The following is a 126,274-nucleotide window of genomic DNA, read 5'->3' on the forward strand; positions in this document are numbered from 1 at the left end:
TGTGTGTGTGTGTGCGCAGATGTTTTTGTGTATGTGTGCGTGCGTGCATTTGAGTATGTGTGTGTGTGTGTGTATGTACATATAAATTTGTGCATGTGTGTTTGTGAGTGTGTGTGTGTGTGTGTGTGTGTGTGTGTGTGTAAGTTTGTCCCCCCCCCCCAAAAAAATGAACGAACGATTCATAACCTTGTAATTTCATGGCTAACAATAGCCTATATATTTTAATAGCCTATATATATTCTGCCACCTTTGTAACATTTACTGTACCATCTGAAATGACTCCTCTACCTTTGCTGCCTCCATCCTTTCTGTTTTTGTCAAAAAAACGTTATATGATGGCATTGAAGTCTTGAGTTAGTAAATTGGCTACCATTCTTTGTTGGTAACCAAATAGCCATTTTGTAATCGCTGCGTACGTGCATTCTCTCTCCTGCAGATTTGCGTTCCGTAGCCAAGTGCGTAATATTGCAAAAGTTTAAAAAATAAATGTGTTTATTGTACAGAAAATAAATAGCCTACTGTCATACTGTCAGTTAATTGGCTACAGTTCAGTGAAGAGTTTGAAGAGTGAAGTTATGATAGGGCTACTTGGAGTTTTATGAAAATAATTTACGAACCATGGGCCATGACCATGAAGCCTCTATTTCTCTAGATAGTTTAAATAGCCACCAACATTCGTTTTTGCAGTACAGATTATTTCTGAAAGTTATTTGTTCTCTAGGCCTACTGGCTGATTTATCAAACGAGGTTTCTCGTTCGTCCTCGGCAAACTACAGGTAGTAGGCCTAGTTCGGTAGAGAGCCATTGAATAAGCAATGCCAAGCAATTTCTAATATGTAACACTTTTTGTGACATTCAGCAAATATCTCCTCACCTGTAAGTTGCTTCGGACAATATGTTCTACTCTACGTGGAGTTGTCCTCCATCTCAGTTGCATCAGTTATCTGATTTTGAAGGTTCTAAAATATGACGATATGCTGCACTGAATTCTCGTTTTCTTTCATTTCTCCAGCTAACTTTTTCATTGAAACTAATCATTTATTGGTTACACAGTCGACATTCTGAAATGTCCTGCATGATCAAAGCCAAATCAACCAGTCATCACGCAGCCACTGTGTCAGCAGCACAAGCGCTGACAGTGCTTTCCTGATGTCAGATTATTATTATTATTATTATTATTATTATTATTATGGACTGTTCTCACATTGCAGCGCTTTACTTACATGAAGTAGTATTAATCAAGATGAGGGGCAGAGGGGGATAAATGTTGCCCCTCCCCCATGATGAAAATAATTACGGAGTGTCTATTTACACCCCTGGTACGAATAGCCTTGGCCACACAGCTGAGCTATTCACACACACACACATATATATATATATATATATATATATATATATATATATATATATATATATATATATATATATATACATATATCTATGGATTCACACCTGGTGACATAACAACAAAAAGACGTTGCTCACGTGCACAAAAAACATGATGGACATTCATTTTTTCGTCAGCAGAAAGGGAAGAATTCTGAAAGGTTTCGGCACAAATATCTGTTGAAATTAAGTTTTAGATTGAAAAGTTGTGTTTTATTTCATAATCTTCGTTCAGTGAACAAATACAACTGTCAGTTTGTTAGTTAACAGAAATTTCGTGAATATAACGCTCAGGCATATGAACTATAACTTTACCTGCAAACACCACTGTAGTTGTGGAAGTAGATAGTGCAGTGGTCACAGACATGGCTTAGAATGTGGGAGACTGGGGTTTGATTCCTGCATGATGTGTTTTGTTTGAGTGAGTGCGCACGTGTACCAACGTCCCTGGAGAGAAGGCGCGCAATTTGAACAAGAAATTGGTTCTCAAGTGTTGTGCAAGTTTTGATTGCAACAATTAGCTAGTTCACGTACCAGGGTGTAAGTAGCATGACCCATTGTGTCTATTACACAGCTGAGCTATTCACACCCTGTGACGTAACAACAAAAATATTTTTTTTTTTTTAATTACATTGTGTGATCAATATGCCAGAGTAAATGCACAGGGGTGCAAATAGCATACACTGATATTTGTACCAGATGGGGTATTAATAGAACACATTGTTGTGTGCACCGGGGTACGAATAGCATACATTGATATTTGTACCAGGCGGAGTATTAATAGAACACATTGCTGTGTGCACCGGGGTACGAATAGAATTAACTTCTAATTGCACTGGGGTACAAATAGCATACACCGCTCATTGTACCAGGGGTGCAAATAGCCTTACCCAAATAATTAAGCAGAGGGGAGGATATCAAGACCAGAGGGGGGTAAATCCCCCCTGTCCCCCACCCTGTTGCACCCTGTGTGTGTGTGTGTGTGTGTGTGTGTGTGTGTGTGTGCGTGTATGATTTTGTAATGCCACACAAATATATGTGTGAGTGAAAGAGAGAAAAACAGGAGTAAATTCAGAAAGTAGCTGCAAAACCACCAAACAAGAAATATATCAAAACCAAACTTGTTACATGGATACATGGATCAATTGCAAAGACGCACATAAAATGTGGTGCCTTTTGACCTCTATGGGGCACTGCATTTAGCAAACATGCGTTTTGGCTTTTTGGGTGTTTTGGCCTGATTTTCAAAAATGAAGTAGCCTACTATAGAAATCCTTTTAGTGAACTGCACCTGATCAAGCTCTCTGTTTTGTTTGAACGTCAACAGAAGTGACGTTACCCAACATCGCTTAGAGCGTCTTTAATTTTGACATTTCTGTGAGTGATTTTTATGTATGTGAAATATATGTGTTTGTTGTGTTATAGTTGTAAATATCTATCTGTCTATCTATCTATCTATCTATCTATCTATCTATACATTCATACATACATACATACATACATATGCAACAGGCTTTTATACAAAATTATCAGGCCTCGATGTTGGGATGGACCATTGAAGTGAATGGAGCACTCTACAGCATTCTACAGCATAAGGTATGTTAACAAGTAATTAACATTATTCCACTGCTTGGCTGAATTTCCCATTGTCCTACGTAATTTAGAACGACCATTAACCGTATGTTATTTGCACACCTATGAAGTAGATCCATTTTTTTGGCCGTATCACACTTGTATATTAATTCTCCGAACTCGTTGTGAAGTTTAAATGAACTGTCACGTTGCATCCAAGCTGTAAAATGCAGACGTTCAGAACATTGCAACATTGTAGCATATGACGGAGGTGGCTTTTAGCTAGATGGATAACAGCAGGCTAAGTAAAATAGTGAAGTTTCAAAGCTAAAGTTTATCAGAATCTTGGGATATGTCAAGCGGGAGAGAACTAGAACTAACGACTGGCCTTTCAGTCGTTAGTTCAGTGGTAATTTCAGAGCCCGTCTATGGAGAGCCTTGCCACTCCGTATTAAGTCCCATGGTACCGAATTTTGGATGCAGTTCCACCAGAGTTCCACTGGGGGCGATCGCCATGAGTGCAGAATGAATGGGAGTCAATGGAGCTAGACAGCTAAATTTGTCTCTTTCACCTGATTGTCGTTGACAAATCTCAGATTTGATTGTAGTTTGTATAACTTCAACATGGGTTATAGGTCAAAAATTGATTGAACGAGTACTTATGTCCTTTTGATTTCTTACAGGTTGGGTCGTTGTTTCACATAACACGCTAGCATTGTGCTAATGAATGACGTCATTGACACATTTGAAAGGCTTTTTAGAACAATTAAGTGACTTTAAAAAATATAATACTCAACCAAGTGTATTTTCTTTGCCTCCCCTTTCGAATGCAATGCTCAAATTACTTAAAAAAAATTATATCCCAAGAAAAGTGGATTTTGAGGGGTACAGCTCCATAGACATCCATGCATTCTGCACTCGTGGACGAGCGCCCTCATGTGGAACCACAGAAGGAACTGCAACCAGTTAAGAAACCGGAAGTTTTCCGAGAGTGGCAGTTCTCCCCTTATTAGACATTCTCTGGTAATATCATGTTTTGGTCCCGATGGCCTTCCATAGACAGTGCAGTAAGACACTTCCTCATAAATTCGATGTCGGGTGACGTGGCTGAAAGCAGGGAAGTATTTGCCGTGTTTGCAGCACAGTGAGATTGGTCAGACATGGTCATGTGATGGGGTTTTGCCAATCAAAATGGTAATTTACGACAATGACGTATGAAGACGTGTCGTTAGTGCTGTCAGGGACAGAAGCAGGAAGAGGGAAGTTGGGATAGCGGGATAGCAAGGAAGGCTAACGTCCCAAACCTTTTGGAAAACTTGAGGTTAATTGTAATGATGGGATCTTCAAGATGGAAAATTACAGTAATGGTCATACTGTCTGCCTGTTGCATGTTGTTTCCAGCAAAGGCAGACGAACATGAGCACACGGTAAGACCTCAGCTAACATTAGCCATAATATGCTCCACCGTAATGTTGCTGCTAGATGAAAATTATCGGCTTTTCATTAAGGGGAAACACAATGGACGGCGGTGTTTTGTCTCAAACACAATAATTGGTTGTCGAGCTATTTGTCTATCTGGTTTGATAGTAATTCTGTTCATTGAACTCACTCTACTGGTCTAGGAGGTGGACACAATATAATAGCACAAACCCCACTTGTTCACCGTGGTAGCCAGCGTTATCCTGCGTATTCCCTGATGCTATAGCTAATGAGATGCTGACTAACGTCAACGCTCAATGCGTGGATTACAGGTTCAAGGAAGCTATCATTGAATGGTAGCCTGTATGCTCGGGCATGACGACGGTAATAATAAAGAGCAGGATATGGATTTTATGAAGATCGCTACAAATATAGAGTTCACTGGAAGGTTAAAGCTTTATGTGTTCGTCTCTTTGTCAATGCTAGCTAACCGTCAGCTAGCTGGCTACATCCGGTTCGGGCCCTCACTGTGTAAATACTACGACTACCCAACGATATGACTATCATATTTTTTCATCCGGGAAGCTCGTGGCTAGCACTTACGGATATGTGACAAGTAGTGTTTCTACCTGTCGATGATTAGTTGGCTGTCATTAATTTAAAAAGCTTATTTGAAACACTGAATCGGCGGTCAGACATCATTTGGCTAGCATGTTCAAAAAGGTAAACTCTTTTGATGCATCAGTCATGCATAACTCACTCTGTATGCTGGTTTATTTATAACAGATTTAGTTTGAAACATGTTAAAGTATCCAGAAATGCATAAAACATCTAGCTTTATGTGTGCCTTATGTGAAAATACTCATCTGTAACGTTTACTCCATATGTAACTCTTCAGTGATTTTGAAGTAAGAGTTTTGGTCGTCAAAATCAAAAGTGTTCAGACTGGATGAAGCATTGATGAAAACGAACGTTTTGTGCATTATCTAGGCCAGGGTTCTCCAACCTTTTTTCGTCCGAGAGCTACTTTGACAAAATCGACATAGCCGAGAGCTTTTAATATTAGTAGTAGCATGCCATTTATTCACATAGCTGATGTCCACCCAAAACCGCTGAATAAGATTTGTATGCTTTTTTAAAGGTTCCTTTCAACTCATTTACCTTCTCTCTTTGTATACTGAATTTAATTTCATAGGAATTTTTGTTTCCCAAGTGACTGCATTATAAGATTTATGAACATCTTCCTCAAACCTTTTGGAGAGCTACTTAGAAACAGGTGGGACCCTACTGGTAGCTCGCGAGCTACCTGTTGGTGACCCCTGATCTAGGCCTACCTTACTTTTGGTGCTCCTTGTAAAATTGTTAACAATGAGTGAGAAGCACCTGAAACTACAGAGCCACTGAAAGGTCCCAGGGCTTGTTGGGTACTAGAGCAGCTCAAATTTCTCCCATTGCTCTTTAGTTCAAGGGCCTTAAAGCAGGGGTCTCAAACTCAAATGAGCTGGGGGGCACTTCTGCCAATGTCATCTGATTGGAGGGCCACATCAGTGTTAAAGAATAATACAAAAAAGAACGGCTATTTCCTAAAATGCAATGTTCAAATACTGTATTTTCAAACACAAAACTACAAACAGAAAGTGCAAGTATTTGTATCTATTTGTAGACACCTGTGCTAGCAACCTTGTAGCTTATAAATCAAATAATGATACAATAAATATTAATAAAAAATATAAAAACAAACAAAAAAGCATAAAAACAGGTAGGTGTGTGTGTGTGTTTCACTCCAAATAAAAATATTTTCCTCTCATAACTTTTTTAAACCTGGCAATAGGCGTCAGGGTTAAGAAAGCAACAACATTGGATTTTTATATAAAAATGTCAAAAGGCCATGGCTTAAAAGTGGTCAGAGATAAAGTCCTACTGTAAATGTAAAAATCTTTGAGTATAAACACAAGTTTATGAAGGGGGTACATTTACCCATCTAATTTGCCACTTGATGGCAAGCACCTCAAATTATGCACCTTTCAGTAAATACTGGATGAACATATTTGAGCAGGTTTACTTTCTTCTTTGTCATATTACCCACGATCGATCATAATCTCCAAAAGTATATTCTCCTTCAGAATCAGAATAGGTGAATAACATAGCCTACCTAAGACTTCATCACACGTGAACATTTTTCAACATTTGGTGTAGGCCTATTTCTGCTTCAATTTGTGCAAAACTGTGGCCTGCATCGCGTCATTACAAATCTTCGTGTTTCTTGCGTGTAGGTATTTCCTGAAAACTTTGTGCAGCGATTTTGGGTTTGAATCAAGCTCTGGATGTCTAGCAAATAGTGGAGGAGAGTAGCCTACAAATGAGATTTGTCACCGTACTTGGATCTATCGTCTATTTTAATCAGTATTGTTGTTTGTCGCAATTAAAAATACCCTCAAGGGCTGGATTACATTATTATTTTGACATACATCGCGGGCCGGAATTGGGGTGGACACGGGCCGGGAGTTTGAGACCCCTGCCGTAAAGCAACACCAAAGAGTTTTTTTATACCTTTAAAATAATGTTTCCAAAATCGTTTTAGTGGTTCATCAACTTGTAACAGGGTTAACGGCAATTCTGCATTCGCTTCACGGCCCTCTATCGGCTATAACTGCACTATGTAAGTTTGCCAGATCGGGTAGCGGATCTGTAGTTCGATGGAATGAGACATAAGAAACTACAAATTTGACTTGCATCTGATGTCGCAATACCTTTATAAGTCATGGAAAATATTCTACCTTGTCTGTGGACATCGTTATTTGCAAAGCCGGTGCTGGATAAACAAATAGCGTGCGTGCGAAAGGGGGAAAGTTCTTTGGTGTTGCTTCAAAAAGGAAGATTCTGAATTATCCCACACTGTATAATAGTAATTTCATATCAAAATCAGTAATTAAGTGTGCTTGCAAATAATTTTTCCTGTCTCCCTAATTTTTTGTCAGCCTTAGCGCCTAGGCCCTTTGAGACAGAGACACCGTTCCAACTTTAAAACGTCCGGTCAGTACCGGTGTAAGTTGGTCGCGAAGATGACGTCAGGTGGGCGTGCCGTTCGTCCGCCATATTGGATTGAACAGAAAGCTTAAACTAAATTTTCACAGGTCACAAATTTGATCCGAACGCCACGAAACTTGACGTACATTATCCTTGGACCAAGCCTCACAAAAGTTACGGAAGTATTATTTTTGATTTTTCAAAGCGTTTGCCCGTCACAGTTAAACGAATCGGGCGAACCTCCAAACAGGAAGTCGTCCATATCTCAGGAACACTGTCACATATCGATACCAAATTTTGTATATGAACTGGGGACTCCAATGTGAGGGTGCATAAGCTAAAAAAAAAACTTCCAAAAGTTTCCATCATTTTGCAAACCACCCACAGGTATTTGGTAACTCTCACCATTCACCTTTGCACCATTCACCTTCTATCACAATGCCTTCCAAGTATGCTCAATGCCCCTGGGCAGCCACAATGTCTCCGTGAAATCCCTGCTCTGCCATGAGATAGTATGGACTTACGAACTGAAATAGCAAGGAGAACAGTAGCTATATATAGCTTACATAATAGAGTTGTTTTCACATTGACGGTATTCAAACAAAATGTTTCATTATTGTTAAATATCATGATGGGAGAGTATTATTAAAAATGTTACAAGTAGGGGTGAACGATTTTGGAAAAAAATCTAATTGCGATTTTTCTCACCAATATTGCGATTGCGATGCGATATGCGATTATTTTTAAGCTCTTTCTTCTGTCTTATTCAACAAAGACAAGCAATTTATTATTCTATAGTATTACCAACACAAAATTAGATAAGTTAAACATAAACTGTTCTTTCCTGGAGCCCAGGCCTATATTATGATGGCATTAGGTCATTGAATAAGATTGATGAATGAAATATTTTTTATTTAACTATTTTAATCACATTAGTAGACCTATATTTGTTGAACTTCCAGCCTTGTAAACATTTAATGATTCCGATTCGTTTCTATTTCATGTAGATATGACCTTCTTTCGTTAGTTAACAAATAGGTCTACATGTAGTGGCACTGACACGGCTTGTCCTGTGCTCTCCATAAACGCGCGCGCGTACAAGACACGCGACACGCACACGCACACGCACACGCACACACACACACACACAGACCCGCTCCTCTCCTCTGTAGGCTACCTGCACGTGAATCGGAACAAACTACTGTAGATTGTTGTAGCGCAAATCAATGCGGCCGAATGACCGTTCGGCTCGGTGTTAACTAAAGGTTAGAATCATCAACACCGCAGCGCAATACACATGCATGCAAATTAACTAGGTTGTTCATATCACAACAAAGCCAATCGCGGAGAGACAAAACTCTTTAAAAAGGCAAAGTTATCAGCAGTTAGCAGCATGTATGTAGCCTAGAGCCTTAGCTGGTAGGCTAATGTTAAAACAGCTGGGTTTTTGGTGGTTAGCTGTGTCAACTACTTGCGGATAACATTATGCAATTCATTACCTGTGAGATTAAATGTTTGTGCCGCCAACCCCCTTGGATATCGCAAATGCCCCCACTGTCACTGTACTCCAGTAAACAAAGTCCCCAGTGCACAGGTGAAAGCCTAAACAGTCGTGGAGTTTTAATCGTCAGCTGGACAAGTGAACGAAGTTACCAGCCAGAGTAGCAGCACAGGGGAATTATGAACTAGAACCAGGGACATGGCAGGTTTGAGCAAAAGGTAATGAAGAGGTTTATTTTTAACCAAAGTAGCTCTACTGATCAGACCTTTCTTGACACTGTTAGCTGGTCCTCTTGTTTACGTTTTTTGCTTCTTTAGTGGTCGGTAAGAAGAGTCGGTGCCGCGTCGGCAAGCGCAAGTATAAATGTGTTTTGGTGATGTCACATATTACAAATCGCAGCCTTTGCGGTTTGAAAATCGTGTTTCATCATATCGCGATATTATCGCAAATGCAATAAATCGTTCAGTCCTAGTTACAAGTATGCAAATTCATATGTTTATGGGAAATTAGGTTTTACTGGGTTGTTTTGTTGTAAAGACATGCAAGGCATTCTGGGCCGTAATGAACAGTGGTCGGCAGCACTCCATAGGCTACGTATTAATATGAATGGGTGTTTCTGTAAACCTAGGGATGATAAACAGCTATCTCTGTTACAAAAACGAGCTGGTAATCGCTCATTGAAGAGGGAACTATGATAAAAAGATTGTTTTCCTAAAAGCATGGTGTTGACAAAAGAATAAGCAGGAAATGCCACGTTAATCTTAAATAGCCTACTGAACGCTAGGTGGCAACGTTGTATTACATTTCACTAAATGCGGTGGAACTAGTGTGAGCTTCACAAGGAAGGAAGGTGCAAATTGTTGCGCATTTTTTTTTATTTATTTTTTTTATATCATACCTTTGTGTTTCTTTTGTGGACATTTTCAGCTTTCTTTTACATTATTGGTTAAAAATGATAGAAGAAAAATGAAATGGTACAACCCAGAAAAAGATTATTTACAATTTATTTAAATTTGTCTTAATGGCAAAGGCCACACCCAATCTGCGAGCACTTAATTTTTCTGGGCTTTTCAAAGAACATCTCTAAGGCTCTTTGGTAATTGAATTGAATTGTTGGGGGGGCATTAATGCTGACACGCATGCACATAGCCAGATGCTCTCCTTGTAGTCTATTTCTCAGTCCCAAAACAACAAACCCACGGATAAAAAAGTAAATACTCACTTTTCTTCTACATCACTCCCACAGTTACCATACAACTCACTCACAATTAACTCGAAAAGGACCTAGGCTACTTGATTGAAGTGCGACCGTTCGTCTCACCGTCAAGAGAACGCTGAAGTTATGAGAACACGTCTTTCTGATAAGAGAATGTAGGCTCCTATGTCTAATGCCATAAGCGTAGAAAAGGTCTGTTTGTGATAGCCTATTATAGCTAAGTGGACAGAATTTAGGCTATACGGATATGCCAACATATGCTCATATTTCCTTTAACTATCAGAAAGTTTAAACAGGCCTAGACTGTGTTCGCCTAGCTTTCCCATGCAAACATTACATGTAGCCCTACGCTAACGTTACAAGTCTAGGCTACAATTAACGTTAATACCATACACCTTGTAGCACATTGGTTTACTCTATTGCATTACTTACGCTTTAATAATTTGTCGTTGAATGTTGATGGAGGCTCATCTTTGGGAAATCAGCTCTCTGGATAAAATTGTCAGCCGGAGCAAGAGTTCTCAGAGTTGACGACACCGGACGAATCCAATCAGCAGAAAGAACCGCATCACAACAGTAGGCTAAATCGCGCAACAAACTTTTTTTTTCCCCCCATGTTAAATTCATTTCGGTAATCATGAATTGCTTTCTTTTATTTGATGTAGGCTAGAGAGGAGGATGCATGTTTCACATTAGTGTCAATGTGTCAAAGCAGGCTTTGGATCAGAGGAATTGCTCAAGCTTAACATATGGCATAGGCTACAAGTTTAATTCACGCATACCTAACAGCTTTGTGATGAAATATAACTAATATCATTTTTATTGTCACCAGGCCTATAAGTAGGCTATTTATTGTGTAACCTACAAGTGAACGATGACACCATAGGCTACACTGTGGCGGAGCAAGACCCCATCAGTCGGATAGCTAAACAATGTAACCGTGTTCAGAACGTAGGCTAGCCATATGGGCTGCAGACTTGTCTTTGGGCTTGTAATCACCTGACACATCATGCCGCATATATGTCCTGAATAATGAGAGGCTAAGCGCGGATTTGATGCACTTAACTTACTCAAGACTTTCAGAAAACAATTTTGAGATGACGTTGGCCCGTTGTGCTTTTACAGTGTGTTAAGTGAATCTCGTGATATTATGTTGCAGCGGCGCTGAAAATCCAGCGGCGGCGCTGCGCCGCTGTTAAATACACTGTAGGGGAAACACTGGTCATGTTGTAGTGGTCCACATAAATGTGCCCCTTCTGTTATTAGAATGCTAAGCAGAGATTTTAACATCATTCATTTCTTGTGTGGCTAGAAGCTAGCTAGCTAGGTCATAGGGAGGAGATGTTGCTGTAACGTTATGAGATTTATGTTGCTTAGCGTAATGCCATGGTCATTTGATATGAGATGCTTGTACTCGTAACTTCGTCACTCTTCACTTTAGGACTCCTATTTTTTTTTTACTAAGAGTAATTCAGGAAGCATTTTAGCCCTAAAAGTAGCGCCTGAGTCTGTGACGGCTTAAGCGAGGACTCCTAATAAGACCGATTCACAAACTGTTTTGTGGTGGCATTTCACGTCGCAATGTTTTGAAATGCGTCTAACAATCACGAGGGAACAATTTTGCATTGTAGGCATAACTAAGGGATGCAGTAACACCACCAACAACAACCAAAACTAGCCTACTCATTGTTTACATGTACATTAAATGTAACGTTTCATTGTGAATCAAATTAAAAGATTCTCCTCTTTGCAAACGTTGGCATAGACATATTAATTTAATAATGTTGCTGCGTGAATCACGGTAAGCGCGAATGAAGTGGCCACTTCTTAATGGGACTCACTGTATGGAAGTAGGCTAAGTAAAATAGAGATGTTTAAAATAAGATAAAGTTAGGATATGCCCGCTTGACAACGTAAGAGATAACTGGCCTTTGGCCATAGCAACCATCCATTTAGAACGACTGGCCTTCATAGCAACCAAGGATCTTAGCTGTGATTCATGTAGCTACAGTATGCATGCAATGTGATGCAAAGTATAGAAAGGTGATGAAATATACAGAGACGGGTCAAGAAATATAGTGCAATGTAGACGGTAGTATACAGTTGATTTACAGAAGGTGGTTTAGAGTAATATGAATTAAATATAAATATGTGCAGTGTATTAGCAGTTCTCATACAATAAGTAGAATAATGTATGTAGATGTAGCAGTAACATTATAATAGTATAAAGAATAATATAGATATATGCAGTGTATTAACAGAATATAATAAAACAGATATGTACATAACATACAGCTATGTGCAGTGTGAAAACAGTGTCATTGTAGTGCAGAAACAACATTATAAGAGTAGTAAGAATAAGTCTATGTGCAGGATGAGTAGTATAAAGATCAGTAGAATAACTATGTATAAATGTAATTACAGTAGGCTTTAATGTCACGCAAAAAGTACAACCAAAGCTGAGCTTGATCACCTAGAACGTCTAAAGAACCAGAACTTGAGTAGTTTTTTGCTGGGTCCCAGGCCATGTTGGTCTGAGGGGAAATGAGAAAGCGGACAGTGCTGCTAAGCAAGCCCTCAATGAAGAAGTTACAGAATCTCAAATCCCTGCCCCAGACCTTAAACCTATACTGAACTCTTACATCTCAGATAAGTGGCAATCTGAATGGGATTAATGTACCAACAACAAGCAAGGAATGTGAATTTTGGCACATTTTCATGATCCACTGGGTCGTTATGGGCCACACAAAATACGGTGCTAAAATTACTCCTATTGTGGCTATTAGAGACATGCGCGCACACACACACAAAAAAAAAACATCACTAATGTTGTGGACATTCCTTTATTCTGAGATACACCAATAGGCTCTCAAAACAATCCCAAACAGACATAAGGTCTTTATAGAGCAAATCTATATAATTCAAATCAAATAAACCAGTAAAACAGAATTCGGGGATGGAATGTATAACATTCACACTCATAGCTCATATTTTTTAAATAAATCAGTGAAAAAGTATCCTGACAAACAAGCAGCATTTTAATGCCTTAGTCATATTTCATAATTTCAATTTTTTCTCTAGGTTACCTGATAGCCCAGTTTGAGAGGTGCAAGACGCGTGACATTATTTATTTTTGCAGCCAATCACTGCTGTTGTTTTATTTTATTGATTTGATTTTAGTCATAGAAGCTAAATTCGAAGGCAGGCCACAGGTAAAATCCAACGAACTGCATTCACCCCCATAAGGCAATAGTTGAATAGAGCTTTTGAGGTATTGCCACTGCTCCAACACTGAAAGGCACTGTTAGAATGCTTGGATCAAGCCAGGTTCAGCATAGCGTATGTCACTGTCTGCTCACGTTGGTGACCGGACCAGGGCAAGCACACTTTTGCAGTTCCCGCCGGAAATGCAGTCTAGTTCAAATCAGTAAATCAACCAGTTTAGGCAATTTTTTTCCACACTTGCAAAAAAGCATTTTGGTTAATGGTTGTTTGAAAGATACAGACTATCTTTAGCTAAGGTCAGACTTATAGCCTAATTTTCCATGAATGTACTCAGTAAAGAGTATATTGCGAGGATGAGTAAGAGATGCAAAGTCAATCTAACCATTAGGCCTGCAAAAGGGGGTTTGACAAGCTCAACGTAGATAGTTGACCAGCTAGTTTGACCAGTTTAAGGTATGCTTTGCATTAGTCTTTGAGGTTTAGCTGGCTGTACCAAACTACCAGTATGAACTGGTTTTCAGCTGTTTCCACAGTTACCTCCATTAACATGCTTACTGGAGTTACTGTCACTTTAAGATTGTCTTGGTAGTGTATAGGTCTAATTGAGTGCCTTTAAGATGTTTATGAGGGGAACCCTTAAACAGTTAAAAGGGTGATGTGTGGATGCAATTCTACGTAGTTAAAATAAAGGTTCGTACATCTTCCTGGGACAAACACTTTTGAGTCAAACACTTCCATTTACATCAGGATTTTGCAAACATTCAGAAGACCTTAGGCATAATTTTTTCCCCCAGTGGCAGTAAGGGATAGGTAGAAAATCAGTCCCTCCAGGATTTCTCAAGGTTTTTTGAGACTGTTACGACCTAAAATGCCTGGATGGAAGTTGTGGTGTTTTTAGCTGTTTCTTGTGGAGAAATTGCGGGAAGAAGTGAAAATTGCAAAAATGGTTGTGATTTTTTTTTTTTTTTTTTTTTTTTTTTTTTTTTATTTATTTTTTTTTTAATTTAGGGCAATTAAGGTTAGTAAGACCAAAATCACACTGATAATGTTGATGCTTATTAAACAAGGATAATCAAAGGTAAACAGTAAGGATTACAGAAAATCAAAGTAGGCCTACTTTATTTGTGTAAATGCTTTGACTGAGGTAATTCACAAAGCAGTATAACCTTTCGTAGAACTGTCCAAAAAGACGGTCACCTAAAGAGATGGCATCACGTCATATGTTTCAATACATTCATATATTTTGTAATTCATATTAAGTTCATATCTTTTTAATAATTCATAGTCTGTGGCCTGCATAATTACTAATAGTCAAGTAAGTATCTAGTAATTTCATATTGATTTAAACTATTTGACTACACTTCTGTTTAATGTCATTACATTGGTGGTCTACGTCTAATTGACTGCCTGCCCCTTTAAGGACAAGAGAGTAGCCTAATTACATTTCTGAGTGGATTGGAAGGCTTGCATCTCACTGTGTTCGGCTACGAGTTTAAATCACTTTTTGCATAGTGCATTACGATATGTGGATGCAATTGGGAATGTGTTCTATGTCATTAGTTAAAATAAATGTTAAAAAAACAACTCGAATGAAATCATTCTTGGATCATAGAAGAGGTAAATGTCTTGCAATTTTATTAATTTCTATGATTTTGGTAGCACTACTCAAACTAAGCCCACAAGCTAGCAAACATGACATAAGCTAAAAGGACATATCCAGGTAAACGTTTGCCAATGGGTTGCATAGCCTACTCAAATGTCAGTAAACCAAGTAGGCCTTAATTAACTTACTTTCATTGCCTAGGTAGGTTAGCAACACCAGGTTGAGAGATGCAAGTAAGCAGATCATTAACGTTAGCCTTCTATTTATTGTCATCAAAACTGTAGAGGAAACGAACACGTTAGGGCAGTCTTTGGTGTCATATGCAGAAGGTGCAGAAGTAAGTGTGCCATCTGGCTCAATATTCTGCGCGAGGGACTGTTGTGGTAGGTGAAATTTCACGGTGAAACTAATGATGATTGGTCAAATTTCTATAAAAAAGTTGCAGTGTTTGGACAAAATTGCGAGTGCCTTGGTAAGTGATGAAAACAATCATCTTCGTGAACAGCTGTGCATAGGCTACTTTGTAAAAGAGAGAATACGCTCATCCCTACATCCCTACATAATGCAAGGGGTAATTAATGTAATTATAGTTCGCCTTTTATTTGTGGATTTATTTAATGTATTTAGTGTTATTTCTTCCCCAAGCTCATAAAATAAATTTGGGTCGCACATAAATTGACGGGGTCGGTCGGAAACCGGAACCCAAGAATTTTTTTTTTATGCCTTAGCAGAGTTAACTTGAATGCAGCAGTTTTGAACAAATTTGCGCAGCATGGTCACAATGCTAAGCGGATTCAATAGCAATTTAGCCCGCCGTCTTCTATGCAATGCTTCTAATGCCTTCAACAATCGTTAATGTTTTGTTAAATGCACATGCAGAGGAGGGGCAGCGGGTTCGTTACGAAAGAGAACGGGGTGGGGCAAGGAAAGGCTGTGTGCATAAAAAGTGCAGCTCAATGAAAGGATTTTATCTTATCTTTAATTTAAATAGTACAACATAGAACATTAATATGTGGTGGCCCGTTTTGATTTTGTGGCGCCCCGCCACAGATTAGTCAACGTATGGGAAACACTGGGTAGTGTACAACACACCCACACGCACAGTGTACACCCATTCAAACACACACACACACACACACTCAGAGCAGTGAGCACTCTAGGAGCATGCATACACAGGAGCAATGGGCAGCCCTTAATCCTCATGCCTGGGGCTCAGTTGGGGGTTAGGTGCCTTGCTCAAGGGCACCTCATCCATGGATGTGGATGTGGGAGAGTGCTGTTCAATCACTATCCCCACCTGACCACCTAGCAAGAGAGCAAAAGAGAGCACGTATGGTTTTCTGTTTTAACATAGCTCAGCTAAACTGGGTCATCCCTATGTTCCCTGCTCAGGGTTAGGGTTAAGGTTATGCTTAGGGTTTTACAAAAGGGTCCTATGTTCCCCGGTCCCATACAAAGCGGAGAAAATAGGACCCGGGGAACATGGGTACGCTCCCAGCTAAACTATGCATGTGAATTGGGCACTGACTTTGTTCTTGGAGCATAAAATGATCCAACTAACGTGACAATCTGGACTGAAATAAAGGCAGGGAAGGTAACATTTCTCTGTATAAATGACCAAAATGTGTGCTAACAAAACACTATGCAAATCAGATTTATCTACTGAAACGGAAACTCCACGGAGTTTGCTAGGCTACTTATCCCCAACTAAGTACAGAGCTACACTAACACCAGCAACACACAGCAATAAGTAGGCTACACTCATCCGACATGCATAGTTTAACTAAGCTATTAGTAAAACAAAAAAAACATACGTGCGAGGGTATTGGCTGCATATATTCAACGCAGATACATGAATCTATCCTCTAGTTTTTCAAGTGCAAGACTGAAATAAGCATGGCGAGTAGGCTTCATGAAAGTGTAGCAGTTAGCTTACTATGATGGTAGGTGGTAGCGGGGAATTTTTACGAGTATATGGGTCCAGTATCTGCCCGATCCCTGATACCAGTATCGGTATCAGGCCATCACTAAACAATTCAGACATTTTTTTAATGACCGAACAAATAATGGAGGTATTAGGCCTACTGCACAGTGTTTAACCAATAGCCTAGTAAAGCAACAGTAGGCCTATGCTTGCCATATGGATGCCCTGACTAGAAATTCTACTTGTGACACCTGGGGCTCATCTCAAACCTCTATCTGCATACGGTCTCTCTCCTCGGTTCTCCAGTTCATGCCCCGGAAATCGTTGAAAGCTTGATGTCATCGAGGATGTCTTATTTATCTAATTGCAACCAGAGTAGGCCGAGGAGGGAGGTGGAAAGCCCGATACGCGAGGAAACAAAAGAGCATTCTTTTCAGACGGAATTGTGCGGTCATTGGTCCAAGCTGCCAAGATAAAAAGTTCCCTCCCACGTCTGTCAACTTTCGGTTTCAAACAAGTTCGTAGGGATTTATTTGCGACAATAAACTAGTAGATAGACCAAGAAAAGACCTTTATTTGTTGTCAATGCTGATGCTGATTTGTTATCAGTCTTCATGAGCTTAATGTAACAGTTTACACTCACTGGCAGCACTGACAGGATCACCAAGGACAGTGTGAGCGATGTGACCGTGTTGGTCAACGAGTTAAAAGCAGCTAAACAGTTTTAGCAAACAGAACTGTCCCAGTGCAGTGTTTTTAAGGCATCATACTTCCACTGGCAAACCATGGCATTAGCTAAATGTTAGCGCTGTGGCTAGCTAACATAGCTCCTCTCAGTATGATCAGAAAATGAATGGGATGACAGTCGAAAGAGAGAGTTACAGTGCTGTTATCAATATACTCTGTATAACCGCGACAACAATCAAATTAGCCTCCATCACTCAATGCTACAGTTATTTTACCTTTGGACGTAACATTAAGCTGGTGACCAGTGGCTCTAAGATTTAAGTTAGCCTACTGCAGTAAAAACCATGCATGTTGTCCGATAAACGTTCTCGGGTTTATTTAGGCTTCCAGAAGAAATGAGAATTACATTTTACGTGAATCATCCTACCATGAACACACGAATCACTAAAGAAAACTGACACGCAAGCTGCAATTCGTTGCTGTTGTGTAGGCTAGGAAGTGGAACTAAGTCAAGCAGCTGCGTGTCTTGCAGCAAGAATATGCGCCATCTAGTGGACATATTCAGTTTTCCTTTATTTAATTGTAAAATATTTATCACCCATTATAAATGTTGATACTGATAGTGAAAATCATATGTAGGGTAAGCGTACCCATTAAGCCCAGGCACCATTTAAGCCCACTTGCAACTTTGAAGTCAATTTAAAAAAATAGGGTACTGTCTTATGCTATTCACTATTTTATCCAATCTAACAATTTCTTAATTACAGGTCAGTTTTTGTTGAGCACCAATCACATTTGTCAATGTTGAGTTAGGCCAGCCTACATCAGTGCAGTCTCAAGGAGGCTCACATAAAGTTGCCTCAAAACTTTGCTGTTTTGGGACCCCTCAGAAAGAATCTCTTTTCCACAATTTTTGCCACTTATTAACGTTTTTCATGTGACATATTTTAGGTTCTATAGCTTTGTTTACATCCACCTGGTAGGCAAGGGACAAGTTGAACCCATTGAAGGAAGTCATCGTTGTCTGCAGCTGCCTCTCAGTAGGCTACATCTCAAATACATCATGTATTTCAGCAATGTCAACATTTCAGGCATCAATAAAGGTGATGAAACGTTATCCCATTGTTCAATATTAGATAGCCTGTCACAGGAACGTTATTTCGCTAAAATCGCCCTGATTTGGTGCATTGATCTGTATCGATAACATTATGGGAGAACCTGCATATGTAGCCTAACTTTTTTCATCTGTTCAAAACTCTGTTTACACGAAGACGATAGACTTTCTTAGAAGCTGTGACATTTGGCCAGAAAGGAACGTCTTCCCTCTGAAAGTTGACACAAAATCAAACAATATTTGATCATTCAACATCAACTGAACAGCGACAGGTTTTGGTAGGCATGTAGACTCAGCAGACGTTAAAACGGTAGCCTACAGTTATAGCCAGCGTCAGTCAGCATCGTGTAACATTAATGGCGTTAGTCTAGGGCTGGGCGATATGGACCAAAAGTTATATCCCGATATATTTAGGTTGAATATCGATATACAATATATATCCCGATATTTTTTCCGCAAAGTTAGAGCTGTAAAATGAAAAGTTCAGTCAAATATGAGTACTGTATTTTCCAGACTATAAGTCACACTTTTTTCATAGTTTGGCTGGCCCTGTGACTTATAGTCAGGTGTGACTTATATATGAAAAAATATATAATTGAACATGCTTTTAAATTCATATTAACTGACATGAACCCTACATGAAACATGACTGTCTAGCCGCGAGAGAGCGCTCTCAAATGTGTAAGTTCTGTGCACTTTCAGTCAGAGATTAGTGGTTGCGGTATGCCTGAAACACACGTGCATACCTAAATCCTCAAATTACCGGTATGGCCAGGATTCTGTTTGGGCCTCAGATTCGGACAAATAAAGGCCAGTAATAGTTTTGTTTCAATTTAACGCATAAAAGAGCTCTTCTTAATATTTTATATTGTTGGTTGGTTTAATATTGTTGCCAATGAAACGTCATTGTCTTACACCATGAGTCTCTGACACGTTGCTCTCAATCTACCAGTTGCATGCTGCCCCTGCTTGCCAGAGGCTGAAGCAGTAACCTACAATTAAACACAATTGTTGCTGCCAGGCATCAGCCTACGAATTTTATAAAAAAGTAAATCATGCTTAATTAAAAAAATAACTAAATTTAGGCTGAATAAGGTTTCCATTTCAGCACAACTCACGTTCCATGAATAAATGAAAGTGGATGCCTTATCTCGCAATAAGCGGATGGAAATCCCAACACCCTATCATACATGAAACTTAATAGTAAACCATCAAATACCCCACAGATTTCAGTGGTCATCAGTCCCGATATTTAGCAATATAATCAAACAGTAAGCCATGCCTCAAATAAAGGTGCTGTGCTTTGCGCAGCCTAAATAAAAAGACCCCAGTCATAATTTGAAGATTTACGATAGTCTGTCTCCTAAACATTCCTCACCCGTTATCTAGACATGCATGAAAACATTTGAAAACAAAACTCACTGCCATGTAGGCTAATATTTGATCGCTGTTTTGCTACTAATTATCTTTCACGTACTGAATACCACACTAGAAACTGAAAGTAGGCCTACTATGCGGTCCGTGTCTGTATCTGTCTGTTCACGTCCGCAATCGATTATAACGTTCCTCAAATGGAGAACACATCCATGTTCTCTTGCGTATAGGCGGTCATGCTTCTGTGTAAAGCAGGAACCGTCAGGAATGTTGTAAACTTACAAAATTCCTGACGGTTCCTGATCGCTAAACGTTTGTTTTCCTTTCCTGTCGATCGCGGTTGATGTAGAAGCACCTCCCAGGCTATAATTTGACTTCAGTGATGAGAGAGGAAGAGAGAGTAGCAAAGTGGTCCATGCCCGCGTGTGTGTGTCTCTGCATGGGGTTCAATTGAAGTCAGAGTTGGTCCGTCCAGTCAATAGTCCCACATTCAGGCCGCTCCATTATTAGATTAACGTTATCAGACAGCGCTGTAACGTGTGGGAGTTTCTCTCATTATGATGGAGTTGTGGGACTTGTATTATTATGCTCAATACTTAATAACTTATGCGCAATACCCGCAATCCCGCGCTGAAATTTAGGCTATACGCATATTTTTTTCTCTCACTCTCGGAGGTGGCCAGCCGAGCATTTGTTCTGCTGCTAGCTTGTGCCAATATATCGTCCAAAATGCTTGATTGCATTGCATTCTCCACATTTTTAGCTAAATTTTCATGTACCACATCAGCATTTTTGTTCAGTGAATCTTTTGTAAATTGCTTCACAATTAGCTGGCACTTCGTCAGCAGCCTCGGGCTTTGCCTCTTGCCACTATTCACTTTTCCGTCTTCATTAACATTCCCTGTAGAATTCTCAATATTTTTGGACTCTGTGTCCAGTTACATCTGTCTGTTCTTGGATTTTGTGAAATAAATGTCTAAATATCACCTGCTTTCTGCAGCTTTGGTCTGCACGTCCTATTAAAACCGGTATGTGCACGTCTTTTTAAAACGCATCTTTTTCTCTCTCGTGGGCATTTAATCTGCTGCCGGCTTGTCACTCCACATCACCCAAAATGCTTGATTGCATTACATTCTCCACATTTTTAGTGTACAAAATTTTCATGTACCACATCAACATTTTTGTTCAGGGAATCTTTTGTAAATTGCTTTACAATGGCTGCAACGTGCTTATGGCACTCCCTACATATAGCGTGGTTTTGTGATCCAAACCATCTCCAAATTATTGAGCTACTACTTTTTCTTTTACTAACCAAGAGACTCCCCTCTGCATGCACATTGTTGCTTTCTCCATGTTTGTTGAGTGCCAGAGTGTCTCTTCCTGCCCCTTCTGTGCATGAAAGAGGAGGGGCGGGGGCACGGGGAGCGGTGCAGAGAGCTCCGGTCAGCGGCTTGTGTGGAGCAAGGATCACGGCACAAATTTGAACTATATCGATATATGCGATATGGTCTAATTCCATATCGCATTTTAAAATGTATCGATATATCTTTTATATCGATATATCGCCCAGCCCTACGTTAGTCATGAATCCTGTAACATATTTAACAGCGATGGCTTATTCGAAGACTATCTGCATGGATATATAACCACCCAGAAAAACTCAGTATGTGAGTGATAAAGTAATTAATTGTATGAGACTTTTTATTAGTTATCCATTGCTATATTAGGCTCTTATGCTAGCTCAGCCTTTAAATATGCTGTTATTTTGGTCATGTGGACTTGATTAAACGGGTAAAGATAAGTCATAAACTGCTATTACATGACTGAAGCAGTAGACTAGGTTCAACAGTGGTGTTTGAGGTTGCTGTGTTAAGTTGTTGTGTGTGATCGCTAGGGTTGCAAAATTCCGTGAATTTTCAAAATTGGAAACTTTCCATGGGAATTAATGGGAATAAACTGGGAATTTTTAATATGGCAAGTTAGTCTATGGGAACTTAAATGTAGTGGACAAAACCCCATCTTGCAGTCTAATATTAGTTAAAACAACCTGATTTAATGCAATTTCAGTCGAATTTCTACCCTGCACATATGTCAATCACATGCACACAGCAATCGGCATAGGCTGCTAGACATAAAGGAAACCTATGGTGCGTTTATATGCATGGGGGAAAAATGTTCCAACCAATCAGATTTTGTTGTGGTGTGGTGTATCTTGGACAGTTCAGTGTTGCTAGTTTAGCACACTAGTAAACCATAGGCAGAGAATGGGATTCCCGTTAGCATGCTAGCTAGCTTTGTATGCTAAGCTAAGCGAAAATATGAACATACAAATCATATTGCTTATTACAAAATAAAATGTTAATGTTTGTATATGAAACAGTTTGTATGAATTACCCAAAATTCCCAGTTAATTCCCGTAAATTCCCATAATTTCCTTTAATTCCATGAAAGTTTCCAATTTGGAATATTTCCAAAATTCCCCAGCTTAAGTTTCCGGAAATTTACCGGAAATGTTCCGCCCCTTTGCAACCCCAGTGATCGCTAAACAATTCATAGGATCAAATCAGTTTAATTTTACATACGGGAGTTAGCCTAACTGACCTGTAGGCTATAGCACATAATTCTGTTTTCATTTATTAGCATTTGTTGTGATTATATAATCAAATGATACTCATGATAACTTGAAATAGAAGGACAGGAGATAGTTGATTGATGTCCACAAGCACGAGACAAAATTATTTCGGTAAAAATATTCTTGTCATGTTTAAAATGCTGCACTTTTTCCCTTCATAGCCTATCTCTTGCAATTAATTTTTGGATGACTGTAGATAGTTGTATTTTAGCCTACGTCTTCGTAGACAGTAGCCTAGGCTACACCATTAGGCCATCTTCAGAATAAAAGACTTCACAGCTGCTAACGATCATCCTCCACAACCATGATGATAGGTAGGCTAAATGGTCGTTCGTCGCCTTTTTGCTTCTTATTGTAAAACCAACTACACAAGTGGTTGGCATCCCGGTCAAAATTTCAATTTTGAAGCTATTTGTAACTATGTGTAGCCTATGCAACCCGACTGTTGTAGGCTTGCCTACCACTCTGCAGTGCCTTGCCTATCATTCTTGCCTACCACTCTAGTTGTAAACAAACGGTGACATAACATTAGAACGGAGGTGCAAAACCTTGATAGACCCTTTCAAGAGTTCCATTATCAGCACCATAGTTGGCCCCACAAGACTTTCCATATGCTATCTTAATGCAGAGGAAGTAGATTGGGAAGCATTGTTTTTGTTTTTATTGTCAAAAGGGTCTATAGGGCCCTATGATTTCCGCGATGTGGAGAACGTGGACAGAATCACGGAATCTACACATGAAAATGGAATTCTCTTATGAACACGGAATTGCACGGAATTTGCAGATATTCTGTTGACACATTAAATAAACAGGCATTTTTTCTAGTTGCTTCACTTTTATTTCAGTTAAAACAAAAAGCATATAAGAAGGTTTCTACCTAAACCGTGACTGAAAGATGTTAGTTAAACGTGTTCCGTAGCCTTGTAATTATATCTCGAATATTCATGTACGTGGAGTTTGTTGATTGGTGTGTGACAAAGAAAATAAGCGATCCCGACAACGGTGGCACTAAACTGCTTGATTGCTAGATAACGGGGCTAAACAATACCCCAATGACTACAATGAGTCTGAAAACAACTAGTTTGCAACACATAATTGACCTGACTTGCAAATACACATGTATAGCGACCATAGAAATCAAAAGGGCAACTTAAGAACAAAGCTAAATCCACTGCGGGCAAATCCCTCCAGCCAAGACAATGACAAAATCAGTAGATGCAAGACGTGAGTTTGTGGAAGATTGTTGACATGTGACACGAATGTCAGCAACCTCAAGCAGACGCGCAGACCCACCATTCAAAAGTGGCAACACCAAGCGCCTTACCATCATGTAGCCACCCTTCAGTGGAGATGTGTGCTAACGATGGTAGGCTAAATGCTCTAGAAAGCAACACATATCAAGAATCTACAAAAAAGTAGGCTACTTGTAAGTAGTGGGACATTTTGAGTTACAAAGCGCCCTTTTATTGAGATCTAAACTTATGAAGAAGTTATGTAAGCCCTAGGCCCTAACTGTTGTTTTTGCATAGATATTCGTTGAATGTTTGGCTAAATGTTGGAGAATTTTGAATGATTGGCTTTGCTGAATATTTAAAAAGCTAAATTGTGTCTTTTTATAAGTCAAGACGAGTAAAAAAAAAAATCCAAAACAAGTAAAATTAAATCCGAAAAAACGGAATTTGAAAATATATAAAATGGAATTTGGAAAATAATAAAACGGATTTCTTAGGGCCCTACACTTACTTGATAAGTACATTCATATTATAAATGTAAATTGAGAGATTAATGATTTTGAATTTTGTGTGTTATCAAGTACTGTAGTTCTCTCTCTCTCTCTCTCTCTCACTCACTCACTCACTCACTCACTCACTCACTCACTCACTCACTCACTCACTCACTCACTCACTCACTCACTCACTCACTCACTCACTCACTCACTCACTCACTCACTCACTCACTCACTCACACACACATCTCAGCTCTCACACACATCTCAGCTCTCACACATCTCAGCTCTCTGCTGTAAACTTGTGCAAAGTAGCGTGCCACTATTACTCTTCTTGCTGACTATCAGATATGTTTCGATGGTGTAACCTGTCCTGGTAGGCTAACGACTGCAACTTAGAGACGGAGACTGAGAAGGAGAGAAGAACAGAAGGGGGGAATCCCACTTTAGCCTACCGCCCACACACCCGACCCGCGATTTTACCTGGAAGTCTCACCCGCAATCTGGGTTGATTTGAGTCTTTTCCTTCAAATTGTAATTAAAATGGGTGATTTTCATTTCTTTATTCAGTATGCAGATAAAGAAGAAGTGGTTTTGTGGATGAATACAGTGGGGCCATATCATAACAGACAGGAGACGTACAAGTACTTCTCCCTTCCTTTCTGTGCGGGCAACAAAAAGACCATCAGTCACTACCATGAAACCCTTGGGGAGGCATTACAAGGCGTGGAGCTGGAGTTCAGTGGTCTAGACATCAAATTCAAAGGTATTTTTACATTTCTGTTCATTAATTGGATATAAACACTTCCTTCATTTGAAACACATGTCTTAAAGTGAATAAATAGCCTATAGAACAATCAACATTTCTTCTTCTGTAATTGCTTATAATATTATCTGTCAAAAGTTAATCCATTGAGCCTAGTGCCATATTTATCATATACTTGGTTTGAAATAATAAAAAACATGTCCTATATGGGGTAGGAGCAAGGAACAAAGGGGTACAATCCCATATCATCTTAAAGAGAGTTTCCAATCTTCAGGTAAAAATGTGTAACAGCAGGTCTGGACTTAAGCACTGGAAGCTAGTTTTTTTAGCGATTTAACTTTGAATGTGGGCAGCTCAGTACAGGTAGCCAGTGGAGCTCGGTGAGCAGCAGGGTAACATATGCCCTTTTGGGTTAAAGCTCAGCTGAAGGTGATGTGCCTTCACCCATTCTGAGAGACATTTGCAAATCCATGCAGAGACCAAGGGGTCATTGGGTGGAAATGACAGAGCTGTGTGTCATCTGGACAGTGATATGAGAAGCCGTAAGAGCGGAAAATCTGAATCATTTTTGTGCAACTTTAGTTTTTAATTAGTTTTAGAATTCCTAGGTTAGGCATTGTGGTTGCTATGATAATTAAAGTATGCTGGTTGCTAGAGTAATCATGTTGGTTGCTATGGCGGTTGCTAGGTTGACATTATGGTAATGGTTGTGGTGGTGTTCATGGCATTTATGGTTGTTTGTTTATTCTAAATAAAGTGGGTACTATGCTGGTTGCTATAATAATTTTGTTGGTTGCTATGGCAGTTACTAGGTAGTAATTTAAGTGTCGCTATCCTAGTTGCTAGGGTAATCATGTTGGTTATTATAGCGGTTGCTAGGTTGACATTATGGTAGTGGTTGGTAAGGTGTTGCTAGGGTAATTAAGATGGTTGCTAGGGTTCTTTTAAAAAAACATAACATAAACTGCTCCACTTTTATTTCATGACCGCTTTGCATTTTAAACATGTAGCCTACCTTTTTTTTGTCATCAGATGAAGTCATGCAGACAACATACTGTGAAATTGAGCTGGACAAAGCCAAACGGGATGCTTTTGTCTATGCCATTAAGAATCACTACTGGTATCAAATGTATATTGATGACCTTCCTATTTGGGGTGAGTATTTTTTTTTTCTTTGTTTTTTTTATGCCATGCCATCCCACATTTTAAGTCGAGTGAAGAGTAGCTTAATTGAATGGCTTTATATGGTCAAATTTGTGGTACTTACTGATCTGTTGTATCTGTTTGGTTTGCTTTATTACATGGTATTATTGCACAGTTAGACCACACTTACAGATAATATTCTTGGGGTGAATGCATTTTTTTACTGCTTTTTCTTTTTAATTTATGTACACCGATTTAAGTACAACCAATGATACACCCCGTTAAACAAAGTTAATTTACTTTGGCTGTGTTGTCGCATTTAGTTTCTTTGTATAGGCTTGCTCTCTCCCACCTTATGGATCATTCCGTGTCAAATCCAGAAAAATGAAAATGTCACACCGTCTCAGATTTTGCGCAAGATTTGTGTTGTTTAGGTTCCCAAACGAAGACCTATAAAATATTTGTTTTCATACTTTACTTAAAAAAATGAAATAAATAATTTTACACTAACAAATGCCTTATCATGAAGACTTATACTACCTGCTTTTTGCACTTTTTTAAAATCTAGGGGCTGCTAAAAAAATCAGTGAGCAAACTGTACAAACTTTGAATGATTTGGTGATATTGAGAACATAACATGTTTGTCTTCCGTTCTGTAAAGTTTGGGCTGACTATGGATAATCATTTTCATGAAATTATTGTCCAAACATTGCTTCCCAGATTGTAAAACAGAAGTTGTATCAAGGACTGAAATAGAAAAAACTGATATAGACAAGGTTTGAACAAAACATGAGACGGTGCACCAATGACCTTATCTGATTTGGCACAGAATTACCCTGACTCCTTTCACACCATGTTCATTAACTTAAAGGAGAAATCCTGCCGATTTTTACCTGAATCTTGGTTGATAGAAGTCACCGAGTACTGTCGATAAGGAAAAAAAACGACAAAAATCGGTGCTAGCAAACTGGAGTAGCTGCAGCTAATGGCCAGAGCTCCCAGTTAGCTACAATGGCAGTTTTGGGGGTATGTTTTAAAGAGTTCCTTTTTTTTGACACAAAATGCAATTTAAAATTTCGGTGTAACGTGAAACTGTGCAACAGGGCCCTTACGTGACCACAAGATGCGTTTTCATCTCATACATTGTGAAGAAACCGTTTAAAGAGGTAGGTCACAGTACAAACTTTGAATTTAAATGGTTTCTTCGCAATGTATGAGTTGAAAATGCATCTTGTCACGTAAGGGCTCTGTTCATGTTGCACAGAAATTTTAATTGCATTTTATGTCTATTAAGAGGCACGACAGCACTCTTTAGAACATGGCCCCAAAACTGGTATTATAGCTAACTGGGAGCTCTGGCCATTAGCTGCAGCAACTCCATTTTGCTACCACCAGTGTTGGTAGTTTTTTTCCTTATCGACAGTACTCTGACATCTCGCGATCAAGATTCAGGTAAAAATCGGCCGATTTCTCCTTTAAGCTAAATAATATTACCAAACCTTCAGTAGATGTACTTTGTTTAAGCAGGTATTGTTGGAGAAGCTGATGAGAATGGAGAAGATCATTACCTCTGGACTTATAAGAAACTGGAAATTGGGTTCAATGGTGACAGGATTGTTGATGTCAACTTGACCAGTGAGGGGAAAGTTAAGCTGGTGCCTAACACAAGGATTGCTATGTCATACTCTGTGAGTAAATACCAGTGTCCATGATGACATATACTCAGTTGAGAACATATCAAAAGGTTGCTGGACCTAAATGTCCAATTAGATTAGATTCAACTTTATTGTCATTGTGCAGAGTACAAGTACAAAGCCAACGAAATGCAGTTTGCATCTAACCAGAAGTACAAAAAAGCAGAAAAGTGCAATGTGATATACAAAGTATAGATAGGTGGTGCATAGGCAGAACAAGAAATATAGTGCAGTGTAGACAGTAGTATACGGTTGGTTTACTGAAGGTGGTTTAGAGTAATATAAATTAGATATAAATATGTGCAGTGTATTAGCAGTTACTTTGAGATATGAACAATGTATGAACAATGATTGAACAACATGTACAGATATGTGCAATGTAGTAGCAGTAACAATTTAGTAGTAGTAAGAATAATATAGATGCAGTGTATTAACATAATATATTATGAGGAAAAACAGAATAAATATGGATATTCAGTATGAACCATATAGACAGGTATGTACAGCTATGTGCAGTGTGGTAACAGTACCATTGTAGTGCACATACAGTAGCATTATAAAAGTATTAAGAATACGTGCAGGATGGATAGTATGAAGAGCAGTAGAATAAGGAATTTGGGGGGGGGGGGGGGGGCTGGGGATGTCCGCCTCCTTGTTGTCCCTGTCAACAAGGAATTCATCCCTGAATTAAACATGTACATTTGTAAGGATTTGCCAATGTTGATGTTTCATCACACTACAATGTCTTAATTTACTGCTCAAAACCCATTTGTATGTGCAATGCCTCGTTAACGCTGTCACTGCTTTTGCTCTAGGTAAAATGGAAGAAGTCTGATGTCAAATTTGAGGACCGATTCGATAAATACCTTGACCCATCCTTTTTTCAACATAGAGTAAGTGAATTATTTTACATTCCTGGGAACACCATTCATATCCTTAAAATATACTATGTAATGGTGTTGTCTGAGTACTTTTGTGCATTCTAGTCTTAGTGTTTTTTATTTTATTATTTTTAAGCCCCTGGGGCCGGTTGCACCAACAGGGCTCACGCCTGGTTTTAATCAACGCCGGTCTTAACTCCGTGTTCTAAGCCCAACCTGATAGATAAACCAGTTGCAAGCGCACACTCTGAGGACATCAACACGAGATCTGAGATCTATGTGAAAAATCGTTGGATTTCTCCTTTAGTGCTACCATCACAGTGGTGTGATCAGAATTAGGATTCAATATGAAATTGAATTGTTTTTATATTTCTGAAATATTGCTGAATATGCGGTCTTCTAAGGCTGACTGAGTTCAACAGGTAGCTGAAGTTAATGTTAAAGTTGACAGGTATTTAGCAGGTGCTTTTATCCAAAGCGACAGAGACTCACAACGGCGGGTTTGGGAATGGAATATTGTCATCTGTTGTCAGACGGTAACATTACCACTGTTGATGCACCCGTCCTCTTTGACTATTAGAAAATCTGGTTGGATTGAAAGGAAGAATACTAGTAAATGACAAATCTTAATTAGAGTAATTCATTATTTGTTTATAGTCATAAGTGTACTTAAATGATAATTAGCTGAGTGGGCTTACTTGCATGATGCATTCTCATGTCTTTCCAAGGAGCCTGGAATCCCCTATACCATATTCGGGTCTACATGCCCATGGGTTCGAGTCTGATCTGTGTCATTTCCTGATCCCACCCCATCTCTCTCCCACTTGCTTCCTGTCACTCTCTTCATTGTCCTATCAGATTTAATGCGGAAAAAAAGCCAAACAATATTTTAAAAAGATAGTAAATAAATTATATCAATATTTGGCACCAGTGTGTCGATAATAAGGGTGTCACGATTTCGGTCTTGAAAAGTTGAAAATTGATCGAAGATGCATCTCAAGCTCGAATTTCGACGTCAAAGGTAGAATCAGAGACTTTCTAAGGAGGAGACACAACACTCACAAACTAACTCTATGCATTTCTATGGAGGATTTTTTAACACCAATATGGCAGTTGTTTACACGTATCCCGCCCCTTCCGCGGCAAAAAAGTTGACATTTGAATACATTGTGCCAATCATGTGGTGTGTTGTAAATACATCGTGCCAATCATGCTGTGATCTCGTGTGTCGTGAAGCCTTAGGCATGCACATTTCTGCAGAAATAGATGCCCGATAAGTGCCCAAAAAGCGTTACAATATGGCCACCGAGTGGAGGGACTTGCCTAAAAAAGAACTTTGGTAGAATCGACAATGTAGCCACACCCCAAATATCAAGTCCAGCATGCATGCCAAGAGGCAAAAACACACTCACACACAGTGGCGTGTCAACATTATTTCCTCTAACTAGAAGCAGCAGCCAGTTAAAAAAACAAAAACAAATGGAACTCAAAGCCTCTCCTGCTACTCTGAAATCACGGTATAGAAGTATTTTGTAGTTCATTGACGTTAGTTAACACTAACTTACTCGACTTACTCAATAAGTTTTAGTTACAGTCCAAAATTACTTTGATGCATAAAATGCACATTCATAAGTGCAGCATTCTATGAACACTCACCTTTTGTCTCTTTGGAGTGTACTGAAACAATCAAATTATGTTGTTTCACTTCACGTCTATGTTTAATGTGTTCTATGTATAAAAGTCCCCCAAAACAGAACTGGAAATAAGGCAAATAAGTAAACAACGTAAGAAATGCATTAATAGTAGTAATAATAATAGTATTAATAATAATAAAAAATTGAAAATGAAATCAAATTGAGGATTTGGATAATCGTGACGCCCCTAATCGATAACGAAACGTGTTATACAATAATTGCTTTATCTATATTTTGTTCCACCCTTACTAATCTCCAGTGTATCTGTTTGTTTTGTAATAGATTCACTGGTTTTCAATATTCAACTCCTTCATGATGGTAATTTTCCTGGTTGGTTTGGTGTCTATGATTTTGATGAGGACGCTAAGGAAAGACTATGCAAGATACAGTAAAGAAGAAGAGATGGATGACATGGTAAGCCATTTTTCACCCTCTTGGGAACCTGGGCTCTCATTTATACAATTCACAAAAAGGTAGCATAAACTGGAGTGAAATATGTATGTATTTCTCACTGCAAGCGTCAGTGTTCTGTATAGGGATCGACCAATTATCGGCGTGGCCGATTATTAGGGCCGATATTTAGCATTTTTATAATAATTGGTATCGGTCATTTTTTCCACCGATAAGCCGATATTGAAATGGATAAAGAATGAAACAGCTACTTTGTCTGTAAAGCGTCTCTCACTCCCTGCATTTGCTACTCTGTGGTCAAGAGCATTGTCCCGCCCACTACACCGTCTGATTTGTTAGTTAGCACGAATGCAGCCAATCAGGATCGAAGACTGAACACAGACAAAGTTTAGGATTCTCACTGGGGCAGACTGTAGACTGGGCTTCAGCTGTGCGGAGCTATTTTTGAAGGTAAGGAAGGTAGCCTACATTGGTGAAGTTGCAATGAATCACAATCATCTACACTGAAGTTACAAAAACACCACTTTGTAAGCTATTGTCTCTTTGATCCGGATCAATAAGTAAAGCACCCACTTCCTTCATTTAGCGAATTTCCGATTGATGCACGTTACTGATGCTGTTTACTAGTTAGCCTACAAACTCGGGTGCTGCATGTCGGGAGTTCTCTGCCTCCCCCTCGTTCGTTAATTGTGAATAACGGGACACCACGGCGGACATAGTACAGACAAGTCCTACATTTTGCGATAGCGAACGTCAAAAAGTCTACTTTTTGAAACGGACTGTCAGAAAAGACAACATGCACCTAGGGCCAACCGTAATTTAATCCGACCTGAACTATCGCGTCCTGACCTTTAGGCTCTCAAAAGTGTAGCTTGTAGCCTACACATGGACACATTGCATACTTAAATAGCCTAAGAACTATTTTAAAACTGTTTTGTTAAACTATTCAACCGTAACACTTGCCATCACGCATGCACCTCTTCCTCTTCCTCTCTCGTGCACTCACACACGATGGCAAATCATCCTCTTTGTGACCGGTCCCTTAACAAGCACATAGCCCATTGTGTAGGCCTAGTCTATGAAAATAATTGCTATCACTTAGCTCTTGGATTAACATGATACACAGGATTTACACTTGCAAGTGATGCAAGGTGATAGACAATTGTGTATCAAAAGAAGAAAGAAAAGTTTGCATAATTAAATGCTTTTGAATTAATTTTTTGCAGCATATCGCCTTTACTACCTTACCCCCCTTTTTGACAACTCGCATATCGGTTTTACATATCGGTTATCGGCCTCCTGTTTTGGTAATAATTGATATCGATATCGGCCCTGAAAAAAACACATCGTTCGATCCCTAGTTCTGTATATCTAGCCAGCAAATACATAGCACCTCAAACTCAACTACCATCAAGCCAAGTATTCTGGTAATGCATTTTGGGTAATGTAGTTGTAATACTGAACTCATTTCCTCATCAAAATGATCAATCTGTAACAAATTCCATCTAATTGCTTTCAATTTCATCACTTTTCAGGAGGAATGAAACATTGTTTCAATGAGCTGTAAGGGTATCTAGAAAATTGTCCACATATGAATTAGAGGTCGACCGATATAGTTTTTTTCTATGGCACTTTTTTTCTAACACTAATTAGATTAAACTTCATTGTCATTGTGCAGAGTACAAGTACAGAGACAACAAAATGCAGTTTGCGTCTAACCAGAAGTACAAAAAGGCAGAAAGGTGCAATGTGACACAGTATCCAGACAGGTGGTGCAGTATAAGACATATAGTCAGGGCTCGAAATTAGGACCCGCTAAGCATCAATGGTGAGTATATTTTTGTATTGGCGGCTGAATTATGGCAGGTACTGCGACACTTTTATTTGCAGGATAAGACATATAGTCAGGGCAAAAAATACTCACCATTTTTTTTTTTTATTTAGCGACGATTTCTGCGCTCCAAATCTGGCACGAACTAATCTGACCTGAGTTTGCACTTTAGCCTGTGTGTGCACTCATGACGATTCACAACTTTTTACGGCAATGAACAAAGTAAAGGCAAAAACATGTTTCTTTGTCGAACAAATTGGGGTGCAATGTGAGCCTTGAATTGGATACCATGCAGGGATTTGCTAGGATCTCAACCGGATTATGAATATGCTTTGCCATAGAGAAACACTTGAAAATGTGGGGTAGGTGGAGCTATATGAAGTTATTATTTTGCGCACCATATCTATCCGATCATTAGCCTGGCGGGCAATCCTATATCATTGAAATGTATAGTCTGGAATCGAACCATTTACCTTGCTTAATCCAAGGGGCGGGCAGAGAATTGTCTTTCAAACTGCCTAGGCATGCAATAGGCCAGCGCTACGACCATATCCGTATCCGGTCGGCAAAACGGCAAATACATCCTTCTTCGAAAGGAATTACTTAAGTGCATTGTGTTGCTCAACTTTCAAAGAAAAAGTCCAACTCCTCCAAAGTCCATGGCGTCAGCCAATAGAAATCCCTATGGTTTGATACTACACGTACAGGCTGAGCAAATTAATTTAGGGTGCGTCTAGATTTCTAGGCTATCCGATCATGGCTTCGCGAGTAATTCAAACGAGAGTAATGGGTGCGCACTGCTAGGTTGAGCTAAAATAAGTTATTCTTTGGCTATCACTTTGTCTGTTTTTATGATGTGATCCCATTGACTCAGAAAGATGTGCTTGGTATCAATGGATAGCTCTGTGTCTCTTTCATCTGACATGCGTGACATCTATGCAATCATGAGTTTGCGAGTGATTCAAACGAGAGTAATGGGTGCACAGATGAATGCAGAGCATTATAGATTGTTAATATGATGCAATTTGATTTAATTTCAGTATTTTTTTTTTTTTAAGTTTGCATACTTGATCGTACCGACAAGTCTCGTTGGAAAGCCCCACTTCTGCTCTGTCACGCAATAAAGGTCTCGCTGCGACGAACAGTTCCGGAGCAATTTAGCAGAAAAGAATGGATGTGTGTCTTTGACATATAAAGTTATATAGTTGACATATTATATTGACTTTATTCTCGACATCTCATCTTGACATATTCATCAGAACTAGTTTGGAGAGCGACCGCTCCAAAGGGTAGGCTACAACCAGGGCGATTGAAAAGGAGGACGAACGAAACATCCCAGTTTTCTTTGAGTGCAATAACGATAGACAGACATCATTTAGACAAAATATAGAACATATGAACCTCCGTTGCTCAGCCAAATACTTTCCTGTTGCATCCTTTTATCACGGGAGTTACAGTCGATAAATTCGATCGTGAAAAGTAAACTTCAATATAGCCGCAAGCGGTAATGGCGGGCCCGAGCACCTGCGGGCCGCAACCCGTGACATTTCAGAATCCAACAAAGCACCGACGTGGTGTATTTGTAAAATGTACATATTTGATGTGTGTGCTATTTGTTTTTGTATGTTATTTTCTGGCACATTTACTTGCTTGGCCAGGTGAGGGCGCAATGCAAGGCAGGCCCATTGTGTGTCCTCATAATCATAATATAAATTAACCTGAGAGATTTCAGATTATTCATTTGAAGCAAATAACATTTCTGATACACTTTTTGGCCAGATGGTGGCGCTATATTAGGCATTTGAATTACACATGTGAATATCATCACAATAATGATATCCAATATTTTGCAAAGTTTCAGATCAACCAATATAGGCATTACCAATTTCTGGCACATTTTCCTGCTTGGCCAGGTGGTGGCGCTATGCCAGGCAGGCCCATAGGGTCTCTGGATATCATCATAATTATAATATCTATTAACCTGAGAAGTTTCAGACCATTCATTCAAAGCATAGAGCATTTCTGGCATATTTCCTGTTTGGCCAGATGGTGGCGCTATGCTAGGCATGTGAATTATATGTGTGAATATCATCACAATAATGATATCCAATATTTTATAAAGTTTCAGATCAATCACTTAAGGCATTGTCCATTTCTGGCACATTTCCTACTTGGCCAGGGGGTGGCGCTATGCCAGGCAGGCCCATTAGGTGTCATATTACAACATATCAAAAATCCCTTCACAATTTAACATCAGTGACATCTTGGCATAATATTTGCCAAATTTCAAATGAATCTGACAAACCGTCTAGGAGGAGTATGTTCAAATTGATCAAATGACATCAGTATAATTGTCATTCTTTCTGTTGCCAGTTGGCGCTATGCCAAACATGCATTATGGGCATGTGAATATTATCATTAACATGGTCTTCAATGACCTGTGAAATTTAAAACATTTCAAGCCATGCATGGTGATTTATGACACATTTATTGTTTATGTGGAAGGGTATTAAAATTAATAATTTCGCCATTTCGTCAAATTACAACATATAAAAAAAAGCTTCACAATTTATAATCAGGAGCAAGGTCATGTATACCAACTTTGACATGAATCGGATCAACCGTCTAGGAGAATGCGTTAAAATTGATCATGTCCACAATGCACAAAATCTCAATTACCTCACTTCCTGTGGGCGTGGCTAATGGCATGTTAATACAAAAGTTGTTTGTTTTTGGGAGTTACATACACCCACCAAATTTGGTGTGTGTATCTAAAACTATATGCCAACCACAAATCACAGTGACATAAGGGGGCACTATGGAGTTCCTGGGCAACGCCCGGTGCCAAGCTTTTATCCCTGTCTCTTCACTGCATCACTTGATGTGTGTGCCAAATTTCATGTGTTTTCATTCATGGGAAGCACCTCTTTTGGCATCATGATTCATCACATATTTCATCACATATTAGTCTGCACAAAATCCCAATACCTCACTTCCTGTTGGGCGTGGCTAATGCATTGTACATACGAAAGTCGTTCATCTTGGAGAGATACAGACACCTACCAAATTTGGTGTGTGTAGCTGAAAGTATATGCCCACCACGGGATCAGTCATATAAGGGGGCGCTAGCGAGTCTCTGGGCCATAGCCAGGGCCAAGCTTTTTTACCTAGCTGCTTTGTGTGACACCTGATGTGTGTGCCAAATTTCAAGACTTTTCGATTATGTTAACCACCTCAAAATATTTGCCAACCACGGGATCAGTCACCTAAGGGGGCGCTAGAGAGTCTCTGGGCCATAGCCAGGGCCAAGCTCTTGTACCTAACTGCGATGCGTGACACCTGACGTGTGTGCCAAATTTCAAGAGTTTTCGACCATGTTAACCACCTCAAAAACAGGAAAGCAAAAAAGTGGAATAATAATAATCCTTACAAAAACAATAGGGCCTTGCGCCCTTCGGTGCTCGGGCCCTAATAATAGAGGGAGAGCAGATGGCTAACAAAGGTTCAGAAAAAGTCCTGTTGGCAGATTTGAGGAAAAGTCAGTAAAGGGTCTATATCTCACAATTTGAGGGTGCTGAATTCAAACATTTTGTTTACCAAGCTCAATTTTGAGTTTTAAGCTTGCTAATTAGCCTAATTCACATACTTTTTGGTTTTGCCATCAGATATCATAGGAATTGCAAAAAATAAGGCATTAATATACTCTTTATGTATCAGATATGTTGTAGGATAGGACAGGAATTACCCCAATGACCCTCAAGTAGCAAATGAAAATGAGCTAAAATATGAATTGAAATAATAGCTAAAATTCAGTATGACGTTTTGAAACAAAATAGATTCCTAATAAATTGATAGAATAGTAGGTGACTGCTAATTTTTCAGTAGAAAGTCCTTTGTCACAAACTCTTATGAACAGTCTTTAGGGCAAGGACAGTCAGTCTTTACAGAGGATTTACACTGTAATTTTTTTTTTACTGTAAAGGCGACTGTGCTTGCCTAGTTAAAACATCTCACTGGTGCTCTTTCCTATCATTCAAATTCAAGCTAGTGCTGGGCGGTATGACCAAAAATGTATATCACGGTATTTTTCAAAATTCTTACGGTTTCACGGTATATGACGGTATTTTTTTTTTTCATGCATAATCAGATGTTCACAGCATTTTCTACAGGTTGAGAGAGGAATTGCTGCAGTACATTGACTAAGGCTGGTCTATTTTACTGTCATGATGTAGAATAACTCCACACTAGTGGTAGGCTAATGCAGTTTTGCATGGCCCCAGAAAATGATGCTGTTTACAAAGAGCCACTCCTGATTCTAATGAAGAATCTAATCAGAATGCAAAGACAATTGCTGTCAAAATACAGAACTTTTACTGTGCAAATTTCACAAACATCTTGTATAAAAACCAATACAAAAAGTAGTGCAACTTGCAATAATTATACTTTTTTGAAAATTATACAATTTAAAATAAAACCTCTCTGCTAATATGCTTACTCTGTCAAATAGGCCTATCAGAAACATGCCTTAATGTTACTGTGTGGTTTACATGACGTTAGTGGTAGGCTAATGTTAACTTGATGTGGATGTCTTGTTAGCCTGCCATGAGCTTCGGTTCGGTTAGCTAGGCAAAACATTAACAAAAAAGTTTGTTTTGGTGCACTGATGACCGTCAGGATCATTTCTAACTAGCCAGCTAGTATTGCTCAGTGCATGTCTATAATATGCTTTACTTGCTACCTGGATAATTTCAGCGAATATTCTTAAGGTGAGATGAATGATAAGAACATTAAACTTCACTGTGTTCGGTGGGTTGCTAACTAACGTTGCTATCACCTACTAGCCAGCTAGTTACAGCTGTTGAACAATCTCAATAGAATTTTCGTGACGGTAAATCCCGTTCAATGCAGTATCCCTTAACGTTTTTCCTTAACTAAAGAAACAATTTAAGGTATTCTGTGCAACACCCTTAAATAAACCCCCTACCTAAGGAGAAATTAAGAGTCATTCTTCAGGGGAAAAACTTAAGGTGTTTTGTGTTTACCCTCACTATGCCTCGCGAGTGGCACCATCGTCGTCGTGGCAAAAAAGTCCCGCCTGAAACACTGTCGCTGGGCGGTAGGCGTTCCAAACGCTGTGTAATAAAATATGGCGGTATATTAAAAAAATCCTATCATAACAAAAATATACACCGGTATATGGTGTGAACCGGTATACCGCCCAGCACTAATTCCAGCCATGCAGAAAAATGGAAGAGTGTGCATGTTTGAAGAGTGCTATGGAGATTGCATTATTTGCAAAAAATTTAGACAAGATATCCTTTATAGTGCAACCAAAAGAAACATTCTCCAGTGCATCATCACTGCATATGATGCTGAAAGGGAAGTGGACCTAGGACAAATCCTCAGCTATGAACTGATTAATGTCCCTGTACTGTAGCTATTGCAGATAGCGATGGTTATTTGTGAAGTGGAAATAAGTCTATCCTCACTCAAGTGCTGTCTAGCAATGTGCATAATCACTGCAAAAATTGCTCATTCAACACTGGTAATAAATGCTCAAGATCTAGCTATGTCTAGGACACTCATCTGACTGCAGCACATCTGTATGCAGGAAAGGTTGTATTGTTATTTGTTTTGTGGTAGCAAATGATGTTGACTATCAAATAAATAGACCTAATGTAGAAATGCACACAGCTATTGCAACAGATAATGGTGTAGGCCTATCTGATTAAGACCTGAGTGGTTGAAACATACTTATTAATACACTGGGAGCAAAGACTATCTTCACTTATTTCCCTTTGCAACTGTCAAAGAAATCCCAGAAACACGGGAAGGCCTAGGGTAGCCTACATCAGATGGCTATAAGATTAGGCTCTTCTGCATAGCATTAAGTGATTTGCATGCAGTAATTTGAACACTGACCTTGATCTAGCCTACTTTAAAACCCAGAATTTAACCAAAGTGCACCAAATTCAACACAAATGACTCAATACACTTGGAGGAGGCCTGCATCCTTTCTTTTCCAGATATTTTGGATTTGGATATCGTTTCAGTATCGAGTATCAGGATATTTATGGCAGGTATTGTATCGAAGTCATCATTTTGGTATCATGACAACACTATGCCAGAGCCACTCTGTTTTCTAGATGTCGAGGATTGGAGGCATACCACCAACAAGTGATGCAGCTCAATGGCATATTAGAAGAGCACATTATCAAGCACTAGTATGGAGGCAAGCACACATACTAAATCCAGTGTTACTAGAAGTAAAATGTTTTTTACTTGTCGGTTGTTGCTAATGGTAGATGCAGTTCTGCATTAGGCTTATTCCAGCTATCTAAGTTCATATGTACTGTAGGATATATTCTGAGTTGAAGGTTATCTGTGCAACTTGTTATTGTGATGAAATGCATTAAACACCACATGAGTGACTCACTATGTTAGCAATAAAAATATGGTTGTGTTTTGATTAGAATTTCGGAGTTTATTACATGTTAACTGTAATCATGTTCCTATTAAATACATTAATAAACTATAGTATGGGTTCTTTAATGCTCAGACATGTATTTAGAGAACACTTTTATTTGGTTTTAGTGATTACTTTTGAAATCAACCCAATTTAGGGAAAAATAAGCAAATAAAATCGCTATTTTATGTTAAAATGCTGATTATGTGGCTTAGAACTCAGACATAAAAAATATTCAGAATCAGCACCCTCAAATTAGGTAAGAAAGGTGGTTTACCAACTTTTCCTCAAATTTGCCGTCAGAAGTTCTCTTCTGTGAAGCTGCTCTCCCAGTATAATAATCCTTACAAAAACAATAGGGCCTTGCGCCCTTCGGTGCTCCGGCCCTAATTAGCGGTTTATGTCTTTATTTTATTATTAGAGAGTGTTTTTCATGTGTTTTCAAGATTCGACTTCAAGCTTATTAGCCTAGACTACTAAATGCTCTCCCCAATCCCCGACTTTCACATTGCATGTTTGTAATGGATGCAAAACAGGCTATTGCTGAATGTCTATGGAGGGACATATGAAGCTGCCGTCCCGACCAGGCCAGCCCCATTGTATTCTAAGTATGCACACATATCTATGTTTATACTATATTTTATGCAGGTGAGCTATGGAAAAGCAGTTTTAGAAAAATGAGTTTTGCCATGTTAACCTATGGAGACTGATGGCCTGTGGGTCATGAAGGGCTCTTATTTGGATGTGCGGTGGCCTTACCCACGTAAGAATAACATTTTGTACTATAAAAACAGTATCATTGGAAATAACATTGTGTACTTATAGAAACATTATATCATTGGAAACATGTATTATTCTAGCTATATAAATGGCAGTGCATGGTATTTCCATAACTGCGAGATATACGCGCTTCACGATGATGGCAATGAGGACATTCACCAAGACGTAGCAGCAATCTATCTGAAATAACGCCTATTTAACCCTTTCGTGCCCGTGCCGAACATTCCATTTTTGGTGCTGGATGACCTCCTTACACAAAAAAACGTATTTCTTGAGTATAATACATACCATCAATGGGATATACATACCATTGTAATCAGAAGGGTCAGTTCTATCAAATGATGTAAAATACATATGGTAATGTTGATCTAGTAATGAACAGTCTTGAAAATCCTCTCCAAATGTATACCTTAATTGTTAAAATTGAATTTCATTAGCGATAAAAATGAATTTTCATCATATTTCTATACGAGATAGAGAAAAATATAGAGTGTATGACATGTTCAGCAAGTTGTGGGCTATTTAACAAAAAGACTGAATTGGAATATCAATAACCTTTCAAAAGTTATGATAAATTAAGTGATAAGTGTAAAAAATGCAGTAAACGGATTTAGAATGTTGACAGAATTCTCTTTCTCACCAAAAACATAAAAGTATGCATAAAACTAATAATGAAGTCAGACACAATGGTTTAGATTTATTTGGTCCATCAGAATAAACCATTTATTTGTATATAAGCAAATGCTACAGTCAACAATAATGATGTATAAAAGAAAAACATGTACCTTACCAGTAATACAGGAAGTAAGTATACTGTATATTTATTGAAGATCAATTCTGAATAGAGACATAGAATACATTTGATTCAACAACTTCCTTATATAAATAAGGTATAGTGTAATATGAAAATGATATACATCTATAAAATGTATTACTTATGAAAAGCTAGGAATACCATCAACTTCAACATCACTCAAAAATCAATGTGTCTAAACATTTGAAAGTGGATAACATAGAACAAGCCTGTTGAGAATAAACACATACACACGTATACACACAAACTCACACACACACAGAGGAGGATAGGGAAAGGTGGGGTGGGGAACCTGAAGGTTAAACACAGAAGACCTATGACTCATAACGAAACGCATCCCCTTCTGTAGAATGCCAAATCTGACAGCAATTTTGTTTACCAAAAAAGCAGTCACCTACCGCTAAACTCCAGGCCATACAAGCTACTTTAGTGTTATTATGTATTGTTTTTATAACAAAGTCAACAATTTTTCTTTGGCTCCTGCTGTACAGGAATATGTACTTGATGAAAGGACGAAAGAGTAGTAGTTGGAGCAGCTGAAGGCGAGGCTGAAATTTTGACGGAAATGCCTGCTAGCTGTTGTGATAGATTTTCACCAAAGTCTTTCTGGCTGTAGCTACCAAACCTAGGTTCAACACCAGATTCTGCATTGCCAAACTTGAAATAATAAGAAACTACTGAAACAGCAATGTCAATGGAGAAAAAGTGTACACAATATGTATTTCTCATTTGGTCAACGCTCCCTGATCCCTTCAGAGACTTGGTTCCCCAGTAGCAATGGATATTAGGGAGGGAAGTGAAGTCCCATGTCAATGATCAATCCCAGAAAACTGTGAAACTCTTCTGGGGTCTCTTCGTCCCATGCCCCTGCACTGTGTGTTTGCATACAACGGCCTACTAAGCACAACCTCCCACCCGTTCCGGTTGGTAAAACCACATATGCCTGGGACAACAACATAAAAATCAACATAACAAGTCTATTTCACAGTGTTTTAGTGGCAGTCTACACCACCCCACACGACGCCACCTAAATCTATACCTTCTTCCTCCATCCTCACATGGTCTTCAACATTGTGAGCGCCAGCTCATCAGCAGTCAGCTACCTCTTCAGGCCTGCAAGGAGGTCTGTGTAGGTCTTGTCATCCTCCATCTGAAACAACAGTAAAATCATACAAATGTAATACATTTATTAATTTAAAAAATAAAATCACAAAACTACAGATGTGTGTGTGTGTGTGTGTGTGTGTGCACATACATACACAAGAAGAGGTAGCCTAAACTATTGAAGCATTTTGAGTAACTCAAAAAATATATAGAAGTATGAAAAGTAATTTTATTACACATGGGTTTAGCTACCCTAAATCTGATTGCCTGGCTGGCATTAAGATAAAGACAGATTACATTTCACCTAGTAACTAACTGCTTAAATGCAATAATGACATTTCTGACATAATATGTGATTTCACATCATGTTTTCTATAAAACTACATATTGAGAAGAGTAGAATATCAAGTCATGCCATCTTAGAAAATGTTGAGACAAGCACGTCTGATGTTTGTCATTTAGAAGTTAGCAAGGTAAAACAGTTCACTACAAACTGCCTAGCAGGTAACAACCCGAGGGAGAGGCAATACGTTAATTAGCACTACATTTCTGACAGAATCCGTGATTTCACATCTTGTTTTCTACAACTACATATTGAGAGGAGTAAAAAATATCGCCAACTTATTTCATGTAAGAGAACATAACTTAGAAACGCGGCCCATTGATTTATTCAGCTTTGGTATGCTATACTGACTTGCCAATATAATGCTTACCTAACAAGCAAATTGGTACTAGAAAACAAACTTACTTACAGGTTATATACTAACAGGTTTTAAATGAAACTGTCAAATGAAAATAACTGATATCAAAAGCAAACGAGAATACTGCAAGCAGTTCAGAGTAATGCAGCTAGCTAAAGTTACATGACGATGCACTTAGCCCCCGTTCTGCCATAATGTTGACGCTGATGAGAAAGCATATTACTGTCAAATAACATGATTTTATGACTACAAATTAAGATTAACCATAACTAGAAACGATGTAAAATTACCTCAGTTTATCCAGCTGTGTGGTTTCCAGTCGAGGTAAACTCCAACGGTGCAGGTGGCATCTAGCGGTCCATGTTAAAATGTGCGACTGAAGTGAAAAGTTTTTTCGACTCATCTTCAAGTATCCAAAACATTTCGCCATAAACCCCTTAACCAATCATATCAAATTGAAGCTTATGTTGTCAGCATTACGGGGAAGATTTCAGAAATAAAATCAGTCATTGGACAGCTGAGATATTAGATGATTGGTCATCGTTAAAATTTTAACGAAATTAGACCGGTCGGGCTTGTAAGGGTTAGATTAGGCCTACCATTCATAATTGTCAAATATTAGAGTTGTGGGAAGTGTACATAGCTTAAACTGTATGTTTGAACTGTGTTTCGAGTTTAATGTTGTCATGTCGAAATTAAAGTCGACATGACATTTCAACTTTATTCTCAAAATTTCGAGTTTAAAGTGTAATCCAGCAAAAATTGACCCAAAGGTGTTTTTCTGAATTAAAACGCATCAAATAAGCTGTGGAGACAGTAATTTTCGTTGATCAACCACTACAGAGCTTGGCCTGGTATATGCTAAAGCCCCAAATTGCAAACGGTGGATTAGCTAACGACAGTAATCTAAACGCTTCCCAAATAGCATTTTTTTTTTAAACCAGTAACATTGTTCAAAACAGCACCAAACCTCTTGCTTAGTAGCTTGCTTAGGGTCTCTACACTTAAAACGAAGCACCAACAACCTAGTTAGCGAACCCGGAGTTTATTACAGAAGACTGAACACTTACCAACTGCCCCCCTAACGGCTCCTACACACAATTGCGTGTGTTGCAGTGCTGGAGACTCATCCCATTCACTTTACATGGGTTCACGTCATCCGTTGCCGAACAGAATTGTGGGCTGTTGCGTCGCGTTTCTCCCGTCGCTCGCGTTGAGAAGTTCAGCTGTTGCTGCACCGACGGACGGCACCGGCCAATCAAGCCAATCGACGGACGGCACCAACCAATCAAACCAATAGCTACCGTAGGGAACACCCACTGGCATGCGTTGACTGAACGCAACTGTGTGTTGAAGCCGTAACGGCACCGCAGTCACGCTATCCGGAGAAATTCTTAGGTCACCTCTTAACGATTTACGGCCCCCCATTGTTTACATGTGTTGAATGGAAGTCAATGGGAGCTGTAAATTCTTAATAGAGGGGACCAAAGAATTTCTCTGTTTAATGTTGAGCCTATAAACTATAAACAACAATATATACAATGCAGAAATAAATGTATTCATCAAATCATTCACTTTCTTTGCTCAACAATTGAAACTTAAATAGTTCACATATTTATATTGGTTTCCTTTTACAGGACAGGGATCTTGGAGATGAGTATGGATGGAAGCAGGTTCATGGTGATGTGTTTCGACCATCAAGTCACCCCATGATGTTTTCTTCGCTCATCGGCTCTGGCTGTCAAATATTTTCTGTGTCTCTCATCGTCATTGTTGTGGCCATGATTGGGGATTTGTATACAGAGTAAGTTATTTGCATTACTATTGTTTTTTATTATTTATTTACAATTTAGTCATTTTTGTACAGATATACACACACAAAGGACAAGGGGGGGAAAATAGAAAGTGTAATAGTGGACAAGACAAGAACACCAAGACGGGCATTAATAGACTTAAGGGGGAAAAAATAACTAGAAATGCAATTCCAAGGAATTACAGTGCATGAAAAGGCAATAATTGTGACGTAAAATATCATATAGTTAAAACAGATAATGCATAGTTTAATGAAAGTTGATAGTGTAAAAGTAGACTGTTTAAAAGTTGAATGAAACAATCTGTAAAAGTTGTTGATAGACTGATAGTTTAATGCAGGGGTGTCAAACATACGGCCCGCGGGCCATGTACGGTGATTTTGAACGGCCCGCACATCAGTCCCTCAACAACGAGAGAAAACTTCCCTTGTGTGTGTGTGTAATGTGTATCACACCAAATTGGCCCACCAACTATGCACAGTATCCCATTAGCTGCATGCCATCAGGCTATTTACAATTTTCTATCGCGTAAAGTTAGTGAACACGTTATCAAAATTAACGCGCACACATTTTGTTTGAGCAGGAGACAGAATACGCACGCAGGCACAACTAGGCTACTTGTTGTTTTCTTTTACTCTGCTATCTAGATATGGTTATCAGCACACAATGTTGAGCTAATTCACAAACTCATAGGCTACTCATCATGGATATCACAAGTTTAAGCAACGAAAACAGAAAGGACTGAGGCAGCAAAGCTTGAGGAGTTATTCCAGATGGGCAAGAACATGGTAGGCAATTGGTGTGGTTGTCAGAACGTTAGACTGCATTACAGCTGTTTAAAGCCAGACGTCACGATACGCTAGAACAAAACTAAAGGTAAGTTTAGCTATAGGGCTGTATCAATTTGTCCAAATGAATAGCTCCTCGTAGATGTTGTTGTTGTAAAATTGCATGTGGATATTGTTATGCTATGTAGGCTACTTTTTTTGCAATGCACGGGCCTAAAACCGGGAAACGGACAAATATTGTACACGCATGAATTTGTTTTTGCCGGGGTGGGTAGGTGTGCGTTCCATAGCACACACTCACTCTCTCTCTCTCTCTCACTCTCACTCTCACTCTCACTCTCACACACAGTACCTTTCTTAGCAACAGTTAATTTTAGTGGTGAGCACAAACAAGTGTTATGGACATTGTTATGCACATTATTGACTGCAGTTTATGCTCATCAATGTCAGTCCATGAATGAATATTGATCAGTTGTAAACTAATAGGCCTAGAAGTTGAATTTGAAAATGTTACTGTTGTAGGCTGTTTTTTTTTTTTATTTCAGCCACACTGTTTTAAAGTGGTTAGGACCATTATTTCACACCAATTTTGAATAAGCCATACTGCAATTCCGATTTCATGGTTGCACCATGCACATGCCGATTATGTGGCCCTCAGTAACCTATAAATTCAATGATGTAGCCCTCTATGAAAATGAGTTTGACACCCCTGCTTTACTGCATGTTGATAGGCAAATAGTTTAATGGATGTTGATTAGCAGATGGCAGTTGATACAGGTGCAAATCAGTTTAATTGGCTCTTTGTGGGTGCCTAGTTGAGCAGCTGACAGTTCATACCGGTGCAAATCAGTTTAATTAAAACTGCAAAACAGTTTATGATGTCAAAATGCTAATGAAAAGTCTATGGGAAAAAAAGCTTGTTTTTTGTTAATATCTCAAAAGGATCAGATAGTTTAGTGGCTGTTGATGGACATAGTTTAATGCAGTGTTTCCCAACCTTTTTTCCTTGAAGGCCCCCTTGCCTGTGTCTAAGACAAGCCAGGACCCCCTACCCGAACTCCTACCCGCATACACACACAAAAAAAATAAAGTGATTAATTACAAACTTATAAGTTCAGAGGTAATAAATAGCTACATGAATTTAAATGTGGAACAAAAATATGGAATAATGTGGAATATTAAATTAAATGTGGAATAAAAATAATGTTAATGCAAAGTCAATGGGGAAAAATAAGCTTGTTTTTTGTTAATGTCTAAAAGTATAATGTTTACAAAAATGAAAAATACATTGCTTAAGTGTCCTTTTAAAGACCTACGTTACAAAGTTTGAATGAAGTTTCTACGTTAAACAGTTAAAGCTGAATTAGACGCAGACATTTTGGTAAGAAGAAGACTTCGGATAACATGCACTGATTTTCATGCACTGTAATAATAAACGAGACATTAACAGACATCACATAAGAGGGAAAGAAAAAAGGGCAGTCATTATTATTATTATTAACATTTACAAATATCCGTATGGCTGTGTGTATTAGGAATGTCATGAGAACCGATACTTGCGATACCTTTCGATTCTAAAATGAAAAAAACATAGACGATGCCAATTGTTCGTCGCAATCGTAAGCTCATATGCCAATGTAAGTATCGGTGCTTGGAGGCAGTATATGCCTCAGTGTTCCTCCTCAGTGAATGATATAACAAGTCATCTCTCAAAAACATCAGGACATAAACCACGTATCAAAATCATAAGTTCTGAATCCAATACCCTCAAGCCCCCCTTTCAAAGGCTCTATTTTGGCGGTCAGAAACGGATGGTCTGAGGCGTGTAGTTTATAGACATTAAAGGTGTGGCTAGGGATGTAATGATTACCGGTATAATGGTAAACCTTGATAAAAATCTTGACGATAACAATTACCGTTTCAAATATCATCATTATTGCAGTTGATTACCACGGCGTGGAAACCGTGTGTTTTAATCCTTCCCAGCTTCATCCAAGCCTGCTTTTGACATACAGTAGACCTGGTACAATAAAAAAAACTGGTACCCTACTGATTCTGTTGTCTAATTGATGGATTTAACTGCGATACGGATTAGGTTACACCTGATTTTAAAAGGCGGAACATTTTCACCGCAAAACGTGTACTGTATCATGTAGCCACTCTGCGTCTTTTTATACCGCGATAATACCGAAAACCGTGATAATTTACATAACTTACATCTCGTGACCGTGCTTCTTCAGCTGTGTTTTATATGCGCCTTAAGCTATAGACCAGGTTTTTCTTAATCAGTGGCGTGATGAATTTTAGAAGGCTTATTTATGCTTCTGCGTCAACTCCACGCTGTAGCTACGCTGTCACTCCTACGGCGTCGTGACCCTTCTGGAGTTTCGTTGGGGTTGCTTTGCATCTAGTTAGGGTGTGTGTGGCTTCGAAGTTCTGTGTCGCCTGTGTCTGCATCGCTCACCACCGAAGCGCTAGTCAGAATGGCAAACCCCATAGACTGTTGTGCTGAAATATTAATCTTATTTTTTGGCCTTTTCTTGCTTAGATTTTGTAAAAAGTATCGAAATAGACACAGTAAAATCCAATGGGCTAGTTGCTGTAACCAGAAAATAAGTCTGAGGGTATTTGCGAGGCGTCTGCCAGCCAGTTTATGTTAGCAAGCAAACTTTACCACAACTGCCCAAAAGGTACTGCTTGCTGGCAAAGTGCTAATTTTGAAAACGTTACTGACAAATAGACACTTTACAAATGGATAACCCTGTCATGTAACCAAAATATGTCTTTGTTTATTTGCAAAGCTTATGTCCGTGAACTACCATGTTGTTCACAGTAGGCTGCTTGAAATACCGGCTATCAACACACAGGACTAGTTGACCAATTACAATCCTTGCGGTCTGCGTCGCCTCAACGTGAGTTTACACATTTTTGGGGACACATATATTGCTTTTAGAGCCAAAATGCCTGATAAGAGCCAATTAGTCCAGAGGTCCTAGAGTTGTTTGTCAAGGGGATGGGTAAGTCCTCCTCCTTTGACAACACCCCAATAGAGCTTCAGAGAAGCCCGATAGTCATTAATACCCGACTAGAGTATCAACACCTGAATAGAGTCAATAAAACCAGAGTAGAGTAGTTATCATGCGAATAGAGCCATAACGCCCGATAGTCATTAATATTCTAAATAGAATATTAACAACCGAATAGAGTAATTAACACCTGTGTAGGGTAATTAACACCCAAATAGAGCTTCAGAGAAGCCCGAGATAGAGCCGTTACGTCCATAGAGACTATTGCCCATTCTGTCTATTTTTGTAGAACAAAAGGATGACTACAGATTCCCCCTTTGCCCAGCTAAGGACAGCAATAGTACTACAAGGAACAATAGTACTCACCCAAAGAGTGATTTGTCCCATGAGTGTTGATCATACATAGTAGGTTTGAATTTTGGCAAAAATCCAGTCCATATCAATGAAAAATCTTGGATCCCTGGACTCAGAGTCCAGAGTGCTAGTCTCGGTAGAACCTCCATGGTTTCCATGGTAATTTTGATACCACAGATGAATGAAGACAGTCAGACCAATGGTAGGAAATATCCGGAACAGAGTTTAATTTACAATGATGCGCATCATAGGAGACAGCATGACTTCATCTAAAGATCCACCAGCTGCTCTAACTACACAAGGAAATAGTTAGGGTTTCCCCTAACTTTTTTCCCATCTCACGTGGACTGAATCAGACTCTGATTAGTGGCAACCTGGCAATCCGGAGCAGATGGCTACCGTCACAGGCATGCAGAACAGTGAAACACTGCAAAGTCATAATATTCCCTCTTATCTCTAAATACAGTCACACACTGATATATACAGGGAAAATACAGGAACAGAATGAAAAAAGAGCAGTCATCTCATTTGTGGAAGAACACATAACAAAAACATCAGGACATAAACCACTTATGAATATATAAATAATATGTTCTGAATCCAATACAAGTTCCTACTATGACCACAGGGTGCAGACATGTACTTAGTTTGGGTGACTTGAAAAATAGAGGCTGACTCTCATGTGCAACTTACCATGTTTTAAGCAGAATTTGTAGAAATAATTTTTTACTACCTTCACTTTGTCTTGTTTTGCCATTAGTGTTATGGTTTTCTTCAAATAAAGTAAGTGAGATAAAGTATAAAAGTGTCAAAAATAGACATGGTATTAGCATCACAGTAAACTATTCACCGACTGTTTATTTGTAAACACCTCTCTGTTACATTGTTTTATGATGTAATATCTTGAAAATGAAAATTGTGTTTTAAAAAATGTGTTAAAAATGTCAGTGTGTCAGTATCTCTAACTAATAATGTGATTTTTTTTTTTTTTTTTTTTTTTTTTTTTTTTTTTTTTTTTTTTTTTTTTTGCTTGCTTGTTTGAGAAAATGTTAAGGACTTTTCTTGTTGGAAATTATATCTCCCACCCTGATTTTTTAAATCTGAGGTGGTCAGGTGGGAAGATTTTCGTAAATCTAAGGAACTGACATAAAATGACCCTGTTAGATTATGCGTTCAGTCCAGCTCTTCAGCTTAAGCAATCCGCATGCTTTGTTTTCTGTTACCTTTGTTTTCTGTTATAATTCCCAACAAGAAAAGTCCCTGCTCCAGCTCCAATGGCCGTGGTCTGTCCACCACCCCCGGCTGACTCAGAAACGGCTCTTGTTTGCGTGCCTGCCCTACCCCCACCCATCCCAGTCTCTCCAGCTCTGCATCCCGGTGACACCCAACGACCTAAGCCACGATCACCTCACGCCCTGCCCCCGCCTGAGGCCTCCTTGCCTGTGCCTGTTGAGGTTTCCACGACTCTGGCAGCCTTGACGGGGACATCAAGGAGGTGGTCATCCCCCAGCCCCCACACCCCCTCAATACCAGGGCAACACTCACCTCCATCATCACAGGCTATCGTACCCCCACATGGCGATCACGAACAAGGAGGTGACAACGACCTCAGTCAACAGCCATCAGACACACAGATCCCAGATGCACCCCTCCCCCTCCACTCCCCTTACACCCCCCCATCATCACAATAGATCAAGTGAGAGCTCAACTAAAGAAACTGCTCAGACCCCAGGTATGCCATGCACTAGACCCGTTACAGTTTGCATACCAGGAGAAAGTGGGCGTGGACAATGCCATCACTTATCTTCTACACAGGACACATTCTCACCTAGACAAGGGGAAAAGTGCTGTGAGAATCATGTTCTTTGATTTCTCAAGTGCTTTTAACACCATCCAACCCCTCAGACTGGGAGACAAGCTCTTGCAGATGGGTGTGGACGCTCACCTGGTAACCTGGATTACAGATTACCTGACCGAGCGACCACAGTTCGTCAGACTGAAGAACTGTCTCTCTGACACTGTGATCAGCAGCACTGGAGCGCCACAGGGAACTGTGCTCTCTCCAGTCCTGTTCACCCTGTACATATCTGACTTCTGCTACAACACCGAGTCATGCCACATGCAGAAGTTTTCTGACGATACTGCAATTGTGGGGTGTATCAGGAACGGGCAGGAGGAGGAGTACAGGAGCCTGGTGGAGGACTTTGTGCAATGGTGCAAACTCAATCATCTTTAATTCAACACTTCAAAGACCAAGGAGATGGTGGTGGATTTCTGCAGGTCTAAGCCCACTGTGCACCTACAAGTATATGGGTGTCCACCTGGACAATAAACTGGACTGGTCAGCCAACACTGACGCACTCTACAAGAAAGGGCAGAGCAGGCTCTACTTCCTGAGGAGGCTGCGGTCCTTAAATGTGTTCAGCAAGCTCCGCAGGATGTTCTACCAGTCTGTTGCTGCCAGCGTCCTCTTCTATGCAGTGGTATGCTGGAGAGGAAGCACAAAGAAGAAGGATGCGGAGCGAATTGACAGGCTGGTAAGGAAAGCTGGCTCTGCAGTGGGAGCTGAACTGGAGTGCATCACTTCAATATCTGACAAAAGGACCCTGAACAAACTGATCAACATCTTGGACAATGAGTGTCACCCACTCCACAGCACTATTGTTAAGCAGAAGAGCCTGATCAGCTGGAGACTTTGCTCACTGCCTTGCACAACAGACAGACTGAGGAAATCATTTGTCCCCAGGGCCATTGAACTGTTCAATGCTTCACTTAAGGGAAGAGGAGAGATAGACTTCTCTGCATAGTCTGTCTGCCTCTTCACCCCCTCCATGTTTGGATACTGTCTGTCCACTAGCCACTTTTACCACTGTCTTTCTGCCTCACTGTTTGCGTGCTAATATTAGCACATATGCATAACCCCTCTCTCCATGCCACAGCCGGACTGTGGCCACACTTTCATTAATAGATAGATAGATAGATAGATAGATAGATAGATAGATAGATAGATAGATAGATAGATAGACTTTATTCTGCCACTGTTGGACTTACTCATTTGCACTATCACCATGACACTCATTCACACAGAGCACCTTACCTTACTATGCACAGAGAATCACAGACTCAGTCCCTGCCTCAGTCATTGCAAGCGCCTCTTGATTAATCACCCACTATGTGGATACTGTTTTTAGAATTGATTTAGATTAAGTGTTAGTTAGTATAATTTGTATTTTAGTATATTTAGTATATTCTTTATCTTCTAATTTCCTTATTGCTTAGTTGTGTTTTTTATATTATATACTTTTAATTACTTTTTCTGCCGTTAGTGAATGTGTGTGTATTGTCTTTATGCTACTGAGACCTTGAATTTTCCCCTTGGGATCAATAAAGTATCGATCGATCGATCGATCGATCGATCGTAGTGTCCATTATCCTTGACATACATAACAACAGAAGGTTGATGGTAAAACAACTCCATTAATTGCAGAGGGAGTGTTGTAGATCTTGTTTGTCGTGTACATTTGTTAACCTATCCTATTATCGTCTGCAGGAGAGGATCCATGTTGAGCACAGCTATCTTTGTGTATGCTGCCACATCTCCTGTCAATGGATATTTTGGAGGAAGTTTGTATGCCAAACAAGGGGGTATGTGTATTTTTTCAAAATTTCAAACTTTAGTTTAGTACATTAATTGGAGGAGTTAACTGAACTGTTTTTTGGGTAAACGATGAAATGGCTTATACTGAAAGCGCAAAGGGCATGGCACCACATCAAAACAAATGACTTTAAAACGCTGACAAGGCTCAAAATAGCATTTGACTTGTGGTAGTGTGGAGTGGTCCCTACACACAAATTGAAGCATTGTAAACTTTAGATGAGCTTGTTGATGAACTTGACGCCCTACTGTCTTCCATTCCTGAGAATGACTGTCCCATGCTTGTCCTTGATAACATGAACATCCACATGATAATCCAAGCTCTGTGTCTCTCATACATTTCTTTGAACTACAAACTATGAAAGTTTGAAGTCATCCTCCTCAAATAGACCCTAGGTTGTACAACGGGTCCACACTCCTCCAACTCACAAAGCAGGTAGAGAGCTTGATCTCATTCTCGCTCGAACCAGTGACACAGATACCCTAACAGTTACCCCTCTGCACCACTCCGACCTCTATTTCATACAGTTCAATGTGTGCCACGTGGCACCCATAAACTTTTCTCCACCTTCAAAACTCTACTCAATCTTCCACTTCCTCCACCAGCTACCAACCTCACAGCTGACATCTTTGCGTCATTCTTCACTGACAAGGTAGCAGCCATCATTAGTCAGTTCTCTGAACCAAGCAGTCACAACCTACCTCCACAGGCAAAGGACACATCAAAGAACCCTACATACAGCAGTCCAACTACATACCCTCAGGCTGTCACTGGTGCATCATTTCCTTCATTCACCCCTCACTGAGAGTGAGTGAACTGAGAGTTGTCTAAACTTCTAACATGTAGCTGCCCTACTACATGCCCACTAGACCTTATTCCTACCAACCTCCTCCAAGACATACATCACACCGGCACATGCAATTAACCCTTCACTGGCCGAATTACTCTCAAGGAATGATCTCCTTAACCCTAACCAGTCTGGGTTCAAAAGTGGTCACTCCACCTAAATGGAGTGGAGTTAAAATCTGCCAGAGCAGCAACTCAGTCCTCAGTTCTCATCTTGCTTGACCTATCAGCTGACTGACACGGTCAACCACCGCATCCTACTATCCATACACTCAAACATGGGGATTTCAGGCAAAGCGCACTTCTGGTTTGAATCCTACCTCACCGAGCATTCGTTTAATGTGTCAATGTTTCACTGCCTTGTCACAGGGGTGCCCCAAGGCTCAGTGCTGGGGCCCCTTATCTTTGCTGTGTACACTATTGGGCCCAATTATCCACTCACATGGCTTCTCATATCACTGCTACGCAGATGATAAACAACTAGCTATCCTTCCCCCCTGATGATGCCACAGACTTGACACGGTCTCACACTGTCTCTGACATTTCCGCTTGGATGAAAGAACATCACCTCCAGCTAAACCTCTCTTAAGTCTGAACTGCTGGTCTTCCCAGCCAAGCAAACCATACATCACCAACACCAACATCAAAACTGACACCCTCTTACACCTACCAAGTTAGCAATAGATTGATGACCATCTAACCTTCTCTGACCATGTTGCCTCTGTCGCCCATGGCAGTTCACACTATTCAATATAAGGACAATTAGACCGTACCTAACCCAACATGCCACTCAGTTCCTAGTACGGACCATGGTTATCTCACACCTTGACTACTGCAATGCCCTCCTCACAGGCCTTCCTGCTTGTTAACAGTTAAAACTGTTACAGATGCTCCAGAACGCTGCGGCCCGTCTGGTCTTAAATCAACCAAAAAGGGCACGTTAGCCCGCTGTTCATTGAGCTCCACTGGCTTCCCTCAGCCACCAACATCAAATTAAAGTCACTAATACTGGGATAGAAAGTGATTGCTGGGTCTGCTCCCACTTAAGTGCCCTCCATAAAGGCTTATGTTACCCCTTGGCCGCTGCGCTTCTCCAAGGAACGCTGTCTGGCACTGCCGCCCCACACACTTTTTTCCATCAGTGGTCCCCCGATGGTGGAACAAACCGCCAAGTCCCATCAGAGTAGGGATGTCGCTCTCTGTCTTCAAAAAACTCCTGACAATACCTTCTTTCCTAGCACTTCTGACAACCTCACACACCTGATACACTCATACCACACTCTTCCCTCTCTTCTCCCCTCTACTACTACTTCTACTACTTCTCCACCTAACCATACTTTGACTAGTACTTAGTACACGGGCAGCCGTGGCCTACTGGTCAGCACGTTCCTGTAACCGGAGGGTTGCCAGTTCGAACCCCGACCAGTAGGCACGGCTGAAGTGCCCTTGAGCAAGGCACCTAACCCCTCACTGCTCCCCCGAGCCGCTGTTGATGCAGGCAGCTCACACCCGCCGGGATTAGTGTGTGCTTCACCTCACTGTGTGTACACTGTGTGTTTCACTAATTCACGGTTTGGGATAAATGCAGAGACCAAATTTCCCTCACGGGATCAAAAGAGTATATATACTTATACTTATACTTACATGTAAGCACTCCTATCCTCTAGTAATAGTATTGACAGATGGAGTGGTTATTCCTAGCTATAGTCTCCTCTGCACTGAAGCTTAAATGTTATTCTATATCTGTAGCTCTGTAGCTTAATTGTTAAAATGCTTAATTGTTAATAGCCTATGTGTCATTCTATTGCTGAAGCTCTGTAGCTTAATTATTAAAATGCTTAAATGTTAATAGCTTAAATGTTCTATCGCTGTAAGTCACTTTTGGATAAACACGTCTGCCAAATGAATAAATGTAAGTGTACAAAAAAAGTTATGATATGGACTGTTCATGAAGTCAGTTAACTTAACTCGTTTTTTCCGTTACCGCCATCTAGACTTGTTGCCATCAGGCCCATTCGATTTTGTGAAGTGCTGTGCAGATCTGCGCAGCGCTGCATGACATCAAATGAGCCTACTAACTTATGTAATTTTCCTTAAGATGGCGATGACCAGAAGGCGAGTTAAAGACTTCATAAATAGTATTTTTTATCATTTTTCTATACACTTACAAATAGCTACCGGTATTTGTTTTGATGTAGTGCTATGCTCATTGCACTTTACTATAAGCCAGCTTGTTGATAATGTAAAAAATGGTCTAGCTCAAACCTGTCTGATTTAACATATTTTTATACCCAAATAAAATGTTTAACTCGTCATCCATAAATAGAGCCTAGGTTGTTTTTTGTACTTCGGATCATTCCTATAATTATACAGCTAATGCAAGCCATCATATCCATTGTATGACATGTCCTCTGTTCTAGGAAGGAGATGGATAAAACAGATGTTTATAGGGGCCTTTCTAATCCCTGCCATGGTGTGTGGTGTTGCATTTTTCATCAACTTTATTGCCATCTACTACCATGCCTCTCGGGCCATCCCTTTTGGCACAATGGTAAGTCCAAATCAGCCTTACAGAGCTGCTCTATGTACGTTTTATTTATCTGAATTACAATCAAATAGTCAAACAATTATAATAACATTCATGCACTTGCCATGCCAGCATGTACTAAGATTGGGAACTGCTGGACTTTCACATCAGAAGAAATTAAAGGAGAAATCAGCGAGTTTTCACATAGATCTCCATTTCTCAAGGTCACCGAGTTCTGATGGTACAAAAAAATGAAAACAATCGGTTTTACCTAGCTCGAGTTGCTACAGCACGACAGTACTCAGTGACTTCAAGAAGCAGAGATCTGTGTAAAAACTCAATGGATTTCTCCTTTAACAACAGAATCAATACAAACCACACCCTGAAATTTGACTGACGTCTGACTTTGAAAAGGAGCGGCAACAAAAGTAATTTTTGTCAACATGGTCTATAGATGTTGTGTACCAAATTCAGAAGTGGGGGTGGCTGGGTGTGTTTTAATCAGTAGCATCCAAAGAAAATTACATATGGAACCTGGGATATGGCCCATAACCTAAAAGTACTTAATGTAGCACCCCCTAGAGTTGAGCGGTCGCTGGCAGGATTTGAACTTGCCTACCAAGTTTGGTGCCTGTGTGACTTGTACTTCTTGCTGCCCAATCACTGTTAGGTAATTGGAAGAACAATATAATAATCCTTACAAAAACAGTAGTCGTAGTAGTTGTAGTCGTAGTGCCAAATTGAACATTGTGCAATATGTTTTTGTCATTTTTACAGGTCGCAGTGTGTTGTATTTGTTTCTTTGTCATTCTTCCCCTCAATCTGGTTGGTACCATTCTGGGAAGAAACCTGTCTGGTCAGCCCAACTTTCCCTGTAGGGTGAATGCGGTCCCAAGGCCTATCCCAGAGAAGAAATGGTAACTGAGTAAATGCTTTGTAATAGTTACCTGTTTGTATATGTACAGTATATAATATAATATACCGTATTTTCCGGACTATAAGTCACACTTTTTTTCATAGTTTGGCTGGTCCTGCGACTTATAGTCAGATGCGACTTGTATATGAAAAAAATTATATAATTGAACATGTTTTTAAATGTTAATTTATATTAACTGACATGAACCCTACATGAAACATTACCGTCTACAGCCTAGAGAGAGCGCTCTCAAATGCACAAGTCCTGTGCACTTTCAGTCAGAGATTAGTGCTTGTGCTATGCCTGAAACACACGTGCATACTTAAATCCTCAAATGGCCGGGATTCTATTTATAGCCGGGCCTCAGATTCGGACAAATAAAAGCCAGTATAATTTTGTTTCAATTTAACTCATAAAAGAGCTCTTTTTAATAATTTATATTGTTGGTTGGTTTAATATTGTTGTCTATGAAAAGTCATCTTCCCACACCATGAGTCTCCAACACGTTGCTCTCAAGCTACCAGTCGCATGCAGCCCCTTTCTGAGCTAGAGGCTAAAGCAATAACCTACATTTAAACACAATTGTTGCTACCAGGCATCAGCCTACGAATTTTAAAAAAAAAGTAAATCATGCATAATTTAAAAAAATAACTAAATTTAGGCTATCTTAGACCTTTTTGGCTATACGGAATACGGTTTCACTTGCAGCACAGCACACGTTCCATGAATGAATGAAAGCGGATGCCTTATCTCGCAATAAGCGGATGGAAATCCCAACACTCTTTCATACATGAAACTTAATAGTGAATCATTAAATACCCCACAGATTTCAGTGGTCATCAGTCCCGATATTTAGCAATATAATCAAACAGTCCAAACGTAAATCAAATCTCAAATTGAACATCTGCTTTTGATAGCCTACCGGTATGCCGCTCCAAACGAAAAGTAGGCCTATGTCTCACAATAAAACGCAAGAAATAAAGCCCTATAGCTGATCGCTGTTTTGCTACTAATTATCTTTCACGTAATGAATATGCACAGATAGTGAAAGTAGGCCTACTATGCGCTCCGTGTCTGTAGCTGTCTGTTCACGTCCACAATCGATTTATAACGTTCCTCAAATGGAGAACACATCCATGTTCTCTCGCGTTATAGGCTGTCATGCTTCTGTGTTTGCAAAATTCCTGACTGTTCCTGATCGCTAAACGTTTGTTGATAGCGTTTGATGCAGAAGCACCTATAATTTGACTTCAGCGGTGACAAATCCTGCTGAGAGAGAGAGCAACGAGAGAGAGGGGCAGCCCCAAAGTGGTCTTGCGCGCGCGCGTGTGTGTCTCTGCATGGGGTTCGTTCGTCCGTCCAGTCAATAGTCCCGCATTCAGGCCGCGCCATTATTAGATTAATGTCAGACAGCGCTGTAAAATCTGTGGGAATTTCGCGAGATTATGATGGCTAGAGTTATGGACTTTTATTAGTATGCTCAATACTTTGTAATAATTTATAATAATACCCTAATCCCGCTAAAATTTAGGCCCTGGTTAATGCGATCTTTTTTTTTTTCTCTCGCTCTCTTTTTCTCTCAGCATGTTCTGCTGCCAGTTTGTGCCAATATATCATCCAAAAAAAATGCTTGATTGCATTGCATTTGCCACATTTTTAGCTAAATTTTAATTTACCACATCAGTATTTTGTTCAGTGAATCTTTTGTAAATTGCTTTACAATAATGCCGGGCCTTGTCAGCAGCCTCCAGCTTGCCTCTTGCCACTATTCACTCCTTCTTCGTCTTCAACATTCCTGTAGAATTCTCAATATTTTTGGCCTCAATGTGTCCAGTTACATAGTCTGTCTGTTCTTAGTCTTGGATTTTGTGAAATAAATTTCTAAATATCACCTGCTTGCTGCAGCTTCGCTCTGCACGTCCTTTTAAAACCGTGATCTTTTCTCTCTCAATCTCAAGCATTTAATCTGCTGCCGGCTTGTCTCTCCACATCGTCCAAAATGCTTGATTGCATTGCATTCTCCACATTTTTACCTACATTTTCATGTACTACATCAGCATTTTTGTTCATTGAATCTTTTGTAAATTGCTTTACAATTACAGTCGGGCCTATAGGCCTATTGCTTGGCTTGCCTCAGCTTCGGTCACATCCTTTTAAAACCGTCTTTTTCTCTATCGTGAGAGTTTAATCTGCTGCCAGCTTGTTACTTCACATCGCCCAAAATGCTTGATTGCATTGCATTCTCCACATTTTTAGCTAAATTTTCATGTATCATATCAGCATTTTTGTTAAGTGAATCTTTTGTAAATTGCTTTACAATTACCGTCGGGCCTAGGTCTATTGACTGGCTTGCTTAAGTCACGTCTAAAACTGCATCTTTTTCTCTCTTGTGAGCATTTAATCTGCTGCCAGCTTGTGACTCCACATCGCCCAAAATGCTTGATTGCATTGTATTCTCCACATTTTAGATACATTTTGGTGTACCACATGGCATTTTCTTTCAGTGAATCTTTGCAATTACCTTCCTGCCCTCCTCTTGGCTGCCTTCACTCCTTCGTCTTCATTAACATTAATCTTTTTGGCTTCAATAATCTAGTTACATAGTCTCTGTTTTTGGTTTTGGAATTTGTTAAATACATTTCTAAATAAATGCGACTTATAGTCCGGTCCGACTTATATATGTTTTTTTTCTTGTTCATGACGCATTTTTTGACTGATGCGACTTATAGTCTGGAAAATACGGTAATATAATATAATTAAGCAATATAGCACGAGTGAGAGTGGGGTTGGTCATGGATATTCCCACGGGTGTTGTTCGGCCGTAGCCACGAGGCCGGAGGCCGATTATACAACAATTCTACCACAAACTAAATAATCTGAAAACACCCGAATATTGTTTGTGAAAACACCCCAATATTATAAAAGCAATATAGCACGAGTGATAGTGGGATTGGTCATGGATATTCCCACGGCTGTTGTTGCCTGCCACCACTCGCCTCCGCCCCCGGGCTACGGGCCGAACAACACCCGTGGGAATATCCATGACCAACCCCACTCTCACTGCGTGCTATATTGCTTTTATACAACAATTCTACCACAAACTAAATAATCTGAAAACACCCCAATATTGTTTAAAAATGTTAATTTCGACGCCGTTCAGACGCATCAAAAAATAGTTCCCTTTTCAGCGCCTTGGTTGCTAGGTAACCAACATTCCAGATCCTCGTTCTACGGTCTTTGTGGTTTACACGGTCTTCTTGAAAGAAATGTTGAAAGTCGGGCTGAAATCACATTCATATCTAGCTTTGCTGCATGCATTTTACAAGGACACTGGGCCATGTCATGTATGGGACATGGTACTGCAAAAAAACGGAAACATAGCCTACATTGCAGAACCACTCAACTTTATTAATTTATGGTGAATAAATGTTAGACTACTGTGCACAGCCCCATATGTTTTTTCTGACACGATGCTACGTGCGTTAGCAGCGGTTAGCTAACTATGCTAACGTTAGTTATCTACAAGTCTCCTCCAAGTGACAATCATATTATAGGCCCTACACAATGCTGGCAATGCTGAGAACAATTAGCATCCTCGTTTATCTTACTTACATTGAGTTGACTGTGTGGCTTAATCCACAGATGTGGTGAAGCACTGTTTCATTATGGTTTGCTAAGGAGTAACCCATTGCTTAAAATAGCGGAGAGCTGGGATGAGAACATTGTGTCAAATCGCATTGTATCGCGGAGTGATTTATTATTAGCTGTGCAAAGTCTGAGTTGAAATGTCCAGGGATATTCCAACTCATGGAATGTCTCTCGGCCAATCAGAAACAAATAAATAGTTCCATAGAACCCAATTGTTGTATAATATAATATATATATATTTACCTATTTTTCTTATGCTTACCAGGTTTATGGAACCGGCTGTCATTGTTTGTCTTGGTGGCATTCTACCATTTGGGTCAATTTTCATTGAGATGTAAGTGTCAATCTGTATTTGATGAAATGCACTATTTCATCAGTGTATTGAAGAAAATAATGTATATTGTGTTTGAATCAGTGGTGGACCGTGCGTTCAGTGGTTAGGCCATCAATGATGACTATTTTTTGACAAAAAATAATAATAGGGGGCGTTCCGGGGGGGATACCCCCAGAAGATTTAAAATTTGCAATTTTAAAATGTGCAGCGTTAAAATGTGCAATTTCACAGTGGGGGGAAAAGTTTTCTCTTTCTTACGCAAATCTTTGTAGCACTCTAGAATCTTCATTAGACAAACCATTAATGTTCCGAGCTGAATTCCGCATTGCTTAGATCTTTATTAAACGTCCCACATACTCGACGCACCTGACCAGTAGCGCGACAATGTGACGTCACAGAAGCGCCGTAACCATTTATACTCGCGCGTGGTGGTCGTGACACTAGCTGCAATATTCTCCTGAACAGAGGTGTCACTGTTATTAAAAGACTAACGCTAACTACGTTACACAGCAGAAGAAGCTGCAGTAAGAAACACTAGTAGCTACCTAGCTAGCCTCTGTGATGGTACTTCAGACTTTGGTTGCTACTATTCACAACTACCATCATCATTATCATCTAGTTTCCAAGGTGTGTGCACAGGTAGATAGATAGATAGATAGATATAAAGATAGATACTTCCCGAGGGAAATTTTAATAATTTAAACAGTTTAGTTAGCTGGCTAGCTAGCTAGCAGCTGGCTGAGTTTGTGTAATTTCCTGAAGTGGAAAGAGATTTTGTTCAGGCCTTAATAGATATCCTTTGTTTGAAAATAAATCGTTTCTATTTTTTCCTCTTAATTCCATGTGTTGCAGCTCACTGGTAACTTTGTTAACTTATTCACGACTGTAACAAAACACTGCAACTCTCGCTCGCCCTCGAACTAGTCCATCTTCCTGTTTCCGCCTTGTCGCGCTCGTCTGAAAAAAAATGAGTGGTGCGATCCTGGCGCGCCAGCAAGATCTACGTCATTTTGACGTCACATTGTCGCGCTACCGGTCGGGTGCATCTAGTATGTAGAAGCCCTTACCCGGCCATCATCCTTATCAGCAGAAAAGTGAATAGGCTGCTAGGCTACTTATTTAACACCCATATTCATTACAATCTGCTGTCTGCTACTGTCCGGTGAAGACGTGCAATTTAGTCCATGTCATATTGAAAGTGAACACCAAGTGCGCTCAAGTATGGGTTTGTGCAGACTATTTTGAAATATTTAGGCTATCGGTTGCCTAACTTATGTTCATGACTTGCACGCACATATGGCACTGCCACAGGTCTACAATGATGTGTCCAAATCATTTAATAGTTTAATCTGACATCAGCAAACTTGCTTCAGACTGTTTGTAGGGCTCTCCTATTTAGCTGTAGGCTAGTTTTAACGTTAACGTTACAGTGCAACCGTTTTAGGTTGTGCTGCTGCTGTGATTACTCAAAAGCTACCGGTAATGTGGAACTATAGTAAACTATCCTGTTTGCCAAACATATTTATGAGAAAGTGTCTCAACAAGAAAGTGTCTTAATGTAATTGCCCTATGCTGCTACTAGGCTACTGCTTGTTGGCTATTTCAGAATGTCTGATGGCCACGCCATTGGATTTCACCAATAATGTCCACAAAACGTAGATATATAAAAAGTCAGACTAACTAGCAGGGCAGGAAACCAAGGCAAATGACAATTTTCACACATATGCCGATCCAGACAGCTTCACCAAAGCCACATGACACACAACTTCAAGCTAGCATACAGTCTAGTGGTAACCAAGCACTGCGGTTTCCAAGCAGCACAAAAACACATTTTTATATAGAAAAGGGCCAGATCACAAGCATGTCTATGTTATCAAATAAACATGAAACAAAACTTACCAATTCCTAGCTGACGTTATGTGCATCTCGCTAACATGTAGTCCAGTTGACACTGTAACGTTAACATTACATTATATAATTTTGCTTAATGAAGGCATCAATATATATTTTTTAAAACAAAAACGGTCAATATACTGTCCATAACTATAACCATAGCCATGTCAGTGTGACATGTACTTTTCCAGTGAATATCAGTCTGACTGACAGACAGAAGATACCCACGAAGTTCCACAAGTCAAATAGATAGCGTCAAAATTCGTGATGAACGGTTCCGGGTATTCTTTTCGAACATTGCAGGCCCAAGTGCAGTCAGTCCTGCCTACCTTGCCATAATAAGTCGATTTGATTGGCTAATCAGTCAGATGTAGCCATCAATCAACCCGAATCCAAACATATGATTTCTAATGGTTGCTTAGGTACCGAAAACGCAGTGATTCCTTGTGAAGGCCTGCTGCGGGCCTTAACAAGGGAAGACATGCGATTGGATAAAACTGTATCGCACGCCCTCACTATTTGTTCACACAATCTGTCAATCAGATCACATAGCGGAAAGCGGTAGGATATGGTAGTAGTCAAGAACGATCGGGAAGGAGAAGCAGAAGCAAATAATAAATGCTAAAGTACAATGTTATTAAAGACACTATTATTTTTCATTCGTTTGAAAATAGTTAGGCCTTCAGAGAAGGCCTTGAAGGCCCTGACGGTCCGCCACTGGTTTGAATGCAATATTCGATATACATTATACATGCTTTACACATCTACTTTTAGCCATGGGTTTTGAGAGATTTTTGACACTAGTTACTCAGTAATCAAACACATTTTCTCTGTTTCTCAGGTACTTCATATTCACATCATTTTGGGCGTACAAGATTTACTATGTGTATGGCTTCATGATGCTGGTCCTGGTGATTCTGTGCATTGTTACTGTGTGTGTGACCATAGTGTGCACATACTTTCTTCTTAATGCAGAAGACTACAGATGGTAAGTACAGTCCTATGAAGAAACATTTATATGAGGGGGCAACTTTGGGGTGGGCATATTGTTTTCTTATCTGAACTTGAATACAACTTTATTTCATATTAATTAAGTTTGTGTAATGAGTCTGAAATTCCTCTCTGCAGGCAATGGACAAGCTTCCTGTCTGCTGCATCGACAGCAGTTTATGTGTACATGTATTCTTTTTACTACTACTTTTTCAAAACAAAGTAAGTATATCATACATTGTTTGAATTACAATAGTTCTGTTATTGGTTGCTTAAAGCCTCTTCCATATACACTTTAGCTCTAACAGGCATAGTAACTACAGCACATAAATCTGGCAGTGTAACATTTGAATGGTCTTTGTGGGGTAAACATTGCAAGTCAATATTAAGGAATGCTATGTCCCCCCAAAATATTGTACTATATATACAATATACTGATTTCTTTTTTTCACTATATTCTGTAATGATTAGAGGATGAAAAAGGTAGTCAAGTGTTAAACTTATGACAATATTCCAAACATTACTTAAGGGATGTTGGACAACATTGCATCAGAAAGTAGAAAATAAATAATGCATGTATGAGGTAGAAATGCCACCACAAAACAAAGCAGAGTGTTATCTTTTGCTACCTAAACACTTCCCTTAATATTAAATGCGTCATACAAAGCAGTCTTCCATTTCCTTCAAGTCAAAGGTAGCAAAGCTGCATTTCTAACTGAATATGGATCATTTTAAACAGATATAGATAATAGCCCCACTAAGTTTTTTTTTTTTTTTTTTTTTTTTTGTTTTGTTTCATCAGCCAAAAGTGCCGCTTAGTTTTCATGATTTCATACAATGGCCCTGTTGCCAAATCGGATGCAGGAGTACCTGACGAAGTTTACTGAACGATAACAAAAACATGTTAAGTGACACAAACTTCTCTCTATAGGATGTATGGCTTGTTTCAAACATCATTCTACTTTGGCTACATGGCTGTGTTCAGCACTGCACTGGGAATAATGTGTGGTGAGTTTAATAATGCCCTATTTACACACAGAATTGCATGTTTTGTTTAGCTGTTAGTTTTAGTTTGTAGTCAAATGCTTACAGTAGCTCTGTATATATTAAGGTTATTGTGTTGAATTAAAATTATATGTGTCCCCTTCTTTTCTACAGGGGCTGTTGGATACATGGGAACAAGTGCCTTTGTGAGGAAGATATACACAAATGTTAAGATTGACTAGTTCAGTCAGTGATATTTGGACACATGAAAGATCTAATGTTTTTTCCCCCAGAGGCAGGCAACACTTGTTTTCAAAAAAGTGATTGTGGTATCTTACCTTGTATAGATCTTACTTCATTTTCTGGATTATTTGCAGTTAAATGACAGAAGTGCACAGAAAAAAGGACAGCAGTGTTTAATTATTTTCTAATCAGCTACTTCCAATCACCCCTTTCCTGCAATATAACTAAGTTCCTAGGGTTCATTTATAAATACGTTAACACATTTCCCTCCTCTTTCTGGCAGATGTCTCACCCACCAACTGTGAACATAGTTTTATTGATGGAATAATGTAGCTCTCTTCAGTGAAGAGGCCAAAGTATATTGAAAGCCTTTATTCTATTTTATGAGACTATCGGAGAGTTGGATTTGTGTTTGGATTCTGTAAATCACATATGATGCATCACACATCTGTAACATTTCCATTGATTAGATATAGTTAAAGTTCTAGTAACATTTTAATTCTGTTTCCAATCTGGTTCAAATTAACTTTAAAGTGACTCATTTGATCAACAAGCTTTCACAACAGAACGCTACGGTTTCTTCATGAGAATAAACGAAAACTGGAAAGGTTTTGTGGCGGACATGCCTACCAGTCTCATTTATACATTTTCTCATCTGCTCAAAGATAATATATGGATGGGGTATATGTAAACAACCTTCATATTGTATGGATCTAGATTCCCAGACTATTTTGATGTACAGATGTGCTAAGGGGGGAGTTTTTTTATATTATTATTGCTATTACTATATTTAGTCTTTTTGGGGGAAGGGGGGTGGAGGCACTATTAGGGAGGTTGGCTTTGTTACATCTTGCCTGAATTTGCATGACATTTTCTCCTTGACAAAGGTACTTCAGAGTCTCTTTTTGGGCCATCATTACATCATAACTTTGCCTATGCCATGTGCACTTCTTAATCCGAATAGTCTTGCACACAGATGTAGTCATAACCATGGGGAATGGGAAGTCTTTGTATGTTTGTGTTTTCCTTTTTTATTGATTTAAAGCTTTAAAAAGCTCTCCATGTTTTGGATGGCTGAATACCTTGAGCTGTCTTCAGTATCAGTGACCTGAATCATTGTCGTGAATGTCATAAGAAATGGCAATCATGCTGATTTTCAACAAACGATACTGCACAAATTGAAGTCAGTGTAAAATTATTTAGATGTTGTTCCCAGGAGTGCTACATTGTGCTTAAAATGTGTTTTATATTTCATGTAAATACAGTAGGTATCTAAAAAAAGGCTTTGCCAGTTTTAAGACAACAGTCCTGATTGTTTAATTTCTATATTCATCTGGCATTTTCCTTGGTTGGCAGGACATTTTAAAACCAGATGTGAACTTGTTGTAAAAAGATGGAAAATAAACCTAATATCTATGTATATAAGATGTGTTTTCTTTTTTATTATGATTTTTTGTACATCTGTAATGCTATTCAGTTATTGGAGTATTGTTCATGTGTCAAGTCATTTGATTTAGATAGATAGATAGATAGATAGATAGATAGATAGATAGATACTTTATTGATCCCCAGGAGAAATTCAAGGTCTCAGTAGCATAGACATCACACACACATTCACTAACAGCCGAAAAAAGTAATTAAAAGTATATAATATAAAAAAACACAACAAAGCAATAAGGACAGTAGCAGATCAAGAATATACTAAATATACTAAAATACAAATTATACTAAATAACACAATCTAAATCAATTCTAAAAACAGTATCCACATAGTGGGTGATTAATCAAGAGGCGCTTGCAATGACTGAGGCAGGGACTGAGCCTGTGATTCTCTGTGCATGGTAAGGTAAGGTAAGGTGCTCTGTGTGAATGAGTGTCATGGTGATGGTCATGGTGATGGTGCAAATGAGTAAGTCCAACAATGCAGAAATAAAGTAAAGTCTATATATTTAACTATTTTAAGAAAAGGTATAAGTGTGGCCACAGTTCGGCTGTGGCATAGAGGGAGGGGTTATGCATAGATAGAAAGATAGATAGATACTTTATTGATCCCCAGGGGAAATTCAAGGTCTCAGCAGCATACATACAACACAAACACATTCTTTAACAGCAGAAAGAGTAATTAAAGTATATAACATAAAAACACAACTAAGCAGTAAGGACAGTAGAAGATAAAGAATATGCTAAATATACTAAAATACAAATTATACTAACACTTAATACAATATATAAAAATATACTAAAATACAAATTACAAAAATACAAATTATACTAACATTTAATCTAAATCGAAACGCAAACAGTGAGGCAGAAAGACAGTGGTAAAAGTGCCTAGTGGACAGACAGTATCCAAACATGGAGGGGGTGAAGAGGCAGACAGACTATGCAGAGAAGTCTATCTCTCCTCTTCCCTTAAGTGAAGCATTGAACAGTTCAATGGCCCTGGGGACAAATGAAAACTCTCAGCTCACTGCCTTGCACAACAGACAGACTAAGTCTCCAGCTGATCAGGCTCTTCTGCTTTACAATAGTGCTGTGGAGTGGGTGACACTCATTGTCCAAGATGTTGATCAGTTTGTTCAGGGTCCTTTTGTCAGATAGTGAAGTGATGCACTCCAGTTCAGCTCCCACTACAGAGCCAGCTTTCCTTAGCCTGTCAATTCACCCTGCATCCTTCTTCCTTGTGCTTCCTCCCCAACATACTACTGCATAGAAGAGGACGCTGGCAACAACAGACTGGTAGAACATCCTGAGGAGCTTACTGCACACATTGAAGGACCGCAGCCTCCTCAGGAAGTATAGCCTGCTCTGCCCTTTCTTGTAGAGTGCATCAGTGTTGGCTGACCAGTCCAGTTTATTGTCCAGGTGGAGACCCAGATACTTGTAGGTGCTAACCACCTCCACATTGACCCCATCAATGTGGACTGGTAGCAGAGTGGGCTTAGACCTGCAGAAATCCACCACCATCTCCTTGGTCTTTGAAGTGTTAAGTTGAAGATGATTGAGTTTGCACCATTGCACAAAGTCCTCCACCAGGCTCCTGTACTCCTCCTCCTGCCCGTTCCTGATACACCCCACAATTGCAGTATCATCAGAAAACTTCTGCGTGTGGCATGACTCGGTGTTGTAGCAGAAGTCAGATGTGTACAGGGTGAACAGGACTGGAGAGAGCACAGTTCCCTGTGGCGCTCCGGTGCTGCTGATCACAGTGTCAGAGAGACAGTTCTTCAGTCTGACGAACTGTGGTCGCTCAGTCAGGTAATCTGTAATCCAGGTTACCAGGTGAGCATCCACACCCATCTGCAAGAGCTTGTCTCCCAATCTGAGGGGCTGGATGTGTGTGTCCTGTGTAGAAGATAAGTGATGGCATCGTCCACGCCCACTTTCTCCTGGTATGCAAACTGTAACGGGTCTAGTGCATGGCGTACCTGGGGTCTGGGCATACCTAAAACCAATCGCTCCATTGTCTTCATCACATGTGATGTAAGAGCGACAGGTCTGTAGTCATTAAGCTCACTAGGGTGTGGCTTCTTAGGGACAGGGGTAAGACATGATGTCTTCCACAGTGTTGGAACTTGTCCAAGGCGTAGGCTCAAATTGAAGATGTGCTTCAGTGGCTCTCCCAGTTCTGCAGCACAGGCCTTGAGTAGCCTTGGACACAGTCTGTCAGGCCCCACTGCTTTATTGCTGCGCAATTTCTTTAGTTGGACTGTCACTTGATCTGTTGTAATGGTGAGGGGTGTAAGGGGAGGGTAGGGGGAGGGGTGCATCTGGGATCTGTGTGTCTGATGGCTGTTGACTGAGGTCGTTGTCACCTCATTGTTCGTGATCGCCATGTGGGGGAGGGGTGCAAAATCCAGTGATGGTGGGGGTACGATAGCCTGTGATGATGGAGGTGAGTGTTGCACTGCTATTGAGGGGGTGTGGAGGTGGGGGATGGTGGACAGACCACCGCCATTGGAGCTGGAGCAGGGAGTGTAAAACCTGTTGTAGAAGTGGTTCAACTGGTTCGCCCTGTCCAGGTCCCCCTCCACAGAGCTGCTGTTCTTCTTCAGGCCAGTGATAACCTTCATGCAGTCCCATGTCTCCTTCAAGTTGTTTTCCTGCAGCTTCTGGTCCACCTTCTTTCTGTAGTTCTCCTTAGCTTCCTTCAGCTTGAATTTGAGTTTCCCTTGCACGCGCCTCAGCTCTGCCATGTCCCCCTCTCTGAACGCCATCTTTTTCCTGTTAAGAAGGGTCTTGACATTGCTGGTTATCCAAGGCTTGTTGTTGGGAAAGCAGCGTACAGTTCTGGTGGGAACAACAATGTCCATGCAGAAGTTCAGGTAGTCAGTTGTGCACTGTGTGACCTCTTCTAAGTCCTCTCCATTCTGTAACACACTCCAGTCAGTGCACTCGAAGCAGTCTCTCAGACCCTCATCCACTTCAGGTGTCCACTTCCTGAAGGTGCGTGTGGCAACTGGTAGCCTCTGTACTTTGGGCTTGTACATGTAGGTGTTTGCACTGAATGCATCCCTCACGTTTGCATACATGAGGTCTATTGTCCTGTTTTTCCTTGTAGGGCAGTAGAAATTCGTGAGTGTGGAATCCATTGTTATGTGATTGAAGTCGCCAGAGATCACAAAAAAGGCGTCAGTGTGTTGGGTTTGAAGCCTTGCGATTGTGGAGTGGATGACGTCACACGCTGTATCCGGGAGAGCTCGAGGTGGAACGTAAACACAGACAGCAATTGCGTGCGAGAACTCCCTCGGCATGTAGTACGGACTGAGACTAACCGCTAATAACTCCACATCCTTACAGCATACAGTCTCCTTCACTGTAACATGTCCGGGATTGCACCATCTATTGTTAATGTACAGCACCAGTCCGCCTCCCTTCCTTTTGCCAGAAAGTTTACAGTCTCTGTCCAAACGAGCTACACTGAAGCCAGGCAGCTCAACGTTAGAAGTGGGGATATGGCTTGTTAGCCACGTAAAGCATAACAAACTAGAAATGCAATTCCGAGGAATTACACGAGGGGATGCAATCTTCTGGTTAGGGTGTTGGTGGGGCTGTTGAGCTTGCTGCTAGCTGGTTGGTAGGGTAATTGTGATACCAGCAAGGGTGCTTTTGGAGTAACCAAATTTGAATCTCGTGTGACATGGCACTCTTGAGATATCACATTTAAGGTGTTTTTGACCTTGACATTTGACCTTCAACCTCCAACATCAACTCACTTCACCTTTGAGTCCATAAAAACACTCGTACCAAATTTGAAGCATGTACGTCAAGCCGTTCTGGAGATATAATTCTGAATGCATGAGATATGGCTGGGACTTTTATTTTGACACACAGGAAACACTTTAACAGGATGTGTAGTTCAGGTAGAGCTAGATTGTATGCTTAGAAGCTGAGACAGTTGGATTTCTCACAGGTGACACCTGTGCCAGTGTTCTGATTAGCCTGGGAACTGCTCCGAGAACTACTTAACGAGCGCAGCTGGCTCTATTATGACATCACAGCCCCCATTCAAGTCAATGGGGGAAAAATTCACTTTTAATTACAAATTAAAAGTGTACGTTAAGCGGTACGTTTGCGTTAAGCGGTAACGTAAATTTGTACGTTAAGCGGTTTGGGCTGAATAGCGTGCACAAAAAGGTAAAAAGAAAAATAATAATAACTAGAAATGCAATTCCAAGGAATTACCAGTGCATGAAAATGCTTAAGTTGTGATGTAAAATATCATGTATAGTTAAAACAGATAATACAGAGATGGTTACTACGGTGATGCTAGGATAGACATGGTGGTTGCATAGATTAATAAAAGTTGATAGTTTAAAAGTAGACTGTTTAAAAGCTGAATGTAGATAGTTTAAAAGTTGTTGATAGACAGCTAGTTTAATAGATAGTTTAATGATGGTTTAAAAGTAGACCGTTTAAAAGTTGAAGGTAAATAGTTTAAAAATTGTTGACAGACTGGAAGTTTAATGAATGTTGATATTCAAATAGTTTAATGGCTGTGTATAGGTAGATATTTGACGATAATTGAAAGTTGGAATGGCTCTGATGTTTGCTAGCAGTTATGCTAAGATTTTTAACTATGCTAACCATGCTACTTAGCTAATGATTTATAGCAGTGCTAGCAATGCTAACATCTTAACCATGATACTTAGCTAACGTTTAGCAGTTTAATGAATGTTGATATTCAAATAGTTTAATGGCTGTGTATAGGTAGATATTTGGCGATAACTGAAAGTTGGAATGGCTCTGATGTTTGCTAGCAGTTATGCTAAGATTTTTAACTATCTTAACCATCTTTACTTAGCTAATGATTTATAGCAGTGCTAGCAATGCTAACATGCTAACCTCATGATACTTAGCTAACGTTTTCTAGCAGTTTTAATAAACATGCTAACTATGTTAGCAATGTTAACTATCTTAACCATCTTAGCTAACTTAACTACGTTTTTCTAGTTTTTTTAAACATTTTTTATGTTAAACATGTGACTTAAGCTAACCTAGCTTATCATTTTAGTAGTTATTTTAGTTATCCATGCTTAGCTAATGATTTATCTTTTTCTAGCAATGTTAACATGCTAACCATGATACTTAGCTAATCAGTTTTTAAGTTTTAATAACATGTTAACTATATGTTAGCAATGTTAACTATGCTAAACCATGCACTTAGCTAACATTTTAACCATGCTAAACATGCTAATTATGTTAACCATGTGACTTAGCTAACCTCATTTTTTCATTTTTAGCATTTATGTTAACTATCTTAGCATGTTAACAATGTTAACATGCTAACCATGTTAACATCTTATCAGTTTTGCTAAAAAATGTTGTAAACCATGTTAACTATGCTAAAATATTTATTAGGGCATGTTTTTTATGTTAAAACTATGCTAAGCATGTTAACAATGTTAACATCTATGTTATTTAACCATGTTAACAATGCTTAGCATGTTAACAATGTTTATGCTAACCATGTTCTTAGCTAACTTTTCATTAGCAGTTTTGTTTAAATGCTAACTAGCTACAGTGGGTAGGAGTCATAGTTGATGACAAGTAACAGTTACTATGGCTGAACAGTTGAAAAGTTCAGTAGTTTAAAGGGTTAAATTGTTTAACAGTGAAATATTGTAGTGAGGACTTTTATTTTGAAACAGTTGTTTGAGTTTTTTGAACTGAGGGCTTGTATCTCCCCTTCTTCTCCCGACGCCTCGTCTTCACTTTTACTCCCGCTCTGCAACCCCGAAAGCACCACAGTTCCTCTGGAATGTTGTCGCGAACACAGCCAGCATTCTGTCATAGTGCGATCAGCTGGTTCCTTGTGTACACAAGCTTGCTGCCAAAAAGTTGCTTAGTAAAAAGTAAACAAAAGACGTAGAAACAAACACTAAGACACGGAGCTGCTGAGGCTGCCACGCTTGACGGCGCCGGAACAATCTTAGCACATTTAAAAACAGGAGTGGACCCAAAGTGCTTTCTTTACAAGTGATGACACTTTTTTTGTACCAACAGTACTCGGTGACCTCAAGAAACGGATCTATGAAGAGTTTTCCTTTAATGTTTATATTTACATTTATTAGCAGACACTCTTGTCCAAAACAACATACATTATATTTTAACCAGACCAAACGAAACACACCAGAAAGATAACTCACTCCCTTCAGGATTCTCAGAGAAACTCTACACATCTTGAGAAAAACAATAATTTCTTGACTATAATACCTGCATTTTTCCAAATAAACATTTTGTGAGGTGAGAAGTTGTAAATGAAAGTCTGGCTTTGGGACCCACAATTTCCCATGTTCATTAATGGCCTCCATTACACCAAACAACTTTGACAAGATTTGAAAAAGATACTTCAAAGATTGGAGTCCTGAGTAAAGCTTGAATGGGGGGCATCAATTAGGCATTAGGCATCTTTTAAGAATATTTCCCAAATCTTGTCAAAGTTGTTTGGTGTAAGGTGGCCATAAGTTGCGACCCATATATTTTTTTTAGCGATCAAGCCAACGGATACGGTGAGCTACATGGTAAGACACGCAAAGTGCCTGGCCTACATGTTCGGAACATGCTGATGTAGGCATTACATTTGTGAAGTACTTGACAGGTTTGTCATTGACAGGGGTGCTTTGTTTCCATGTGGCACTTTCTCATGTGCCAGCTATTCAGTGAACACCGCTCACTGGGGTTTCTGTCCCATCTTGTCTCATTTTAAGTGAATTCATATCCTACTTCAAATATTCAGGGTCGTAGCCTACTTGCATTTACCGCTCAGGGTTCCCACGAGTCATGGAATTTCTGGAATATCATGGCATTTTAGAAAGTCTATTCCAGACATGGAAAGTCATAGCCTAGAAATCTAGACGCGCCCCTAGCGCCAGGGCTAGTCTAGCAACTCTCCGTTGGCTTGTGAGCTCCAGAAATCGAAACTCAATCAGGCCAATGAAATCGTGTATAGAGTCGTTAGGTGGGCTTAAAGGGGTGGTTCAGGATTTTGGACATAGGACCTCATTTCCAAGTAAGCAAGTGTGATATTTATCAGTGGAGACCGTTTTCAACACGTTTCATCCAGTCCTTCTAATTGCAGAGTTCGCAGGTGCTAGGCTAGCGCAAGTCAACGGTATGTGCTAGCCTGCCACTAAAGACAGTCTTACCCACTCCAAAGTACACCCGAGGCAAATAAATTATAACGCCAGACTATCGATGTAAATGTCTGTATTGACAGTGTTATTTCTAACGTTATTCTATCCTTGCATATCAACGATCGCATTACATTTTGAGGGACTGGTTTCTTAGCAGCGGCGGAATTATACTTGCTCCGGTTAGTAGTACTGCGCAGAAAAGTAAACAGTAAAGCGCACTCCAATGGGGATACCTAGTAGTAGCCTTGGTAATATCAGTCCGCCGCTGAGTTGCAAAATGACTACTAACAACTTTAGGGACCAAAGTATAACTATTGCAACGCGATGCAAGTGTAGTTGTATTTCTTACACTATTCTATCAACACAGACATTCACATCGATTGTCTGGAATTTGCCTCAGGTATACTTTGGAGTGGGTAAGACTGTCTTTAGTGGCAGGCTAGCACATACCGTTGACTTGTCGGAATTGTAGCAGTTTAAAATTTACTTGCCAAAAGACATTAATGCAAATATATTTCCACACAGAATTGATGTATATCTGGTTATTAGCTTTACTGCTTGCTTGAGTTAGTGGTGGGCCCTAAACACATAATTTTGCGCAAATTCATCTAGAAGAGCCAAATTTGGCACAAATGTAGCTCAGGTTATACTGAAATGATTTAGCTAGGGCGCCAGACCCTCATATCCCCTCCTTAGCACTATTGAGAGGGCGTTGCTCTGCAGAGCACATGAGGAATTGTGCCAGTAGCATCGCCGGTTCGAATCCAGCTCGATGTCGTGGCGGCCATTGTCATTGGCAGCCGTGGCCTACTGGTTAGGGCTTCGGACTTGTTTCGGACTGGTTCGAACCCCAACCAGTAGGAACGGCTGAAGTGCCCTTAGGCAAGGCCCCTAACCCCTCACTGCTCCCCGAGCACCGCTGTAGCAGGCAGCTCACTGCGTCGGGATTAGTGTGTGCTTCACCTCACTGTGTGTACACGGTGTGCTGAGTGTGTTTTACTAATTCAAGGATTGGGATAAATGCAGACCAAATTTCCCTCACGGGATCAAAAAAGTATATATACTATATATATACTTCTACTATGTACTATATATATATATATATATATATATACACAGACTTATACATATAGTATAGTAACACGGGGGACCAGAGGGACAGACCATATTTCAAGATTTTAAATATTTATGTTTAATTTAACAAATAGCATATGGTGAGATGTATTAGAAATAGTTCTTTGCAATTATAGTTAAAAACGTTAAAATATTTTTTCTATTACTTATATTTGCAACTGAAGTTAAAAAAACAAAGTTAAACCTAACTCAAAGATTTTCACGTCACATGCCCAACCAGGCACAGTAAAACGTTTGATCTATGTTACTGCACAGTTAAAGACGCATACATGTCCATTCCTCTCCCACCATTGGGCTCATCTGACCACAATTGTGTACATCTCGTCCCTTCATATCGCACTGCCCTCAAGAGGGGTAAAGTACAGACTGTGCATGTTAAGGACTGGTCAGAGGACGCTTGCTTGGCTTTCCAGGGGTGTCTGGATTGCACAAAGTGGAATATGTTCAAGGAGTCCAGCTCTGATATTGATGAACTGACAGATGTTATCAGCAGTTGGATCTCATATTGTGAGAATACTGTTATTCCAACTAAGGTTATTAAAGTATTAACCTGACTTTCGCCAGATGAATTTCGTTCCGCCTAGCTCCACTCATCCATCTGGGATCGCTTCATTGGAGAGGTGTTTCAGAAGGCTGGGCCTTATCAAAAATCCTTGCATATGATTGGATATGCCACTTGTCCGTCATCTATTGACGTGCTGCTTTAACCACTCACATCAACGCCAACCTGTGACGCTGAGAACAGTCTCACAGTCACTTCTACGCTACGTCACATATATGAAACTCCCGCCCTGCGACCTGATTGGCTCTACCATGAAATCTGGTGCCGAAATCACTCTCAACGGAACCGATCCCAGATGGATGTGAGTGGAGCTAGGCAGAACTAAATTCATCTGGACAGAGTCAGGTTATTAAAGTATACCCAAACAGCAAACCATGGGTTACAAAGTTCCTGAAGATGTTATTGTATGAAAAGAATAGGGCTTTTAAAGGAAGTATTTTATTTTGTTGGTAGAGGCCAATGTATCCTGATAACGGCGAAGACTATAAGGTATAACCACAGACTGTTCCTAAGGATCTTTGATCTAACACAATGGAGTTGATCTGAGTCAAGATGGTGTTAGTTTTGTTGACTTAGCACCATAACTAGCTAGCTAACTAGACAGCAACTCACAAATTCAAATTAAATTAAATACAGAGCAACACAGTTGTTCACGTCTGTTATCTACTGTTAGGGAGTTAGTTAAGATATCCATCATATAAGCCTAGGAAGAAGCTCATTGCAGCTTGCAGCAAACAAATCAGCTGCTTTCGTTATGTCACATCTGACAAAACTGCTTTAGTGTGATCACTATATTGTATATACACTATACTAATATTGAAACCGTCTCTTTGTGCATGCCTGACAGAGATTGACAAACTAAACTACTTGCGTACAATGCCTTTTAGTGACTCCGTCTCCAGGTCAAATTAAGTTGATTTTTGAGATGTAATTCTATTTGACAGGCAAAAACTGTATGATCTTACACAAATTTGGGATTGAGTTTTTTTTACTGACAACAATCAACTTACACTCTTCACATGAATACTAATACTACAGAATGTTTACATTGTCATTTTCTATGGCTTGTAGGTTACAAATTGTATAACTCAAAATACCCAAAAATCAATAACTGCATGTAAGCCTATGCAAATTCAAGCTTTATTCAACTTCTTTTTTGTAGCTCATGTCAAAGGACCAGACCACGGTTTTTCAGTTTACATTTTATGACCACCATCTTTGATATCACTGTCTGTTGACAAAGTTGGATTAGTTGACAGTCTCAAAGTACTCCTTTGATCCTTGAGGCGTTGGTTTGATCTAGAAGGAAAGAGACAATTAACATGTAATTAATAGCTCCCCTCACAAAACAAACTTTGTAAACAACCAAGGACAATGACTAAATTATACATGAAAACAAAACTGTTACACTGTTAGGTAGATTCCTTTTAAACTACAAATGTCAGTTAAATATTGATTGTGCGCAAACAAATATCCTTACAGTAACACAATAAAGCACATCCTTTGAACACTTTTGCAAATGCAGACATAGCTAAGAAACAAAAGAAAGATACCCCTCGTGATGCTGCTTGGTTATTCATGAGAGAAGTGTTTACGCCAGTTAGGCTAACACTTTAGTACTTTTAATCTGATTAATATAACACTTAGCAACTACTTTCTGCTAAGGCTTCAATTGATGGACACACATCCTGAACATGTGTTGTTTTCCCTTGTTGATTATTATTCTCTTTGTTATTGGTCTACTTGCTCAAAATTGGCTCAATTTTCCCTTACAGGGCTTACATCCATTTTTTGATGGACTCTTTATCATTGATTCTAATGGATTATTATCTCATTAACAATGAATGGAGGTATGAAACATGCCTCTCATGGTAGGCTGTGGAACTGCAGTTTGCTCAGATTAATAGTCTTGGAGTGCCACATAGTGGTAGAGGACAGATTTGGAAAAACACATGCACAATACAACAAAATGCTTATAAGCAGCATTGTATATCAGATTGTAGTAAAATAATAACTATCAATACATAAATTGTGCATCCTGTAAGAAATATAATTGATCTCTTGCTGTTGAGATATGGCAGACAACAGACATTTTTCAGATCAACAAAGTGATCAAGTTCCTCCAAGATCTCAATAGGTGGATTGCACACAATGAAGGGAAACCATCAACTAATTTTCCATACTGGCTAACATCTTGGATTGTTTAAGTCCTCTGTGATTTACAGTGTCACATGCTGCTTTTAAATGAGAATTCCGGCAATTTTTCAAATAGATCTGTTTCTTGAGGCCACAGAGTACTGTCGGTACGAAAAAAAATTGGTTCTACCTAGCTCGAGTGTAGCACTGTAGCTGCCTGGCGGCTTTAGCTGTTGGCTGTAGCAGCTTGAGTCGACTGCCAGCAGATTTGAAAACCTGCACTGATTATAGGCTAGGCCCACTTGAAGGTGGAGGATCATACATATTCTCAAACACATGAGAAGGAGTCGACAAATAAGCGTAAATTAAAAAGAGAACGCCAAGTTGAAGCCAAGAAGCCAAAGTTGCCTGCAAAGTTGTGCTGCAACGGATGACAGGAGAGGAATATTTTGTATATCAAAGGGCACTGTAAGTTATAGTTATTTTTCATTACTTTGCACACAACGTATCCTAAACTGACTAACTAACTAAATGCAATTTTCTAAATGTAACCTGCGTTCTGTTGAATCTGCACGATTCATCCCAGTACACGCCCAGACTTGAACCTGCGAACAGCAGCACCTCAGATCGGGAGGCGAGAGTGCTGACAGTTGAGCTAAAAGCCTAAAAGCCTAAAAGCTAAAAGCATGCCAGCAGCACTCTTGAGGCGTCGGGGAGTGAGGTTTACCAACATTCCACACGCACAGCTAAGCTAGCTGGCTTCCGTTACATAAAGTAACCTCATCACTGAAAGGAACACTGGACAAAGTAGTACTGGAAGCCATTTTAATATTGGCATGAAACAGCTACCGTAGGAGTTAAATCACGCTCAGAATGGGAGGGGCTAGAAAGTAATATTCTCAAAACTGACATTTTGAATCAGCATTTGGCTTTCGAAGCACAAATGTTGACACGCTGCTCGAAAGTGAGGCTCAAAACACCCATGTCATGTCCTCACAGCTTAAAAATCAAGCAAATGCATGGCAACATCGAGAGTTTTTTTATGAGGAAAAGGATTTTGAGAACAACATAGCGGCAAATAGAGGTAGACTGTATTTTTCTGTCACCTCACAATGTCTCCCATCCAAATACTGCCCAAATACATCACTGCTTGTCATCTGATTTGTAACGTGAGCATAAGCTATGGACTTGAGTAAACTTTCTCTCGCCTACCAAGCACATGATGGCTTTGTTCAGTGTTTCAGTGTTTCACAAAACCTCGCTTTGCCCATCCCTAATAGAGTGTACACTGCAATGAAATTGGTCTTTAACTTTTAGGGACAGTGCAACAACTTCGGCTCTTCATTTTTTTGTATTTGTGTTAAGAGTTTAGGTAAGAGTTTAAGAGGGACAGAATGCATTTAAATGCTTTGGGTTCAAGGAATTTGTTTGGAATCCTGTCTGTGCTAGAAACCTTGTTGGATCTCATGTTAGTTCTTCCTTTAGTTTTCAAGTGAAAGGATGGAAAATCTTTATTCCCATTTGAAAGAGTAGATCTCCCACACATCACATGGCGAATGTATTTTTTTTTTTATCACTTTAGATTTTACACCAATGATGGATTTAAGTGCATGATTTAAGATTGAAGTTGCCGCATTGGCCCGAATATAAGACAAGATATTTCTTTTTCCAAAATATGTGGGGTCGTCTAGGAAAAAAAGGAAAAACTCATAGATGGTGCTGTATAGGGGTGGGCGATATATATCGTCTGCATTAATATCGTGATTGCTGTTTTAACAATGTGCAAATTGACATTATCGAGTATTTAAATTACTTAGAGGGAAAACACTCAAAATCACGCTTTAAACCCCCATACATTCACTAAATCCAGGAGGTGTATGCGAGAGCTCCTGGCTGCAGCAGAGCAAGTCACGTGAAAGCTAGTGGTCCACGTTGTCACACACATGCCTAATGTTTATTTTGTGCGGCTACTTCATTCAAGTGGCATTGATGAGTTAAAGTCACGGTAGGCCTATTATATGTAAACATTAGGCTAGCCTGTGAGTATTTTAATAGTCAGTTGTAAACAAGAAATCTTCTTATGTTACCCTTTTGTAAATGGACTGAAGTTTGCTCTAACCATCAACTTTTATCGATTATGCTTTTATCGGTTAGCATCTCTATGGGATTTCTCATATACTTTAGCCATAAGCTAATGCATTAGTTTCCATTCTGTAAGATCTGCTTCTTTTTGCAGTGAAACCTAAGTAAAGGTTTGAAAGGGACATTAGCTTCAGACTTTCTCTTGGGAAACTGTCAGGCCTATCTATCCTCTGTAATGTAGCTGGCTAGACCATGTCATTGCCACACACACAAGTGGGGGCAGAATTGGAAATGTATCAGAGTGACAATGCATTGGTTTGGTAAGTCACAGGTTAGGTTATTGGTTATTATTGTAATGATACTATTCATAATGAGCTGTAAAGTAACTCTGACTTTTAAAAAAAAAAAAAAAAATTCAAAGGATATCGACTAATTATCGGTATCGTCAAAATCACAAAAAATATCGATATTATTTTTTGTCCATATTGCCCACCCCTAGTGCTGTATATTAAGTGAGCAGCCACCATCCTTCTTCATAACAGAGGCACGAGCCTGAATGATGAAGAGACCAAGAGATCATTTCAAACAAAGTGGTTCAAAAGTAGGTCAAGTTAAGCAACAATTGAGAAGGAGCTTAGCCTAGAAATCTAGACGCACCCTAGCGGCAGCAAATTACATTTGCTGCCAGGGCTAGTCTAGCAACTCTCCGTTGGCTTTTGAGCTCGAAAAATTAAACTTCTATCAGGCCAATCAAATCGTGTATAGAGTCGTTAGGCGGGCTTAACATAATAATTGATGGCAGAGTTGCAAGGTTTGGCTTGAATTCCCTGGTACTTGAAAACAAATAAGATAATGTTGCTGTTGGCGAACAGTGTGACACGAGTTAAGCTTTTATTAAGTTGGCAAAAGTTTGAACTAGCCAACTAGCTCTGCTGGTGGGAAACGCATGGGACTCAGCGCTGTCCTATAGCGTGCAGAGGGAATTTGAAAGACAACCGATTATCCCGCCCCTCGGACTGAGCACTGCGAACGGTGAGTGCCCAGACCCTACATTTTAATGTGGCTCTGGCTCGTCAGGCTAGAAGGAGCTATGATGGCAATTTAATTATGGTAATTAATGCGATGGCGAACCCAGAAAGAGCGTCTTAAAAACGTAAACAGTCATAATCAAAATCCATGGTCCTAAAAGCAGCCGCTTCCAACAGATTGGTAGGAGAATGTGTGTGAATATTAGGGGTGTCAATATTAATCGATTCGTAGCGATGCATCAATTATGCAGCCGACGATTCATGCCTCGATGCGTCTGCAAGAGTATTGATTAATGTGTTTATTTTGCCGCCTGTTTGTTCGCCTATCTATTTTCAGCATCAGCTCCGACCTTTCTTTTACTGTCTATGGCTCTGACGTAAGTGCACTACCTACTCCTAAGCTGCAGGTGGCGCTAACCTCATTATGGTCTTCTACTTCACTTATACTTCACACCACTTCAGACCAAGGGGGCAGGCGAACGTTCGGAGAGCGTAGACACTATGGCGGATCTAAGGCTAAATAGTAGACCAGTTCCACCTAACCATCCCATTGAACCCCATTCAATTTGGCGCCACTTTGACATCAAATAACGTTACAGCTGAAGCGTTTTAAGCCTTTATATGAACTTTTTCTATTTTCGGAGTAATAAAACATTGTGTGATTGGCTTCATAACCTCGTAACTGACTTACCGGCTGAGTAATAAACTTAATTTAATTTCACTTAAAACGTGACATAATTTAAGTAATCAGCATGCGACCAGAGTGGGTGAAAGCATCGCACAGGAGCAAAATAACCTTATTCTCTGGATAAGAACGAAAGCATCGGAGCATAACATTTCAGCGAAGTTTTGATGGATTGACAGTGGCTATGAATGTAAGGGGCTACATACCCAATCTTTCGTGCAGCTATCACAAGAGTTACACGAGTCAGACTATGTGCCTACGTTACATCTACGTCCCCTGAGCCTGCGCAGAAAGCCTCGTCGACCAACAGGAAACGGTTGAAATTTGCTTCACCCGCCTCGACTGACGTCTAAGTGATGACTCTGTCCATATCTTTTACTGTCTATGCTTCAGACGCATTTGTTACTTACGTTTCAAACATTGTTTTGTTGAGTCTGACTTTCAAGAGCGATGGTACCGTTAGAGGGATCTGGCAATGAAAGTGAAATTTTGCACACTCCAGTCGGCGTCAAGTCATGGGTATGGAAGTATTTTGGCTTCAGAAAAACAGATGAAGCAGTGGTAAGACATGTTGCCGTTTGCAAAGCGAAAGACTGTCAGTGTGAGATAAGATACTGGCTACGTCAAATCTATCAGCACACCTGAAAAGGCGCTATGGTATTGAAGGCGAGAGCACAGGCTTCCAAGCCCGCCACACCACTGACAACGTTTTTCACTCAAAAGTTGTCGAGCACTTCAAAAGAGCAAAAAACATTACAAGGCCATTGCGTTTTTTTTATATGCAAAGACATGAGGCCGTAGGCCTATTGTGTCACAGAGAACGAAGGCTTTAGATACCTGCTCCTACATTCCGAACTTCTACACCAAAGTTTGTGATTAAGTTATTCAGGGTCTGATGAGTGCAGAGCGAGTAGCCATAACTTCCGAGGTCAATCTTTGTTTGTTTTTTAACAGTGAATAGGCTAATTGGCCATACTAGACCTGCACAGTAAGCATTAGACGTTATTATTTTATTTTGTTCTTATTACAATTGATCTGATTGCACTATATTTTACTCTAACTGTAACTGTAGGCAGTAACTGTTCTATTTGCAGTGCATTGAGCACACGCTATAGTGTAACAAGTACATCATGCGAATTAGAATTCTGTATTCTCAATAAAAGGCAAATTACTTTTTTGTTGATTTATTTTAAAAACTTAATAGATATCATGTAAAAATATCAAGTATTGAATCGTATCGAATTGTATTGTGGGGAATTCTGAAGTATCGAAAATAATCGAATCATTGGCTTAAGAAATCAATATTGTATCGAATCGTCATGAAGGCTCCGATTTACACTCCTAGTGAATATGTGACTAAAAAGCGTAATAATGGAATACTCATTACCAGAGCCGTCATACAGCTGAAGACTTGGGAGATCACTAAAGAGCTAAACACACATACCAACTTCAAAACTAGCCGCAATGATGGCAATAGACTTCTGTTATTGCGTCGCAGAAGTCGTGCCCAGCGCTTGCCCTCAGACTTCGAGGAGAAGTTAACTGTCTTTTCAGCGGTATGTGATCAACTTAAGGAAAACTCATTCCCACCCCCTGGATCTGATGGAAAATGCTGATCGAATGCCAGTGATTTTTGCCATGCCAACATCTGTCAGTGTTGAAACTGCTTCGATTTACTTTATTTTCTGGCCCAAAACAATTACTCCTGAAATGGGTCTTATCAAAATCAGAATCAGCTTTATTGGCCAGGTTTGCATTCACAAACAAACAAGGAATTTGACTCCGGTTAATCTTATATTCAGGGTTCTCTTATATTCGGACCAATATAAAGTATATATTGGTATTTTAACCCAAATGCACCTCAGCAGAATTCTACAGCACTGCTACGGATATTTTTTTGAATAGGCTACTTTTCAATGATGGGCTAGTTCTATGTAAATTATTGATAATTATAGAGACATTGTGTTTATAGAATATGATGCTGCATGTGCAATACTGCATACCCAGAATACATACAGGAGGTATTTATTTCAGTAAATGTAGGACTAACCGTGGGGGATTCTGGGGTCCAGCTGGCAGGGCAAACTTCACCATGTGTCTCCACAAACTGGAATGCTTTCACCAGACGAAGAGTTTCCTCAACACAGCGCCCCACAGGTAGGTCATTCACACTCATGTGTCTCACAACTCCATTTGGATCAATGATGAACAAACCTCTAACAAACAAAAATATAAATCATCATCATCATTATATGTGGCATGTCATGGCAAACTGAGTTTGGTCACTGATGTTCATTCTGAGATATAGTGATTTGAAAGACAATGGGTCTGAAAAATTACTGAAATATTGTTTTTCTAATTATTAATTTGTTTTGGTCAGGAAGAGGGTCTGAAGTGGACATTTTTATGACCCCTGCGTAGGCAGTGTAGTGGTCATATAGGAGTTGTCAAAGTATACACGCACATAACACATAAACACACCCACACATACAAGCACGCACACACCCCTCGAGTATTCTATTAGAAAAGCACCAATTTCCACCAAATTCTAAAACAAAGATGTTTTTTAATACTTCAAAATAACATTTGAATCTTGAACAAATTAACCTTAGATTTTTCAGTAGCCATAGGTCTGTAGATTTGAACTAAATCTGGTTTGGTTCTTAACGGGAGCATTTACTGCCTTAAAAACCAGATTTTGTTTACCGTGCTCGGAGTTTGGTGCTGGGCTGGTGGGTGCCCTATTTCCGCCCACTCACTCGGCACATCAACGGTCAGACCGAGAATGCTCGTTGCGAAATCAAAATTCCACTGGAGCTCCAAGCGGATTTGTACACGCAGCCTTACAGTGTTCACCAGTGGTTCCCCTCCTATCTTTCTGGAAGGACACAGTACTTACAAATGCTGAGCTGCAAGTCTGAGAGTACTGCTGTGACAAGAAGGGTGGCCCCAGGGGTCTGTGTTGGGCCCTCTGTTGTTCATTATCTACCTATTCCAACTTGGCACTATCCTCAGGCAACATGGTGTTCAATTTCACTGCTATGCTGACGACACCCAGCTCTACTTATCTACAAAACCCTTCTTCAAAACCTAATTACTGCCTGCCTCCATGACATCACAGCTGGACTGCACCTTGCCGTGGTGGAGAGGCTTGTGTACTCCAATGAACCTGAGAGCTATGCCGGTGGGATTTTATATCCCTGGCAAGTTTAACTAAGCCGGACAGGTCAAAGGAGAGGAGGCAGACAAAGCAGACATTTGACAGAAATGGTGGCCATCTTGAAAATGGTCGCCATCCTGAATTTTTGACCGGCACATACCTTTTTCCAAAAGAGTGTTCCTTGAAGAGTATTTCTGCCTAATTTTATGCTTGCATCACCATTTGAACAATGGAAATAATTAATATCGACAGGAACGGTGGCCATCTTTAAAAATGGCACCCATCTTGAATTTTTGAGGGACTAGCATCTTTTTCCATTAACATGTCCTTTAGAATGTATTTGCATCAAATTGTATGCTTGAATCACTTTTTGATATAATAAGCATTAAATAGAAAGGAATGGAATTGAACCTGTGTCCTACCTTAGTGCAATTCCTGGGCCGTCTAGAAGGACTCCATAGTCTTGAGAAATCTGCTTGTTGAGATCTGACAGAAGGGGGATGTGGATGTTACCCAGACCTCCACTCTACAAAATAAATAGTCTTACATAAGTGACATACAGTACTGTATGGGGAAGTTATTTTACTGCCATGATATAGAAACAACAATTACCATTATATTATTATATGCCTATGCAAACCAGTTCAACTTTAGTCAACTTTTTTGTGAGGTCACAGTGACCTTGACCATAAGTTCATCCTGGAGTCCATTTGAACACCACACACGTTTCCACCTTTTGGAAGCAAAACAATGGAACTATAATGACCACCTGTTATGTCCTGCTTTGGGGTGTACTGCACAGCTTCTGACCCCCTGTCCTACACTTTAAGTGATCTTTTGAATGAAGGACAAAAACACATGGATGCATTTTACCCACCCAGCATATTTCTGCTTATGATTTAGCAGCATAATGTTCATAGTGTACTCAACCGGACCAACACACAGGCAACGGGACACCCACAGACAGCTGGTTACATTAGTCTACGGCCACAACAATTCCATGAGAACTACCTCAAAATTTATAATTTCCTCCAGGAGACTGCAATATTGAGAAACCCCTTTTGAGGCCCCTGTGCCAGTGGTCAGGCAGATTTATTAACAATCGTTATCGGCCAACACCTTTGCATATTTCTTCTTCCGGGGCGCAGTATGGCCGCTGACCCAGTGCTTCACGTCGGTGGTTTGTTTGTTTGTTTGTATGTTTGTACGTTTCTTAACCCTGTCTAGCCTGTAATGCAACTAACCTTTGGACAATGACAAAGCAAGAAATATGGAGCTAATTAATGCTTGGATTGCGATCTACATTGCACTGCTGCTGTTTTCAGCCAACAGTGTCTCAACCAGACAGGACGCTGACGCTGTTTTTACATGACAGACCAGCTATTGACGTTTTAGGCCCAAGCCGGCTGTTTTGAAAACCATATTTCCATGGAATTGTTTCAAGTATGACATTGCATGTTAATGTGAAAATATTACTTCATAAATGTGCCATATTTGAAATAATTTAAATATTTTTCATGAGAATGTCTATTTCTAAGATGATACAGGGTTGAATCAAAGTAAAGTTTTTAAATGTCCCGTATCTACAGGAAGTAGCCTACGCCATCATAATAACAGGTTAATTGTAGTACAGGAGAGACTTCAATAAATTAAACAAAAAATAGAGGTGTATATCGGTATCGGCAAAAGGCCAAAATGAGCTTGTAAATATCAGCATATTGGATATTGGCTAAAATTCAATATTGTGCATCCCTACAGAAAACATATTGTAATGAGTTTGGTTGTTTTTTAAATAGTTCTCAATTTTTTTTCATTCCCCTTAAATAGTGTAATTGTTTTGTTTTTTTCATGTAGTTTGTTTTATCATTAACAATGAAATAACATTCATGCTCATCGCTTGAAATATTTATGATTGAGGACTCCTTCAAGCTCCTTCAGCTCATTGTTAGTCTCCATTCAGTTACCGGCAAGTGTCGCCCCTACCAATATGGCGGCCGCGTTGACATATTCCTTCTAATAGAACTGAACGGACAATGCGGCATCTACACATATATATCTATGGTAGGGACCCTTGTGCACGGAACCTTAGCTGACATGCTAGGGGATCACTCATTGATAGCCTACTGCCTGGGATTAGGCTTGCTACTTGGCAGATGTCGGAAAAGTTACCAATGTGGTGGTTACTCCCTCTACTGTGCAACAGTTCTGAAGACGGATTTCCTGTAGCTGCTGCGTGAAGCGGTGTGTGAGATCTCGGGGCATTACAAAAAGGCACAGACCAGAGCCAAATAAGGTGCAGAATTTACGTCACTTATGAGCCCAGTTGAGAATCGCCCATTGTCAGTGGCAGTTTCAAGTTGTGAGATTTGCATATGAAGGAGTGAAGTTGTAAAAAATGAGGTGGGCAAACTACGCAGTCACTGGTAAGGCGGACCATGGTATACCGGTGTGTATCCTGACATCACTATAGACTACTATTTGATGGTACCAAGGGTATCACTAGGTGTTCACTCATAGGCCACACAATCACTATTTAATTCCAACATTAATCATTGTTCATCCTTCATTGTTAACTCCAGAAGTAATAAATATCAGCAGTGACCGATTGGGCAGAATATCACACTTCCTGCAGTTGAATATGATTGACGCAACACTCTGGCCAATCCTGGTCTCTCCATTAGTGAGCTTGCAATCATTGACCATCACAGTCCTGCCCACAGCCGATACCAGAAGTAAGAATCCAATACAATTTCTCCATTTACAATTGGGGTATAAGTAGGGTTAGGTATCGTTTGGGTTTTATCCGATACCGGTGCTAAATCGATACTTTTAAAACGGTGCCGGTGCCAAAACGGTTTGTTTTTAAAATGTTTTAAATTAAAATGGTCTAAAGCATGAATTACTTTTTTATTATTGATAAGACAAATTTGAACATGAAATTGAACTGTTATATTCAATTTACTATCAATATCTCATTGCTCCTACGAATAATACATTTAAATGTTAAAACGGCTTGCCATGCATGCACACACAAGCTCTGCTTTCAAGTTTACCCAGTGTAGGCGGTTTGCCATAAGGTACTGTATGTTAAAACCGCTCGCCAGAACTGCATGGACAACGGCATTTGCAAGCAAGCTAATTTAACAGGGACTCTACTTTCCAGTTAATTCAGTGTGTTCCCAAATGCTTCAAGAAATTTCATGTCTTAACCCATAACACGCAGTAGTTTTAAACATGTTAGGCTACATGTCGGTGTTGAAGTGTTTAGATTCCCAGCACTAGCCATTTTAACAGCAACTATGGCTATGCGCTAGCACCAATCAGCTGAGTTTAATTAGCGATAACGTACGGAGATGGTTTCGTAGCCTCTTTGACAGCTCAGTGACATCAGGTAACCTACATATTTATGTTTTTGCCAGCTAACTTTTAACATGATATACATATTCATTGTATATCATGGGCCGATATTAGGCATTTTCCTTGGTATCGGCATTTATAATGGCCGATAAATGAATATTTTAAAAAATAAAATAAAAACGGACGAAACACCCTTCAACCATGTCATGAGTGTTGGCGTTGTATAGTTTGTCCACCAGAGGGCACTCTACACCGTCCCTGCTGGCAACACTCGTGTATAACGCGCCACACATCCTGCTGATCCAGCCAGAGTCGGACAGAGAGAACCAGTTATCCGCGAGTGAGATCATCGGTGAAGTGTGTTCATGGTGAGTTGGTCACGAGACATTCATTGCTTGAATAACAATTAAAAGAACATCCCCATCAGTTCTCTTAACTCAAATAAGCGTGACAAAATTCGTGAAAACAATATCCAGTTTTGCTGCTGGTCTTTTCGCTCTCATTTTCTCTTCCTTTTACTCACTTCCCCTCTCTCTCTCATTCTTTACCCCACCATCTCCCAAGCGGAATTAGCTAGTAATTACGTTACGTTGTTACAGTGTAGTTGACTGTCTGTCCTTTTAACTTTTGACAATGTGACTGAAGATGTATTTCTTTAATAGCGTGACAGTTATAGCAGTGGGACGTATCATCTCTCCCCGGCCTGTTATTTTGAAAGCGTATGTTTTACAATTTGCAGTATGACGTTATCCATTGCCAAATTATGGCTCATCATAGACTAGCTAACCACAAAGCTAGCTAATGCCATGACTATCAGTGGAAGACCGCTAACGTTAACATTAATGAGCTTGGAAACCACAACGAACTTATTCTGCCTAAATAAAGTAATGATTACTGTATTTATAACTAGTATATCTGTAGTTACAGTCCCTGCATTGTAAAATGTAAGTTCGACGTGCGAGGAGTTAACATTTAGATATAGAGAAAAAGTATCAAACGTAGCTTGTGCAAAACGTAGCTTGTGCATCAAAGTTAGTTTTTTTTTTTACACGTGTGAAATCCATTGACGCCAAGTGCAAGTTTCAGACTGTCGCTTAGCCGCAGCATTAACGAAGTTACATAATGGATTTAGATCACTAAATAGTAGGTTTTAGAAGGCAGGCAGCAACTGATGATTGAAAATGGTTTGATGTAGCTTGATGGAAATCATTTTAAAAGTGCAGGTAAAGGGATAAGCAAGCTGACATTGTAATTGTAGCTTATAAGGCAATAGGGACTAATTATTACGCGCACACACTCAAACATTTAGGAGTGACCTTTATCTTGTTTAATGAGATGATAGTAATAATGTCATCATTATTTTTTGTAATTATTACTGTCAATAATAATAATAATAATAATAATAATAATAATGCTTGTTTGTTTTTAAAATGCATTATCATATTATTTTAGTCAATACTCATAAATAACTACAAATAACTAATGTTAGGGAAATCTGGATTTTTAAATCAACAAATATTTGTATCGGTCTTCAAAATCCTTTATCGGTCGAGCTCTAATTCATTGTGGTGCTATATGGGCCTCATGCACATGAAAGATTAATATCATGCCATTATGTTGTTTAACACACCGTGAAAAAGTTTTCACCTTACAACTTTGCTGATAACATTTCAAATAAATGCCAGTTAGCGCATTAGCAAGGATATTGTGTAACATATACGTAGGCTAGCCTACTGTTGATGTTTCATAGCCTTTTGCTTGTGTGTAGTTAGGCCCACTGCTAGATTTTGACAGGAGCTTGCGATACCGCTTTAAAGTAAGCTACTTGGGCTCACGCAAGCTGTCAAACACTGTCCACTCGCCTATGTGGTGCACCCCTCTGGTTTATACATCCAGTGTTTATGTTAGCAACACATCCAGATACAGTTAGCTATCAGAGCAAGACGTTAGAGATGGCGCATGACATGCAGTGATGCCTCGTATAAAAAAAAAAAAAATGCTATTTAAGCACCGAAATAAGGTACCGAAATCCACGTTGTTATTCGATGCAGTTACTACCGTTTGCGTCGGCACCGGTGCCATATTAGAACCGTGTTTCGGTGCCCAACCCTAGGTATAAGCCATAAAAACGTAATTGTACATGGTAGACTTAAAACCAGCTAGTATTGTATTGGCATAGTATTGGCAGTGATTGTATATTACAACCCCAAAAAAGAAAAAGTTGGGACATTGTGTAAAACGGGAATAAAAACAGAATGTAATAATCTGCAAATCTCTTAAACTCCTATTTAGTTGCAAAAAGGACACAGACAACATATCAAATGTTGAAAATGACAAATTTGACTATTTTGTGGAAAATATATGCTAATTTTGAATTTGATACCAGCAACATGTTGGGTATGGGGTAATAAAATGCTGGAAAAGTTGTGTAATGATAAAGAAAACAAAGGGAAGAATGTTTCGCAACTAATTAGGGTAAGTGGCAACACGATTGGGTATGAAAAAGAGCATCCCAGAGAGACTGGGACTCTTAGAAGTAAAGATGTAGGGGTATTTATCACTCTGTGTAAACTTATGTGCACAAATGATGAAACAATGACATTTTAATGCTTCTTAACATAAAATTGTAAAGTATTTGGGGAGTTAATCATCTACAGGACATAATATTATTAAAACATTCAGAGAATCCAGAGAAATCTTTGCAAACAAGGGAAAGAGCTGAAAAACGCATTGGATGGCTGTGGTCTTTTGGACCTCAGATGGCACTGCATCCATACCAGACCTGTTAACAGACCTGTCGTTGTATGGGCTCAGGAAGACCTCTGATAACCATTATATATGTGCACAGTTTAATATCAATTCAAAAACTGCAGCCAACATTGTAACAGCTAAAATTGTATTGAGACATGATACAGAAAATACCACCCTCTTATCTGGGCCTGAGCTTGTTTAAAATGGACTGAGGTAACGTGGAAAAAGGTCCTGTGGTTAGACCAATCAAAGTTTGCCATTCTTTTTGGAAATCATGGACTCATCTGGGCTAAAGAGGAGAGGGCCTATCCAAGTATCCAATCTATCCAACTTGTTTTAGTGCTCAGTTCGAAACCCAACATCTATGACGGTGTGGAGGAGCATTAGTGCCTACAGCATGGTCATCTTGCACATTTGGCAAAGCACAATCAGTTCTGAATAATGTATACAGGTTTTGAGCAACATATACTGCCATCCAGGCAATGTCTTTTCCAGGGACGACCTTGAATATTTCAGGAAAACAATGCCAAAATGAATTCTGCACATATTTAAATAGTATTTCTTAATAGAGGAAGAGTCCAGGTGCTAAGATGGCCTGTCTTCAGTCAAGATTTGTCAAATTAGGTGCATAATGGAATGAAAAACATGACTAAGAATACCCCATACTGTTGAGCAACTGAAATCCTATTGGGGATTAATGGGACAAAATGTCATTCTCAAAACTGTAGCAAATGGTCTCCTCAGTTCATAGTCATTTACAGAATTTTGTTAAATGAAGAGGTGAAGCAGCACAGTGGTAAACATGCGTCCCAACTTTTTTTGAAACATGTTGTTCAAAATTACCATATATTTCCATGAAATAGTCCAAATTTTCATTTTCAACATTTGATATGTTGTCTATGTCCTTTTTGCTGCTAAATATGGGTTTTCTGAGACTTGTATATTATCACATTCTGTTTTTATTTGCATTTTACACAACGTCCCAACTGTTTTGGGGTTTTTCTGTTTTCCAAAGGGGGGGTTGTTGACTGTTGTGTGTCCGAGGTCAGCTTGTGGGTTTAGTACTTGTAACTTTTTTTGGATTTTCTCTTCATTTTTTCACTCGAAAGGATATGTTGTATGCTTATGAGTTACACCGTAGCTGGTTAGCCTAACACATGCTCTAAAACTCTTTGGATACAGATTTTTCCAAAACGTCAATGGGAGAAATGAATGGGAAACTTACTTCCGGCAAATAAGCTCTCTCGGAGGAGGGGCAGAACTGTGAAGCTCTATTTTTCAGTTGCCTTCAGTGACCTAACGAGAGCTTCATAATAAACTGTGTAACCCATCCACATAATTTGTTTTACACTAATTTTGTAAAATACATCCGATTTTTTCTGTGTAGCGTTTTGTTTAGGATTATCTGTGTTTTCTAACGTCAGCTAGGGTTTGCTAGCGGTCTCCCCACCAGTCAGCTACTTGCTATCATATCATAGTGACTCGCTAGCATTAGCTCCTAAGCAATGGATTCAATAAAGTTTCGGGCGATGGAAGGATGAACGGATCGGTGACCGCATCTTCCAGGATTCTTTACAATCTTTTTGAAATGAGGAGAAATGATGAGTGAAGGCAGGGGGGGGGGGGACCAAGAGACCTGTGAAAATAACACAGTTCGTGGGTGCTACGGTAAGGAGAAACTTTGTTCCATGAATGCCATAAGAAAGTGCAGCTTCTCAAATTAATGTTAACCTGCAAGTTCGCTGATGTGTTAGCCTATGATAACATTAGCCTATGTTATGGATGTGTTATAACATCTTGTCTTCCCATTTTAAATTCTCAACTTCTTTCGGGGAATGTCAAAGACGATTTAGAACAATCTGATTGAAGCTAAGTTTCAACTACCATTAAAAAATGAAATAGACACAGCACCATTTTTCGTGTGGCAGATTGATGAGAGCATTTCATGCAAAGTGCAATTGTCCACTATTATGTTACGATATATTATGTTGATGTGGCTGGAGTGATTGATTCAAAAACATTTTCTAAGATTCTTCAACGTATCAGGAGGTAAAGGCCAAGTGGAATTTTAGTTTTGTAGAGAAGGAAATGGCAGTGACAGAAACAAACTGAAGTACTGCGCATACGCGCAGTTTGTTGTTTGTTATGCACGGTTCAATCTAGTGTCAAGGAGCAGGTATCCACCCAGAGGCAAGAATGTGTCTCATATTAGGCTACTGAATTTGACATTGAGCTTGCAGCATGCCTTATGGGGCATAATCAGTAGTTTAGAATATTAAAGGAAGGTTGTTGTTTTAAGATGTTGTAGACTTTAGCTTAGGCTATTAGAGCCATCAACATCTGGCCGATCGATCGATAGATACTTTATTGATCCCTAGGGGAAATTCAAATTCATTAATATACTGCAAAACTGCTTATGTAATAATAATATTACATTTTATTTAAAAACACCCAAGGTCGCATCACAGATAAAAGAAATAGAAGGAATCTATATCAAATAGAAGGAATCTAATATATAAAATATATATTTATCGACTGACAGTGCTGCTCGTTATGGGCAAGAGGGCGCTTCTTCTTTCCTGTATTTCTTGTGGGAATTGGTCGTTTAGTCCGAATGAAGTGCCTTTCAGTTCTTTTCCTTTGCTTTTGATGAGTTCTTTGTGTTTGAAGTGTTCGAACTTGTCAACTGTTTCTGGCGGTAGTTTGAGAGATGACTGCAAGAATTCTTTAACTGCTTTCTCTGGGTCGTCGGGTGTATCTTTAGAAGTTGGCAGGGGAATTGTTTCTTTCATGATCCGATTTTCGCTGGTGAGTTGATTAACCTGGTCGGATAAGTTTGTGATATTTCCTTGGAGTTCACGGTTTTATAATGCGAGTGTGTCGATCTGTGATTGGGAAAATTCGAGGCTGGCTTTTAAGTCCTTAATATCTGCGTGCAGATGTTCCAGTATTGCAAGTTTGCTGTTTATGGATTGTATAATAATAAACTGACCTCGATGGATGTAGAAGTAGTGCAAGCGGGAGGTGATTCTGGTTCAGTCTCTGTTGAGCAGTCACAGGTGCGTTTCTTGCTGGGTTCAGATGCCATAACGTCCAGAATGAAGAGGTTGCCGTCGGAAAAGGTGAAGAATATAATCCGGTTTTTGATGGGAGTTTTAGAGAGGTAGTAATTGTTTTAGCAGAAGAAAAATAAAGTTTTGTATTCCTGTTTACAAGCGTCAGTGTTCAGTGCATTGCCATTTTGGATCTCACCCGAAATCCAGACTGAAGTGGCTCAAACAGATCATTGTCCTTCAAATGATCCTGGAGTTGAGATGCCAGCGCCCTCTCCATAATTTTTGAAATGAATGGTAAATTGGGAGATTGGTCGGTAGTTGTTGAGGTCATCATAATATAATAATAATAATAGTAATAATAATAATAATAATAATAATAATAATAATAATAATAATAATAATAAAGTTTAATTTATATAGCGCCTTTCTCAAACCCAAGGTCGCTTTACATAGTAGGAAGGCAGGGAAACACAATAACAAACAAACAAACAAACAAACAAACAAACAAACAAACAAACAAACAAACAATACAACAGAGACAAAGGCAGGGAAACACAATAACAAACAAACAAAACAATACAACAAAGACAAGTTATCTGTATGGAACTATGTGTTGGGTGTGGAGGAGAAGTGATCATTAAACAGAAAGGTCTTGAGATGTGCTTTGAAGAAAGGAAGAGAAGGACAGGCACAAAGGGGTTGGGGGAGGGAGTTCCAGAATTTGGGGGCCAATGCACTGAAGGACCTGCCACCCAGGGTGGAGAGTCTGGAGCGGGGGATAGCCAAGAGTTTTTGGTCAGAGGATTGAGTGGGAAGGAGTGTAAGGGGTCAGGAGGTCACAGATGTAGGGGGGAGCAAGGTTGTGGAGGGCTTTGAAGGTGAGTATTAGTACTTTGTATTTGATCCTGGACGGAACTGGTAGCCAATGGAGTTGATGGAGAATGGGGGTGATGTGTGGTTCAGCCCAGGTTTTTTCAGGGTTGGTTTGACAATAGCAGTCTTCAATGAAGGAGGGATCTGACCAGTGATGAGCGAGGTGTTAATTATTGATGTGATCATTGAGATGATGGATGGTAGGCACATCTTGACCAGGCTTGTCGGAACAGGGTCCAACTGACAGGTGGAGGAGTTGCACTTGGTGATGAGACCAGAGATGTAACTTTCAGCAGGGAGACTGAATTCACTGAGTGCATTTATTGTAGGTGAGACCAACTCAATCAAGGAGCATGGTTGTTTCAGCTTAGTAATTGAACACTCCAATTGCTGATGGATTGCCTCAATTTTTGTGTGAAAAAAGTTCAAGAAGGCTGAGCAGCGTTCAACAGATGCATTCTGATAGATGGCACTATCAGGTGGCTTGAGGAGGCCATTCACAGTGGAAAAGAGAGCCCTGGTGTTTCCTTCTCCCTCATTGATGATCCTTGCATAGTATGAGCTCTTTGCAGCAGAGAGTGCTTTTTTTGTACTGAAGAATGTGCTCCGAGTACATCCCTTGGTGGACAGCAAGACCAGTCTTTTTTGATAGTCGCTCCAGGCGCCGACCCATTGACTTCATTTGGCATAGTTCAGGAGTGAACCAAGGTGCGGAGTGCACAAACAAAACGGTCCGTGTCTTTAAGGGGGCAAGACTGTTGAGTGCTGCATACATGCAGTTGTTGTAATTGCCAACCAGATCCACTACTGAAGCATTGGGAGAAGGGCAAGGATAGGAGGTAACTAGTGAAGTAAGTTCTTCTGGCACTACCTTTTTTATGTTGCGATATGACAAGACAAGCTGAACTTTGGATTTCCTGATGGACAGATAGGTATCAAATAGCACAACTTTGTGGTCTGATATGGGTAATTCAGCAGTACTGAAATTGGTAGGTGTTATACCAGAACAACAGACCAGATCTAAAATATGGCCTTTGTTGTGAGTTGGAAAGTCAATGTATTGGGTGATGTCAAAGCAATCAAGCATGTCCATAAAGTCTTTTGTGCATGTTTTAGTAGAATTATCCAGGTGTAAATTAAAATCACCCACCAAAATAATGTTAGGAGACATTGCATTAAGTTCAGTGAGGACAGTTGAAAGTTCAGAAAAAAAACACCCTTGATGGTTTAGGAGGTCTGTACAATACCGCAACAATGGTAGGTGTAGATCCTTGGAGTTTGACAGCCAGCAGTTCAATGAGGATTGATCAGGCAAAGTGAGCGGTGTCAACTTGACGTTCTCGCGATAGAGCAGGGCGAGACCGCCCCCTCTCCGGGAAGAGCGTGGCTTGCAGATGTAAACATATCCAGACAGAACAGCCTGATTCAGATGGAAGAAGTCGTTGTTTTGCTGCCAAGTCTCAGTGAGACACAAAAAGTCAATTGCATGGTCTGTAATAAAGTCGCTGATCAAAGGAGCTTTGTTGGAGATAGATCTGATGTTGTAAAGTCCAACTTTTACTCGGTTAAAGTGAGTGTGCACATTTGACCTGGGCAGAGAGGCAAGTAGGCCTACACGGTGATCAACTCGTCGATCATGCTTCACTTTGCAGCGGTTAACAGACCAGAGAGAGGGAATCGCCTTGTTGTCCTTTTTGATGTATATTTTGTCACAACGGGATCCTCGGTGGATATACTTCGGACGCCGGAGGAGGTCACGTTGGTATAGGAGTTCTGCAGGGGGCTCAAAGTTTCCCCAAAGGCAGTAAAGTTCATTCTGTGAGTATTGCCTCATCTGTAATCCAGTAAATGTTGCAGCTGGCAGTGGTCTATTTCGGCCAAACTTTCGCTGGAGTCCACCGGAATCAGAAGCGCAGGTCAGTCAGTGGGATGACTCCAGGCGAAACGCATTAAACACGTAAAAAATAAAACTGGCACTTATTTATAGGGAAAAGTAACTAATATTAATATATATATATATATATATATATATATATATATATATATATATATATATATATATATATATATATATAATTAAACTTAGCTAAACTACTATAGATAAAAATGTAAAAATGTTCAATGCATTTGTGATAAATATTAAAAATACTGAATAAAAACAAGCCAGACGGAGCACAAAATGCTTAGCATGCATCTAGGCCAGTGTTTCTCAAACTTTTTCAGACCAAGGACCACTTTAACATTTAAAACAAAATCGCAGACCACCTAGCCCACGGGACAGTCTAAAACCTAAAAAAACCCTTCTTAAACAGCCTATATTATGAACTCATTTGTAATAATTAGGTTACTACCAAAATTACCACCAAAGACCTTGAACATGATTTATGTGAGCTGAATTTCTGTTAAGGTTCAGATTAAACATGTACAGACCTATTGCCTTTGGTTGTGATGTGATTAATAAAACATGAATCGGTGGGCAGATGAAGAGGATTTATTTGAAAAAACAAATGCTCACAGTGAACAGAAATGTTCACTGTCATGATCAATAGTAGAGTTGAACTCATTGTGAACTAGTTCAAAATTAAAGTAGATAGCTATGAACGTGAATAGCCTTTTCATTTTTAATCTTTATGAAACTTTGCACTGCTAATCAAAGAACACATTGCAAATAAGCATAATAGCTTTACAAATAGCAGTCAACGCACTCATCATTGTCTAATTATTAATGGGATGAATGGTGCTGCTTATGAAGCATCATTGACTCAATGTTTGGCTCCAAACTGGAGAGTTTTAATCTCATACTGGGGGCTACATTGATCCTGTTGCGCTGCTTTGTTCAAACCAACCAGTGTGGAAAATCCAACTTCACAGTTGTAGGTGGTTGAAAACGGCATTAACAGTTTTAAAGCAGACTCAGCCAGCTCAGGATGTTCAGGTTGGAGATAGACCCAGAAGTCTGCATTTTTCTCTAAATGCCATCCTAAGTGTCCCATCTGATGCAATGTCCACAAGACGGTCAACCTCCCGTGCTGATAGTTTGGAACTGACACACTCAATGTGAGGTTTGTCTCCAAATGGACTCAAAGTCCCCATCTAATTCTGGAAAGTATCTTCCCAAGTCTGTGTGAAGGCCTTGCAGATGTTCTTTGAAGGCTGCAACGGTGTTGCCATCCAGGACCTCTTCGGCTGCGAGGAGAAAATCCGCTAGAGTTGGGAAACAGTCAAATTCCTGGCGATCAAGACGGACACACCATAACTCCATTTTGATGCGTGCAGCTTTAATTTTGTCCTGCACAGTAAAGATCGTGACTGAATTTAGCACTGCAGGGAAAAGCAGAGTATTGAGAGTGCTGAACACATCGGCAAGGTAGGGTAATTTTGCGAGCCATTGAAAATCATGCATTCGGTCATTAAATTCATTTTGATGCAGAAATAACCGGACCTCATCGCGCAGTTCAAAGAAACGGGTGAGAACTTTCCCACGCGATAACCAGCGAACTTCAGTGTGAAAAAGACGTTTTGTGTGCTCGCTCCCCATTTCTTCACACAGAACTTTAAAAAGACGTGTGTTCAGTGCCTTGCTTTTAATTTAATTAACTATTTTAACGGACTCCTCCAATACTGTTTTAAGCAGGGGGGCATTTTTTTCACTGCCAGTTGCTCTCTATGGATGCAGCAGTGCGTTGATGCGGCAGAAGGAGCAACAGCGCGTACACGCGCAACCAGGCCCTTATGTTTTGCTGTCATCGCCGTTGCACCGTCAGTGCAAACGCCAACACATCTCTTCCAATCAATGTTAATCTGCATTGAAGCTATTTAGCGACTCAAAAATCGCTTCTCCTGTGGTGTTGGTTGGTAGGGACTGGCAGAAAAGAAAATCATCCACCACAGCACCAGCATGTATATATCTCACAAAACAGAGAAGAATAGCCTCATTACCAATGTCCGTGGACTCGTCCAGCTGCAGAGAAAACAGATGACTCTGGCGTAGACGTGTCACCAGCTGATCTTGGACATTTTCAGTCATGGATGTTATTCGGCGCTGGACTGTGTCATTGGACAGAGGTACTTTGTTAAGTTCATCACTTGCTTTCTCCCCCAGTATGATGTTGGCCATGACCTTCGCAGCTTGTTTAACTAAAGTCTCACCTATTTAATGAGGTTTGCCAGCTTTCGCGATCAGTAGGGAGACCTTGTATGAGGCTTCGGTAGCCTACGCATTTTCCCCAGGCACAAAAAACTGCATGGCTTCCATTCTCATGTGTCGCTCAAGCTCTTCACATTTTCTCTCAAAAAATGGCACAGGTTTGCAGATGTAATCTTTGTGTTTTGTCTCTAAATGCCGCTTGAGTTTAGCAGGTTTCATTGCTTCATTGGCCAATGTCATAGCACAGAACACAATGCGGCTTTGGGTCTTCAGCCTCTCCAGTCCAGAAAAATCCAAATTTTATGTAGTCACTAAGGTATTTACATTTAGCTTTTGCACACAATGTTCCACAATGTTGTGCTAGGTCCTGCTGCAAGCTAGGCCTACCCTGGGACTCGATGTTCACCTCGTCACTTACGTTGGACGTTTCTTCAGCTTTTCTTTTAACTGACCCAGTCTTCAACCACCGATCCATTGTCTTATTGTTAGTAGGCTAGGCCTATACCATTTTAAGTCACTCGTAACGCTAAAGTTCTAGTTCTAGGTTTCTTTCTTTGATAGACTATTTTGTGGAGCCTAACTAGTTAACCTAGGTAACCTAAGATACACAGGGCAACTTTTTGGGCAATGTTGGCGGGAAATGTTGCTGAGCAACACTTTCCCATTGAGATCGGGCAACATAATTTCTATTAGGACGATTAGGATACTTAGTAAAACAAGTACTCAACACTATTGTTTGGAAGTCAGGTGGGGTTGATTTTCAAACACACAATATACAATATAAAATCTTTATATTGAAATAAAATTAAAAAAATTAAAAAAAACATGGACATCCTCCACTTGGGGGTTCGACCACACTTTGAGAATCACTGATCTAGGCTATTTGAGTTTCTTAAAAGCTGAGCTGTGCTTAAATTGTTCAATACATGATTTCATAACAGGCCAAATATAAAATAAATGTTAAATATAGCCTAGATATCTGTAAATATTAGATGATCAGATGATTTACAGTTCTATGTAATAGGTCATGTTTCTGTAATGTTTCATACAGTGATGCAGGTCTACTGCAGTGAATAGGCTAAATACAACTTTGATCATTTTTATAGCCTACTACTGTATAGTTAACTTTGGCCTTGGTGCCCTGACATGTGGTCTTTGTGCCCCCCACCAAATATGCCCAACTGAAGGCCAAGTGGCCTTGCCCCCAGAATGGTGAAATTCCAAGCCTGGTTGGTATTATTTTCAGTATAAAGAGTTTCAGTATAATACTAAAACAATACCAAATTTTGATTTCTGTTTACTGTTTAAAAAGTCATACTTTTTTTCATAGTTTGGCTGGTCCTGCAACTTTGTCAGGTGCGACTTATATATGAAAAAATATATATTTTAAAAACAATTAATCAACAATTAATATATAAATGTAAATTCATATTAACTGACATGAACCCTACATGAAACATTACCGCCTACAGCCGCGAGAGAGAGCGCTTTCAAATGCACAAGTTCTGTCTGAGATTAGTGCTTGCACTATGACTGAAACATACGTGTATACCTAAATCCTCAAATTATGGCTGGGATTCTATTTATAGCCTCAGATTTGGACAAATAAAGGCCAGTAATAATTTTGTTTCGATTTAACTTATAAAAGAGCTCTTCTTAATATTTTATATAGTTTGTTGGTTTAATATTGTTGCCAATGAAAAGGCATTGTCCTACACCATGAGTCTCTAACACGTCGCTTGGCACCCCTTTCTGAGCTTGCCAGAGGCTGAAGCAGTAACCTACATTTAAACACAATTGTTGCTGCCAGGCATCAGCCTACATAAAAAAGTAAATCATGCATAATTAAAAAAATATCGTAGACCTCTTTGGCTATACGGAATAAGGTTTCCATTGCAGCACAGCACACGTTCCATGAATGAATGAAATCTCGCAATAAGCGGATGGAAATCCCGACACCCTTTCAACTACATGAAACTTAATAGTGAACCATGAAATACCCCACAGATTTCAGTGGTCATCAGTCCCGATATTTAGCAATATAATCAAACAGTCCAAACGTAAATTAAATCCCAAATCGAACATCTTCTGCTTTTGATAGCCTACCGGTATGCGGCTCCAAACGAAAAGTAGGTCTATTTCTTAAATGTCTATGTCTCACAATAAAACTCACCACGCAAAAATCACACTATGTCGATGTCTCACAATAAAACGCACCACGTAAGAAATAAAGGCCTAGCTGCCTCGAATACAAGCCCGCCCCAAATAAAGGTGCTGTGCTTTGCTCAGCCTAAATAAATGTACGATAGTCTGTCTCTTAAACATTCCTCACCCGTTATCTAGACATGCATGGAAACATTTGAAAACAAAACTTACTGCCATATATGTAGTCTAATATTTGATCGCGGTTTCACTACAAATCATCTTTCACGTAATGAATGCGCACACACTAGAAAGTGAAAGTAGGCCTACTATGCGCTCAGTGTCTGTAGCTGTCTGTTCACATCCGCAATCAATTATAACGTTCCTCAAATGGAGAACACATCTATGTTCTTTCGCGTTATAGGCTGTCATGCTTCTGTTTTTTCAAAATTCCTGACGGTTCCTGATCGCAAACTTTTGTTTTCCTGTCCTGTCGATAGCGGTTGATATAGAAGCACTAGGCTATAATTTGACTTCAGCAGTGCCAAATCCTGCTGAGAGAGAGAGGAACCCGCAAAGTGGTCCTGCGCATGCGTGTGTCTCTGCATGGGGCTACGTTCAATTGAAGAGAGTTGGTCCGTCCAGTCAATAGTCCCGCATTCAGGCCGCTCCATTATTAGATTAACGTTATCAGACAGCGCTGTAAAATGTGTGCGGGAATTTCTCGCATTATGATGGCTAGAGTTGCGAGACTTTTATTATTATGCGCAATACTTAATAACTTATACCCGCTCTGAAATTTAGGCCCTGGTTTTAATGCGCAACTTTTTTTCTCTTGCTCTCTCGGAGGTGGCCTGTCGAGCATTTGCTCTGCTGCCAGCTTGTGCCAATATATTGTCCAAAATGCTTGATTGTATTTTTACCTACATTTTCATGTACCACATCAGCATTTTTGTTCCGTTAATCTTTTATAAATTGCTTTACAATTAGCGTCGGGCCCTAGTTGGCAGCCTTCTTTATCGCTCGGCCGCCTCAGCTGGCAGCCATTCACTCCTTCCTCTGCATGTTATTTTAAAACGTGCATCTTTTTCTCTCTCATTCTGGGAGGTAGCCTCCCGAAAATTTCCACTGCTGCCGGCTTGTTTCTCCACATCCCCCATAATGCTTTATTGTATTGCACTCTCCACATTTTTAGCATTTTTGTTCAGTGAATCTTTTGTAAATTGCTTTATGATTACTGTCGGGCCTATAGGCCTACTCTGATGCCTGGCTTGCCTCAGCTTCGGTCACGTCCTTTTAAAACTGCATCTTTTCTCTCTCTCGAGCATTTAATCTGCTGCCGGCTTGTGCCCAAAATGCTTGATTGCATTGCATTCTCCACATTTTAGCTAAATTTTGGTGTACCACATCAGCATTTTCTTTCAGTGAATCTTTTGTAGCCTAAATTGCTTTACAATTGCCTTCCGGCACTCTTGGCTGCCTTCACTCCTTCATCTTCATTAACATGAATCTTTTTGGCCTCAATAGCCTAGTTAAATTGTCCGTTTTTGGTTTTGGATTTTGTGGATAAGTCCGGTGCGACTTATATGTTTTTTTCCTGTTCATGACGCATTTTTTGACTGATGCTACTTATACTCCGGAGCGACTTATAGTCTGGAAAATACGGTACTCTTCGGTCCCTGTGATTATTTGTGAAACTGTGCGAGAAGGAAAGTGTGGTAGCAAGCTCCCAAATTGATGCTCGTCTGAGAAATGGAGTTTTGGATAATGTTCAGCTTCAGCAGCTTTACCTATATGCTGTTCGTTATTTATTTAAGGGGCTACCGGAGGAGTTTTGGAAGCATTAGTCAAAAAAGATGTGACCCTCCCTCGCCAGCAAGACATTTTTCTATGACCCTCCAAAGTGATTGAGAAAAAACGCATGACCCTCCCCTTCAATTTATTGATGCCTTCTGTTCTGGGTCAAATTGGGAGCTTGCATGCTACCACTCTTTCCTTAAAATGCCTTGAAAAGGCTTATCGTTTGCACAATTTCATAAATAATCACCGGGACTGAAACATTGCCTACCTGTCAACTTTTTCTGGGTTTATCACATACTGTATTTTAACTTTTGTCCCCGTCTTAGGAGGAGCTGCAGGGCCGTCGCAAGGGGGTGCGAGGCCCTGTGCGAACTTGACAGGTGCGAGGCCCTTTTCACTTACGTGCATGAAATCATGCGATAGCCTACTTTACACGTAGCCTACTGACGGTGCATTTTAGCCCAGGCTAAAGGCTACACCAGCTTGTCTTTAAGAGGGGAAATTGTATAGCCTATAACATTATCTGAGTCACATATTTGGCCAAAATACAAGTCGTTTATCATAGGCTACATCATGAAGAAATTGGCACTCATACAGAACTCTGCGGCTAGACTTTTAACTAAGACTAAGAAGAGAGAACACATCACCCCTGTGTTGGCTGAACTGCACTGGCTCCCTATTTCCTATAGAATTGATTTTAAGGTTATGTTAATTACTTACAAAGCTCTGAATGGCATAGCACCTTCATATATCTCTGAGCTTTTAATATCTTATCAACCACAAAGGAAACTTAGATCATCCAATTCTAATCTTTTAATCGTACCCAAAGTGCTCCACAAACAAAGTGGAGAAGCTGCGTTTATCCATTATGCCCCCAAACTATGGAACACCCTGCCTCTGTACATCAAGCAGGCGAAGTTCAGTAAATATTTTAAAAAAGATCTGAAAACATACCTGTACAGGAAAGCTTTTAGTTAACTCATCTTATCCTGTAGACTACATTTTCAGATTATTCTACATCTGCTACTATTGAGGGCTTAGCCAGCCAGAAGCAGATGGGCTCCCCTATTAAGTCAGGTTCTGCTCAAGGTTTCTTTCTGGAATATGGGAGTTTTTCCTTGCCACAGTTGCCATATGGCGTGCTTGTGGGGGGTAAGAGGGTTAAGGCTGCCAGTCTTATGACGTCATTTTCTATATTTTTGATATGTTGCTGAGTATAACATAAACAGCAAAGAAAAGTGATTGATAATGACTGACTGACTATTATTGTGTTACATGCTTCAAATGTAAAGCACTTTGAGCTGCATTCTGTGTATGAAAGGTGCTATACAAATAAAGCTTTATTATTATTATTATGAAACCAAACTAGTGTAACAAAGGCAAACACTTTAACAGGGGGAATTAATTGGGCATGAATCATTGTGCTGAACGCTATTTGTCAATGAGCAGAAACACACACGACATTCAAACTATTGATAACTATTGGAAACTGATCTGTAGGCTAACATTGGACAAATAAATGACATTGACTCGACATATGCTGACTAAGAAAAAAAACATCTTGCTTACTGTGCCGCAAACTCAGCAATGAAATTATAGGCCAGCTTGCAGGTAGCCTACGTCTTCTCATTTCATAGAAGGGCGAGCCCACTAGTCTCTCCTGTGACATGGAGGTGCGCAAATAATAGCCTATTCGACTTAGAAAAGCTTCATTCACCGAGGTGCGAGGCCCATCAGATTTCGCCCATCAGCGAAATGTCAAAAGCTAACTTAAATAACTGTTTTCATTGTTATAGGCTACTTTACAACACTATCGTTTTGTCAAATCGCAGTTGCAGTAGGCTATTTTTCTCAGCATGATATTGGTGACGACGTGTGTGTCACTGAAAGAAAACACGCAGCGTTTTAGTCAGAGAGGACCGTCATGTCGTTTTTTTTTTTAACACCAGTGTAGCCTAACCTTCACTACACTATCAGTCAAAAATGTTAACAATGTCATGAAAATAAATGCCATTTACCTGCCTGCTAGTTAGGCAAGTTAACCTCTATATCGGAAAGTGACCCATTAGGCTACCGCCCGTGCCCTATTTTTGTGTCGGCCTATGAGTCACTTAATATTCATTTAACCAATACGGCGGATTCCTAAGGAAACGCAAGCATCCAGCTCATTTGGCTCATTACTATATTTGTACCAAAAATAACATTGTAGCCTACAGTGATTTGAAGAGCGGTAGCCAAAACAGTGTTGTGAGGCTGCGTGTACAAAACCGCTTCTTTACAGATCAGCTGGCTAACGCTTCTTTTGCCAGCTGCCCATTACGCCAGATCAAATTTTGTATAATTTTATTCAGACGAGAAAGATACATTTAGATTTCCATGTGAACAGTTTAGGAAAAAAGTACCTATTTTGAAATTTGCTTTGCCATTTTTTCTACGGTCCCAGAGTTGTCCCAGACACCATGCTACCACTCCTTTCTCCTTGCATTAAATCATGCGATAGCCTATTGACAGTGCATTTTAATAGTAGGCTAAAGGCTACACCAGCTTGTCTTTAAGAGGGGAAATTTTATAGCCTATAACATTAGCTGAGTCACATATTTGGCCATAAGCTGTTTATTATAGGCTATCACGAAACCAAACACTTTAACAAGGAGAATTAATTGGGCATGAATCATGCTGAACGCTATGTCAATGAGTTGAAACACACGACATTCAAACTATTGATACATTGTGCACTATGGACACTGGTCTGTAGGCTACCATTGGACAAATAAATGACATTGACTCGCCATATCCTGACTCAGAAAAAAAACATCTTCTTGCTTTTTGCCGCAAACTCAGCAATGAAATCATAGGCCAGCTTGCAGGTAGCCTACGTCTTTTTCAATTCATAGAAGGGCGGATGGATGCAACCGCGAGGACGGCAATGAGTTGTTAACAGACATGAACCAAAACATATAGCCCAGCAGCAATCTATCTAAAATAACACATACTTGAAGTACCATTCATGATAAGCTGTAGGATGTTTCATTCGTCCCGCTTAAATAACTCTTGAACGGTTTTGTTCAGAGCTATACATGCAACATGCGACAAAGGACAGATGTATGTTGCTAGTGACAAAATATTAACTTTGTAAATATTACGATGTCTTTGTCATGGGGAAGTGTTTTTCCCCATGCATTTATTCTAGGCTACGGTCAGTGCCGTGAGAGAAGCGGGTTCTGTGTTGCGTTCATTTCAGTGACTGACGCGAGAGAAGCGGGGTTTGTGTTGTGTTAATTTATTTTCATTGGGCATGCCCTGCCGTGCCGTCCACAGCTCTTCAGTTCCGACAAAGCCGAAATTACTCATTTTGAAACAATGAGTGCAGGCCGTGCGTTTGTATTGTTATATTGCTTGACGGGGGGGGGATTCCAAGCAGCTTTCAGCCATAAGGCTACTTTGAGAAAATGTCCTAATTAACCCGACACTAATATTCAAAATGTTGAATTTCGGCATAGCCTATAAACTATTTTGGCATAGCCTATAAGCTATTTCGGCATAGCCTATAAGCAGTTTAATTAAATGTAATGTTAGTTGTAAACAAATGGGCTACTTGGTGAGGCTTGGCCTCACAGATACGCTCGTGCCTTAGATGGCAAGAAAAATCTTCACGATATAGGCCTATTAACTGACCGCCCGATTCACGTTGGCTGGGGGGCAGGGGGGGCCATCAGACATTTGTGCCCAGTTAACCCGGCCCTGCCCCCAACAAATCACACCTTCCCCACCTCTGTGACAGCTTAAAAGAAGTCGAGAGGACTCCTAACTCACAGACCTATTCACAAACCGGTTTTGTGGCATTTCGCCATGTTTTGAAATCCTATGCGGCTACAGAAGCTTCCAATCGTGAGGAAGCAATTTTGCATTGTAGGCATAACTAACATGCAATAACGCCACCAACAACAACCAAAACTAGGCTACTCATTGTCAACATGTAAATTAAATGTAACATTATTGTGAATCAAATTAAAATGTTCTCTTTTGCAAACATGGGCATAGGCATAGTAACAGATTAATTTAATAATGTTACAAAGATACTACATCAGTATGTTTCATTAGGCTACTAGGCTATTTGTTTTGCCTTACTCTTGATTAATTTAGGCTAGGCCTTTTTATTCAGTTATTCATCATCTTCTGTCCTTGTGTTGCGCACGCATTCTCAGACCTGCCACCTGCCACTCATCATCGTAAGGGAGGTGTTTGGAATCATTCCTGCGTTACAATCATCAGCCAATCAAGGTGGTCACTTCAGTCAAGCTCGTGCATGAGTAATAATGTCATCCATAGCAACGAAGACTCACTCACTCTTAGTCAAAGATTCTAGAGCGCTCCGCTCCAGAATCTGTTCAGGAGTGGTCATTTTTCCTTACTAAGAGTAGGTCTGAAAGGCTTTGTGAATAACTTAACAAGAGAAACTCCTAGCTAAAATATTTTATTGCTATTTAGGAGTAGCCTACTCCTAGTGGTAAGATAGAAGGTTTTGTGAATATGGCCCCTGGTGTCTAACCCAATGCATAGGCCATTTACACAAAATAATGGTCGAATAATAGGCTACTGATGATCATTGTTATTTAAGAACATGCAGTGCCAGAGGGCACCAAAACATCTTGCTCGAAAAAAAATCATCATACCGCACATTGTGGCGGGTCTGTTATTTAACCTACTTACTGTAGGCTGCGCAAACCACAGGCCTTTATTTTGGGAAAGCCTGCATTCGAGACAGGCCTTCTGTTAAAGAATTTTATATAAAGCGTGCGCTAACAGTAATCCTCCTGCCCCCGATACCACAGCTGTGGATAGTGTGGAATGTTCAAGTAATAACACAATCCAATGTGTGTCTCAATTGTCCCCCGCTGACCACCTCACACATTTCTCTAGATTTTGCAACGACCTTACCTGACACAATGCCATAAAATGCCAGTTTTTAGGACACAGAATAATGTTTGTAATGATACCAGTTAGGCCTACGTTTAACAGTAACATAAGTGTAATGGGCTATTCATTGTCGAAGGTGCATGGTGAAGTGAAATTCTTACTTTGGAAAACAAACATTTGCCGATATCATTGAATAGGGGATAGGCCTACTTGTTTATTTTTTTACATAGCCTACAATGGCCAGTTCAGACAAAGCCAAAATTACTAATTTTGAAACATTTGTATGGTTATATTGCTTGACTTAAATCCCAGAGAGTAGGCTACTGCACCCCACAGTGATGGGCCTAGCGTTCAGTGTGGGGTATAAACAAGCTGAGAATTTAGCGGTGTCACATCTGCCTGTCACAGACGTGGGGAGCTCTTTGAAGCTTGGGATAATGTGGTACAGTTACTACCGTAACAGTATTTTATTCTTACTCTTACTTCTTATGGAATATTTTTTTTTTCAATATTATAAAGGCTTTGTTTGAATGCTGTTGGAACAAATAGTAGTTGATTATAAAGGCAACTTTCTGTTGCAATATTCTGTGTGTTCTGGACTGCAGGTAACTTGTTAAGCCAGTGGTTCTCAAACTTTTTCTTTCATTCCCCACTTTGATCAAGGGGGCATTGACTGATGATAGTGGAGATAACGTGTTATCCCAAGGCCTTTGCAAGTCAGCATCTCCGACGGTAGTCTACCCTATTAAAAAAAAATATATACGTTTTCGATGTCCCAAACAAAGAGCCATACTTTATTGTTTTAACGATCTCTATGCTACTCACCAAAATGTAGGCATGGGAACATGATGAAGTATCCAACTGTCGTGTGTTAAATTATTGGGATTACGAGCCAGTGGTTTTCAAGGATACAAGGAAGTTTATTGTCACATGCATATAGTTACTGGATGTAAGAAATGGGGGTAAAAGTGCAGTAGAAGAGGGACATTTTTCATAATTTCAAACATTATGCGTGACTGACATCGAAATGCAACAGGCTTATATCGTCCTCACATTCGCAAAATGAGGACATACAGACTGCTCAGATAACAGGTGTACCTCCAGTTTTGTACGGTTTTAGTCAAGTTATAGGCCTGTTTACCTTTAAAGGTTCTGCATTCTGCATTTTGCAATGAGCAGGGCTTTCCCTTTTGAATTGGAAATGCTCTGTGTCATTGTGTGTGTGTGTGTGTGTTTCTATGAATTGTTAATCCGGCCCTGCCCCCAACAACTCACCTTTCCACCTCTGGCCTATTGTCCAGGAGGAGGAGGGGCCTGAGGCCTGGACAAAGTCATCAACAGAGTCATAGCACTGAAAGGAGAGGCAACTGGCATGTGATCTTCCCACGGGCCAATGAATGTACAAGTTTTCTCCTGTGCCTACGATATTTAATCCAGTGTTTTGTCAAATTGCAAATTGCTATTCGTTTTAACGAATTTTTATGATAGTATGAAGTACTTTTTGTATAGGCTACTATTTTAATTGGTTTATACTCAATACTTGACCAATGGCTATTGCATCTTTCTATTACAAGTGAGAATGTGGCAGGTGATCTACTGTAGCCTATAGGCTTCATAAAATAAAATAAACGGGTGCGTTTCCCATACAACTACGGAGGTTAGATTTTTACTAACGTGGTACGATGCATCGTTCAACTAACCAACATGTAAGTTACGACTGTTTCCCAAAACTGTCGTACTTACATAGTACTTGTAAGTTTGGACCATGATAGTTTCCAAACTTCAGTAGTCTGGACTAAGGTGGTTAATGATGTTTAGTAGCACGTGACGGGCACACCTGCACATACAGTAACAGAGACTTAATGATGGACTACCTTAGTTTAATCCGTGAAATCTGTTTTCACAGGGTGATCAAGTTAAAGGAATTATCCGGAGTAAAATGCACTTTAGATGAATTTACGGATGATTGGGAGTACATACCTTGAGTTGACATCAAAATCATGTAATTCGGATGTGTTTTGAGAAAGTTCGATTTTACCGTTTTTAGTCAAAACTCGTTAGCCTGTTAGTGACCAGGGCATGTCATTTCGCTGCTACAAAACGCTATTTTTATACCTCTTCTACAGTTCCAAACAACATTACACTTACGTGGTAGTGAGTAGAGGGTCCCTAAAGCCAAACCGAAGTATCCTGAGGTCTTTATGTGGTCGGATAGAGTCCAGAATGAATTTCATCAAGCCAGTACCTTTCCGTAAATGTTGCTGCTGCAGCTAGCATCTTTAGGGGAAAGTACGGACTCAACGTATGTACTCCCAATCATCCGTAAATTGATCCAAAGTGCATTTTACTCCGGATAATTCCTTTAATTCATTGGTTCATATTAGAGATGCACCGATATGGAATTTTAGGGCCAATAACGATAACCGATATTTATTGGTTTGTTGTGGCCGATACCGATACGATAACTGATAATATTACACTTGAAAAAAAATTGTGAAAAGTGATTTGCATTTAATAAGCATAATTTTATTGTAGTAATTTTACCTACCACCAAATGATGGACAGAACTCATAATAGCCCTCAATAGTACGGCAGTCAACAACATAACAGTAGCCTAGCCCTACAGTATGTGTGGCTCCTTTAAGTGAACCTGACGTCAGTGAATTGCGAGTGAGTGGCTAGAGAGTTTGAATCGTTTTCATTTAGGACTAAACGCTCATAAACGGCTCAGCTTGGAATAAGCTACAGTATAGCGACCAAATCAGAGTTTGTGAGGGAAACTTAGGTTTAGTTTCAAATGCGAGTAACTGAATAAAGCTGCAACTCCTCAGACTGTATCTTATGTCCGTCTACTCTGTTGCGCACAACCTGCTGCAGCAGAAATGAAAGGGGTTAGCCCCAAAGGTTTTAATAACTTATTATGATGACCTGTCTGGAACTGAAGCATGCAAGGTTAGCATATTTCTAGGTAATAATACAAAACCCAAGCTAAAGTAATGCAAATATAATACTAAAACACAACTTAGAACTAGGCCTACTTATGTACTCGCCCCACTAATGAGTTTGTTTATTTGTTTCCCCGACCAGCGCGGTAAAGTGCAAACACACCAGCACAAGACGGCTCTAGATAGGGCTAAGCTCCGCTCTGGTAAGGTTAAATGGCGGATCATTCACGAGAGGATTTTGAGATGCAGATTCGCAAATGAACGCATATCCACAGATTTTGTTAGAGTGGTGAAATACATTCACACCGCTGACCTTATATTGAGGAAAAAGTATAGCCAACCAAGCTCAAGTAGCTCAGTGTAGCCAGACGGACCTTATGTAGGCCTACCTTAGGACTTAAAAAAAAAAAAAAAAAAAATTCACAATAATATATATCGGCCGCCGATATATCGTGCATCCCTAGTTCATATAGGCTGACCTTGTAAATTAACCATTGCTTTGAATTAACGTTTAACACATCATTTAAATGTGCTGTTGAAACAGTTGTGTACTCTATTGTTATTTATCCCCTATTCACCCACGCCGTCAATTCTGTGGCGCAGTGCGTTAAGGTCGGCTGATGACAGCCGCCGTTATGCAGCAGTTATCAGTCCCCTGTCCAAGAGTTCGAATCTGGGTTAAGCGTAGTTAGCTTTTGGGAAACGCACCCCTGATGTCTGATGTGTGATCAGTGGAATATGGGGAGGGAAGTGGCAGTGTTTTTTTGCGCGTCTGCAGAAGTCAGCCAAATATGATGTAATTCTGCGGCATAAAGCAGATGTATTTGTTTATTGTACAGAAAAATAAAAATGACATGTCAAGCAGTCAATTGACTACATTGCAGTCAAGAAGTAGGGCAAATTAATTTACGAAACCAAAACGTGGGTCATAGTTGTCTAAGCCTCTATTGTGTAGCCTGTTAAAAACGTCGCCAGATAGTATTAAATCGCCAACAACATGTTTTCTGCAGAAGCCTACCGAAGGCTACAGATTAATTCTGAACAGTTATTTCTCTACTGGCTAAATTACCACACAAGACACTGTTTTGATTTGCGTTTGAGTTGCGTTACCCCCAACACTGACAATAATGTAGACAGCAAATTAAGATATTTTTTTGTTTTGTGGAGCGGCACCGGTAGGCTATCAAAAGCAGATTTCGATTTTCGTTACCACTGTGTAGTCAAGCCTTAAGCCATACCCAAGTAGCCTAAATCGAGGTAATGTTTAATTATGCATGCATTTTGTTATTAATTCGTAGGCTGGGATTCCTCTCGGCAATAATTATGTTTAATGGTAGCCTCCTGCTTTTTCAGAAGGGGCGGCAGGCAGGCTGACAGAGCGATGTACAGTGGCAGACTGACGCACAGTGGCTGAAAGTGGTACTAAAGCTTCACGCAGCTTCACGCCGCGTAATGTGCGACTGAAGTGGCCATTTGAAAGCAACGCCCACTGTATGCTATTATGCTTAAAGGAACATGCCAACATTTTGAGAAATTAGCTTATTTGCAAACTCCCCCAGAGTTATATAAGATGATACATATTCTTGTTGTCTCTGTGTACAGTAACTCACTCTGACGCACCCACCGTTAGCATAGCTCATTGCAGTGGTTGGAACCAAGCCTATAGCTCGTAAAAGTGACTTTTCCTATTTACATGTTGTGAATAGTATAATTACAATGTGTACAAAAGCCAGTGCAAAATGACACAGCGATTTTCTAAGCATACATACTTGGAACTATATACTCAGTGAGGCAAAGCACTGCTACTGCACTGCTAGATTTTTAAAAACACTGACCCTGAACATAATACAGAATGATAATATGGATGATAACTCGGAATGATCCATCTACTAAATGTTTAGCCATAAACAAGGTTGAGCACCTAAAGCAATGACTGTACCTTTCTTGGAGTATTGATCCAAGCTAGGTGAGTGAAATGGGAATCCACAGATACACCAACAACCTCACAGTTGATGTCATGGAACTCATTGGCCTTGTCACTGAAGGAGATTATCTCAGTTGGGCAAACAAATGTGCTATAAAAAAGAAGTCAAGAATAGTAAATAACAAGCACAAATACATTTTTGTTAAGTTAAAAATCAGCCACAAGGTGTCACCAAAACAAGCAGACAGACTTTTTCAGGCCTTTCTTAAGGGGTGCGTTTCCCAAAAGCATAGTTGCTAACCTGTTAGCAACTTAGTTGGTTGGCAATGGGTTGGCAACTATGCTTTTGGGAAACGCACCCCAGAGCAGTTGGCCCAGCCCCCTGGTTACTGTTGCTAATGTCCCACAAGCTTCATAGTTCATGACAGGTCCACAATAATAATGCAATAGCAATGTTTTACAGCGATTCTCACATCGCTGAAAACATTGTACTTGGTTTCTTGCCACTTTATTTACGTTATTTCCATAGTTTTTGAGTTATTCTTAGTCCTTTTTTCTGATTACAAGTCTGCTGATACCCAACGTTAACGTTAACTAACATTAACATTAGCTGCTACTCCATTGGGCTGATAAGCTTGCCTTGACTGGCCGTCTCTCATCCATCGAGAGATTGCTGAGACTGCGAGAGATTTGCAGCTGCCACAACCACCGAGCTGCGGCTGACCTGCAAGCTGCCATACTAGCATCTGACGTTGGGTGCCTGGAGTCTGGATTGAGTGCTGAAGTGGGGAGCTCTGATGGCGACGTCGGGAGCCATGACGCAACAAACTGTTACTGTCTGAAGCCACCGAGCTGCTGATCAGCAAGAAGATCTCCCATCATGATTTCAGACTGTTCTGTTCTTCCGGTGCCCTCCAGACTGCCAGTGAAATCTCCGGGTTGGTCAGTTGTAACGTTAAAGAACTTTGTTGCCATTGCATCGGTTGTGAACACACAGCTGTGCGCAGTTTCACGTGGGTCATCATTGCCCTTGGACATTTTCAGCCGGTTGGAAATTGGACTAATTTAACATGATTTTTCTTTTTCATTTTATTTTCTTCTTTACTTTTTATTTATTAGTTTGTTGTCTGTCTTGTATGTAAGTATGTCTTGGTTTCACTCTGACATACTACAGAAGCTACTACTACTATAGCTACAGAAATTACAATGTGCCGTTTCAAATTCAGTGTCACATTTTATTGTGCACTTTAACATATCACAGCATACTCTCTGCTTGAGGCTAAGATTGTGTTTAACTAGTGTATTGTGTTTAAACTGCAAAGTGCCTGCATTGTCGGCAAACTTTGTGTTCCCCTCAGTTCTGGGGTAGCGACTGCAACATTCGCAGTTCATGGAGTTTGTCTCCTTATAGTACCTCAACCAGCTGAATTCTCGCAGCCAGTCTTCCCGAAAATGGTGGGTTTGGGCCTTTTTCACCACACAAACCTCTGACTGTGAATCATCATCCGACTGTGACACTGTAGACCAGGGGTGGCCAAACTTTTTGGCTCAAGGGCCAACAAAGTGTTGTATCATTTAAATGATAATAATGACAAAGCAATTTTGTTGTAGCAAAATTAATTTCTTAAGAAATACTGTTAATTTGATGCTGTTTAATTTATGTAGAAATTGTGCACTGCCACTTTGAGACTCTTTTGCTAGCTCCACTTAAATATAGCCTATGGCTAGTGCTGTGCCCTCTCAGTTTATAAATGGTCAGTAGTGGGAACTACTGTTGCCTTCGTGATTTCCTTTTAAACGTTTCTTAATAAAAGGAGATATCAATAATCACAAGCCAGCTGGAACCTGCCGCGCTCTCTCTCTCGCTCTTGTGTACGCTCAAACGTGTTCCCAATTAAATGGAATTGCATAACGTAAATGAGATCTGCTGCAATGGAGATTACAAAAAATATCATCTCTATGTAACATCCCGTTTGACATTGACATTGTAAACGTTCTCTAAGAAGAGTGTAAAGCAGTTTTCAGTAAAGTTAACCACAACGTCGTCTATCGCTGGGAAAAAAAAATAGCGAGCAGCCTATGATAACCTAATATGCCGCAGGCCAGATTAATGTGCGTGGCAGGCCAGATCTGTGATAACCTAATAAATGCTTGGCAGACCGGATTAAAGTGCATGGCGGGCCGTAGTTTGGCCACCCCTGCTAGACTCTGGCACTAGCACACTAGCCACAGGTTGGAAGAACGAGTCAATAATTCGCTTGCTCATTGTTCAGATGCACGTAGCAGGTTGTGATATCTGTCTCCTTCCTACAGACGTTTACGCGCACTCTATTGTCTCTAGGACCTTCCCCCTACACACATTAGCCACTTACAGTGGCCATTCCCTATCCTTCTCACACTCATTGGCCTGCCACAGATTCCGGATTCATTCATGCGTCCCTTCCACGTTTAACGTGTAAATAAAGGCTCAAATTTACTGGTCGCACATGTAAGACTAGTTGTAAAATTCAGTCGCACACTCTCAAATTTTGGTCGCAAAATGCGACCATTTGGTCGCAGTCTGGAGCCCTGAATGCAACTTCAAGAATTGCCGACCCGAAGACATCTTGCGAGAATCGTAAAAACATTACCATGTCAGTAGATATAGCTCCTTGGAGATAGTTTAAGTCCTTTGCCTCCACAACAAAAGCATTTCCATTGAGAAGTCATGAGAAGTAGGCCACTTACAATGGCAAAGTAAAACATAAATACATCGGGACTCTACGGGGAGCTCTAGAGTCGCCAAAAATACCTGAAACTGCATAATATATATAACTGCACTGCATAGAAACCTTTAGATGCACCTGTTCCAACTGCTCAACTTCTATGCCCCCTCTTTGTCTCTCTCTCCATTCAACTAGTAGGCTAATATTGATACAAGGCACCTACTATCTAGCCTAGTCCTACCACTCTCGTACATTTCATAATGTACAGAGAGTCCGGCCTCTTTCCATTGCCAAGCGTTAACTTCCTTGAAGGCGATTACTTTGTTGAAGTTTAAAACTATTGGATCTGCCCAGAACCACTCTGGATCTGCCATAACCAATCGCTAACGCTTGGTCGTGACGTATGTCATGCTCAAACTAGCGCACAACCTCAACGTCATCGTTCTCAGCCACCCCCTCTGTTCGCTGATTGGACAGGTAAAATTTGGCCTGAAAAAACCCATGAATATACCGAAATCCCAGACGAAGTACTGAAGGGAAATTAAAATTAAGCGGAAGTGCGTAGGAGGGCGGAGCCAGGCTACCTACTATCCACCTTTCTATCCATCATCTACTTCAAACCATTCATCCATCCATTAAACTATCTATCAACATCCATTAAACTATCTGTCTATCAACATCCATTAAACTATCTACCGATCAACATCCATTAAACTATCTACCTATCAACATACATTGAATTATCAACATAAATTGAACTTTCTATCAACATCCATTAAACTATCTATCAACATCCATTAAACTGTCAAGTCAGTTTTATTTAGTATAGAACATTTAACATGCACAGAGTGCAATTATAAATCAGTACAAAATATGAACGTTCAAGTATGAAAATAGAACTGAATTCTAAAGTGACTGAGTGTTATGTATGCATGTGCAAAGTGTTTGAAAGTCCTGTCAGTAATTTGCAAGAAGCAGTTGTTCAAGGGGGTCCTCTTGTTCTGATGGCACATGTGGTTAGTAACTGTTAACCCTCTAGGCGCCACGGTCGAGTTTACTCGACAAGATGCGGTACTGAATAAAACGGCCGATTTAGTGAAATAGGGTGTCATATTTCGTTCGACCTCCACTCCACTAGATGGCAGACATGTCATACGTCATCCCCGAGTCGAAAAAACGACATGCTTTAAACAAAACTTTCTAGCTACAGGCGCATTGAATCAGTGCGTGAATTACTGGAGCTAGTGTGCGTGTGAGCCACTTTGTCAAAGCGATATTGTCAACGTCAGCGAGTATTTGCATTAGATTATCGTCTAATGACATCAAAAAGGTTTACCTGAAATGGAGTGTTGGGTCTTCTATTCGCGGACCCTGATTCTGAAGGGGAATATCTGCCTTCAGAAAATGACGGTGATTCGTTTAGTGAGGCTTCAGATGCGTCCCTGCCTTGCAATGATGCAGCTGGACAAAGTGAGAGTTTACTCCATAGTTTAGCTTACACCAAGCACAAACGTTGAATCGTTTGCCCAATGTCACTGGTGGGAATAATGTTTCACGGGTTCGGAGTGTTCATCGGGAAGTTAGCAGGGTGTTAGTGGTGTGGCAAACGAGGCTGGAGGTAGCCTAATATCCATAACGCTAGCTTCTGTCTTCTGAACGTGTGCCTCTCCGCAATCGCGGCGACAGTAACGTGGTGGAGCCTTTATCTAATGCCACTGGGTATGTTAGACGAGGTCGAAGTGCTCATAGGACAGTTAGGGGGGAACGTAGAGGCAGTGTAGGGAGTCGCAATGAGAATGACAGTAGGCCTAGTCCGAAGGCAAAATTCTCTCCACTGACGCCGAGCTTGAGGGCAGATCTGGCCATGCTGCTCTAACAGGAGCAGAGGTGGTGACACGGGCAGGAGAGCCATTAGGCCATGTATAGTCTATCACAAGATGATGGGAATGCCGGCCCTGTATGGATAGGATATGGATATGGATAGTCATTATCTCTACAGCAAAAGGCCTGCTACATAAAAAAAAAAAAAATTGTCAGCCATTTATTAGTAATGATTTACACTGTTGATTATCTATTTCCCTGACCATTTAGGACATATATTCTTTTTTGTGAGTTCATGTCCTTGTGATGTGTGTCTGTCAGCTAAAAAAAAAAAAACAAAAAAAACATCAACAAAAAGAAAACAAATACTAACATTGTCTCTTGTCTTGTCTCGTCATCTCACTCCTGATATGTGCCTTGCCATGGCAAGTGAGCTTTTGAACTAAACAGGTCTTGTCTACTTGTGTTTGTGTGTCATCTGAATAATATATATGTGCCCCATACATGGAATCAGAGTGCCTACTGTATGTAGTAAATGGAAAATCTCTACAGCAAAAGGCCAGCCTACCGCTACATGCATTTGGTTTGTTTCTGCCATTTATTAGTAATGATTTATACAGTTTGTTTACTACTTACTATTTACCTGAGCATTCAGTATTGTCCAATATAGCATACAGAAGGTGAGGGACATTTTGGGGGAAAAGAAGTGGTGCATTTTATCATTCAAACATGCAACTTTTCATGAAAATTCTATAATCCAAGATGGCCGCCACCATATGACATCATAATATGCCAATTAGATATAAACATTTAATCTCTACATAAACTTTGGGTCATCCTTAATATTTCTCTAATTTACAGAAAGTCTCTATCTCTTATCACTTTTAAGATATAGCCTTTTGAAATGAAGATGTCAAAATCGAACGTTTCGAAAAAAAAAAACCCTCTGGTGCCTAAAGGGGTTAATCAATGTCACAACCTGTCTGCAATCTGGGGGCCAGGACCCCATTGCAAGAATTTCTGGAGGTCAACAGATTGTGTGGGGGAAAAAACATGCTAATACTATAGCAAAAATACTTACAAATCTAGGGGGTAGAAGAAAAGCACAAGGTATTTTCCTTTATAGTCATCTAGGCTGATCTCTTTAAACTCGCCATGGTGGACAGCAGTGCCTTTGAAATGAGGTGCACTTTGCGTAACAGCAGGTGTCCACTTAGCGCAGGCTTCATGGAGTAGAACAGAGGGCAAAATAAACAAAGAAAAAAGTTAGTTTGTTTTTACTTCCTGCTGGATAATAGTTCAACAGAACATAAGAGTTCAACAGTCCCGCCCCTCCTATGAGAGACGCTTAGTTTCCGGAAGTAAGTTTTCCATTAATTTCTCCCAATCGACGTCTGGAAAAATCCGTATAGAGTTTTAGACCCTGCCTTAGGCTGACCAGCTATGACGTGACTCATAATCATTCAACAATCAACATTTCTCATTTCAAGCAAAAAACAAAAAAAGCAAAATAACAAAAAATTAAAAAAAGGCTAAGGTACAAGCCTGTGTACATTTCCGAGTGGTAGTGGTAACATACTATTTTTATCAAAGAAAGTATTATTAATATAGAAGTTATACTTAACCAGAAACTGACTTAATAGGGTTTACATTACGTCAAAGATCCTTAATACAACCGTCTCTGATTACGTTCTCTTTTGCATACTTCCAACATGGCCGCCACCCACTTTATGGCGACACCAAATTGGGGGGCATCAAACCCCAATCAACACATACAAAATGACGGTAGTCTTTACCACACTCTATGTGAGCATAGAATCGCTTAATCATGACAGCTGGTTTTGAGTCTACCGTGGACAGTTAAGTCCACAGAGATCGCGTTTTTTAACAATGTATTCAGGACACAGACAGCTAGCGGTTGGTTAGGTGAAGTTCGCAGTAAGTGACATAAAATGTTTTAGCCTAAAAAACGGGTGGCATCGCTTAGAGCACCTTTACCGTTACTTCTGGATCGGAGGCTTATCAAAAAAAAAAAAAAAGAGAGATCCCACAATGTCCCTTCGGGGGCTCCGTAGCTGTACGGCAGACTGTTGTTGGCTAAACTAGTTGGCTAGGCTACCGGTCACATTTCACTGTTTAGGAAGTTAATAACTTACTCGTTGAAAAGTTGTTCATGAGAGTTTTCGAGACCCCGAGAGCAACTCCAGTTCTTGAAGATGCTGCTCGAATCTCATTGGCTGCTATACGCTTCACCTAAAGACACAGGAAAATGCGCCCTGATGATTCAGAACATGCATTGACACAGGTGTTGGCTATTATACTGTCAAGGTGACAGTAGTCCTAGGCCTATGAACCCGACAAACGTCACACACAACTCTAGCACAGCTTGGCATTAACGTTAGTCAACTTTACATTAACCGAGATTCCAGCTAACGTTACCAAGGAACTAATCGTGCTAACGTTATACAAACGGTGAACCTAAATGCTTCGTGTGCAAACGTAACGTTATAAATCCAAGACAGTGAAAGCTTGAGGTTTAATTTGCTCTCGCATTATCTTCGTATGAAATAGTAAGAGTTACTGTATGCCCTTAGACTGATGCTAGCAAAAATAATAAACTATAACCAAAAACTGTTTCATTGACTCAAAAGGAGCTATTTGAGTTAATTACCACACTGCCGAGTAGTCTTCCTGCGTAAAATGCCATGCTATCAAACGTTGCGCGTGAAGCACAGTATTCTGTCAGATTGTGATTTCACACTTCTTCTTCTTTCATTTATTGGCAGATTACATCGTTTAATTGTTGTATACCGCCACCTACTGTACAGGAGTGTGTAGAGGGATGCTATTGGAATTTTTGGCTACTCAATCAGAAAGGTGTAAAATAAATCTAGAGATAATAAATAATAACAAAACAGAAACCAACAAATAAACAACCAATCAAAACAAAACAAAAATGTAATTCTTTTCATTAACTCAGTGTCTTTCAGGAAAGCAAATAAGGCTCTAATTCTATCTCCATTCCTTGTTCCCCAAGAATATCATCTATGTTCTCATCCAATTCTTGCCAAGTTTGTCTCTGTTCTCTGTACCACCCACATCTAAACAAAACATGACCCACATCTTCCTGTGTTTGGCACTCTATACATAATCCATCACTTTTTCCTATCAGTTTAAGTGTTGAATTTAGTCCTGTGTGTCCCATTCTTAATCTTGTGTACACTATTTCTTCTTTTCTATTTTGCATATTCATTCTTTTTCCTCCAATGTTTTTCTGATTATTGTAATAGTGTCTAGCCTTAGGTTCAGCGTCCCATTCCTGTTGCCATCTCTTCATTATTTCGGATTTAATTTTAGTTTTTGCTTCTCCTTTCCCTATTGGAACATTGATTTCTATTTTTTTATTTTTTAGTGCCTTTTTAGCTAATCCATCTGCCTTTTCATTTCCTCTAATTCCAATATGTGCTGGAACCCAACAAAACTGAACCATTAATCCTAGGCTTCTAATATTTAACAATATATTTCTTCCATCAGTAGGTGTTCTCTGACTGAATCACCACTTTCAAAGCTCTGCAGTACAGCCATTGAATCAGAGCATATTAGAGATGTTAATGGTTATATCTCCTCTATCCACCTTAGAGCTGTTATTATGCCAGTCATTTCTATTGTCTATACTGAGAGGTAATTATTCAATCTGTACTTCAGTCCTTTTTTAAATTCAGGAATGTAAATTCCTATTTCACAATGACCATTTTGAGGATAGATATCTTTCACTATAATTTGCAAAACTCTGATCATCAGGGTATTCCCTCTTTTCTTTCAGTATTTCTATATTAACCTCTGGAATTGGTAGCATCCAGGGAGGGACGTGATTTCACACTACTGGAGAAGCCAGAAGCGACAGTAAAGAAAATTCCAATATGGCCGCCATTCGCGAATCCTTCGTAGGCTATGTGTTAATGACAGGCCTAGGGTAGGCTATATGACTCGGAGTTAGTATGGCCTATACCTATAAAGGCGAATTTGGCATAAATATCTATGTATATTCTGAAAGTACAAGGAGTCCATTTTACCACCCTAAGTTTGAAGTGTTATTTGATAATAGTGATATTTTATGTCATGTTCATGGAAAAGGTAATCTTTCCACAATTATATTCATGCATAGTATAATCTGTATTCATGCATAGTATAATCTGTATTCATGCATAGTATCATTTTTCTGTTTGTTTTTGTTCCCCTCTTTTATTAGTAGCCTACATCAGGAGATGTAGACTATTGTCTTGCCTTGCATTGAGAAAGGTGTTGCGTGAGATCACTTCCGTTAAATTTCAAGGATGTTAGCAAGACAATTCTGCTACAATTACAACATTTGCACATGCATTTACATAGGCTAAGTTTCAGCAACATGTTTACATTTCGTGTAAACCTTTGAAATACTCTGAAAACCGAATTTTAACCTACTTTATCCGATCGTTCGTTTGTACCTTTATTTTGGCGCTTTTCGCCACCATATTGCCCGCTATTGTCGCGTACTGTCGCTTACTGTTTCTAGCTCCACGGAACTGAAGCCAGACCAGAGAATGTCTAATAAAGGAAGAACCGCCACTCTCGGGAAACTTCCGGTTTCTGAACTGGTTGCAGTTCCTTTTCTGGTTCCACATGAGGGCGCTCACGAATAAGTGCAGAATTAATGGAGGTCTATGGAGCTGTACCCATCAAATCCACTTTTCTCAGAATATAATATTTTGCCCAGAAATTTGAATGTTGCATGCGAAAGAGGGGACAGAGAAAATACACACCGCTGAGTATTATATTTTTTGAGTCACTTATTTGTTCTAAAAAGCCTTTCAAATGTGTCAATGACGTCATTCATTAGCAGAAAGCTAGTGTGTTGTGGGCAACAACGATCCAACCTGTAAGAAATCGAAAGGACGTAAGTACTCGTTCATTCAACTTTTGACCTATAGTGAGCTTGCAAAAACCACAATCAAATCTTCGATTTTTCAACGACAACCAGGTGAAAGAGACAAATTTAGCCGTCTAGCTCCATAGACCCCCATTGTTTTTGCACTTATTCGTGATCGCCCCTAGCGGAACTGCAACAGATTGCAGGTACAATCGAGTTAATAGGGAGTGATCCGGCTCTCCGTAAACGGGCTCTGGCCAAACGGTGTCTTCTTCTTCTTCTTATTTCGGTTTAATGGCGGTTACAGGCGCATACCGCCACCTACAGATCAATATGTTGCCAATGCAGGTTAAGGCATCTCGGCAAAAATAACTAAATAAAGAAAATAAAAATAAAATAAAATAATGCCCGAAAAGGGTACAACTTTTGAACCACATGAGTTACAATACAAACTTGATATCTTTTTCAGCTTAATTGATCATGGGAAGCACATAGGAATGTTAATATTTATGACCTGGTGCATCTGGACCCCTTATTCCTCCTATTCCAATATGGCCGCTGTCCAAAAAAGCAGTTTTGGCTGTAGTATGGGGCCTTACACGCCATCCCATCTACAAGCACCAAAGATGGCTCAAAAGCTATAGCCGAATCCCTTTCAGGCGATGGCCATATTGGAATGGCCACCATCTTGGTCTCAGGCACCATTGGCTCGGGCGCCTTGGCTAAATCATTCCAGTATGCCCTCAGCTGCATCCGTGCCAAAGTTGGTGCTTGTAGATAAATTGGCGAAAACAATGGGGTGGAAGGCTCAATACTACAGTCAGTTTTTTGGAGAGCGCCCATATTGGAATTGGATGATTAAGGCGTATACTGGGTAGGGCTGGGACGGTATGGATGTTTTCTTACCGCGAAAGAAATTACCGTGGTTTCGCGGTATACCCGCGAAACAAAAAAAAAAATCTGATTGGGGGTTATGGATTATGAATTTTGTGCCGCCATCACAGCCAATTAAACTTTAGACAGCCGCAGCAACTTCAAAGATCACTGGACCAAATGCTTCAGACATGAAAGAAATGAGCAGTTTATCAACAAGCCTATCACGATTTTAGAACTGCTACATTCACGACGCTTATGCTAATGTTACAATGATAGGCTACCGCACGTTTTAATGGCTGTGTCAGGTTGTAACAAAGGTAGGTCCTAGGCTATTTTTTACAGTCTATGGTCCTAGGCTAGCCTAGGCCATGTTGCTGTTAAGTTAAATTCTTAACAAACTAGAACATATTTTTTAATTCTTTCATGGAGTAAACATGTATGACTCCTTTCTGGGCAAATTTCACAGCTTTCACGTTTAACAGCTTTATGTAGGCTAAATCGAGTTTGAATGGATAGAAAAGAAAAGTGTTACGACTGTGCCAGTTCTCCCCTACTCTCGCATAGTAAACAAATGGAATGTTGGAACATTGCACTCCCCAACACAAACGTGAAAGGTCGGGTTTGCTTCATCTTTTGATGATAATTTTTGAAGTTTTGTTTTGAAAACGGAAGGTTAGCCAACTTAACAGAACTGTGGTTCTTTGAGAAATGTCCTAAGATGGTTCATCACATTACACATCACAACATTACATACTACGTGCACACATGTACAGGCCAGACCTCTGCTGACTGCATAACGTGTTTATTTCTGAGATTTTGCTACGTTTTCAACCCAGAATTGTGCATATGTCATGGTTGAAAACGTCAGAATCTCAGAAATAATCACGTTATGCAGTCAGCTTAACTCATTGAATGCCAAGCTGTTTTCCGAAGCTTTGTCCTAGAGTGCCAGCAATCTAGACCATTGTTGATGATTTTTGTACAGCCACAGCATATTGTGTTATAGCTATGAACACATACAATGGCTCGTTTTAAAAGTGAGACTTTAAGCTCTCAGTGGGTGCAAACCGTGTATTTCTACACGCCTCTGTTCCTGAGAAATCCCAAGCTAAACAGTGGCTAGTTTTCATCAAAATCACTGTTTTTTTTCTAGAAATGGAGATATAACGTCTTTCATGAAATATGAAGTGTTGCCTGTAAACTTTCCGGGAAGTGATCAGCGAGACCTGGCGAGACTGCCACCTAGTGATAGACCCACGAAAATGGCCTGGTTTTGACCTGACGTGCATGCGTCACTGATTCAACCCAAAGCGGCAACCGAGTTATGATAAAATGTCCAGATAAAATGTCCAGATTGTGCGTTTTCATGAGTTTTCGATCGTCATGTATTTCATTTCCATTCATCACAGAGTTCCCAAAATCACATATAAGGTGTGTTAGAGTGTCTAGTTTCGTAATTTGAAAAAAAAAAGCTAAAAACGTAATACTGCCACCTAGTGATAGACCCACGAAAATGGCCTGGTTTTAACCAGACCGCTCTACAGTAATTTGAAAGTCTTTGCAGTACCAGTTTTGGCCACAATCTTACATATAGTTCCTTTAAAGAGTTAACTTTTAGATTTTAGAAAATCTGTTTAGGTGCTGTTGCATGTGTCATGCGAGCAAACCTGTCATTGTTACCAAGTGACGCGACAGACCAACTGAGACACAACTGTGCCAAATGAGACAGGGTAACTTTGCCTGGACTATAGTGCGGTCAACTAGCGTTAAGCAAGTTAAACAGCGGGGGAAAATTTAACTCTGCTCTCATGTCATCCGGAGAAATAATCTTTGGTCACCGCTACTGGCCGATTTCCGGCTCCCATTGACTTACATTGAACACATGTAAACAAAACATCAATTATGTGCAAAAGGGTGGTTGACATGACATGGCCTTTTTTTGGTCCAATGTGTCAAAGATAGGTAAATTATTAAAAAAATGTCAAAAACTATGGTGATATTGTTCAGAAAATGCTGTTTTATATGAACCTACAGAGCATTCATGGGATTAATCTTCCATTTTTTCACAATTTTCAGCTAAACCAGAAAAAGCTCATATGGCGTGACTGTCTGTCCCAAGCACATTTCACAAATTTTGATTTTGAATAAAAACAAGAAAATGAATTCATTTTCTGTTTATTCAATCATATATTGATAACCCAGATGCCTATTTGTGAGTCTGCTTGACTAAAAGTTCAGGCATAATATTGTGAAGCCACCCTTAACTAAAACATTTTGTCCCAGAAATGGATATCATATGGTGTGACGCCATATTACTTTTTTTAAACGGGCAATTGTTTGGAGACCTTTGGGGAGTAGGGGTCCTCCTTCTTTCAGGAGGAAGAACAACACCTCAGAAGGACACTGAAAGTTACAAGGTGAGTTTTCTCTCTTCATGTTTTAAAAAAAATCAAGTATATCCGGCACTCCTGCTTCAGTTCCCTTTTGCACTGTCTTTTGGTGTGACGCGTTTTACACAAAAATACCCAAATGAAATTACTTTTCAGTCGATATTACCTGTAAAACTATATTGTCATATTGCAGTTAGCATGGTTTTAGGATGTTAGCATAAAAGCACATTGCTTAATGTCATGCTAAGTACATGAAACCTCATATGGTGTGACCCCATATCATATAGTGTGACCGGGTTTTCTCGTCAGACCATATGATTTATTTGTCACACTATATGATAGAAAATGCATTTTCCTACATAAATAATGTTTTTTCATACGTATGTTTAACTCATAATTAAGTGTAATATATATTTTGACATATTTAACATGATTTAACATTTATTATTTAAGATGTGCAACTATTGCATGTATTGTGAATCACACACACATAAAACACAGAAATCACTCCCACACTCACTCTACAGCCTTGGATACAAAATATACATATTTGACATTCTAAATATCAATAGTAGTCTGAGAAAATAAATTCTGGTGTTAAAGAAAACAGCAATATTAATGTTGTCTTTAGCACTATAAGTAATTGCAACAATTTAATCTGATTATAATGCCGGATATGTTTTTAAATTATCTGAATAAACTGTTGAATTTGTCTTTTAACAGATATAAGGAGAATAAACTCAAAGGGGAACTACAAACATTCAGATTGAAGCCCACCATTGAGAAGACAAAAACTCAGGGAACCCAAGAGCTATACAATATTTGGTGGCATTCTGTTTTACATAGTTGTGATTTCTGAGAGTGAACTTTACATGATATACCTGTCTTAAACTGTCTTTTGTTGCTTGTGAAATACATATAATACACATTTTTGTATTAACAGATTGTTATGTGGTGTTATTTATCATATGGCGTGACACCATATCATTTGGTGTGACATCAAGAAATTATGAAAATAAAAAGGCTTTTGGGGTCTAAATCATACAAATCTCAATGGAACAGATAGAAAATAGGATCAGCAAAAGTCACAAGCATTTTCTTTCTTTTATATCAAGGTATGTCAAAATGAATATGACGTTTATTGAAAGATTGAGGACATATGCCTTACTCTGTATATTGATGAAGAAATATACTGTAAAGTGTAATACATTTGCACAAGGAAATGCTAGATCTTGGTGAAGTAATGATAGAAGATTATATAATACATTGACTCACATTAAAAACAAAATACTCCATTATAATTTTACACACAATAACTTTAATGTAACACCATATGACAATTTTAGTCACTACCACAACTAATTAGTGAATAAATATGAATTTCTTTTTTTTCGGCCTAACGTCAACCACCCAAAAACTAACGCCGCTGACTTATGGCAGCAACCATTCCACTTTGGTAAGAAACTACATTTTCGTACCGTACAACTTATATACAGCAAAATTAACAGAATTTGGATCAAGCAACGTGGAGAAA

At 39.8% G+C, this 126,274-nt stretch overlaps 2 protein-coding genes across 2 annotated transcripts; one reads left to right on the forward strand and one right to left on the reverse strand.

Annotated features, from left to right (window-relative positions):
- The first annotated feature begins 4,175 nt into the window (after positions 1-4,175).
- Positions 4,176-66,127, forward strand: tm9sf3 (transmembrane 9 superfamily member 3). The gene is made up of 15 exons (XM_048269136.1): positions 4,176-4,385; positions 24,977-25,172; positions 26,205-26,327; positions 27,843-28,003; positions 28,825-28,902; positions 30,867-30,998; positions 44,329-44,495; positions 52,221-52,315; positions 55,593-55,723; positions 56,477-56,616; positions 60,529-60,597; positions 63,332-63,478; positions 63,619-63,702; positions 64,412-64,488; positions 64,639-66,127. The coding sequence occupies exons 1-15, from the start codon at positions 4,290-4,292 to the stop codon at positions 64,704-64,706; spliced, it is 1,764 nt and encodes a 587-aa protein (XP_048125093.1). The 5' UTR covers positions 4,176-4,289; the 3' UTR covers positions 64,707-66,127.
- Positions 66,128-76,009: 9,882 nt separating this feature from the next.
- Positions 76,010-119,368, reverse strand: prdx3 (peroxiredoxin 3). The gene is made up of 7 exons (XM_048269139.1): positions 119,240-119,368; positions 118,725-118,821; positions 117,650-117,791; positions 112,058-112,193; positions 84,553-84,656; positions 83,021-83,186; positions 76,010-76,338 (listed from the first exon to the last, which is right to left on the reverse strand). Exons 1-7 carry the CDS (start codon positions 119,273-119,275, stop codon positions 76,288-76,290), a joined length of 732 nt encoding a protein of 243 aa, XP_048125096.1. The 5' UTR covers positions 119,276-119,368; the 3' UTR covers positions 76,010-76,287.
- Positions 119,369-126,274: the final 6,906 nt, after the last annotated feature.

This window comes from Alosa alosa, chromosome 18 (assembly GCF_017589495.1).
Source record: "Alosa alosa isolate M-15738 ecotype Scorff River chromosome 18, AALO_Geno_1.1, whole genome shotgun sequence".
Classification (NCBI taxonomy): Eukaryota; Metazoa; Chordata; class Actinopteri; order Clupeiformes; family Clupeidae; genus Alosa; species Alosa alosa.

Excerpts from the sequence above, each read along its gene's own strand:
- tm9sf3 (XM_048269136.1), top strand. The coding sequence starts at position 4,290 with ATGATGGGATCTTCAAGATGGAAAATTACAGTAATGGTCATACTGTCT. Across the intron at positions 28,004-28,824 it reads GGATTGCTATGTCATACTCT|GTAAAATGGAAGAAGTCTGA; the intron begins GTGAGTAAATAC and ends CTTTTGCTCTAG. Across the intron at positions 30,999-44,328 it reads AAGAAGAGATGGATGACATG|GACAGGGATCTTGGAGATGA; the intron begins GTAAGCCATTTT and ends TTCCTTTTACAG.
- prdx3 (XM_048269139.1), bottom strand. The coding sequence starts at position 119,275 with ATGGCATTTTACGCAGGAAGACTACTCGGCAGTGTG. Across the intron at positions 118,822-119,239 it reads GAAGACTACTCGGCAGTGTG|GTGAAGCGTATAGCAGCCAA; the intron begins GTAATTAACTCA and ends CTGTGTCTTTAG. Across the intron at positions 112,194-117,649 it reads TTCTTCTACCCCCTAGATTT|CACATTTGTTTGCCCAACTG; the intron begins GTAAGTATTTTT and ends TCTTTTTTATAG.